At 49.5% G+C, this 136,628-nt stretch overlaps 5 protein-coding genes and 63 non-coding genes across 68 annotated transcripts; all 68 read left to right on the forward strand.

Moving 5' to 3' along the window:
* The first annotated feature begins 13,978 nt into the window (after positions 1-13,978).
* On the forward strand, positions 13,979-14,050 carry Trnad-guc. Its single transcript has one exon. It is a non-coding gene; the product is annotated as a tRNA-Asp (tRNA).
* Positions 14,051-14,144: 94 nt separating this feature from the next.
* Positions 14,145-14,216, forward strand: Trnad-guc. Its single transcript has one exon. It is a non-coding gene; the product is annotated as a tRNA-Asp (tRNA).
* A 95-nt stretch (positions 14,217-14,311) lies between these two features.
* On the forward strand, positions 14,312-14,383 carry Trnad-guc. Its single transcript has one exon. It is a non-coding gene; the product is annotated as a tRNA-Asp (tRNA).
* Positions 14,384-14,474: 91 nt separating this feature from the next.
* On the forward strand, positions 14,475-14,546 carry Trnad-guc. Its single transcript has one exon. It is a non-coding gene; the product is annotated as a tRNA-Asp (tRNA).
* Positions 14,547-14,636: 90 nt separating this feature from the next.
* Trnad-guc lies at positions 14,637-14,708 on the forward strand. The gene has a single exon. It is a non-coding gene; the product is annotated as a tRNA-Asp (tRNA).
* A 212-nt stretch (positions 14,709-14,920) lies between these two features.
* On the forward strand, positions 14,921-22,472 carry LOC121834298 (the record flags this gene model as incomplete). Its single annotated transcript, XM_042288076.1, has 2 exons — positions 14,921-16,053; positions 21,767-22,472. Coding segments are annotated over 2 exons (1,839 nt in total), but the record flags the coding sequence as incomplete, so codon positions are not given.
* Positions 19,628-19,699, forward strand: Trnad-guc. Its single transcript has one exon. It is a non-coding gene; the product is annotated as a tRNA-Asp (tRNA).
* A 3,600-nt stretch (positions 22,473-26,072) lies between the features above and the next one.
* Positions 26,073-26,144, forward strand: Trnad-guc. The gene has a single exon. It is a non-coding gene; the product is annotated as a tRNA-Asp (tRNA).
* Positions 26,145-31,266: 5,122 nt separating this feature from the next.
* Positions 31,267-31,338, forward strand: Trnad-guc. The gene has a single exon. It is a non-coding gene; the product is annotated as a tRNA-Asp (tRNA).
* A 5,271-nt stretch (positions 31,339-36,609) lies between these two features.
* Positions 36,610-36,681, forward strand: Trnad-guc. Its single transcript has one exon. It is a non-coding gene; the product is annotated as a tRNA-Asp (tRNA).
* Positions 36,682-37,065: 384 nt separating this feature from the next.
* LOC120847956 lies at positions 37,066-38,558 on the forward strand. The gene has a single exon (XM_040219906.3). It carries the CDS (start codon positions 37,066-37,068, stop codon positions 38,023-38,025), a length of 960 nt encoding a protein of 319 aa, XP_040075840.3. The 3' UTR covers positions 38,026-38,558.
* Positions 38,559-41,583: 3,025 nt separating this feature from the next.
* On the forward strand, positions 41,584-41,655 carry Trnad-guc. The gene has a single exon. It is a non-coding gene; the product is annotated as a tRNA-Asp (tRNA).
* Positions 41,656-46,799: 5,144 nt separating this feature from the next.
* Positions 46,800-46,871, forward strand: Trnad-guc. The gene has a single exon. It is a non-coding gene; the product is annotated as a tRNA-Asp (tRNA).
* Positions 46,872-46,964: 93 nt separating this feature from the next.
* Positions 46,965-47,036, forward strand: Trnad-guc. The gene has a single exon. It is a non-coding gene; the product is annotated as a tRNA-Asp (tRNA).
* A 5,056-nt stretch (positions 47,037-52,092) lies between these two features.
* Trnad-guc lies at positions 52,093-52,164 on the forward strand. Its single transcript has one exon. It is a non-coding gene; the product is annotated as a tRNA-Asp (tRNA).
* Positions 52,165-52,257: 93 nt separating this feature from the next.
* Trnad-guc lies at positions 52,258-52,329 on the forward strand. Its single transcript has one exon. It is a non-coding gene; the product is annotated as a tRNA-Asp (tRNA).
* A 4,994-nt stretch (positions 52,330-57,323) lies between these two features.
* Positions 57,324-57,395, forward strand: Trnad-guc. Its single transcript has one exon. It is a non-coding gene; the product is annotated as a tRNA-Asp (tRNA).
* A 94-nt stretch (positions 57,396-57,489) lies between these two features.
* On the forward strand, positions 57,490-57,561 carry Trnad-guc. The gene has a single exon. It is a non-coding gene; the product is annotated as a tRNA-Asp (tRNA).
* Positions 57,562-62,549: 4,988 nt separating this feature from the next.
* Positions 62,550-62,621, forward strand: Trnad-guc. Its single transcript has one exon. It is a non-coding gene; the product is annotated as a tRNA-Asp (tRNA).
* Positions 62,622-62,715: 94 nt separating this feature from the next.
* Trnad-guc lies at positions 62,716-62,787 on the forward strand. The gene has a single exon. It is a non-coding gene; the product is annotated as a tRNA-Asp (tRNA).
* Positions 62,788-62,881: 94 nt separating this feature from the next.
* On the forward strand, positions 62,882-62,953 carry Trnad-guc. Its single transcript has one exon. It is a non-coding gene; the product is annotated as a tRNA-Asp (tRNA).
* Positions 62,954-63,047: 94 nt separating this feature from the next.
* On the forward strand, positions 63,048-63,119 carry Trnad-guc. Its single transcript has one exon. It is a non-coding gene; the product is annotated as a tRNA-Asp (tRNA).
* A 93-nt stretch (positions 63,120-63,212) lies between these two features.
* Positions 63,213-63,284, forward strand: Trnad-guc. The gene has a single exon. It is a non-coding gene; the product is annotated as a tRNA-Asp (tRNA).
* Positions 63,285-63,378: 94 nt separating this feature from the next.
* Trnad-guc lies at positions 63,379-63,450 on the forward strand. The gene has a single exon. It is a non-coding gene; the product is annotated as a tRNA-Asp (tRNA).
* A 93-nt stretch (positions 63,451-63,543) lies between these two features.
* Trnad-guc lies at positions 63,544-63,615 on the forward strand. The gene has a single exon. It is a non-coding gene; the product is annotated as a tRNA-Asp (tRNA).
* A 154-nt stretch (positions 63,616-63,769) lies between these two features.
* LOC115308768 lies at positions 63,770-65,133 on the forward strand. Its single transcript, XM_042288084.1, has one exon. It carries the CDS (start codon positions 63,770-63,772, stop codon positions 64,943-64,945), a length of 1,176 nt encoding a protein of 391 aa, XP_042144018.1. The 3' UTR covers positions 64,946-65,133.
* A 3,569-nt stretch (positions 65,134-68,702) lies between these two features.
* Positions 68,703-68,774, forward strand: Trnad-guc. Its single transcript has one exon. It is a non-coding gene; the product is annotated as a tRNA-Asp (tRNA).
* Positions 68,775-73,672: 4,898 nt separating this feature from the next.
* On the forward strand, positions 73,673-73,744 carry Trnad-guc. The gene has a single exon. It is a non-coding gene; the product is annotated as a tRNA-Asp (tRNA).
* Positions 73,745-73,837: 93 nt separating this feature from the next.
* On the forward strand, positions 73,838-73,909 carry Trnad-guc. Its single transcript has one exon. It is a non-coding gene; the product is annotated as a tRNA-Asp (tRNA).
* Positions 73,910-78,799: 4,890 nt separating this feature from the next.
* Positions 78,800-78,871, forward strand: Trnad-guc. Its single transcript has one exon. It is a non-coding gene; the product is annotated as a tRNA-Asp (tRNA).
* A 5,137-nt stretch (positions 78,872-84,008) lies between these two features.
* Trnad-guc lies at positions 84,009-84,080 on the forward strand. Its single transcript has one exon. It is a non-coding gene; the product is annotated as a tRNA-Asp (tRNA).
* Positions 84,081-84,178: 98 nt separating this feature from the next.
* Trnad-guc lies at positions 84,179-84,250 on the forward strand. The gene has a single exon. It is a non-coding gene; the product is annotated as a tRNA-Asp (tRNA).
* Positions 84,251-84,345: 95 nt separating this feature from the next.
* Positions 84,346-84,417, forward strand: Trnad-guc. Its single transcript has one exon. It is a non-coding gene; the product is annotated as a tRNA-Asp (tRNA).
* Positions 84,418-84,428: 11 nt separating this feature from the next.
* LOC121834306 lies at positions 84,429-86,297 on the forward strand. Its single transcript, XM_042288083.1, has one exon. It carries the CDS (start codon positions 84,567-84,569, stop codon positions 85,749-85,751), a length of 1,185 nt encoding a protein of 394 aa, XP_042144017.1. The 5' UTR covers positions 84,429-84,566; the 3' UTR covers positions 85,752-86,297.
* Positions 86,298-89,406: 3,109 nt separating this feature from the next.
* Trnad-guc lies at positions 89,407-89,478 on the forward strand. Its single transcript has one exon. It is a non-coding gene; the product is annotated as a tRNA-Asp (tRNA).
* A 153-nt stretch (positions 89,479-89,631) lies between these two features.
* LOC121834299 lies at positions 89,632-112,214 on the forward strand. Its single transcript, XM_042288077.1, has 3 exons — positions 89,632-90,505; positions 111,260-111,952; positions 112,168-112,214. Exons 1-3 carry the CDS (start codon positions 89,632-89,634, stop codon positions 112,212-112,214), a joined length of 1,614 nt encoding a protein of 537 aa, XP_042144011.1.
* Trnad-guc lies at positions 94,544-94,615 on the forward strand. Its single transcript has one exon. It is a non-coding gene; the product is annotated as a tRNA-Asp (tRNA).
* Positions 94,711-94,782, forward strand: Trnad-guc. Its single transcript has one exon. It is a non-coding gene; the product is annotated as a tRNA-Asp (tRNA).
* On the forward strand, positions 94,876-94,947 carry Trnad-guc. The gene has a single exon. It is a non-coding gene; the product is annotated as a tRNA-Asp (tRNA).
* On the forward strand, positions 95,102-95,173 carry Trnad-guc. Its single transcript has one exon. It is a non-coding gene; the product is annotated as a tRNA-Asp (tRNA).
* Positions 95,267-95,338, forward strand: Trnad-guc. Its single transcript has one exon. It is a non-coding gene; the product is annotated as a tRNA-Asp (tRNA).
* Trnad-guc lies at positions 95,431-95,502 on the forward strand. Its single transcript has one exon. It is a non-coding gene; the product is annotated as a tRNA-Asp (tRNA).
* Trnad-guc lies at positions 95,596-95,667 on the forward strand. Its single transcript has one exon. It is a non-coding gene; the product is annotated as a tRNA-Asp (tRNA).
* Trnad-guc lies at positions 95,925-95,996 on the forward strand. Its single transcript has one exon. It is a non-coding gene; the product is annotated as a tRNA-Asp (tRNA).
* Positions 96,090-96,161, forward strand: Trnad-guc. Its single transcript has one exon. It is a non-coding gene; the product is annotated as a tRNA-Asp (tRNA).
* On the forward strand, positions 96,254-96,325 carry Trnad-guc. The gene has a single exon. It is a non-coding gene; the product is annotated as a tRNA-Asp (tRNA).
* Positions 96,420-96,491, forward strand: Trnad-guc. Its single transcript has one exon. It is a non-coding gene; the product is annotated as a tRNA-Asp (tRNA).
* Trnad-guc lies at positions 96,913-96,984 on the forward strand. Its single transcript has one exon. It is a non-coding gene; the product is annotated as a tRNA-Asp (tRNA).
* On the forward strand, positions 97,078-97,149 carry Trnad-guc. The gene has a single exon. It is a non-coding gene; the product is annotated as a tRNA-Asp (tRNA).
* On the forward strand, positions 97,242-97,313 carry Trnad-guc. The gene has a single exon. It is a non-coding gene; the product is annotated as a tRNA-Asp (tRNA).
* On the forward strand, positions 97,408-97,479 carry Trnad-guc. The gene has a single exon. It is a non-coding gene; the product is annotated as a tRNA-Asp (tRNA).
* Trnad-guc lies at positions 97,737-97,808 on the forward strand. The gene has a single exon. It is a non-coding gene; the product is annotated as a tRNA-Asp (tRNA).
* Positions 97,902-97,973, forward strand: Trnad-guc. The gene has a single exon. It is a non-coding gene; the product is annotated as a tRNA-Asp (tRNA).
* Trnad-guc lies at positions 98,066-98,137 on the forward strand. The gene has a single exon. It is a non-coding gene; the product is annotated as a tRNA-Asp (tRNA).
* Trnad-guc lies at positions 98,558-98,629 on the forward strand. Its single transcript has one exon. It is a non-coding gene; the product is annotated as a tRNA-Asp (tRNA).
* On the forward strand, positions 98,721-98,792 carry Trnad-guc. The gene has a single exon. It is a non-coding gene; the product is annotated as a tRNA-Asp (tRNA).
* Positions 98,885-98,956, forward strand: Trnad-guc. Its single transcript has one exon. It is a non-coding gene; the product is annotated as a tRNA-Asp (tRNA).
* Trnad-guc lies at positions 99,378-99,449 on the forward strand. The gene has a single exon. It is a non-coding gene; the product is annotated as a tRNA-Asp (tRNA).
* Positions 99,543-99,614, forward strand: Trnad-guc. Its single transcript has one exon. It is a non-coding gene; the product is annotated as a tRNA-Asp (tRNA).
* On the forward strand, positions 99,707-99,778 carry Trnad-guc. The gene has a single exon. It is a non-coding gene; the product is annotated as a tRNA-Asp (tRNA).
* Trnad-guc lies at positions 99,873-99,944 on the forward strand. Its single transcript has one exon. It is a non-coding gene; the product is annotated as a tRNA-Asp (tRNA).
* Positions 100,201-100,272, forward strand: Trnad-guc. Its single transcript has one exon. It is a non-coding gene; the product is annotated as a tRNA-Asp (tRNA).
* Trnad-guc lies at positions 100,369-100,440 on the forward strand. The gene has a single exon. It is a non-coding gene; the product is annotated as a tRNA-Asp (tRNA).
* Positions 100,534-100,605, forward strand: Trnad-guc. The gene has a single exon. It is a non-coding gene; the product is annotated as a tRNA-Asp (tRNA).
* Positions 105,502-105,573, forward strand: Trnad-guc. The gene has a single exon. It is a non-coding gene; the product is annotated as a tRNA-Asp (tRNA).
* Trnad-guc lies at positions 105,667-105,738 on the forward strand. Its single transcript has one exon. It is a non-coding gene; the product is annotated as a tRNA-Asp (tRNA).
* On the forward strand, positions 110,691-110,762 carry Trnad-guc. The gene has a single exon. It is a non-coding gene; the product is annotated as a tRNA-Asp (tRNA).
* On the forward strand, positions 110,856-110,927 carry Trnad-guc. The gene has a single exon. It is a non-coding gene; the product is annotated as a tRNA-Asp (tRNA).
* Positions 112,215-136,628: the final 24,414 nt, after the last annotated feature.

Here is a 136,628-nt window from a genome sequence, read left to right on the forward strand (position 1 = left end):
GGCCAAGAGGCAACAGAGCACGACCGATAATGACGGCACCGTGCTTCCAGAGGACACTCCCCCCAGACAAAAGCGACAGACGACCGGACACGACGAGGCCAGCTATCCGATGGAGGTAACACCGACAGAAAAGCTCAACCCCCCCGAGGACCGTCCAGAAGGCGTCGAAGATGCAAGCGCGGATGAGGACAACCAAGGGATGCCCGACCACCGCCTCAAGTGGAAGGCCCCCAGCCAGCGGAGGCACCGGTTCGACCCAAAGCCCCGTATTCCAGAGCCTCGCCGGTTAAAGGACTCACAATAGGTGTCCCTTACGGATCTCCGCGGACCACGTTCACTTTTGGTAACCCTGTCGCGAGTGTGGTAAGCCTAAAACAACGATTCCGCGACTTAATATTCTCACATTAAATTGCGTGAGCTTGATGGTTCGAAAGAGAAAACAGTGGCTGTTAAATACGCTCTTGAGCAAACGAATAGACGTAGCACTGCTCCAGGAAACGAAGCTCACTTCCAGGCACGTTGAAGAAGCGTCAAAATTTTTTGAAAACATCTATGTTTTTCGTCATTCTTGTGCCATTTCAAGCAGTGCCGGCACGGCAGTCCTTGTCCGAAAACACAAAGGCATAGCAGTTTTTCCAGATTGGGAGACTGACCAAAGCGGCAGGGTGTGTGCTATAGATATGCTATACCAAAACGACATATTTCGAGTGGTCGCGGTTCACGCGCCGAATCAGCCCGCGGAAAGGAAGGTCTTCTTTATAAATCTCCGCCAGTACGTCAGCACTTCGGCAGCAACCATTTTAGGGGGCGATTTTAACTGTGTGCTAAATGCTAAGGACTCTTCTAGAGGCATCCAGCAAGACTCCAGTATTGCTGAGCTTAGAAAGCTGTTAAGAGATTTTGACTTCCAGGACGTAGCGGAGTTCGTGGATACCCCTAACTTGGCATATACACATTGGCAGGGAGAATGTCATGCACGACTTGACCGGATTTATATGTCAAGTTGTTTGGCACCGGCCACGACCGGGTATTACGTTAGCCCGGTAGCCTTTTCTGACCACGCGTTGGTAGCGACCCAGATAGGCGAACAAATAAAAGGTCAGAAACGCCCGACATCGTGGCAAAACTGGAAATTAAACGACAAGGCGCTGAAGGACGAGGATTTGCAAAAGATAGTGAAAGGCCTTATCGCGAACATGATGAAGAATAAGGAAGTAAACGCGGCTAACTGGGAGTTGCTAAAGGAAGAAATTAAAATGTCCGTTATATCGTTTTGCCAAGCGAAAGCGTTAGAGCGGCGCGCCGAAAAGCGAAGGCTGTGCAAGTTGCTGCACATGCTAGTGAGCGAGGAAAGTAAAGCTCCTGGTCTTTTCGCGGCAGACATTAAAGAGTGTAAAGCACGTCTGCTTGAGATCCTGGACACAGAGTACCGCGGAGCAATGGTGAGGTCTCGTCTACGCACGCTAGGCAGGGCGGAAGACCCAACGAAACTTTTTAAAACGCGTGAGCGGGAACGGGCGAGTCGGAATCAAATCAATGAACTGATGTCCGGGGAGAGTACTATATCTGAAGCCGCAGAAATTGAGAGGGAATTAGTTTCATTTTATAGCCGACTGTTCAATCAATCAAGCAGTTACGATCAGGCTCTAGTGGACAAGGCTTTAGAGTTAATGCCCAACGTGCCGGAAGATGTAGTCGATCTGATTAACGAAGATATTACCGAAGCAGAGGTCTGTAGAGCGATAAAAGAATTGGCGCCTAGGAAGTCACCTGGGGTAGACGGCCTCGGTGCGACTTTTTATAAGAAATTCTCTGCCGAGTTGGCTCCTATATTGGCTAAGGTTTACGCTGACGTCCATACCAGAAACCTGCTCCCTCCGTCAATGAGGCAAGCGTTAACCGTATTAATACCAAAAAAGAAAAGTGATAAATCCGTTCGTGGGTGCGACGACTTCAGACCGATAAGCCTGCTTACAACTGACTATAAAATCCTCGCGAAAATATTAGCTAAGCGACTAGAAATTGCTTACAAAACAGTGGTGGGAGGCCATCAAACATATGGTTTCAAGAATAGATCTATAACGACAAATCTGCATGTTATGCGAATTATCGCTGAAACCGCCGAGGCAATGGAACGCCCCACTGCTGTGTTGCAAATTGACCTAAAAAAAGCATTTGACAAAGTTTCGCATTCGTTTCTATTCTCGATACTGGAACACTGTAAAACTGGCAAGTATCTTTTGAAGTTCGTAAAGATATGCTACAGAGACATAAGTACGCGTCTTTTAATCAACGGTTGCAAGTCACGGCGCATTCCTGTGCGCTCATCGGTAAGACAGGGCTGCCCACTATCACCTATTCTTTTTGCTATTTATCTCGAACCCTTGTGCAGGACGATTATAATGGATGATAACATCCGAGGAGTGAAGGTGGGCATCGCGTCAGCAAAACTTCTTGCTTACGCAGACGATGTTTCTGTGGTATGCTCTTCCCAGAAAGAAATGGTGATCGCTTTGAAGCATGTGAACGAGTTTTGTGTTGTTTCCGGGGCTGAAATGAACCCCAAAAAATCGGCGGGATCTTGGTTGGGACCGTGGCCTTCCAAGCCAGAAACATTTCTAAACATTGCGTGGTCCGGGGCCATTGAAAACTATTTAGGAGTTGGGCTGAGCAGCCAGGCGCTAAGCACGGGTGCGGGAGGAATACATTTAAACACGCTAAGAGGAAAAGCGATAGAATGGCATGGAAGGCAAGTTCCTCTCCTAAGCAGAAGTTTCATTTGCAACGCTGTGTTCTTTTCGACTGTATGGTACTCTGCACAGGCCGTGCCTTGTACTAACAGTGACGTGCAAAAAATGCATCGATTTTGTGCAACCTATGTGTGGGACTCGTGTTTTGAAAGAATGCGAAGAAACAATTTGTTTATCAGTAAGAAAAAGGGAGGACTAGGCCTAGTAAACGTAGACATAAAGCTTAAAGTTCAACGGTTTTTGATCTTCCGTGACCGCGAAAAGCACCCTGTAATGGCGGAGGCATTGCGGGTTTTGGGTGGACAATACCTTACTCCCTGGCTCGAGGAAGCTGAAGGCGTGCCCAAGAAAGTCACTACACTACGGTATTACCGGGAAATAAGAGGCGCGGTTAGGTTCTTCGAGCAGCGGTTTTCGTGGGAGTACCTAAACAGAGTTAAAAGAAAACGGTTGTACTGGGACACCCTCGACCTCGTGATGCCACCACCAATATATCGTCAAATGTTTCCGCAGTGTGAAACCTCAGATGTGTTCAAGCGTTTAATGGCGTACCCTGTCCGCCCTGGGACAAAAGACTTTTTCGTTCGTTTTCATACCGAGGTACTCCCAGTAAAGACATGGGAGCAGCAAAAGGGTTTTTTTCTCCCTTGGGGTGTTAACTGTGCCCTCTGTCCTGTCGCAGAGACTCTGGAGCACACTTTTTTGTACTGCACCAATGCAGAATTGTTTTGGGCTGAGCTTCGGGCAGTGCTGAGGGTAGACTTGTACCCTACATGGTTCGACATGAAATTTCTAAATGCAGGCGAGCATGGACAGAGCCAGTGTGTCGAGATTCTGACTCTCATTGGTTTGCGTGCCATTTGGAACTCCCGAACGGACCACACCTTGGTTCGGGAGCGGGGCAGGCCTGCGTGGCGCCACTTTCTGGAGGAGTTTCACTACGTATGCTCAATAATAAAAGAAACATGCTTTGAAGAGCATGAGCGCTGGGAGGTGCTGGAGTCTTGCCTAAAGTAAATTGGCTTTGATGTTGCCGGTTCTCCTGATGGAAGGCTGCCCAAGGGCCTGTCCCAATGAAAAGGAGCGCATATGGAACTTGCATCGTCATGTCTAAAGAACCCCATGTTTGTGAAAAGTCTTGACTGGTTTTATCATGTAAATAGCCCCATTTTATAAATAAAAACGCCAAGCTGGCAAAAAAAAAAAAAAAAGTATAGTGGTCAGTATCCCCGCCTGTCACGCGGGAGACCGGGGTTCGATTCCCCGACGGGGAGCATAATTTTTTTTTTTTTTACCCCCACTTTTTTTTTTTTCCTTTATTGAAAAGTCCAGGTTGCGGTAGAGTTCCCGTCCCGCTATTCCCGTCTCTCCTCGTTAGTATGATTCTGCTTCTGGCACTCGCCGAGAACGGTCGCAGGATGGCTGGCTCCAGCGGAGCTGCGACAACGGCCCTTGATGGCCGTGGAACTACTGTTTTTCATGCCTCAACGTCAACCGCTGAAGAATACAAGGTTGTTTTGCCTTCGATGCCCACCGGGCCAACTTTTTTGAACTCCGTGATTCTTCACTGCGACCTGAAGGGACGGCCCTACCGCATCGAGGATTTTCGCCAGGAGCTGAAACGGACCGGCGCCTTGCCAGACATCGTCTCGCTCGGCGCCTTCCAGATGAACCATGTGTGGTTAGCAACGCTTCGCACGCCGGAAGCCAAGGAACGCCTCCTCAACGTCAAGGAAATCAAGGTGAAGGGCCTCCGCTGCCTCGTCATTGACCCCTGTACCACCGAGATTCGCCTTCGCATCCACTGGGTGCCGTTCCACGTACCCGACGATGCGGTTCGAAAGCTTTTCGAGCCGTACGGCAAGGTCAAGGAAGTTGGACGTGAGAAGTGGCGCGTCAGCGGTTTTGAGGGCATCGAATCTACCACTCGGTTCGTTCGCATGACCCTGAAGAGCGATGCCACACCCGACGGGATGCCCCACCAGCTCCGTCTTCAAGGTGCGAACACCCTCATCGTCATCCCCGGAAGAGCGCCGGTCTGCCTGCGATGCAAGCGCCCCGGGCACATCAGGCGCGACTGCCGCGTGCCGAAGTGCACGGAGTGCTTCCGCTTCGGCCACGAGAAGGAGGACTGCGTGCGGACGTACGCCGGCGTCACCGGCGCAGTTGAGGCGGACGAGCCATCCCCGTTCATCATGGAGGCGGAGGACGCCGAACTGGCGGCGTGTGGCCTCAACAGCGACGCCCCCCAGACCTCCGAACAACATCAGGAGCAACGCGCCGGGGCCGACGGTAACGACGGCAACGAGCCGGCAACTAGCACCCCGACGGAGGAAGGTGCTGCGCCTTCTCCTGCGGCGACGTCGCCCGAGGCCGTCGTGGCTGCGCCTCCCGCTGTCCTCCCACCCAGCAAGGATGCCGAAGACACCGTCGACATGGACGAGACTGCGGACTCCTCCAAGCGTGGTCGCGACGGGGAGGGCGCCGCCATGACACCGGTCCCGAACCAGGGGTGGAAAACGAGCAAGCGCGGCAGGTACAAGCGTCTACCTGGCAGCCCCGCGGACGGCGGGCCACGCCGCGACAGCCAGTAAGGCGGCAACGCCTGGTTCATGAACTTTCGTGCGGGTTTTCAAGGCAAGTGTCCCGTCATAGCCTTTTTTATGATTTGCACGCTTGAACCGGCCATCACGGTCGCATCGTTAAATGTTCGCGGTTTCAACATGCGGAAGAAACAATATCAAGTACAACGTTTGTTGGAAAGCCAGAAACCCGATTTCTTGGCGATGCAGGAAACCAAGATGGCCGAGGAAGAGCAGGTGACGAATGCACTTAAGCCCTTTTTATCTTCGTACGAAGTTTGTGTTACGCACGCTGTAGGTTTATCGGGTGGTTGCTTTTTGTTCTTAAAAAAATCGTTGGCCTTGTTCGAGTTATCAGTAACTACCGACATGGAAGGTCGTTTTATTTTGTGTGACTTTTTGTTTGCGGCAGTTCATTGGCGGCTTATCTGTGTATATGCCCCCAATACGGTGAAAGACCGAGTTTCCTTTTTTTCTGGCTTGCGCCGTTTTGTAGATTGTAAGAGGACAGTTGTGTTGTGCGGGGATTTTAACTGCGTCGTTCAGGCGATAGACAGGCTGCCGTCTGGGCAGCGCCCCGATAGAAGCGCGACGATATTAAAAGAGTTGCTCGAAGATTTCGATCTGGTAGACGCTGGGAGTGTTAGAAACGAAACGCGGGAGATGCGTTTCACACACTTTCAGGCGTCCTCCCACGCTCGCTTAGACAGGATTTACGTTTCGGCCTCCGTGGCAGCGTTGTTAACAAAGTATCGCGTCACACCAGTGTTTTTCTCCGACCATTGCTTGGTTGCGACAACGATCGGGAATAAGGCGCGGCCGAAGGCGAAGTTTGAGTGGAAGCTTTGGAAGCTGAACACGAAGCTGCTTGACGACGGACATTTTGTTAAGGGCGCCGGTGACATTTTTAAGTCGGGTTTTGAAAACGCTGAAGAGGACATTTTTGAGGCATGGGAGACCGCAAAGCAGGAAGTGAAGATGCTTGCGATAGAGAGGTCGTCTCTTTTGGCCCACGAAGCGCGTCAAGCTGAACGGAGTTTAAACGCCGATCTGCTGGCGCTCTCTAGAGCGGAGTGTGCAAACCCCGGCGTCTGTTTAAAGGATTTGGACAACGTTAAGGAGCGCCTAGAACAGCTGCATCGAGAACGTTACCGCGGCGCCGTGGTTCGAGCCCGGGCGGAGAAATACCTCATGGGCGAGCAGCCAACGAAACGAGCCTTAGCAGACGAAAAGCGGTACGCCGTGCGAAACGAGATAGCGGAAATTGAAGTTGACGGCGTTACGCGCACATGTCCACGCAGTATTCAGCAGGCGTTTGTGGCTCACTACAAGCAGCTTTTTGAGAGCCCAGTTCAAGGGAAAGGGGCCCCCGCGTGGGTCAAGCTGCTTGAGGCGCTGCCGCAGTTAGCTGAAGAGGAGGCGGAAAGCCTGTCTCAGCCGATCACTCTTCAAGAGGTCGAACGGGCGATAGACGACCTGCCAAACTCGAAAACGCCGGGACCCGATGGAGTAAGTGCCGAGTTTTTCAAGAAATTCAAGGGCGTACTCGCCAGTTTATTGTTACAAGTTTTTGGTAAAGCGTATGAGCGGAAAATGTTACCGCCTTCTTATACGCGAACACATACTGTTTTTATACCAAAAAGTGACGACGTCGCTAAACTACGGCGAATCACTGGTTACCGCCCGATCACCCTGTGTAACGTAGATTACAAAGTTTTTGCAAAGATTTTAGCGCGACGTTTTCAAAGTGTTGCTTGCAAACTTATCGGGGAACACCAAACGTGTGGGATCCAGGGCCGGAGCATCACGACGAACGTGCATGTCGCGCGCAGTGTCTTGGAAGCGTGTGATGCGGGCATGGGCCAAGTAGCCATGCTCCAAATAGACTTGGACAAGGCCTTCGATCGTGTCAGGCACGACGTCCTTTTTGATGTTTTAAATCGTGTGAACGTCGGAGACGTTATTTTGGAAGGTGCCAAAATGGCCTATAAAGATTGCACCACACGTCTCGTCATAAACAAAGAGGTGACCGAGCCGATTTTCGTGCGAACGTCCGTGAGGCAGGGATGTCCCATGTCGCCGCTTTTATTTAATTTGTATTTGGAGCTCTTTTGTTTAAGCGTCTTGAACAGTAAGGATTGTCGGGGTTTTCGGCTGGAAAATGCCGAGGTAAAAGTTATAAGTTACGCAGATGACGTCGCAGTGTTTTCCAGCGATAAGAAAAGTGTCAGTGCCGCGGTGTCTTTGGCAAAGGCTTTCTGTGACGCGACCGGCGCTGCCATAAACTGGGACAAGTGCCGCGGGTTTTGGCACGGCGCATGGGCCACAACGCCTTCGGAGTACGAAGGCGTTAGCTGGGACCGCGTGCCCTGCGCATACCTGGGCGTACCTCTAAATTGCTACCGCAGCAGCAAAACATTTTGGTCGGGGGTCGCCGCCGATCTGGACAGCCGTGCTTCTCGTTGGAGGCACCGTGATCTGTCCATCTTTGCGAGGGCGGCAGTTTGCAATATTTTTCTGATTTCAAAGATGTGGTATGTTTTGCAAGCCATACATTGTGCACGTGTTAACGTTCAGAAGTTTCACCGTGTTTTTGCTTTGTTCATCTGGGGGTCTAACTGGGAACCCATGAGGAGGGACAATCTTTTTCACCGGGTACGCCACGGGGGGCTTGGGCTGTCCCATTTGTTTGTTAAACAGCTAGTATCGCGTTTCTTTTTTCTGCGAGACCAAGAGCAACCGTTCATCCGCACCTTCATCCAGACAAAACTGTCTCCTCATTTGCCATCCTTTCTTGTTTCCTCTTGCGGCGTCGAGCCAACAAGACTCGTGGGATTTCAAAAGGAGGTTGTTGAATCAGTTCGCTTTTTGTCTGCACGTTTTTCTTTGGAGTACTTGTCTCTAGTGAGCAAGAAAGCGCTCGCGCGCGATTTGGTGGTCAGTTTGTTCCCGACACCAATGTATCGAACACTTTTCTGTAATGGCGGCCACGATGTGTTAAATCGAGTGAAGCGTATGTGCGTACCACATTCAGTGAAAACGTTTTTTTTTAAGCTACACACCAATACGTTGCCGGTCAAGGTGTGGCTAAGGGAAAAGGGTATTGATGTCCCGTGGACGGTCGATTGCCTTTTATGCAAGCAACCTGAAACTATTGAGCATGTTTTCATTTTTTGCATGGATGCGGTCTTTTTCTGGGATGTGCTTCAGCGCACGCTAAAGAAAGAGCTGCGAGTCACCCCATCAGGTATTCGTTTCTTGGACGTGACGAATGACGACTGTGTGCCTTTTGACATGTTTTTTCTTTTGGGCCTTTGTAGTATTTGGCGCTCGCGCATGGCAGTAAGGCATGCCGACCCCAATGTCAAAGAAGTACGCTTCTATTTTTTCTCACTAGTAAAGCAAGTTGAGAGTGTTTTTTCTACGCGCGAGCCTAAGCCCGGGTGGCTAGGTCTTTGTAAATCTCTTTTAGAAATGAGAGCCTTTTAACGTGCCCTGCAGAAGACTTGCAGCGCTTTTTTAAATTGAACTGACATGTGCTGTTCCAGTTGCAATAAAGAAAAAAAAAAAAAAAAAAAAAACTCCTCGTTAGTATAGTGGTCAGTATCCCCGCCTGTCACGCGGGAGACCGGGGTTCGATTCCCCGACGGGGCGCATAATTTTTTTTTTTTTTACCCCCACATTTTTTTTTTCCTTTATTGAAAAGTCCAGGTTGCGGTAGAGTTCCCATCCAGCTATTCCCGTCTCTCCTCGTTAGTATAGGATTCCACTTCCGGCCGCCGAAGCGTACGGACGTGCGATGTCTAGCTCCGAAGGAGCGGTGTCAGCGGCCCACGCCGGCCGCGGTATCAGGGCTAACGATAACGGAGATTATCAAGTCATTCTGCCTGCTCTGCCTACAGGACCTGTTGTTTTAAACACCGTTTTTTTTCACGCTGACATGAAGGGGCGGCCGTACCGCGTCGACGACTTCCGCGACGCGTTGGCTCCCCTCGGTTTGCTCCCCGAGGTCGCCGCCCTCGGGGCTTACCGCATGAACCATGTCTGGGCGGCGACGTTCAAGACCACCGAGGGCAAAACGAAGATGCTCGCCACGCCGGAGCTGACCGTCAAGGGCCGCCGATGCCTCGTCGTCGACCCGTGCCACCAGGACGTTCGAGTGAAGCTCCATTGGCTCCTTTTCAACGTCACCGACGACGACGTGAGAGCGGCCCTGGCGCCGTACGGTAAGGTCCTCGAGGTGGCCAGGGAAAAGTGGCGTGTCGACGGTTGCCAGACCGTGGGCACCATGACACGCACGGCGGTGCTCAGGCTCAAGGCGGGCGTCACGCTCGACGACATCCCGCACCAGCTGCTGGTGAGCGGTGAGTTGGCCCTCATCGTCGTGCCTGGCAGGGCCCCGCTCTGCCTCCGTTGCCAGCGGACGGGGCACATCCGCAAGGAGTGCCGCGTCCCGAGGTGTAACGTCTGTCGTCGCTTCGGCCACGAGGGCTCCCAGTGCGTCCGGTCTTACGCGGCGGTTGCTGCGCCTGTTGGTGGCTTGGAAAAATCTGAGCTCCTAATGGACGAGGCCGAAGCCGAGGAGACCAGTGCGGGTTCAACTGGCAAGGAGAGTCCTGTGGCGGGCGGGCCCCCTGAACCTGCAGGCGGTGCGGCCCCGAACACCAGCGGCACAACACCATTTGCGGTCGAGGCAGGGCAAGCGGGGCAGCGGGATAGACCTGCGGTGGAGACGTCTGCACCGCACAATGAGGCAGAAGTCGCCCCCAACGTCGCCCCCAACGTCGCCAACGAGGATCCAGCCGCCGATGTCACCATGGCCGACCCGGATGCCTCTGCGGGCGGTGCGGCCGCGAAAAGGACACGGGAGGATGACGCCTCGGACCCTACGGCGGTGAAGCAAGAGGAGCCGCCCCCTAAAGCGACACCCATGTGGAGGCGTCGCGCAGTCAAGCCCAACATCCCTGCGGATGGCACAAGGGGGGCTAAGCCTCCCCCGTGAGCGTGTGCACCGGAGGTCGAACGGAGCGTCGGAGTCTGCGACAGACCATCGTAGAGACGTGTCAGACAGCCTTTTCCAGCCGAGGTAAGCTCCGTGCGGTCCGTGGCTCCTCCTCCTGAATGGCGGTGATATTAGAGGCACCTCTAAGAGCGGCAACGATTAATGTCCGCGGGCTTGCAGCCCGGCGCCGGCAATACCAGCTGAGCCGACTGTTTTCTGAGAACGAGCTGGATATCATCGCTGTTCAGGAGACAAAGGTCGAGAGCCAAGAGCGGACGGACCGCATGGTGCAACCTTTTCGAACTCTTTTTAACGTTTGTGTGGCGCACGCCGATGGAACTTCGGGCGGCTGTTGTTTGTTTATTCGCCGGTCACTAGGTGTGATTGAGACGGCTATGTTTGCGTGTGCGTTCGGCCGCTTTGTTATCTGCGATTTTTCATTTTCTAACGTCGAATGGCGTGTCATTTGTGTTTACGCACCGACTCGCGAGCGCGAGCGCAAAGTTTTTTTCGAAACTATTAACGAGTATATTAACTGTGCGAGGTATGTTATTTTGCTTGGCGATTTTAATTGTGTGTGCGCGCCTGAGGATCGCTCGAATCAGGCCCGCGTCCGCGACCACAGCGCTATTTTATTAAACGATATTGTCGCGGAGAATTTATTAGAGGACGTAGCATCTGTTTCCTCCAAACGCAGCGTACCTTTCACCCATTTTCAAGGCCAAAGCCACGCCCGGCTCGACAGAGCATACATATCCCTGGATTTAGTTCCTTTGTGCTCCGATTACCTGGTTCAGCCTGTGTCCTTCAGTGATCACGCTCTAGTTATGTTTACTCTTGGGAGGAAAGTCAAAGTGCCTCAGTGGAACTGGTCATTATGGAAGTTGAACAGTTGCCTCCTGAAGGATGAAGTTTTTAAATCAAAGGTAGATGCTCTATTCAAGGAATTGTACGAGGATAAACACAGTATGGGGGGTGAGGTGGGAATTTTTTAAAGAGGGAGTTAAAATGGCTGCTATTGAGAGGAGTACTATTCTCAGTAAACAGAGGAAGCAGAAGGAGAAGGAGCTGCGGCGCCAGTTGAACATCCTCCTGATCGAAGAAAGCGCGAAGCCAGGCGAGTTTGTCGATGAAATAAGAAGTATCAAAAATCAACTGGAGGTCATTGACTGCGAAACGTACCGTGGGGCTGTTGTGCGGGCGCGATCTGAAAGGTTGTGGTTAAGTGAAAAGCCGACGAAGCGGGCGCTCAGTGATGAAAAACGGCAGGCGCAGCGAAACGAGATTAAAGAAATACGATATAATAACACGATAACTCGCGATAAAGATATAATCGAGAAAGCATTTGTTGAGCATTTCCGGGGTCTCTTTGCGTGTAGTGCTATTGCTGACGACAGCTTTAATGATAAATTTTTGCCCTTAATGCCGAAATTACAAGATGACGTTCGCGAAAAATTAGAAGCGCAGATTACAGTTTGTGAGATTGAGACGGCCATTGATGAACTAACTTCTGGCAAAACGCCCGGCCCGGACGGCCTCGGTGCGGAATTTTATAAATTGTTTAAAAGGGAGGCAGCCGACGCCTTGTATCAGGTGATAACCGAGGCGTATTGTAAGCGTGTTTTGCCACCCTCCTTTTTGAGGACACACACTGTCCTCATCCCAAAGGTCGACGACCCCGCAAGGCTTTTGTCAGTCGACTCCTACAGGCCAATAAGTCTAACAAATGTTGACTATAAAATTTTTATGAAAATCCTCGCCAGGCGTTTACAGAATGTCATAACTAGTCTTGTGGGACCGCATCAGACATGCGGTATTAAAGGGCGCACTATTTTTACGAATATTCATGTAGCAAGAAGTATTCTGGAATGTTGCGATGATCTCGGTTGCCGTGTGGCCATGTTGCAGTTAGACCTGGAGAAGGCGTTCGACCGGGTGTCGCACAAGATTCTTTTTCGTATTTTGGAACACGCGAACGTCGGGTCCTCAATATTAGATGGTTTAAAAATGGCGTACGCGAATTGTACAACGTCTATTATTGTAAATAAGAAAGCTAGTGAAAGTGTACCTGTCCTTTCGTCTGTAAGGCAAGGCTGTCCACTGTCCCCCTTGCTATTTGCAATATACTTAGAACCTTTTTGTTTAAAACTGATTCACAATGTAAACATACGTGGCTTCAGGCTGGAGTCTTGCGAGGTAAAAGTTCTGTCCTACGCGGACGACGTTGCGGTCTTCTGCGTCGATCAGGACAGCGTGCGTGAGGCGGTCCGTGTTGCTTCTTCGTTTTGCAACAATACGGGGAGTGTTATAAACTGGGGGAAATGCGCCGGTTTCTGGCACGGAAACTGGGACTCCAAGCCGGAGGTTTTTTTAAACGTTCAGTGGGTAGCCATGCCCGCAAAGTATCTTGGTGTGCCACTCGAGCACTACCGGGACTGCACGCTACTGTGGAGTGAAGAAACGGAAAGAGTGAAGGCCAAAGTGGAGGGTTGGAAGGGTAGAGACTTGTCTATGTTTGCGCGCGCTACAGTTTGTAATTTATTTTTGATCGCTAAAATTTGGTATATGTTGCAAGTGCTGTCAATGTCGCGCCTTAACGTGCAGAGGCTGCACAGAGTATTCGCCGTTTTTATTTGGAGTTCGTGCTGGGAGCGTTCGGCTCGCACGAATTTGTTCCGGTCTGTTCGCAATGGAGGTCTGGGATTGTCGCACCTGTTTATGCGGCCAATAGTGTCTCGTTTTGTGTTTTTCCGTGACCAGCAACACTCCTTTTTGCGAGCAGTCATGCAGGTGCGACTGCGAAATGCACTACCTGAGTACGTAGTGTCAACCAGTGACGGTTACCGCGCTAGTATTCAAGGTTTTCTCCGTGAAGTGGTACTTTCTGTTCGTTTTCTAGCGGTACGCTTTTCTATGGAGTATTTGAGTTCCGTGCCTCGAAAACGACTCTACAAAGATCTAGCAGACGTTTTGCTGCCCATCCCTCTCTACAGGTCATTGTACGGGTGGGGCCCAGGGCAGGATGTGCTTAAAAGGGTAAAGAGTATGCCGGTCAAACCATCGACGAAAACTTTTTTCTTTAAACTACACTGTGGCACGCTCCCAGTCAAACCGTGGCTCAAAGCGAAAGGTATTTTTGTGCCGTGGTCTGTAAATTGTTTTCTTTGTAAGGTTCCCGAATCTATAGAGCACGTGTTCATCGACTGCTGGGACGCTGTGTTCCTGTGGGATGTTCTTCAGCGCACGTTGAAGAAAGACATGCCTCTAACTGCGTATGGGATTCGTTTCTTGCCGCTAGAGAACGAAGGTGGCATCCCGTACGACATGTTTATGCTCCTCGGCCTCCACAGCCTGTGGAGGACTAGGACGGGTGTGCATAACGCAGATGTAAATGTGCGCCCTGCGAGAGATTATTTCATTGAAAACGTTTCCTATATTCGCGAGGTATTCCGCGCGCTGCCTGAACCGCCTGAATGGTTGCGAATACTTGATGATTTGGTCTCGTTGAAGCGCTTTTAAATGTACTCGCGGCAGCTGCGCTTGGCTGACGCGTTTTAACTTTGTGTGCATATGTATGTGGTTGCGTCCCTTGTGTTGGCTTATGTCAAAGCAGGCAATAAAGAAAAAAAAAAAAAAAAAAAATCTCCTCGTTAGTATAGTGGTCAGTATCCCCGCCTGTCACGCGGGAGACCGGGGTTCGATTCCCCGACGGGGAGCATAATTTTTTTTTTTTTTTACCCCCACATTTTTTTTTTCCTTTATTGAAAAGTCCAGGTTGCGGTAGAGTTCCCGTCCCGCTATTCCCGTCTCTCCTCGTTAGTATAGTGGTCAGTATCCCCGCCTGTCACGCGGGAGACCGGGGTTCGATTCCCCGACGGGGAGCATAATTTTTTTTTTTTTTTACCCCCACATTTTTTTTTTTCCTTTATTGAAAAGTCCAGGTTGCGGTAGAGTTCCCGTCCCGCTATTCCCGTCTCTCCTCGTTAGTATAGTGGTCAGTATCCCCGCCTGTCACGCGGGAGACCGGGGTTCGATTCCCCGACGGGGAACATAATTTTTTTTTTACCCCCACATTTTTTTTTTTTCCTTTATTGAAAAGTCCAGGTTGCGGTAGAGTTCCCGTCCCGCTATTCCCGTCTCTCCTCGTTAGTATAGTGGTCAGTATCCCCGCCTGTCACGCGGGAGACCGGGGTTCGATTCCCCGACGGGGAGCATAATTTTTTTTTTACCCCCACATTTTTTTTTTTCCTTTATTGAAAAGTCCAGGTTGCGGTAGAGTTCCCGTCCCGCTATTCCCGTCTCTCCTCGTTAGTATAGTGGTCAGTATCCCCGCCTGTCACGCGGGAGACCGGGGTTCGATTCCCCGACGGGGAGCATAATTTTTTTTTTTTTACCCCCACATTTTTTTTTTCCTTTATTGAAAAGTCCAGGTTGCGGTAGAGTTCCCGTCCCGCTATTCCCGTCTCTCCTCGTTAGTATACATTCTGCTTCTGGCACTCGCCGAGAACGGTCGCAGGATGGCTGGCTCCAACGGAGCTGCGACAACGGCCCCAGTTGGCCGCGGTACTTTTGCTGCGTCATCGTCTGCCGAGGACTACAAGGTGGTGTTGCCTCCCATCCCAATGGGTGCAACAATTTTAAATTCAGTACTTTTGCACTGCGATCTGAGAGGCCGCCCCTATCGTATCGAAGATTTCCGGCAAGAACTGAAGCGGTGCGCCGTCCTGTCCGAGATTGTGGCGCTCGGTGCTTTCCAGATGAACCACGTCTGGTTAGCCACGCTGCGAACGCCGGAAGCCAAGAAGCGGCTCATCGACTGCAAAGAGTTGAAGGTGAAGGACCTGAGGTGTGTCGTCATCGACCCCAGCAGCACGGAAGTCCGTCTACGCCTCCATTGGGTCCCGTATCATGTGACGGACGACGCGGTGAGCAAGCTTTTGGAGCCCTACGGCAAGGTTATAGAAGTCGCACGTGAGAAGTGGCGCGTCGAGGGATTCGAGGGCATCGAGTCGACTACCCGGGTGGCACGCATGACGCTGAAGAGCGGCGTCACGCCCGACGGAATGCCTCATCAGCTGCGGCTTCAGGGGGCGAACGTCCTTATCGTAATCCCGGGGGGGGCGCCGGTCTGCCTGCGCTGTAAGCGTGCCGGGCACATCAGGCGCGACTGCCGCGTGCCTAAGTGCTCGGTGTGCTCACGTTTCGGCCACGAGAAGGAGGAGTGCGTAAAGACCTACGCCCGAGTAACTGGTGGAGCGGCGGCGGAAGACCTTTCGCCCCTGACCATGGATATCGACGAGGCTGAGCGTTCCGCTCAGGGACAACAAGACGAAGCTCCACCGTCTGGTGAGCCCTGCAGTCATTCTGTTGGAGCGGACGGCTCGACTGAAGTCTCGCCGGTAAAGGACAAGAAGAAGAAGGAGGTGGCTGGTGGCTTTCCTGAACCAGGCAGCGCGGCACCCCCTCCCACGGCGACGCCAATGGAGAAGACTGTAGCCCCGCGCGAGGCCTCCCCCCCGACTTTCGAGAAGGCGCCTTCCGAAGGTCACGACACTATGGACGAAACCACCGAGTCCATCAAGCGTGGTCTCGACGAGAACCCTCCACCGACGCCGGGCATGACACCCAGGCCCAACCCTTGGATGGAGAGGACAAAGAAGGGGCGTTTCCAGCCCACGCCCACCTTAACCCCAGATGACCGGAGGCGACTCAACAGCAAGTAAGGCGGCTAACGCCTGGTTACAAAGACTGACGTCCGAAAGCCAAGGCAAGTGCTACAGCAAAACACATGATTTGTACGTTCCAACCAGCAATAACGGTCGCATCGCTAAATGTTCGAGGTTTGAGCGCCAGGAAAAAACAATACCAATTGCAGCGTTTGCTGCTTCAAGAGAAACCCGATTTCTTAGCGGTGCAAGAGACTAAAATGGCTGAGGAGGAACAGGTTGCTAGTGCGCTTAGGCCTTTTCTGCAGTCGTACGAAGTTTGTGTCACCCACGCGGTTGGTTTTTCTGCCGGATGTTTTCTTTTTCTTAAAAAGTCCCTGCCCTTGTCGGAGTTAGCTGTAACCACCGACACGGAAGGGCGGTTCATCATGTGCGATTTTTCTTTGGCGTCTTTTCAGTGGCGAATTGTTTGTGTGTATGCGCCTAGTACGGTTAAAGACCGTGTTTCCTTTTTTATTGGCTTACGCCGTTTTCTAGATTGTGATAAAACGATTGTGTTGTTGGGCGATTTTAACTGCGTTGTAAGGGCAGCAGACAGAACGCCCCTGAGGCGGAGCTGCGACAAGAGTGCGCACGTTTTAAGCGAACTGGTTGAAGACTTTGACTTGGTTGACGCCGGAACGGTGACGAACGAAACGAGCGAGATTCGTTTCACCCATTTCCAAGCGTCGTCTCATGCGCGCCTAGATAGAGTATACGTATCGGCCTCCGCGGCAGCAGTGTTAAGAAAGTATCGCGTCACACCTGTGTTTTTTTCGGATCATTGCATGATTTCGACAACGATCGGCGAAAAAGCGCCGCCGAAGGCCAAGTTTAACTGGAAGCTGTGGAAGCTTAACACAAAACTGCTTGATGATGAAAGTTTTCTTGCAGCGGTAAATAACGTCTTCAAAACGTTTTTTAAAACCGCAAGGGGCGATATATTCGAGACGTGGGAGCTCATCAAACAGGAAGTGAAGATGCTCGCTATCGAAAGGTCGTCGATTTTAGCGTACGAGGCGCGTTGCGACGAACGTGGTTTAATCGAAGATTTGCAAGCTCTGTCAAGAGCTGAGTGTGAGCGACCCGGCACAGCTCTTAAAGATTTGGAAACGGTTAAGCAACGCCTGGCGCATTTTCATCAAGAGCGTTACCGCGGAGCCATTGTTCGGGCTCGATCAGAGAAGTACTTGATGGGAGAACAGCCTACTAAACGGTCTTTGGCGGATGAGAAAAGGTTCGCGCTTCGCAACGAAATTGGCGAAATCGAGTACAACGGAGTGATTAACACGAGCCCAAGTAGTATTGAGCAGGCTTTTGTCGCACACTATAGGCAAGTTTTTGAAACCCAAGTGAAAGGAAGGCAGGACCCTATGTGTGGAAAACTTCTAGAGTCCCTGCCGCAACTAACGGAAGAGGAGAAGGAAAACCTCACAGAGCCGATCACTCTTCAAGAGGTCGAGAGAGCAATAGACGATTTGCCGAGATCGAAAACGCCAGGACCGGACGGGCTATGCGCCGAATTTTATAAGAAATACAAGAGCGTAATCGCTCCGCTTTTTTTAGAAGTGATTTGTAAGGCATACGATAGGAAAGTGCTGCCGCCGTCTTTTTCACGTACATACACTGTGTTAATTCCCAAAAGCGATGACGTTGCGAAACTACGTCAAGTCACTGGTTTCCGCCCGATAACTCTGTGTAATGTAGATTACAAGATTTTTGCTAAAATCCTAGCGAGGAGGTTCCAGAGTGTTGCCTGCCAGCTCATTGGAGATCATCAGACCTGTGGAATACAGGGTCGATCTATTTTGACGAATGTGCACGTTGCCCGAACTGTTTTGGAGGCATGTGACGATGGCATGGGCCAAGTTGCCATGCTTCAACTGGACCTAGATAAGGCTTTCGATCGTGTTAAGCACGATGTCCTTTTTGATGTTTTAAAGCACGTGAATGTGGGCGAGCGTATTTTGGACGGGGTTAAAATGGCGTACCAAGAGTGTACCACTAGGCTCATTGTGAACAGGGAATTGACTGAACCGATACGTGTGCGAACATCCGTAAGACAAGGATGTCCCTTGTCGCCGTTATTGTTTAACCTCTATTTGGAACTTTTTTTGTTTAAGTGTTCAGAACAGTAATCAATGTCACGGATTCCGGATGGAAAATGAGGAGATAAAAGTCATGAGCTATGCAGATGATGTCGCGGTTTTTTGTAGCGATAAGCCAAGTATTAGCGCGGCTGTGAAGTTGGCAAGAGACTTCTGTAAGGCTACAGGGGCAGCCATAAATTTGAGCAAGTGCCGTGGGTTTTGGCACGGAGAGTGGGCCACAACCCCTTCGGTGTTTGAAGGGGTGTGTTGGGACCGTGTGCCGTGCACTTACCTCGGTGTGCCACTAAAATGTTACAGGCAAAGCAAATCCTATAGTGGTCGGGAGTCGCCGCCGACCTGGACAGACGCGCTTCCCGTTGGAAGCAGCGTGAGCTGTCCATATTTGCCAGAGCGACAGTATGTAATATTTTTCTCATTGCAAAATTATGGTACGTGATGCAGGCCATTCATTGTGCTCGCTTGAATGTGCAGAAATTTCACCGCGTTTTTGCCACGTTTATTTGGAATTCAAAGTGGGAGCCGATGAGGAGAGACAATCTTTTCCATCGGATTCGTCACGGTGGTCTCGGTCTCGCGCATTTGTTTTGCAAACAGATTGTGTCCCGATTCTTTTTTCTACGAGACCAAGAGCATCCTTTCATACGTACATTTATACAAACCAAATTGTCTCCTCATTTGCCATCTTTTCTCGTTTCGTCCCATGGCGGCGAACTTAAGAGATTAGTGGGATATCAAAAGGAGGTGGTAGACGCAGTGTTATTTTTGTCTGCCCGTTTTTCTTTTGAGTATTTGTCTGCTGTTAGCAAGAAAACACTTACACGCGACTTATTGATAAGTTTGTTTACAAACCCGTTGTATAGAACTGTAGTCTGTAGCGGGGGCCAAGATGTGCTCAAGCGAGTGAAGAATATGTGCGTTCCCCCTTCCGTTAAAACGTTCTTTTTTAAACTGCATTCCAATACACTGCCCGTTAAGGTGTGGCTTCAAGGAAAGGGTATTGATGTTCCGTGGTCGGTAGACTGTATTTTATGTAAGAAACCTGAGACTATCGAGCACGTTTTCATTTTTTGCTGGGATGCGGTATTTTTTTGGGACGTGCTCCAGCGCACGTTGAAGAAACAACTGTGCATTAGCCAATCAGTTATACGTTTCTTGAATGTGAGTAACGATGATGGCATACCTTTTGATATGATTATGTTGTTGGGTTTGTGCAGTATTTGGAGGTCGCGCATGGCGGTCCGTCATGCCGACCCTAGTGTGAAAGAAGTGCATCATTATTTTTTCAGCCTTGTTAAGCAAGTGGAAAGTGTTTTTTCAAACCGTAAAACGAAACCCGAGTGGCTAGAAATTTGTAAACCGCTCCTCGAAATGCGAGGATTTTAATGTACCCTGCAATAAGTCTTGCAGAGTATTTTTTTTTAAAGTGACATTGCCGTTTTTGCATTCCTCCTGCAATAAAGAAATAAAAAAAAAAAAATCCTCGTTAGTATAGTGGTCAGTATCCCCGCCTGTCACGCGGGAGACCGGGGTTCGATTCCCCGACGGGGAGCATAATTTTTTTTTTTTTTACCCCCACATTTTTTTTTTACTTTATTGAAAAGTCCAGGTTGCGGTAGAGTTCCCATCCAGCTATTGCCGTCTCTCCTCGTTAGTATCAATGTCACGGATTCCGGATGGAAAATGAGGAGATAAAAGTCATGAGCTATGCAGATGATGTCGCGGTTTTTTGTAGCGATAAGCCAAGTATTAGCGCGGCTGTGAAGTTGGCAAGAGACTTCTGTAAGGCTACAGGGGCAGCCATAAATTTGAGCAAGTGCCGTGGGTTTTGGCACGGAGAGTGGGCCACAACCCCTTCGGTGTTTGAAGGGGTGTGTTGGGACCGTGTGCCGTGCACTTACCTCGGTGTGCCACTAAAATGTTACAGGCAAAGCAAATCCTATTGGTCGGGAGTCGCCGCCGACCTGGACAGACGCGCTTCCCGTTGGAAGCAGCGTGAGCTGTCCATATTTGCCAGAGCGACAGTATGTAATATTTTTCTCATTGCAAAATTATGGTACGTGATGCAGGCCATTCATTGTGCTCGCTTGAATGTGCAGAAATTTCACCGTGTTTTTGCCACGTTTATTTGGAATTCAAAGTGGGAGCCGATGAGGAGAGACAATCTTTTCCATCGGATTCGTCACGGTGGTCTCGGTCTCTCGCATTTGTTTTGCAAACAGATTGTGTCCCGATTCTTTTTTCTACGAGACCAAGAGCATCCTTTCATACGTACATTTATACAAACCAAATTGTCTCCTCATTTGCCATCTTTTCTCGTTTCGTCTCATGGCGGCGAACTTAAGAGATTAGTGGGATATCAAAAGGAGGTGGTAGACGCAGTGTTATTTTTGTCTGCTCGTTTTTCTTTTGAGTATTTGTCTGCTGTTAGCAAGAAAACACTTACACGCGATTTATTGATAAGTTTGTTTCCAACCCCGTTGTATAGAACTGTAGTCTGTAGCGGGGGCCAAGATGTGCTCAAGCGAGTGAAGAATATGTGCGTTCCCCCTTCCGTTAAAACGTTCTTTTTTAAACTGCATTCCAATACACTGCCCGTTAAGGTGTGGCTTGAAGGAAAGGGTATTGATGTTCCGTGGTCGGTAGACTGTATTTTATGTAAGAAACCTGAGACCATCGAGCACGTTTTCATTTTTTGCTGGGATGCGGTTTTTTTTTTGGGATGTGCTGCAGCGCACGTTGAAGAAACAACTGTGCATTAGCCCATCAGTTATACGTTTCTTGAATGTGAGTAACGATGATGGCATACCTTTTGATATGATTATGTTGTTGGGTTTGTGCAGTATTTGGAGGTCGCGCATGGCGGTCCGTCATGCCGACCCCAGTGTGAAAGAAGTGCATCATTATTTTTTCAGCCTTGTTAAGCAAGTGGAAAGTGTTTTTTCAAACCGTAAAACAAAACCCGAGTGGCTAGACATTTGTAAACCGCTCCTCGAAATGCGAGGATTTTAATGTACCCTGCAATAAGTCTTGCAGAGCATTTTTTTTTAAAGTGACATGACCGTTTTTGCATTCCTCCTGCAATAAAGAAATAAAATAAGATTCCACTTCCGGACGCGATAGCGAGCGGACGTGATATGAATCGCTCTCCGTCATCGGGGGCGGCCGAGCCCGGCCGCGGTGATAATGGTGTTACCCTTTTGCCGAAGGACTATAGGCTTCAACTGCCTCCGCTGCCGACCGGGGAGACGGCGAAACTCAGCGTTGTACTTCACGCTGACCTTGAAGGACGCCCCTACCGGATTGAGGACTTTAGGCAGCCGTTACACCAGGTAGGCATTCTTTCGGACGTGGCAGGCCTGGGAGCCTACCAGATGAGTCACGTCTGGCTGCTCAAGTTGCGCACGCCGGAGGCGAAGGCGAAACTGCTGGAGGCCGGAAGTCTGCAGGTAAAGGGCAAGCTGTGCCACGTCGTCGACCCCAGCCGAAGGGAGCTGCGTATAAAGCTCCACTGGGTGACCTTTGACGTCCCGGTGGACTCGGTGCGACGGGCCTTCGAGCCGTACGGGTCTGTCAAGGATATCACTCGAGAGACCTGGAAGGTTGAAGGCTTCGTGGACGTCGAGTCTACAACGCTGGCCGTGCGGATGACGTTGAACGAAGGCATACCGTTGGAGAGCCTCCCACACCAGCTTCGGATTGGCGGAGGCACGGTCCTGGTCGTCGTCCCCGGACGCGCACCGATATGCCTGCGCTGCCGGCGCACTGGCCATATACGTCGAGACTGCAGAGCACCTCGGTGCTCGCAGTGCCGGGCCTTCGGGCATGAAACCAGGGACTGCGTCAAGACGTACGCCCGTGTCACCGGCAGCAACACCGACACGGTAGCATCCGAGCTTGTGATGGACGAGGACGAGGCTGAGATGGCAGCCGCACCGTCGACTTCACTGGCCCAGCAACCAAGCAACGAGGCGGCAGCGGCCAGCTCAATACCAGGACCTGTGGCACCGGAGCTTCCGCACGGGGCACCGAGAGAAAAGGTGGACACCGAGGCGAGCCAAGACGTTGTGCCCGATCAAGCCACAGAGACTTCTAGCACCTCGGCGGGACCCGCGCAACGAGAAGACGCCGTAGTTTCTAAGGACGACGATCAGAACAACGATATGGACGTAGTGACGGGGAGCGCGAAACGGCCGCTGGAGGACCCACCTTCAGGCCGGGGGGAGGCTCAGCTGAGGCGCCTAGAACGCGAGTGGTGTGGCAAGGTAGGACGTTTCAAGACCCAGTCTGTGCCTTTAACGCGTAACAAGGAACAGAAGCAGTAAGTCTTTTCGGCACGCCACTGACTGACCTTGTAAGTTCTATGCTCTCCACCGGGCTTCCACCTAAAGCTTATGCTTGAAAGACCCCTATGTGTGGGCACTATAAATGTGCGGGCCCTATGTTCTAGACGCAGGCAATGTCAGCTGAGCCGCCTGTTTGCCGATAAAAACCTCGACATTGTCGCAGTACAAGAATCAAAGATAGAAAGTGAAGACCGGACGGAAAGCATGGTGCGGATTTTCGGGTCTCAGTACAATGTGTGCGTTAGCCACGCAGTTGGGATGTCCGGAGGATGTTTGGTGTTCCTTAAAAAGTGTATTGGAAAGGTTGAACAAGTTATCAGTTGTGAGTCGGGGAGGATGGTACTTTGTGATTTTTCTTATTGTAGTTTCACCTTTCGCGTTGTGTGTATTTATGCTCCTAACCGGGTTGAGGAAAGACGGGTTTTTTTTTGAAAATATTACGAAGTATATTCAAACAGATCGCCTAGTCATTTTGTTGGGGGATTTTAACTGCGTTTGCGCCCCAGAGGATAGATCGAATGGAGCACGATATCGAGACGTCAGTTCTGAATACTTGTGCGATATGATACAGCGGTGTGAACTGGAAGACGTTGCTCACTTTTCATCAAGTGCAAGGAGCCTACAGTTTACACACTTCCAAGGAGCGAGCCACACGCGTTTAGACAGGGCCTACGTTTCCCCCGAACTTATCGCGATAAGCAAAAATTACGCAGTGGATCACGTATCTTTTAGCGATCACTGCCTCGTTTCTTTTATGTTGTCCTCTTCCCCGGACGCTAACAAGAAATTCAGTTGGGAATTGTGGAAATTTAATACTAAGTTATTAGAGGACGATATCTTCGTAGGGAATGTTCGGGAAAATCTCTGCTCTTTGACTCGCGCAGAGGATGGTATCGGCGCAAAATGGGAATGTTTTAAACAAGAGATAAAAATGAGTGCCATCGAAAGATCTAGTTTTTTAAAACACGAGGAAACGGAATACATAAGACAGCTAAGCTGCCTGCTACAAGAGTTAACGCGCCAAGAATGTCGTTCACCAGGTCTTTTTTCAGAAGACATAATCAAGTTGAAAAAACAACTCGAGGCTCTTGATACCGAACGCTATAAGGGAGCCATGGTGCGATCGCGTTTGAAACGGTTATCGCTTGGCGAGATACCAACAAAACGAGCTTTGGGAATAGAAAAGAAGTACGCGCGAGGAAATGAAATAAGCGAAATCTTGTATCAAGGAGTTCTGTCTAGTGATAGAACAACCGTGGAACGCGCGTTTGTCGAATATTATCAGGAGCTTTTCAGTTATCGCACGCCGAAGTTGACGGAGTTTGAAAGGCTTTATCTGCCGTTAATGACGAGGCTAGAAGAAGACCTTAAAGAAAGACTAGAACAGCCAATAGTTTTGGGCGAAGTTGAAAAAGCGATAGACCATTTGCAGCCCGGAAAATCGCCTGGACCGGATGGTCTGGGAGCGGAATTTTATAAATCCTTCAAAGACCAAATTGCACCTTTATTGCTTCGTGTGTTTAGTGAAGCGTACCGTCTTAAAGCTTTGCATCCGTCCTTTCTATGTACCCATACGATTTTAATTCCCAAGTGTGAAGATCACGTGAAACTCCGCCAAGTAGGGTCCTATCGTCCTATAACACTGACCAACGTTGATTACAAAATTTTAATGAAGGTGCTGGCGGAACGGCTACAAAGCGTTATAAGTATTATAGTCGGTCCGCATCAAACATGTGGTATCAAGGGGAGAAGTATCGTCACGAATGTACATGTTGCGCGTTCCATCTTAGAATGTTGTGATGCGATGGACCGAAGGGTCGCAGTGGTACAGATAGACCTCGAAAAAGCTTTTGATCGGGTGTCCCACGATATTATTTTTTCTATTTTGAAGCATGTGAATTTAGGATCAGTTTTGTGTGATGGCGTGCGCATGGCATACCGTAACTGTGCCACCAGTTTAGTTATCAACAAGAGTGTTAGCGAACGGATTCGCCTTTTTTCATCCGTGCGGCAAGGTTGCCCACTTTCGCCGCTGCTTTTTTGTATCTTCTTGGAGCCTTTTTGTTTAAGTGTTATACGCGATAGTTATGTGAAAGGATTTTGTTTGCAAGCTAGCGAAGTTCGTCTGCTGTCATACGCGGATGACGTAGCTATTTTTTGTACCGACAAGGAAAGTGTGAAAAGAGCCATTGATCTAACTAGGGTGTTTTGTGAACACACGTGTAGTTCAGTGAACTGGCACAAGTGTACCGGTTTTTGGCACGGCGACTGGCCGTCAACGCCAATGGTGTTTGAACGCATTGTCTGGTCTGCCACGCCCGTGCGTTATCTTGGCGTGCCTTTGGAACACTACCGAAACAATGACGAGTACTGGCGCGAAGAAACAGAAGCCATGCGCTCAAAGGCGACCAAGTGGGGGGGAAACTGTTTGTCTATGTTTGCGCGGGCCACAGTATGCAATGTTTTTTTTATGGCTAAGCTGTGGTACGTGCTACAGGTGCTGCACTGTTCACGGAATAACATTCAACGTATGCACCGAGTGTTTGCGGTTTTTATATGGAATTCGGTTTGGGAGCGAACTAGTCGAACGAACATTTTCCGCCGAGTCAAAACGGGGGGCCTTGGTCTTTCTCATTTATTCATCAGGCAGCTCGTGAACAGGTTTATTTTCCTTCGGGACCAAAGGGACCCATTTTTACGCACCGTGATTCAAGTGAGGTTACGAGACGTGATGCCTGAGTTTATTGTGGCGTCAAGTGGCTACAGCGGCCTGATTCGAGGGTATTTAAAGGAAGTCATCGACGCATATAGGTTTTTAAGAGCGCGGTTTTCGCAAGAATATTTGTCAGGAGTGCCCCGTAAACGGTTGTCGAGAGATCTGACCGACTCGCTGTTTCCCGTCCCCTTGTACCGATCCTTGTACAGTGCCGCACCAGGACAAGACGTTTTAAAAAGAGTCAAGAGAATGATTGTCCCCGCATGTGCAAAAACGTTTTTCTTTAAACTGCACAGTGAAACGCTCCCTGTCAAAACCTGGTTAGTGTCCAAGGGCATACCAGTAGCATGGTCTGAAAACTGCTTGCTGTGTAAAAAACCCGAGACCTTAGAACATGTATTCCTAGATTGCTGGGATGCGGTGTTTTTTTGGGACATCCTTCAAAGAACTTTAAAAAAAGATCTCCCGTTAACGCCGTATGGCATACGATATTTGTTTGTGGAAGGTGGAGACACTGTTCCCTATGACATGTTTATGCTCATTGCACTGCATAGCCTGTGGCAATGTCGTATGGCGGTACGGCACGCGGACGTTAATGTGCGTCCTGTTCATAGGTATTTCGTTGAAAGCATGTGTTACCTGAAAGAAATTTATAAGGTGGAGCAGCCACTTCCTGACTGGCTGCCACTGGTTGAAAAGCTTGCGACCCTCAAAGATCTCTGACGATTTGTACTCTGTGTTACTTTCCTTATCAGCCAAATTGGCTCATGTTTTAACCTTTTATTGAAGAAGTAAACCTGTAAAACAAAAACAGGCAATAAGGAAAAAAAAAAAAGAAAAGAAATAAAATAAAAAAAAAAAAATCCTCGTTAGTATAGTGGTCAGTATCCCCGCCTGTCACGCGGGAGACCGGGGTTCGATTCCCCGACGGGGAGCATAATTTTTTTTTTTTTTTACCCCCACATTTTTTTTTTCCTTTATTGAAAAGTCCAGGTTGCGGTAGAGTTCCCATCCAGCTATTCCCGTATCTCCTCGTTAGTATAGGATTCCACTTCCGGCAGCCGAAGCGATCGGACGCGGAATGTCTAGCTCCGACGGAGCGGTTTCGGCGGTCCAGCCGGGCCGCGGTATCAGGGACTTTGATGATAAGGAATACGCTGTCATCCTGCCTTCGCTGCCCACCGGATCACTCGTGGTAAATACGGTTTTTTTACATGCTGATATCAAGGGACGTCCGTATCGCGCCGAAGATTTTCGCGACGCGCTGGCTCGCTTAGGACTACTCCCCGACGTTGTCGCCCTCGGGGCGTATCAAATGAATCACGTCTGGGCCGTCACCTTCAAGACTACCGAGGGGTCCAAGAAGCTACTGGCGGAGTCGGAGCTTGTCGTCAAGGGGCGGCGGTGCATCGTCGTCGACCCGGGCAACCGGGACGTACGCCTCAAGCTCCACTGGCTGCTTTTTAACGTCGGCGACGACGACGTGAGGGCAGCCTTGGCGCCTTATGGCAAGGTCCTGGACGTCTCCAGGGAGCGGTGGCACATCGACGGCTGCCACAGCGTCAGCACCATGACGCGGACGGCGGTGCTGCGCCTGAAGGGGGGCGTGACTCTCGACGACATCCCGCACCAGCTGCGCGTCGCCGGTGAGCTCGCCCTCGTCGTCGTGCCGGGCAGGGCGCCGCTCTGCCTGCGGTGTCAGCGGACGGGGCACATCCGCAAGGAGTGCCGCGTCCCCAAGTGCAACGTCTGCCGACGGTTCGGCCACGACGGCACGCAGTGCGTAAGGACCTACGCGGCGGCCCTGGGCCCTGTGGGAGGCGAGGAGAAATCCGAGCTTCTCATGGACGAGGCCGACGCCGAGGAGGCCGTCGCGGGTGCGGTCAGCGGGGCGGCACCATCGCAGAGAGCGGCGGCGACGCCCGAGAGCGGCACGGCCACGTCCGCGGTCAACGTGGCACCTGGTGCTGGGTCGACGAGCCAGGCCGAGTCTCCGGACGTTCAGTCCGTTGAGGCGTCGAGGCCTGGAGCCAAGGCAGCCGGCGCATGCGACGACGCCTCCTCCGAACACCCAGGCGACGTGCCCATGGAGACGGCCGTGACACCGGAGCCCGCCGCAAGGCGGACTCGGGACGACAACGGCGCTGACCCAGAGGCAGCGATCAAAGAGGAGCCGCCTGCCAAGACGGCACCTACGAGGTTGAGACGGCCCGGCGCCGTCCCGAACGTTGCTGCAGGTGTAGTCAGGGGTGCCAAGCCACCCCCATGACGGCGTAGAGAAGGCGACGGTTTCGGTGGTGGCGCGTAAGTCGTGGAAGGTGTGTGACGAGTCAGAGGAGAGGGCCGCCCGACTCGAGGTAAGCGCCATACGGTCCGTCCCTTTTATTTTTAATGGCTGTTAGACTAGAGTCTGCCCTACGAGTCGCCACGCTTAACGTGCGTGGCCTTTCAGCGAGACGCCGGCAATACCAGTTAAGCCGTCTGTTTGCCGAGCATGAGCTTGACATAATCGCCGTGCAGGAGACGAAAGTCGAAAGCCATGAACAGACGGACCGTATGGTGCGACCCTTTCAGTCTCTTTTCAATATATGCGTTTCGCACGCGGTTGGTTTTTCCGGAGGTTGTTGTCTATTTATTCGCCGGTCAGTAGGTGTTGTAGAAACGGCCGTACATTCGTGTTCCTCTGGCCGTTTTGTGTATTGTGATTTTTCCTTTTCTAACGTCGAGTGGCGGGTTATTTGTATTTATGCGCCAAACCAAGAAGGTGAGCGTAAAGTTTTTTTTGAAAGTATCGAAACGTATCTCAACTGTAATAGGGTCGTTATTTTTCTTGGCGATTTTAATTGTGTTTGCTCTCCAGAGGATAGAGCGAATCAAGTGCGTTTTCGAGATTCCAGTGCTTTTTCTTTGAGTGATATTATTGCAAGAAATACATTAGAGGACGTCACTGTTTGTGCATCTAAGGGAGGGGTTCAGTACACCCATTTTCAAGGTAATAGCCATGCGAGGCTTGACAGAGCGTATATTTCACTTGATCTTGTACCCCTTTGCGACCACTACGAGGTGAAACACGTGTCTTTTAGCGACCATGCTTTGGTATTTTTTACTCTTGGGAACAAGAAGAAATCACCGCGTTGGGAGTGGGCGCTGTGGAAGATGAACGGATGTCTCGTTAATGACGAACCTTTTATTTCCCGAGTTAAAGAAGTGTTTAAAAATTTGAGTGTGAATGACCAAGCAAATTGGGGGGAAAGGTGGGAATTGTTTAAAGAGGACGTCAAAATGATCGCTATTGAGAGATGTAGCGTCATAACACATCACAAAAAGATTAAAGAGAATGATCTTCGACGCAAGTTAGACATGCTCATAGCCGAAGAAGGCAAGAAACCCGGCGAGTTCGCGAAAGAAATAAGAGATGTTAAAAGTCAATTGGAAATTATCGATGCTGAAAAGTACAGAGGGGCTATTGTGCGGGCGCGTAGTGAAAAGTATTTGATGGGAGAAAGCCCGACGAAGCGCTCGCTTAGCGACGAAAAAAGATATGCCAAACGCAACGAAATCAAAGAGATAAGTTACGGCGCCACTCTAACCCGCGATAAGAATATGATTGGAAAAGCGTTTGTAGAACATTATCGCAATCTGCTAGGGAACAGTACCCCTTTAGACACTGATTATAAAACTTGTTTTTTGTCATTGATGCCGCAACTGGATCAGCAGGTTTGCGAAAGCTTGGAAGTGCCAATCAGTATTGGAGAAAATGAAAAAGCTATAGACGAATTAAGTCCCGGCAAGACACCCGGGCCGGATGGCCTTGGGGCAGGTTTTTATAAAACTTTTAAAAGTGAGGCAGCAGTTGCACTGCATAAAGTTTTGGCCGAGGCCTACGAAGTTCACGTGTTGCCGCCCTCGTTTTCAAGGGCGCACACTGTTCTCATTCCAAAGTCTGAAGATCCAGTAAAGCTTCTGTCTGTATCAGCATATAGACCAATTAGTTTAACCAATGTGGATTACAAAGTTTTTATGAAAGTTCTGGCTAGACGGTTGCAATCCGTGATTCAGTGTCTCGTGGGACCACACCAGACGTGCGGTATTAAAGGGCGCACCATCGCTACCAATATTCACGTGGCCAGATCTGTGCTAGAGTGCTGCGATGCTTTTTCTGGACGAGTGGCGATGCTGCAGCTCGACCTAGAAAAAGCGTTCGATCGCGTTTCGCATGAGGTACTTTTTAGTGTTCTAGAGCATGCGAACGTAGGCTCTGTCATTCGCGAGGGCGTAAAGATGGCGTATACAAATTGCACGACTAGTTTGATTGTAAATAAGGGAGTCACCGAAGGTATCAAAGTTGGGACGTCTGTAAGGCAAGGTTGCCCGCTTTCGCCACTACTGTTCGCGCTTTACTTAGAGCCCTTTTGTTTAAAGCTTATTCATAATAGTAATATTCGTGGTTATAAATTGCAGTCGAGTGAAGTAAAGGTTCTCTCCTACGCGGATGATGTCGCTGTTATTTGTGTCGATCGAGACAGCGTACGTGAAGTGATAAATGTGGTTTCTTCCTTTTGTGCGCAAACTGGTAGCGTGGTGAACTTTGATAAATGCATTGGTTTTTGGCACGGTGACTGGTCAAGTAAGCCAGAAGTGTTCATGAATGTTAGGTGGAAGACTTTACCCACGAAGTATCTCGGAGTACCTCTAGAACATTACCAGGACACCACAAGTTATTGGAATGAAGAAACCGAAAATGTTAGATTAAAGGCGGAAGGGTGGAGGGGTAGGGATTTATCTATGTTTGCGCGTTCGACCGTGTGTAATCTGTTTTTAATATCAAAAGTCTGGTATATATTACAAGTGTTGTGTATGTCACGTATGAATGTGCAAAAGCTGCATAGGGTGTTTGCCGTTTTTATTTGGTCTTCGACATGGGAGCGTTCTGCTCGAACGAATTTATTTAGGTCGGTGCGAAGTGGTGGTTTGGGGTTGTCGCATTTGTTCATACGTCAGATTGTTTCACGCTTCATGTTTTTACGCGATCAGAGGGATGCCTTTTTGCGCACAGTTGTTCAACTTCGTCTGCAAAACGCTTTGTCCGAGTTTATTGTTTCGTCATCCACTGGGAGGGGTGCTGCAGTGCAAGGATATTTGAGAGAAGTGTTACTTTCTTTTCGAATCTTGAAGGTCCGTTTTTCTTTAGATTATCTTAGTACCGTGTCACGGAAAAAATTGTATCGAGATTTGGTTGATGTTCTGCTGCCTGTGCCGCTTTATCGTTCCCTATACTGCGAAGGCCCTGGCCTAGATGTTCTAAAAAGAGTGAAGAAGATGCCGGTAAAGCCTAATGCTAAATCCTTTTTTTTTAAACTTCATTGTGGCGTTTTACCCGTAAAGCCATGGTTAGAAGAAAAGGGCATTTTCGTGCCATGGTCTACGTGTTGTCTTTTATGCAAGCAGCCAGAAACTGTAGAACATGTGTTTATTTCCTGCTGGGACGCTGTATTTTTGTGGGATATACTCCAGCGCACACTCAAAAAGGATTTCCCGATCACCGCCAGGGGTATCCGGTTTTTATCAATAGAGAATGTAAATGGCGTACCTTATGATATGATCCTACTACTGGGCCTTCACAGTTTATGGAAAACAAGAGTAGGCGTAAATCACGCTGATAAAACAGTCCGCTTGGCGCGTGAATATTTTATTGAAAGTGTTGCCGGCATGCGTGAAGTGTTCCGGGCACAGCCCGAACAGCCGGATTGGTTGCCCATTCTTGATGGTTTGGTTTCTCTAAAAGAATTTTAATGACACCACGGCAGCCAAGTTACGGCTGACGTGTTTTTAAACCCTCCTTTGTATATATGCTATTGTACAAAGATAAAAACAGGCAATAAAGAAAAAAAAATCCTCGTTAGTATAGTGTTCAGTATCCCCGCCTGTCACGCGGGAGACCGGGGTTCGATTCCCCGACGGGGAGCATAATTTTTTTTTTTTTTACCCCCACATTTTTTTTTCCTTTATTGAAAAGTCCAGGTTGCGGTAGAGTTTCCGTCCCGCTATTCCCGTCTCTCCTCGTTAGTATAGTGGTCAGTATCCCCGCCTGTCACGCGGGAGACCGGGGTTCGATTCCCCGACGGGGAGCATCATTTTTTTTTTACCCCACATTTTTTTTTACTATATTGAAAAGTCCATGCTGCGGTAGAGTTCCCATCCCGCTATTCCCGTCTCTCCTCGTTAGTATAGTGGTCAGTATCCGATTCGACTTCCGGCTGCCGAGCGCGACGGACGTCTTATCATGAGCTCCGTCGGAGCGGCGATAACGGCTAGCACTAGCCGGGAATCAACTGTTCAGCCAGGAAACAACGCCCACCAGGAATACAGGATGCTTCTGCCCACGCTGCCAACAGGTCGGTCTTCTTTTAATGCTGTCATTTTGCACTGCGACCCGTCGGGGAGACCCTATAAAATCGACGACTTCGCCGGCGCACTGAAGTCAGCCATCAACCTCAAGGACATTGCCGGGTTTGGTGCTTACCAATATAATCACGTCTGGATACTCACTCTACACAACATGTTGGCGAAGGAAAAAATGGTGAAAGTGCGGCAACTCGTCATCAAGGGAAAAACGTGCGTCGTCATCGACCCCAACACCAGGGAGAAGACCTTCAAGGTACACTGGCTGCCTACGAACGTTCCGGATGAAGCAGTCGTGCAAGCGTTCACCAGTTACGGCAAAGTGAAGAAAGTCGCGAGGGACAAATGGCGCCGACCTGGTTTTGAAGAAATAGAGACAACGACCAGAACCGTAACGATCGAACTGAAGGAAGGCAACACGGTGGATTCCATCCCCCACCAAGTCACCGTCATGGGAGGCCCTGCGTTGGTGTCAATTCCAGGTCGGCCACCATTGTGTCTCCGATGCCGGAAGGTTGGACATTTGCGGAAACAATGCCGGACGCCATGGTGCAAAGTGTGCCGCACGTTCGGGCACGAGGAGGACGACTGCGTCCAGAGCTACGCGTCCAGAACGAGAATGGCAGTTCAAGAGGACGAGTTCGAGCACTACATGGATCAGGGCGACATGGACGAGACGGGCATCTCTGGCGGCCCCGAGAACTCGGGGACTCCGGGAGGTCAGGAGGCTTCAATCAACGCATCCTCTGTGGCCACGCACCCACCTTCCCAACAGCAACCGGAGCAGCAGCTGGAGCGACAGGCTCCACTCCAGGACGACCACGCCACACCTCACTCTGAACAAGCCGTCCTGCAAACGCAGCCGGAGCCCCAGGCTCCGGTACCGGTCGACGACAAGATGGAGCTCGGAGAGGCCTCGAGCAGCGAAACGACCATCAAGCGCAAGGTGAAGGAAACCGTGCGAAACAACGCAGCCGACCAACGCTACACCATCGTGAGTGGCAAGCGATGGAAAAAAACGGACACTGTTCCATCTTCCCTTAAGCCGGTCGAAGTCGGAGCGTCGTCTCTTGACAACGCATCTGCCCTGAACACCCCGTGATCCCAAACCAGGACTTCCCAGAAATACGTCAACCGGTAGGAAAAATTGTCCGATTTGTTTGCTAGCTCACACTCTAAAAGGCTTATTGTGCACCCCGGGCAGGCGGGATGGGCTATCCCACAACTTAATCATGACAGTCGTTGGTACGATTAATGTAGTAAGTCTCGTCGCTTCCATGCGGAAGCAATGGCTTTTAGATTTGTTGCTAGAAAAGCGGATCGATTTAGCCTGTGTCCAAGAAACTAAAATCGAAACAAGGGAGCAAGAAGAAAGCACGCGTGAATTTTTCAAGAGACATTATCAGGTTTTTGTTTCGCACTCGAGCGGAAAGAGCGGCGGATGCGCGGTGTTCGTTCGCAGGAAGCATTTCTTGAGAGTATGCCCTGATATAGGACATGACGATTGCGGCAGAATCAGCTATGTCGACTGCATTTTAGCGAACACTTTGATAAGGGTGATATGCTTGTACGCGCCAAACAACATGAGCGAGCGGAAAAGTTTTTTTGAGCTGATTAACTCGGTAGTTGATACGCCAGCGAAGGTCATTCTAGCTGGGGATTTCAATTGTGATGAAAGCTCCGAAGATCGCTTTCCTAGGCGGGCACAGGCAGATAATAGTGTGAAAGTTCTGCGTTCGGTTTTAAAGGAAAACAATCTAATAGATGTAATTGAACTTGCGCGTCCTAACAACACGCAACGCTACACCCAATGGCAGGGTGATTCCAGCGCGCGCTTGGACCGAATTTATATATCGGACGAATTCGAATTCAAAGACGCCCGCTACGATGTTTCACCTGTTCCTTTCTCAGACCACGGCTTAGTAACTTTTGAGTGGAGGGCTGGCACAAGCCATCTTTCAACTCCGCATACTAGCGGTCACTGGAAGCTAAACGAGAGCCTCCTGGAAGATGACGAGTTTTCAACCATCATAAAGGAAAAACTGCGGTTAGCAGCCGAAAACTCGGTTTTTGATGCTGTAAGCTGGGAGATTTTGAAAGCGGAAGTGAAAAGTGAAGCCATGTCATATGGGGAAAGAAAGGCCAGGGAAAAAAATTTAAAGAAAAAAGAACTGTTGCATAATTTAAAAACTCTCATTGCGGCAGACGACTCATCGCCTGGAAATTTTAGAGAAGACATAAAAGCCATAAAATGCGAGCTCTTGACTCTGATGAAAGAAAGGTACATGGGAGCTGTGGTGAGGAGCCGGGAAAAACTGGTCGAGCGAGATGAACAACCTTCAAAGCTTTTTCAGTTCTTTGAGAAGCAAAGAATCAAGTGCAACACTATCCGGCAGATAAGAGACGAAAACGGACAGAGCTTTTCCACACAGGAGGAAATTGAAGACTTGTTTTACGAGGAATATGTTCGAACGTTTCAAAAGAAAGACGCCTGCGATGGCCGTCTTGCGGAAAGCATGCTACAGCAGCTTCAAAAGGAAGTAAGCGAAGAAGTACGCGAACGTACTAACACTGAAATTGTAGAAAGCGAAATTCGGTGGGCAATCCGAAAAATGCCGTCAAACAAGTCACCCGGGCCCGATGGCATAGGTTCGGCCTTTTATAAGAAGTTTCTAGACCAGTTGGCACCTCTCCTACAGAAAGTGTTCAAAGACATATTCAAAAGAAAGCTCTTACCACCCACCATGCGCCAGTCCCTTTTGGTGCTCATTCCCAAGCCGCATTCCGGCAATGACATACCTTCAGTAAGCAATTTTAGGCCAATAAGTCTCTTGTGTACAGACTATAAAGTTTTGACGAGAATCTTAGCTCGAAGGCTGGAGAGAGGTATCGCGGAAGTGGTCGGAGATCACCAGACCTATGCGATCAAGTCGCGGTCAATCGCGCACAACCTCCACGCCATGCGAACAGTATGCGAAGCGGCAGAAGCGTTCAACACGCCCCTTGCGGTCCTTCAAATTGACCTGAGTCGTGCTTTCGACCGGGTGGACCATGAATTCTTGTTCAGAATCCTAAAACGCATCAACGTAGGCGACGTTCTTTCCGATTGGGTGCGCCTGTGCTACAACGACATATCCACCAAGATATTAGTAAATGGAAAAAAAACGGGAAAGATAAGTGTACAATCGTCTGTCAGGCAGGGGTGCCCGCTGTCCCCACTGCTATTTGCGCTGTACTTGGAGCCACTGTGCAAGGCTATCAAAACGGATGAAGGAATTCGAGGGCTTCAACTGCCAACTAAACAACTAAAAATCCTGGCATTCGCAGACGATGTTTCTATTATTTTTTCCGAAGAGAAGGAGCTTTTGAGGGCTTTGGACATAATTCGAGAGTTCTGTGCCGTATCGGGAGCTCGTCTTAACCTAGCCAAATCTACAGGTACGTGGCTGGGTAACTGGGTCTGCAAGCCTTCAAGTGTGTTAGGGATGAAGTGGTCGTCCTCCCTGGAAAAGTACCTTGGCGTGCCTCTCACGTTGACACCTCCTAGCCATGTAACGTGGTCGGTCAAACTCCAGAAGATGAGAGCGTCGCTGCTGCCATGGCGCACGAGACAAATCCATCTTATCCAGAGAAGCTTTGTGTGTAACACTGTTCCCTTTCCAAGTTTGATGTACGCGGCCCAGGCTATTCCAATCGACGCCAGCACGGTGTCCAAGGCCCATCGGCTCTTCGCAACATTTGTTTGGCAGTCGCCAATGGAGAAAACGAGGCGCACAAATCTCTTTCTTAGCCTTCAGGCTGGGGGATTCGCCTTGGTGCACGTGGCCCTCAAAGTTAAAATAAGTCGGTTCCTTTTGTTTAGAGACTCGAGTGATGCGATCACGCGGTGGTCATTCCAGAGCCTCGGGAGTGCGTACCTTAGTCAGTGGGTGGTTGGCACATCGGAGCAACCGAAAGCAGCTAAGTGCCTACGGTTCTACAAAGAAATTGCGGAAGCAATCAAATTCTTTGAATCAAGGTACTCGTGGGAGTATCTCCAGCAAGTTAAAAAGAAAAAACTCTATTGGGACACAGTCAGCAGCATGTTTCCAGCTCCTTTGTACAGAAATGGACTCGAATCATCAGCTGGAAAAGATGTCCTCAGGCGATTGCGCAGCCTCCCTGTTTCTCCCAAAACCAAAAACGTTTTCATTCGTTTTCACACAGAAACCCTGCCAGTGAAAACTTGGTTAGAAAACAAGGGCTTCTACCTTCCAATCGGAACAAACTGCAGTTTCTGTGGTGAGCGGGAAACGCTCCTTCATGTGTTTATGGATTGTAAGGGCGCCTTCTGTTTCTGGGCGGATTTTCGCTATATTTTTGAATGTAATTATGAGCCAAGCTGGGAATCGCTCAAGTTTTTGTACTTTGGTGAGGAACGGGGAGTCGAATTTGAGTCGTTGGTTGCGATAGCCCTTCACGCGCTTTGGTTGTGCCGGACATTACATGTGGAGGCAGCGCCTGTGCGGAAAACCGCGTGGCAGTTGTTTCGGGAGAGAGCAGAGTGGACACTGAGCGCAGTTAGCACAGTACCAGACGATGTCAACCACGCCTGGCTCCAGATAAAACAACAAATTAAAAAAAGCGTCGTTGCCCGCAACGCACAACCGCCCTGGAAAGAAAGATTATAGAAAGAGGGTGGGACCAAGTGTTCTGTTGTTTGTTTGTTTGTCTTTTTCTCTTTGTCGGCTCGAAATTTTTCGTGTATTATTTTAGTAGTGTGCATGCCTAGTAGTGTATGCAATCACTGACCTGGCCATGTGGCCGGTATGTACCAAATGTATACTTCTATAATAAAAAAAAAAAAAAAAAAGTATCCCCGCCTGTCACGCGGGAGACGGGGTTCGATTCCACGACGGGGAGCATAATTTTTTTTTTTTTTTTTACCCCCACATTTTTTTTTTCCTTTATTGAAAAGTCCAGGTTGCGGTAGAGTTCCCGTCCCGCTATTCCCGTCTCTCCTCGTTAGTATAGTGGTCAGTATCCCCGCCTGTCACGCGGGAGACCGGGGTTCGATTCCCCGACGGGGAGCATAATTTTTTTTTTTTTTACCCCCACATTTTTTTTTTCCTTTATTGAAAAGTCCAGGTTGCGGTAGAGTTCCCGTCCCGCTATTCCCGTATCTCCTCGTTAGTATACATTCTGCTTCTGGCACTCGCCGAGAACGGTCGCAGGATGGCTGGCTCCAACGGAGCTGCGACAACGGCCCCAGTTGGCCGCGGTACTTTTGCTGCGTCATCGTCTACCGACGACTACAAGGTGGTGTTGCCTCCCATCCCAATGGGTGCAACGATTTTAAATTCAGTACTTTTGCACTGCGATTTGAGAGGCCGCCCCTATCGTTTTGAAGATTTCCGTCAAGAACTGAAGCGGTGCGCCGTCCTGTCCGAGATTGTGGCGCTCGGTGCTTTCCAGATGAACCACGTCTGGTTAGCCACGCTGCGAACGCCGGAAGCCAAGAAGCGGCTCATCGACTCCAAGGAGTTGAAGGTGAAGGACCTGAGGTGTGTGGTCATCGACCCCAGCAGCACGGAAGTCCGTCTACGTCTCCATTGGGTCCCGTATCATGTGACGGACGACGCGGTGAGCAAGTCTTTGGAACCCTACGGCAAGGTTATAGAAGTCGCACGTGAGAAGTGGCGCGTCGAGGGATTCGAGGGCATCGAGTCGACTACCCGGGTGGCACGCATGACGCTGAAGAGCGGCGTCACGCCCGACGGAATGCCTCATCAGCTGCGGCTTCAGGGGGCGAACGTCCTTATCGTAATCCCAGGGAGGGCGCCGGTCTGCCTGCGCTGTAAGCGTGCCGGGCACATCAGGCGCGACTGCCGCGTGCCTAAGTGTTCGGTGTGCTCACGTTTTGGCCACGAGAAGGAAGAGTGCGTAAAGACCTACGCCCGAGTAACTGGTGGAGCGGCGGCGGAAGACCTTTCGCCCCTAACCATGGATGTCGCCGAGGCTGAGCGTTCCGCTCAGGGACAACAAGACGAAGCTTCACCGTCTGGTGAGCCCTGCAGCCATCCTGTTGGAGCGGACGGCTCGACTGAAGTCTCGCCTGTAAAGGACAAGAAGGAGGTGGCTGGAGGCTTTCCTGAACCAGGCAGCGCGGCACCCCCTCCCACGGCGACGCCAAGGGAGAAGACCGTAGCCCCGCGCGAGGCCTCCCCCCCGACTTTCGAGAAGGCGCCTTCCGAAGGTCACGACACTATGGACGAAACCACCGAGTCCATCAAGCGTGGTCTCGACGAGAACCCTCCGTCGACGCCGGGCATGACACCCAGGCCCAACCCTTGGATGGAGAGGACAAAGAAGGGGCGTTTCCAGCCCACGCCCACCTTAACCCCAGATGACCGGAGGCGACTCAACAGCAAGTAAGGCGGCTGACGCCTGGTTACAAAGACTGACGTCCGAATGCCAAGGCAAGTGCTACAGCAAGACACATGATTTGTACGTTCCAACCAGCAATAACGGTCGCATCGCTAAATGTTCGAGGTTTGAGCGCCAGGAAAAAACAATACCAATTACAGCGTTTGCTGCTTAAAGAGAAACCCGATTTCTTAGCGGTGCAAGAGACTAAAATGGCTGAGGAGGAACAGGTTGCTAGTGCGCTTAGGCCTTTTCTGCAGTCGTACGAAGTTTGTGTCACCCACGCGGTTGGTTTTTCTGCCGGATGTTTTCTTTTTCTTAAAAAGTCCCTGCCCTTGTCGGAGTTAGCTGTAACCACCGACACGGAAGGGCGGTTCATCATGTGTGATTTTTCCTTGGCGTCTTTGCAGTGGCGAATTGTTTGTGTGTATGCGCCTAGTACGGTTAAAGACCGTGTTTCCTTTTTTATTGGCTTACGCCGTTTTCTAGATTGTGATAAAACGATTGTGTTGTTGGGCGATTTTAACTGCGTTGTAAGGGCAGCAGACAGCGCCCCTGAGGCGGAGCAGCGACAAGAGTGCGCAAGTTTTAAGCGAACTGGTTGAAGACTTTGACTTGGTTGACGCCGGAACGGTGACGAATGAAACGAGCGAGATTCGTTTCACCCATTTCCAAGCGTCGTCTCATGCGCGCCTAGATAGAGTATACGTATCGGCCTCCGCGGCAGCAATGCTAAGAAAGTATCGCGTCACACCAGTGTTTTTTTCGGATCATTGCATGATTTCGACAACGATCGGCGAAAAAGCGCCGCCGAAGGCCAAGTTTAACTGGAAGCTGTGGAAGCTTAACACAAAACTGCTTGATGATGAAAGTTTTCTTGCAGCGGTAGATAACGTCTTCAAAACGTTTTTTAAAACCGCAAGGGACGATGTATTCGAGACATGGGAGCTCATCAAACAGGAAGTAAAGATGCTCGCTATCGAAAGGTCGTCGATTTTAGCGTACGAGGCACGTTGCGACGAACGTGGCTTAATCGAAGATTTGCAAGCTCTGTCAAGAGCTGAGTGTGAGCGACCCGGCACAGCTCTTAAAGATTTGGAAACGGTTAAGCAACGCCTGGCGCATTTTCATCAAGAGCGTTACCGCGGAGCCATTGTTCGGGCTCGATCAGAGAAGTACTTGATGGGAGAACAGCCTACTAAACGGTCTTTGGCGGATGAGAAAAGGTTCGCGCTTCGCAACGAAATTGGCGAAATCGAGTACAACGGAGTGATTAACACGAGCCCCGGTAGTATTGAGCAGGCGTTTGTCGCACACTATAGGCAAGTTTTTGAAACCCAAGTTAAAGGAAGGCAGGACCCTAGTGGAAAACTTCTAGAGTCCCTGCCGCAACTAACGGAAGAGGAGAAGGAAAACCTCACAGAGCCGATCACTCTTCAAGAGGTCGAGAGAGCAATAGACGATTTGCCGAGCTCGAAAACCCCAGGACCGGACGGGCTATGCGCCGAATTTTATAAGAAATACAAAAGCGTAATCGCTCCACTTTTTTTAGAAGTGATTTGTAAAGCATACGAAAGGAAAGTACTGCCGCCGTCTTTTTCATGTACATACACTGTGTTAATTCCCAAAAGTGATGACGTTGCGAAACTACGTCAAGTCACTGGTTTCCGCCCGATAACTCTGTGTAATGTAGATTACAAGATTTTTGCTAAAATCCTAGCGAGGAGGTTCCAGAGTGTTGCCTGCCAGCTCATTGGAGATCATCAGACCTGTGGAATACAGGGTCGATCTATTTTGACGAATGTGCACGTTGCCCGAACTGTTTTGGAGGCATGTGACGATGGCATGGGCCAAGTTGCCATGCTTCAACTGGACCTAGATAAGGCTTTCGATCGTGTTAAGCACGATGTCCTTTTTGATGTTTTAAAGCACGTGAATGTGGGCGAGCGTATTTTGGACGGGGTTAAAATGGCGTACCAAGAGTGTACCACTAGGCTCATTGTGAACAGGGAATTGACTGAACCGATACGTGTGCGAACATCCGTAAGACAAGGATGTCCCTTGTCGCCGTTATTGTTTAACCTCTATTTGGAACTTTTTTGTTTAAGTGTTCAGAACAGTAATCAATGTCACGGATTCCGGATGGAAAATGAGGAGATAAAAGTCATGAGCTATGCAGATGATGTCGCGGTTTTTTGTAGCGATAAGCCAAGTATTAGCGCGGCTGTGAAGTTGGCAAGAGACTTCTGTAAGGCTACAGGGGCAGCCATAAATTTGAGCAAGTGCCGTGGGTTTTGGCACGGAGAGTGGGCCACAACCCCTTCGGTGTTTGAAGGGGTGTGTTGGGACCGTGTGCCGTGCACTTACCTCGGTGTGCCACTAAAATGTTACAGGCAAAGCAAACCCTATTGGTCGGGAGTCGCCGCCGACCTGGACAGGCGCGCTTCCCGTTGGAAGCAGCGTGAGCTGTCCATATTTGCCAGAGCGACAGTATGTAATATTTTTCTCATTGCAAAATTATGGTACGTGATGCAGGCCATTCATTGTGCTCGCTTGAATGTGCAGAAATTTCACCGTGTTTTTGCCACGTTTATTTGGAATTCGAAGTGGGAACCGATGAGGAGAGACAATCTTTTTCATCGGATTCGTCACGGTGGTCTCGGTCTCTCGCATTTGTTTTGCAAACAGATTGTGTCCCGATTCTTTTTTCTGCGAGACCAAGAGCATCCTTTCATACGTACGTTTATACAAACCCAATTGTCTCCTCATTTGCCATCTTTTCTTGTTTCGTCCCATGGCGGCGAACTTAAGAGATTAGTGGGATATCAAAAGGAGGTGGTAGACGCAGTGTTATTTTTGTCTCCCCGTTTTTCGTTTGAGTATTTGTCCGCTGTTAGCAAGAAAACGCTTACACGCGATTTATTGATAAGTTTGTTTCCAGACCCGTTGTATAGAACTGTAGTCTGTAGCGGGGGCCAAGATGTGCTCAAGCGAGTGAAGAATATGTGCGTTCCCCCTTCCGTTAAGACGTTCTTTTTTAAACTGCATTCCAATACACTGCCCGTTAAGGTGTGGCTTGAAGGAAAGGGTATTGATGTTCCGTGGGCGGTAGACTGTATTTTATGTAAGAAACCTGAGACCATCGAGCACGTTTTCATTTTTTGCTGGGATGCGGTTTTTTTTTGGGATGTGCTGCAGCGCACGTTGAAGAAACAACTGTGCATTAGCCCATCAGTTATACGTTTCTTGAATGTGAGTAACGATGATGGCATACCTTTTGATATGATTATGTTGTTGGGTTTGTGCAGTATTTGGAGGTCGCGCATGGCGGTCCGTCATGCCGACCCTAGTGTGAAAGAAGTGCATCATTATTTTTTCAGCCTTGTTAAGCAAGTGGAAAGTGTTTTTTCAAACCGTGAAACGAAACCCGAGTGGCTAGAAATTTGTAAACCGCTCCTCGAAATGCGAGGATTTTAATGTACCCTGCAATAAGTCTTGCAGAGTATTTTTTTTTTAAAGTGACATTGCCGTTTTTGCATTCCTCCTGCAATAAAGAAATAAAAAAACTCCTCGTTAGTATAGTGGTCAGTATCCCCGCCTGTCACGCGGGAGACCGGGGTTCGATTCCCCGACGGGGAGCATAATATTTTTTTTTTTTACCCCCACATTTTTTTTTTCCTTTATTGAAAAGTCCAGGTTGCGGTAGAGTTCCCGTCCCGCTATTCCCGTCTCTCCTCGTTAGTATAGTGGTCAGTATCCCCGCCTGTCACGCGGGACACCGGGGTTCGATTCCCCGACGGGGAGCATAATTTTTTTTTTTTTACCCCCACATTTTTTTTTTTCTTTATTGAAAAGTCCAGGTTGCGGTAGAGTTCCCGTCCCGCTATTCCCGTCTCTCCTCGTTAGTATAGAGATTCCACTTCCGGCAGCCGAAGCGATCGGACGCGGAATGTCTAGCTCCGACGGAGCGGTTTCGGCGGCCCAGCCGGGCCGCGGTATCAGGGACGTTGATGATAAGGAATACGCTGTCATCCTGCCTTCGCTGCCCACCGGATCACTCGTGGTAAATACGGTTTTTTTACATGCTGATATCAAGGGACGTCCGTATCGCGCCGAAGATTTTCGCGACGCGCTGGCTCGCTTAGGACTACTCCCCGAGGTTGTCGCCCTCGGGGCGTATCAAATGAATCACGTCTGGGCCGTCACCTTCAAGACTACCGAGGGGTCCAAGAAGCTACTGGCGGAGTCGGAGCTCGTCGTCAAGGGGCGGCGGTGCATCGTCGTCGACCCGGGCAACCGGGACGTACGCCTCAAGCTCCACTGGCTGCTTTTTAACGTCGGCGACGACGACGTGAGGGCAGCCTTGGCGCCTTATGGCAAGGTCCTCGACGTCTCCAGGGAGCGGTGGCACATCGACGGCTGCCACAGCGTCAGCACCATGACGCGGACGGCGGTGCTGCGCCTGAAGGGGGGCGTGACTCCCGACGACATCCCGCATCAGCTGCGCGTCGCCGGTGAACTCGCCCTCGTTGTCGTGCCGGGCAGGGCGCCGCTCTGCCTGCGGTGTCAGCGGACGGGGCACATCCGCAAGGAGTGCCGCGTCCCCAAGTGCAACGTCTGCCGACGGTTCGGCCACGACGGCACGCAGTGCGTAAGGACCTACGCGGCGGCCGTGGGCCCTGTGGGAGGCGAGGAGAAATCCGAGCTTCTCATGGACGAGGCCGACGCCGAGGAGGCCGTCGCGGGTCCGGTCAGCGGGGCGGCACCATCGCAGAGAGCGGCGTCGGCGACGCCCGAGAGGGGCACGGCCACGTCCGCGGTCAACGTGGCACCTGGTGCTGGGTCGACGAGCCAGGCCGAGTCTCCGGACGTTCAGTCCGTTGAGGCGTCGAGGCCTGGAGTCAAGGCAGCCGGCGCATGCGACGACGCCTCCTCTGAACAACCAGGCGACGTGCCCATGGAGACGGCCGTGACACCGGAGCCCGCCGCAAAGCGGACTCGGGACAACAGCGGCGCTGACCCAGAGGCAGCGATCAAGGAGGAGCCGCCTGCCAAGTCGGCACCTACGAGGTTGAGACGGCCCGGCGCCGTCCCGAACGTTGCTGCAGGTGTAGTCAGGGGTGCCAAGCCACCCCCATGACGGCGTAGAAAAGGCGACGGTTTCGGTGGTGGCGCGTAAGTCGTGGAAGGTGTGTGACGAGTCAGAGGAGAGGGCCGCCCGACTCGAGGTAAGCGCCATACGGTCCGTCCCTTTTATTTTTAATGGCTGTTAGACTAGAGTCTGCCCTACGAGTCGCCACGCTTAACGTGCGTGGCCTTTCAGCGAGACGCCGGCAATACCAGTTAAGCCGTCTGTTTGCCGAGCATGAGCTTGACATAATCGCCGTGCAGGAGACGAAAGTCGAAAGCCATGAACAGACGGACCGTATGGTGCGACCCTTTCAACCTCTTTTCAATATATGCGTTTCGCACGCGATTGGTTTTTCCGGAGGTTGTTGTTTATTTATTCGTCGGTCAATAGGTGTTGTTGAAACGGCCGTACATTCGTGTTCCTCTGGCCGTCTTGTGTATTGCGATTTTTCCTTTTCTAACGTTGAGTGGCGGGTTATTTGTATTTATGCGCCAAACCGAGAAAGTGAGCGTAAAGATTTTTTCGAAAGTATCGAATCATATCTCAACTGTAATAGGGTCGTTATTTTTCTTGGCGATTTTAATTGTGTTTGCTCTCCAGAGGATAGAGCGAATCAAGTACGTTTTCGAGATTCCAGTGCCTTTTCTTTGAGTGACATTATTGCAAGAAATACATTAGAGGACGTCACTGTTTGTGCTTCTAAAGGAGGGGTTCAGTACACCCACTTTCAGGGTAATAGCCATGCGAGGCTAGACAGAGCGTATATTTCACTTGAACTTGTTCCCCTTTGCGACCACTACGAGGTGAAACACGTGTCTTTTAGTGACCATGCTTTGGTATTTTTTACTCTTGGGAACAAGAAGAAATCACCGCGTTGGGAGTGGGCGCTGTGGAAGATGAACGGATGTCTAGTTAATGATGAAGCTTTTATTTCTGGAGTTAAAGAATTGTTTCAAAATTTAATTGCGAATGACCAAGCAAAGTGGGGGGGAAAGGTGGGAATTGTTTAAAGAGGACGTCAAAATGATCGCTATCGAGAGATGTAGCATCATAACTCATCAAAAAAAAATTGAAGAGTGTGATCTTCGGCGCAAGTTAGACATGTTCATAGCCGAAGAAGGCAAGAAACCCGGCGAGTTCGCGAAAGAAATAAGAGATGTTAAAAGTCAATTGGAAATGATCGATGCTGAAAAGTACAGAGGGGCTATTGTGCGGGCGCGTAGTGAAAAGTATTTGATGGGAGAAAACCCGACGAAGCGCTCGCTTAGCGACGAAAAAAGATATGCAAAACGCAACGAAATCAAAGAGATAAGTTACGGCGCCACTCTAACCCGCGATAAGAATGTGATTGAAAAAGCGTTTGTAGAACATTATCGCAATCTGCTAGGGAACAGTCCCCCTTTAGATACTGGTTATAAAACGTGTTTTTTGTCATCGATGCCGCAACTGGATCAGCAGGCTTGCGAAAGCTTGGAAGTGCCAATCAGTATTGGAGAAATTGAAAAAGCTATTGACGAATTAAGTCCCGGCAAGACGCCCGGGCCTGATGGCCTTGGCGCAGTTTTCTATGAAACTTTTAAAACTGAGGTAGCAGCTGCACTGCATAAGGTTTTGGCCGAGGCCTACGAGTTTCACTTGTTGCCGCCCTCGTTTTTAAGGGCGCACACTGTGCTAATTCCCAAGTCTGAAGATCCAGTAAAGCTTCTGTCTGTATCAGCGTATAGACCAATTAGTTTAACCAATGTGGATTACAAAGTTTTTATGAAAGTTCTGGCTAGACGGTTGCAATCCGTGATTCAGTGTCTCGTGGGACCACACCAGACGTGCGGTATTAAAGGGCGCACCATCGCTACAAATATTCACGTGGTCAGATCTGTGCTAGAGTGCTGTGATGCTTTTTCTGGACGAGTGGCGGTGCTGCAGCTCGACCTAGAAAAAGCGTTCGATCGCGTTTCGCATGAGGTACTTTTTAGTGTTCTAGAGCATGCGAACGTAGGCTCTGTCATTCGCGAGGGCGTAAAGATGGCGTATACAAATTGCACGACTAGTTTGATTGTAAATAAGGGAGTCACCGAAGGTATCAAAGTTAGGACTTCTGTAAGGCAAGGTTGCCCGCTTTCGCCACTACTGTTCGCGCTTTACTTAGAGCCCTTTTGTTTAAAGCTTATTCATAATAGTAATATTCGTGGTTATAAATTGCAGTCGAGTGAAGTAAAGGTTCTCTCCTACGCGGATGATGTCGCTGTTATTTGTGTTGATCGAGACAGCGTACGTGAAGTGATAAATGTGGTTTCTTCCTTTTGTGTGCAAACTGGTAGCGTGGTGAACTTTGATAAATGCGTTGGTTTTTGGCACGGTGACTGGTCAAGTAAGCCAGAAGTGTTCATGAACATTAGGTGGAAGACTTTACCCACGAAGTATCTCGGAGTACCTTTAGAACATTACCAGGACACCACAAGTTATTGGAACGAAGAAACCGAAAATGTTAGATTAAAGGCGGAAGGGTGGAGGGGTAGGGATTTATCTATGTTTGCGCGTTCGACCGTGTGTAATTTGTTTTTAATATCAAAAGTCTGGTATATATTGCAAGTGTTGTGTATGTCACGTATGAATGTGCAAAAGCTGCATAGGGTGTTGGCCGTTTTTATTTGGTCTTCGACATGGGAGCGTTCTGCTCGAACGAATTTATTTAGGTCGGTGCGAAGTGGTGGTTTGGGGTTGTCCCATTTGTTCATACGTCAGATTGTTTCACGCTTCATGTTTTTACGCGATCAGAGGGATGCCTTTTTGCGCACAGTTGTTCAACTTCGTCTGCCAAACGCTTTGTCAGAGTTCATTGTATCGTCATCCACTGGGACAGGTGCTGCAGTGCAAGGATATTTGAGAGAAGTGTTACTTTCTTTTCGAATCTTGAAGGTCCGTTTTTCTTTAGATTATCTTAGTACCGTTTCACGGAAAAAATTGTATCGAGATTTGGTTGAAGTTCTGCTGCCTGTGCCGCTTTATCGTTCCCTATACTGCGAAGGCCCTGGCCTAGATGTTCTAAAGAGAGTGAAGAAGATGCCGGTAAAGCCTAATGCTAAATCCTTTTTTTTTAAACTTCATTGTGGCGTTTTACCCGTAAAGCCATGGTTAGAAGAAAAGGGCATTTTCGTGCCATGGTCTACGTGTTGTATTTTATGCAAGCAGCCAGAAACTGTAGAACACGTGTTTATTTCCTGCTGGGACGCTGTATTTCTGTGGGATATACTCCAGCGCACACTCAAAAAGGATTTCCCGATCACCGCCAGGGGTATACGGTTTTTATCAATAGAGAATGTAAATGGCGTACCTTATGATATGATCCTACTACTGGGCCTTCACAGTTTATGGAAAACAAGAGTAGGCGTAAATCACGCTGATAAAACAGTCCGCTTGGCGCGTGAATATTTTATTGAAAGTGTTGCCGGCATTCGTGAAGTGTTCCGGGCACAGCCCGAACAGCCGGATTGGTTGCCCATTCTTGATGGTTTGGTGTGTCTAAAAGAATTTTAATGACACCACGGCAGCCAAGTTACGGCTGACGTGTTTTTAAACCCTCCTTTGTATATATCCTATTGTACAAATGTAAACACAGGCAATAAAGAAAAAAAAAAAAAAAAAAAAAAAAAACTCCTCGTTAGTATAGTGGTCAGTATCCCCGCCTGTCACGCGGGAGACCGGGGTTCGATTCCCCGACGGGGAGCATAATTTTTTTTTTTTTACCCCCACATTTTTTTTTTTCCTTTATTGAAAAGTCCAGGTTGCGGTAGAGTTCCCGTCCCGCTATTCCCGTCTCTCCTCGTTAGTATAGTGGTCAGTATCCCCGCCTGTCACGCGGGAGACCGGGGTTCGATTCCCCGACGGGGAGCATAATTTTTTTTTTTTTTACCCCCACATTTTTTTTTTCCTTTATTGAAAAGTCCAGGTTGCGGTAGAGTTCCCGTCCCGCTATTCCCGTCTCTCCTCGTTAGTATAGTGGTCACTTCCGGACGCGATAGCGAACGGACGCGTCATCATGTGCTCCGTCGGAGCGGTATCAGCGGCCAACGGCCGCGGTAACAGGAACACGGAATTTGATTCCCAGGAGTATCAAGTTATTTTGCCACAACTTCCTACAGGTACGACAGTTTTGAATACCGTTTTTTTACACGCTGACGTGAGAGGAAGGCCCTACCGCCTGGAACATTTCCGCGACGCCCTGGATGGTGTGGGGCTGTTTTCCGAGGTAATTGCCCTGGGAGCCTACCAATACAACCATGTGTGGGCGGTCACCTTCAGGAATGTCGAAGGGAAAAAGAAGCTGCTCGCTGCAGGTGAGCTCCGCGTCAAGGAGGGCCGGTGCATCGTGGTCGACCCGAGCAACCAGGATACACGATTGAAGCTCCACTGGCTGCTTCACTTCGTTCCTGACGACGAGGTGCATTTGGCCCTGGCGCCCTATGGAAAGGTCACAGAAGTCACCAGGGACCGGTGGCGCGCTCAAGGTTGCGCCGGCGTGTCGTCGACGACGCGGTCGGTGTCTCTGAGGCTCAAGGCAGGAGTCACGGTGGACGCCCTCCCTCACCAATTGCGAGTCGCCGGGGACCTGGCTCTTGTGGTAGTTCCGGGCAGGGCGCCGCTTTGTCTACGGTGCCGTGGTAAAGGCCACATACGGCGTGAGTGTCGTGTGCCGCGCTGTGCACTCTGCCGACGATTTGGCCACGAGGAAAGCCAGTGCGTCAGGACTTACGCGACCGTTACGGGGCCCGTGGAGAATGAGGACGCGTCCGAGCACCTGATGGACGCGACCGAGTCCGAAGACGCTGCCGACGGAGCTGGGGGACCACTACTCCCAGAGGCACTGCCCCCGCACAGTGCCGAGGACAGGAATGGCATCCGGAGCGTCGTCGAGAACCGTCCTCCACCTCAAGCGCGGGCTGCGGGTGACGTGTCTGCAGCGGAAGACGTATCCATGACCCGCAGCTCGGTGCCTGTGGCGACGCCCAACAAGGAGCCGGAGGACTGGAGCGGCGACGAGGCAAGATCCAGCGGCGCAGTCGCCAAGCGGGCTCGCGAGGAAGGCGTCTTCAAAGGACTGAACACCAACGCGGTTCTCCCCGAGGAGCCACCTCCAAAAGCGGCGTCGGTGCGACGAGTGAGCTTCAAGCCCAAACCGAACATTCCGACAGAGCGACGTCCAACGGCGACATCACCACCTTAGGTGTGATGGCCCGGGCTCCGAGCGGCAACTCGTTTCGAGCTCGAGACGGACGGCACTGGAGAGGACGAGAGCCCCGAGTTTGTTCGTTGAGGACCTGGCAGACGCGGTCGGTGGGTTCTTTGGGATATCCTGACTACCGGCGAGTCACCCGGTTCATTAGTACTTCGTCTTTGCAGCAAAGCCAAGTTAGGCACCATGCGGCCCGTTTGATCTAATTCATGGCAGTAAGGCTTGAAACAGCTCTTCGTGTAGCCACGCTGAACGTGAGAGGTCTGTCAGCAAGGCGCCGACAGTATCAACTCAGTCGCCTCCTCCTGGAAGACGACTTGGACGTAGTTGCTGTTCAAGAAACAAAGGTGGAAAGCCAAGAGCAAACGGACCGCATGGTGCAACCTTTCAAATCACGATACAATGTATGTGTATGCCACGCGGTTGGGACATCTGGGGGTTGCGCTCTTTTTCTCCGTAATTCTTTAGGCATATTAGTAGAAACCGTCGTTGTTTGCGATACGGGACGTTTAATTGTTTGTGACTTTTCGTTTTCTGGCTACCGGTGGCGGGTAGTCTGCGTGTACGCGCCAAATCGGGAGTGTGAACGAAGATTTTTTTTTGAGCGTGTTGCTTTTTACCTACATACTGAAAGAATTGTTACATTGTTGGGGGATTTTAATTGTGTATGCGCCGCTGAAGATAGAGTGCGTAATTTGCCTGTGCGGGATCAGAGCGCTCTTTTGTTGAATTCTCTAGTGCAAGAGTGCGGCCTGGAAGACGTCGGCCTTTTTTTGTCTAGTTCTTTTGTTCCCCAATTCACGCATTTTCAACGAGATAGTCACGCGCGATTAGATAGAGCGTATGTTTCAGAGGGCCTGGTTCTTCTGTGTGAGAACTACGAGGTCAAGCACGTATCTTTTAGTGACCACAGTTTAGTTGCTTTCACAATTGGGAGAAAAGAAACAAAATCGCGGTTTAGCTGGGAACTGTGGAAACTCAATGACAAGATGCTGAAAGATGAAACTTTCGTTGACGGAGTAAAGAAGAGTCTTAGAAACCTGCTTGCTGTCGAGTCGAGAGGTTTTGTCGAACTATGGGAGAATTTTAAAGATGAAGTTAAAATCAACGCGATTGAAAGATCATGTATTTTACGCCGTCTGGAAAAAGAAAAGGAAAAGGAACTACAGTGCAAGCTAGATTTTCTTGTAAGCGTAGAAAGTGCGCGACCCGGTGCGTTTATTAAAGAAATAAAAGAAGTAAAGAGTAAATTAGAGCTTATCGACATCGAAAGATACAGAGGGGCTGCGATAAGGGCCCGCGCTGAACGAATCTTTTTAGGAGAAACGCCGACTAAGCGCTCGCTTGGCGACGAAAAGAGGTATGCGACGCAAAACGAAATAAACGAGATACAGTACTGGACCACGGTTACTCGGGACCGAAAGATAATCGAGCGTGCTTTCGTAGATTACTATCGGGACCTGGTGGGACGTCGGAGACAAAGAGACAGAGGATTTGATAACGTTTTTTTAAACCTCATGCCAAAGTTAGACGACGACGTTAAAGATCGCCTGGAAGCACCGATCAGTGTGAGGGAAATAGAAAGGGCAATTGACGAGCTAGGTTCGGGAAAATCGCCTGGTCCTGATGGCTTAGGTGCAGCTTTCTACAAGGCTTTCAAAGTCGATGTGGCCGAAGCCCTGCACCGCGTGATAATGGAAGCATACGAAAGAAAAGTATTGCCCCCATCTTTTCGCCAAACGCATATAGTACTAATTCCAAAGAGTGATGACCCCGCGAAACTGCTATCCGTTAAGTCGTATCGACCAATTAGCCTTACAAATGTGGACTATAAAATCTTTATGAAAGTCTTAGCGAGAAGACTGCAAGGCGTAATAACCTCCATCGTTGGGACTCATCAAACATGTGGCATTAAGGGGAGAACGATTGTCACCAACATACACATTGCAAGAAGCATCTTAGAATGTTGCGATGTATTTGAAAAACGCGTGGCTATGATGCAGCTTGACTTAGACAAAGCTTTTGATAGGGTAGCACACGATGTTCTTTTTTGCATTTTAGATCAGGTAAACGTTGGCTGTGTACTCTTAGAAGGAGTTAAAATGTCTTACGCTGAGTGTTTCGCGAGCATTATTGTAAATAAGCGCGTTAGTGAAAGTTTTCAAGTTCTCTCCTCTGTCAGGCAAGGGTGTCCTTTATCACCCTTGTTGTTCGCTCTTTATCTGGAACCCTTTTGTTTAAAGCTGTTATTCAACGAGAAAATCCGCGGCTTTAGGCTGCTGAACAGCGAAGTAAAGGTCCTTTCGTACGCAGATGATATCGCTGTGTTCTGCGACGATAAGGAAAGCATAAATGAAGTGGTTAAGGACGCCCTTGAATTTTGTAAATTTTCTGGGAGTCTCATCAATTGGGACAAATGTGTGGGCTTCTGGCATGGTAGTTGGGATACCACACCGGCTGGATTCGAAAGAATGCACTGGACTTGTTCGCCGGTTAAGTACCTCGGAGTGCCTCTTCAGCATTACAAAGATACGACTGAGTATTGGAGAGAAGAAGTTGAGCAGGTTCGCGCTAAAACGCTTAAGTGGGGAGGCTTGAATCTCTCAATTTTTGCTCGTTCTACTGTGTGTAACATTTTCCTTGTGGCTAAAGTGTGGTATGTTCTCCAGGCACTGTGGATGTCTAGGGCCAATATTCAAAAGTTGCATAGAGTATTCGCGGTTTTTGTGTGGGGCTCGGGATGGGAGCGAACCAGTCGCACAAACTTATTTCGCTCTGTGAAAAGTGGGGGGCTTGGTTTGGTTCATTTGTTTCTTAGGCAGATTGTGTCTCGATTTCTTTTTCTACGGGACCAGAGAGATGAATTTTTGCGGACTATGTTACAAGTTAGATTGTGTGATACGTTGCCTGAATTTGTTGTCTCAGCGAGCAGCATAAGGTGCCGGAGTGCGCGGGGTTATTTGCTCGAAGTTATTAGATCTTTTCAGTTTCTGAAGGTACGCTTCTCGCTTCAGTATCTAAGCGAGGTCACAAAGAAGCGCTTGTATAAAGATCTTGTCGATAGTGTTTTGCCTGTGCCCTTGTACCGTTCCATGTACTGTGAGGGCCACGGCCAAGATGTGCTCAAAAGGGTAAAAAAGATGTCAGTACGTCCAGCGGTGTAATCCTTCTTTTTTCAACTTCATAGTGGGACGCTACCCGTTAAGCCCTGGCTTCAAGACAGAGGTATATTTGTGCCCTGGTCGGTTGATTGTCTTTTGTGCAGGAAGCCCGAAACTGTAGACCATATTTTCCTCGATTGCTGGGACGCAGTGTTTCACTGGGATATCATGCAGCGTACTTTGAAAAAGAGCCTCCCAGTGTCGGCGTATGGTATCCGGTTTCTTTGTGTCGAACGGGACGGGGGTGTGCCCTATGACACGATAATGGTCTTGGCCCTGCATAGTATTTGGAAATCGAGGATGGCAGTTCGCCATGCTGACGTGGACGCTCGTCCAGTTCGCGACTACTTTATTGAGAGTATTGTTCACCTACGGGAAGTGTACAGAGCGCAGAGCGAGCAGCCTGACTGGCTGTCAGCTCTGGACGGATTGGTCGCACTGAAGGAATTTTAACCTAATCGCGCCGGGACAGCGCGTGCCGGACGCTTTTAATCGTTAATCCCCGTCCACTATTGTATGTTTTACTGCCAAGCCGGTAATAAAGAAAAAAAAAATCCTCGTTAGTATAGTGGTCAGTATCCCCGCCTGTCACGCGGGAGACCGGGGTTCGATTCCCCGACGGGGAGCATAATTTTTTTTTTTTTACCCCCACATTTTTTTTTTTCCTTTATTGAAAAGTCCAGGTTGCGGTAGAGTTCCCGTCCCGCTATTCCCGTCTCTCCTCGTTAGTATAGTGGTCAGTATCCCCGCCTGTCACGCGGGAGACCGGGGTTCGATTCCCCGACGGGGAGCATAAATTTTTTTTTTTTTTTTTTTTTTTTTTTTTTTTTTTTTTTTACCCCCACATTTTTTTTTTCCTTTATTGAAAAGTCCAGGTTGCGGTAGAGTTCCCGTCCCGCTATTCCCGTCTCTCCTCGTTAGTATAGGATTCCACTTCCGGCCGCCGAAGCGAAAGGACGTGCGATCATGAGCTCCGTCGGAGCGGTTTCAGCGGCCTCATTGGGCCGCGGTAACAGGACCGAGGAAGGAACGCAGGAATACTCCGTTGTTTTGCCACCACTGCCAACTGGGTCAGTTGTTTTAAATACTGTTTTTCTTCACGCCGACATCAAGGGGCGGCCTTACCGCGTCGAAGAGTTCCGCGACGCCCTGGTTCGTCTCGCCTTACTGCCCGAGGTTATCGCCCTTGGGGCGTATCAAATGAACCATGTGTGGGCGGTGACCTTCAAAAGCGAGGAGGGCAAAAAGAAGTTGCTGGCCGCGTCCGAGCTCGTCGTAAAGGGCCGTCGGTGCATCGTCATCGATCCAAGCAACCAGGACGTGCGGATCAAACTGCATTGGCTGCTCTACAACGTCGCTGACGACGACGTGCGGGCAGCTCTGGCTCCGTACGGAAAAGTCGTCGAAGTTGCCAAGGAGAAGTGGCGCGTCGATGGATGCGGAAGCGTCGGCACAATGACGCGCACGGCGGTCCTCCGTCTCAAGGGAGGCGTGACTGTGGACGACATCCCACACCAGCTGCGGGTCGGCGGCGAGTTGGCCCTCGTCGTGGTGCCAGGTAGGGCCCCTCTCTGCCTGCGATGCCAACGGACGGGACACATCCGCAAGGAGTGTCGCGTCCCCAGGTGCAACGTCTGCCGGCGGTTCGGCCACGAGGGCGCCCAGTGCGTGCGGACGTACGCGGCGGCCACGGCCCCTGTGGGGAGCGACGAGAAATCGGAGCTTCTCATGGACGAGGCTGACGCCGAGGAGGCCGCTGCGGGCTCTGTAGGCACGTCCCCGGGTGCCACGCCTGCGCCCGTGGGCGACGCGGCGACGAGCGTGGACGGCACGGCACAGGGTGCGGACGCGACGCTGAAAGCGGCGCTGCGGGACTGTTCGGCCGGCGAAGTGACCGCGCCGAGCACCAGGCATGCCAAGGCCCACGACGACGGGAACGCAGAGGCCGTCGGAGATGTGCCCATGGACGACGCCGTGGCCTCTGCAAGTGGCCTGACCACAAAGCGAACCAGGGAAGACGGCGGCATAGACCCCGCCGCGGCAAGCCAGGAGGAGCCGCCCATCAAGACGGCGCCCATCAGGAGAATGCGCATCACCCCGAAACCGAACATTCCCGTGGACGAGAGGAGGGCGGCCAAGCCACCCCCTTGAGTGTGTGAGACAGAGCCCGATTGGGACCTCGGAGTCTGCGCGACGGGCAGTCAGTCGCCACCACTGCGTCGCGACAGAGCGAAGGCTGTACGGTCCGAGGTAAGCGCCATACGGTCTGTCTTTTCTTTGAATGGCCATCAGCCTAGAGGCAGCCCTACGTTTTGCCACGATTAACGTACGCGGGCTAGCGGCGAGGCGGCGGCAATACCAACTTAGCAGGTTGTTTGCGGACAACGAGCTAGATATTATCGCCGTCCAGGAAACCAAAGTGGAAAGCCAAGAACAGACAGACCGTATGGTGCAGCCTTTTCGAGCTCTCTTTAATGTCTGTGTTTCTCATGCTGTCGGGACGTCGGGAGGGTGCTGTTTGTTTATTCGCAGATCAGTTGGCGCTGTCGAGACGGCTGTAGGCGCGAGCGCTTTTGGCCGCTTCGTTTTTTGTGATTTTTCTTATTCAAATGTTGAATGGCGCGTGATTTGTGCATACGCCCCAAATCGCGAACGCGAACGCAAAGAATTTTTTGAAAGTCTCAGTCCGTATCTCGAATGTAATAGAGCTATTGTTTTTCTGGGTGATTTTAATTGTGTTTGCACTCTAGAAGATCGTTCCGGCCAAGTACGCCTACACGACCAAAGTGCTTTTTATTTAAACGATATCGTTGGGAAGAACGCTTTAGAAGACGTTGGATACTGCGCGTCTAACGGCAACGTACAGTTCACACATTTTCAAGGTTATAGTCACGCGCAACTGGATAGGGCGTATATTTCACTAGACCTTATTCACTTATGCAGCCAATACGCGGTTCAGCATGTTTCTTTTAGTGATCACGCGATGGTTATGTTCACCTTGGGTAACAGAGGTAAAGCAAAAAAATGGAATTGGTCGCTGTGGAAGTTAAACAGTAGTCTGGTGAAGGACGAAGTGTTTAGAGCTGCCGTCAAAGAGTCTTTTAGGACGTTACACGAAAGTGAACAAGCAAGGTGGGGAGTAAGGTGGGAACTTTTGAAAGAAGAGGTAAAAATGAACGCGATAGAAAGAAGTACTATATTAAACCATCAGAAAACGAGGAAAGAGAACGAGCTGAGGCGCCAATTGAACGTCATTCTAATCGAAGAAAGCTTAAAACCCGGCGAGTTTCAACAGGAAATAAGGAACATAAAGAATCAATTGGAAGTGATCGATGCTGAAAGATACAGGGGGGCCGTTGTGAGGGCGCGATCCGAAAAGCTTTGGTTGAGCGAAATGCCTAATAAGCGTGCGCTGGGCGATGAAAAAAGATACGCGCAGCGAAATGAGATAAAAGAAATTTGCTGCCATAACACAGTCACACGTGATAAGAAAACAATCGAGCGAGCATTTGTCGAGCATTATCGCAATCTTCTCGGGCAGAGCACACAACAAGGGGAGGGTTTTGATTCGGAATTTTTATCTTTGATGCCCCAACTCGACGAACACATCCGTGATAGTTTAGAGGCACCGATTAGTGTTCAGGAAATTCAGATAGCCATCGACGACCTCAGCACTGGAAAAACACCCGGACCAGATGGTCTTGGCGCCGAATTTTATAAGGAGTTTAAAACTGAGGCCGCGTATGTTCTCCAAAAAGTGCTAATCGAGGCGTACGAAAACAATAGATTGCCACCGTCATTTTTAAGAACACATACGGTACTTATTCCGAAGTCAGACGATCCAGTTAAGCTTTTGTCTGTTGCTTCTTACAGACCGATAAGTTTAGCAAATGTAGATTATAAAATCTACATGAAAGTTTTAACCACACGATTACAGAGTGTTATCCAATGTCTTGTAGGGTCGCATCAGACTTGCGGCATAAAGGGTCGAACTATTGGCACTAATGTACATGTTGCAAGAAGCATTTTGGAATGTTGTGACGCTCTCGACGGCCGAGTTGCAATGTTGCAGCTCGACCTAGAGAAAGCTTTTGACCGTGTGTCACATCAGGTGCTTTTTAGTATTTTGGAACATGTAAACGTCGGCTCTGTAATAATTAAGGGTGTAAAAATGTCGTACCATGGTTGCTCTACATGTTTAGTTGTGAACAAAAGTGTAAGCGAAAAAATCGATGTTCGGTCCTCTGTGCGACAAGGTTGCCCTTTGTCGCCCCTACTCTTTGCCATTTACTTAGAACCTTTTTGCTTAAGACTCATTAGTAATCATAATATTCGGGGTTTTAAACTGCACTCTAGCGAGGTGAAAGTCCTTTCATACGCGGATGATATTGCCGTTTTTTGTGTTGACCAAGACAGTTTGCGCGAAGTAGTCAACACTGCTTCTTCTTATTGTGCGAAATCAGGTAGCTTAATTAACTGGGGGAAATGCACAGGGTTCTGGCACGGGAACTGGGACACAACACCTAAGGTTTTTGTAAATGTTCAGTGGACAACCTTGCCTGCGAGGTATCTCGGCGTGCCGCTAGAGCATTACCGAGATACTGAACCATATTGGAACGACGAAAAAGAGAGGGTGAGAACAAAAACGGAGAATTGGAAGGGCCGGGATTTGTCCATGTTTGCGCGTGCCACAGTTTGTAACCTTTTTCTGACGGCAAAAATATGGTATGTGTTGCAGTTTTTGTCCATGTCGCGCATCAACGTGCAGAGGCTGCACAGAGTGTTCGCAGTCTTCATCTGGGGTTCAACCTGGGAGCGCTCAGCTCGTACGAACTTGTTTCGATCAGTTCGATGTGGTGGGCTAGGCTTGTCTCACTTGTTTATTCGGCAAATTGTATCGAGGTTTATGTTTCTGCGCGATCAAGAAGATATTTTCTTACGCACTGTTATTGAAACGCGATTAAGAAACTTGTTGCCCGAGTTCGTAGTGTCGTCAAGTAACGTCATGTGTTTGAGTGTCCGGGGTTATTTGCGTGAAGTGGTGCTGTCATTCCAGATGTTAAAAGTGCGTTTTTCTTTAGAGTATTTGGGTTCGGTTTCACGGAAAAAACTGTATAAGGACTTAGTGAATGTTTTATTGCCAATCCCCCTGTACAGGTCTTTATACCCCAATAGCTCAGGTTTAGACGTTTTGAAAAGAGTTAAAAGAATGCCGGTAAAACCCACCGTTAAATCGTTTTTCTTTAGATTACACTGCGGCGTCCTGCCAGTTAAGACATGGCTGGAGGAAAAGGGCGTATTTGTACCGTGGTCTACCAATTGTCTCTTATGTAAAAAGCCTGAGACCATAGAACATGTATTCATTGAATGTTGGGATGCCATCTTCCACTGGGACATCCTCCAGCGCACTCTTAAGAAAGAGCTACCCATAACAGCGCAGGGAATTCGCTTCCTGCCCGTTGACAACGACGGCGGGGTTCCCTACGACATGTTTATGGCACTCAGCCTTCACAGTATATGGAAGACGAGGATGGGGGTACGCCATGCGGACGTGAACGTTCGCACGGTCAGAGAAAACTTTGTTGAAAGTGTGGCCTACATTCGCGAGGTGTATCGGGCGCTACCTGAACCCCCAGACTGGTGGCACGTCCTGAATGATTTGGTTCTCCTCAAGAGACTTTAATGTAACCACGTCGACAAAGAAGTGATTGACGTGTTTTAGCATTTTATCTGTACCAAATGCAAAAACAGGCAATAAAAAAAAAAAAAAAAAAAAAAAAAAAACTCCTCGTTAGTATAGTGGTCAGTATCCCCGCCTGTCACGCGGGAGACCGGGGTTCGATTCCCCGACGGGGAGCATAATTTTTTTTTTTTTTACCCCCACATTTTTTTTTTTCCTTTATTGAAAAGTCCAGGTTGCGGTAGAGTTCCCGTCCCGCTATTCCCGTCTCTCCTCGTTAGTATAGTGGTCAGTATCCCCGCCTGTCACGCGGGAGACCGGGGTTCGATTCCCCGACGGGGAGCATAATTTTTTTTTTTTTTACCCCCACATTTTTTTTTTTTCCTTTATTGAAAAGTCCAGGTTGCGGTAGAGTTCCCATCCAGCTATTCCCGTCTCTCCTCGTTAGTATAGGATTCCATTTCCGGCCGCCGAAGCGTACGGACGTGCGATGTCTAGCTCCGAAGGAGCGGTGTCAGCGGCCCACGCCGGCCGCGGTATCAGGGCTAACGATAACGGAGATTATCAAGTCATTCTGCCTGCTCTGCCTACAGGACCTGTTGTTTTAAACACCGTTTTTTTTCACGCTGACATGAAGGGGCGGCCGTACCGCGTCGACGACTTCCGCGACGCGTTGGCTCCCCTCGGTTTGCTCCCCGAGGTCGCCGCCCTCGGGGCTTACCGCATGAACCATGTCTGGGCGGCGACGTTCAAGACCACCGAGGGCAAAACGAAGATGCTCGCCACGCCGGAGCTGACCGTCAAGGGCCGCCGATGCCTCGTCGTCGACCCGTGCCACCAGGACGTTCGAGTGAAGCTCCATTGGCTCCTTTTCAACGTCACCGACGACGACGTGAGAGCGGCCCTGGCGCCGTACGGTAAGGTCCTCGAGGTGGCCAGGGAAAAGTGGCGTGTCGACGGTTGCCAGACCGTGGGCACCATGACACGCACGGCGGTGCTCAGGCTCAAGGCGGGCGTCACGCTCGACGACATCCCGCACCAGCTGCTGGTGAGCGGTGAGTTGGCCCTCATCGTCGTGCCTGGCAGGGCCCCGCTCTGCCTCCGTTGCCAGCGGACGGGGCACATCCGCAAGGAGTGCCGCGTCCCGAGGTGTAACGTCTGTCGTCGCTTCGGCCACGAGGGCTCCCAGTGCGTCCGGTCTTACGCGGCGGTTGCTGCGCCTGTTGGTGGCTTGGAAAAATCTGAGCTCCTAATGGACGAGGCCGAAGCCGAGGAGACCAGTGCGGGTTCAACTGGCAAGGAGAGTCCTGTGGCGGGCGGGCCCCCTGAACCTGCAGGCGGTGCGGCCCCGAACACCAGCGGCACAACACCATTTGCGGTCGAGGCAGGGCAAGCGGGGCAGCGGGATAGACCTGCGGTGGAGACGTCTGCACCGCACAATGAGGCAGAAGTCGCCCCCAACGTCGCCCCCAACGTCGCCAACGAGGATCCAGCCGCCGATGTCACCATGGCCGACCCGGATGCCTCTGCGGGCGGTGCGGCCGCGAAAAGGACACGGGAGGATGACGCCTCGGACCCTACGGCGGTGAAGCAAGAGGAGCCGCCCCCTAAAGCGACACCCATGTGGAGGCGTCGCGCAGTCAAGCCCAACATCCCTGCGGATGGCACAAGGGGGGCTAAGCCTCCCCCGTGAGCGTGTGCACCGGAGGTCGAACGGAGCGTCGGAGTCTGCGACAGACCATCGTAGAGACGTGTCAGACAGCCTTTTCCAGCCGAGGTAAGCTCCGTGCGGTCCGTGGCTCCTCCTCCTGAATGGCGGTGATATTAGCCTCTAAGAGCGGCAACGATTAATGTCCGCGGGCTTGCAGCCCGGCGCCGGCAATACCAGCTGAGCCGACTGTTTTCTGAGAACGAGCTGGATATCATCGCTGTTCAGGAGACAAAGGTCGAGAGCCAAGAGCGGACGGACCGCATGGTGCAACCTTTTCGAACTCTTTTTAACGTTTGTGTGGCGCACGCCGATGGAACTTCGGGCGGCTGTTGTTTGTTTATTCGCCGGTCACTAGGTGTGATTGAGACGGCTATGTTTGCGTGTGCGTTCGGCCGCTTTGTTATCTGCGATTTTTCATTTTCTAACGTCGAATGGCGTGTCATTTGTGTTTACGCACCGACTCGCGAGCGCGAGCGCAAAGTTTTTTTCGAAACTATTAACGAGTATATTAACTGTGCGAGGTATGTTATTTTGCTTGGCGATTTTAATTGTATGTGCGCGCCTGAGGATCGCTCGAATCAGGCCCGCGTCCGCGACCACAGCGCTATTTTATTAAACGATATTGTCGCGGAGAATTTATTAGAGGACGTAGCATCTGTTTCCTCCAAACGCAGCGTACCTTTCACCCATTTTCAAGGCCAAAGCCACGCCCGGCTCGACAGAGCATACATATCCCTGGATTTAGTTCCTTTGTGCTCCGATTACCTGGTTCAGCCTGTGTCCTTCAGTGATCACGCTCTAGTTATGTTTACTCTTGGGAGGAAAGTCAAAGTGCCTCAGTGGAACTGGTCATTATGGAAGTTGAACAGTTGCCTCCTGAAGGATGAAGTTTTTAAATCAAAGGTAGATGCTCTATTCAAGGAATTGTACGAGGATAAACAGACAGTATGGGGGGTGAGGTGGGAATTTTTTAAAGAGGGAGTTAAAATGGCTGCTATTGAGAGGAGTACTATTCTCAGTAAACAGAGGAAGCAGAAGGAGAAGGAGCTGCGGCGCCAGTTGAACATCCTCCTGATCGAAGAAAGCGCGAAGCCAGGCGAGTTTGTCGATGAAATAAGAAGTATCAAAAATCAACTGGAGGTCATTGACTGCGAAACGTACCGTGGGGCTGTTGTGCGGGCGCGATCTGAAAGGTTGTGGTTAAGTGAAAAGCCGACGAAGCGGGCGCTCAGTGATGAAAAACGGCAGGCGCAGCGAAACGAGATTAAAGAAATACGATATAATAACACGATAACTCGCGATAAAGATATAATCGAGAAAGCATTTGTTGAGCATTTCCGGGGTCTCTTTGCGTGTAGTGCTATTGCTGACGACAGCTTTAATGATAAATTTTTGCCCTTAATGCCGAAATTGCAAGATGACGTTCGCGAAAAATTAGAAGCGCAGATTACAGTTTGTGAGATTGAGACGGCCATTGATGAACTAACTTCTGGCAAAACGCCCGGCCCGGACGGCCTCGGTGCGGAATTTTATAAATTGTTTAAAAGGGAGGCAGCCGACGCCTTGTATCAGGTGATAACCGAGGCGTATTGTAAGCGTGTTTTGCCACCCTCCTTTTTGAGGACACACACTGTCCTCATCCCAAAGGTCGACGACCCCGCAAGGCTTTTGTCAGTCGACTCCTACAGGCCAATAAGTCTAACAAATGTTGACTATAAAATTTTTATGAAAATCCTCGCCAGGCGTTTACAGCATGTCATAACTAGTCTTGTGGGACCGCATCAGACATGCGGTATTAAAGGGCGCACTATTTTTACGAATATTCATGTAGCAAGAAGTATTCTGGAATGTTGCGATGATCTCGGTTGCCGTGTGGCCATGTTGCAGTTAGACCTGGAGAAGGCGTTCGACCGGGTGTCGCACAAGATTCTTTTTCGTATTTTGGAACACGCGAACGTCGGGTCCTCAATATTAGATGGTTTAAAAATGGCGTACGCGAATTGTACAACGTCTATTATTGTAAATAAGAAAGCTAGTGAAAGTGTACCTGTCCTTTCGTCTGTAAGGCAAGGCTGTCCACTGTCCCCCTTGCTATTTGCAATATACTTAGAACCTTTTTGTTTAAAACTGATTCACAATGTAAACATACGTGGCTTCAGGCTGGAGTCTTGCGAGGTAAAAGTTCTGTCCTACGCGGACGACGTTGCGGTCTTCTGCGTCGATCAGGACAGCGTGCGTGAGGCGGTCCGTGTTGCTTCTTCGTTTTGCAACAATACGGGGAGTGTTATAAACTGGGGGAAATGCGCCGGTTTCTGGCACGGAAACTGGGACTCCAAGCCGGAGGTTTTTTTAAACGTTCAGTGGGTAGCCATGCCCGCAAAGTATCTTGGTGTGCCACTCGAGCACTACCGGGACTGCACGCTACTGTGGAGTGAAGAAACGGAAAGAGTGAAGGCCAAAGTGGAGGGTTGGAAGGGTAGAGACTTGTCTATGTTTGCGCGCGCTACAGTTTGTAATTTATTTTTGATCGCTAAAATTTGGTATATGTTGCAAGTGCTGTCAATGTCGCGCCTTAACGTGCAGAGGCTGCACAGAGTATTCGCCGTTTTTATTTGGAGTTCGTGCTGGGAGCGTTCGGCTCGCACGAATTTGTTCCGGTCTGTTCGCAATGGAGGTCTGGGATTGTCGCACCTGTTTATGCGGCAAATAGTGTCTCGTTTTGTGTTTTTCCGTGACCAGCAAGACTCCTTTTTGCGAGCAGTCATGCAGGTGCGACTGCGAAATGCACTACCTGAGTACGTAGTGTCAACCAGTGACGGTTACCGCGCTAGTATTCAAGGTTTTCTCCGTGAAGTGGTACTTTCTGTTCGTTTTCTAGCGGTACGCTTTTCTATGGAGTATTTGAGTTCCGTGCCTCGAAAACGACTCTACAAAGATCTAGCAGACGTTTTGCTGCCCATCCCTCTCTACAGGTCATTGTACGGGTGGGGCCCAGGGCAGGATGTGCTTAAAAGGGTAAAGAGTATGCCGGTCAAACCATCGACGAAAACTTTTTTCTTTAAACTACACTGTGGCACGCTCCCAGTCAAACCGTGGCTCAAAGCGAAAGGTATTTTTGTGCCGTGGTCTGTAAATTGTTTTCTTTGTAAGGTTCCCGAATCTATAGAGTACGTGTTCATCGACTGCTGGGACGCTGTGTTCCTGTGGGATGTTCTTCAGCGCACGTTGAAGAAAGACATGCCTCTAACTGCGTATGGGATTCGTTTCTTGCCGCTAGAGAACGAAGGTGGCATCCCGTACGACATGTTTATGCTCCTCGGCCTCCACAGCCTGTGGAGGACTAGGACGGGTGTGCATAACGCTGATGTAAATGTGCGCCCTGCGAGAGATTATTTCATTGAAAACGTTTCCTATATTCGCGAGGTATTCCGCGCGCTGCCTGAACCGCCTGAATGGTTGCGAATACTTGATGATTTGGTCTCGTTGAAGCGCTTTTAAATGTACTCGCGGCAGCTGCGCTTGGCTGGCGCGTTTTAACTTTGTGTGCATATGTATGTGGTTGCGTCCCTTGTGTTGGCTTATGTCAAAGCAGGCAATAAAGAAAAAAAAAAAAAAAAAACTCCTCGTTAGTATAGTGGTCAGTATCCCCGCCTGTCACGCGGGAGACCGGGGTTCGATTCCCCGACGGGGAGCATAATTTTTTTTTTTTTTTACCCCCACATTTTTTTTTTCCTTTATTGAAAAGTCCAGGTTGCGGTAGAGTTCCCGTCCCGCTATTCCCGTCTCTCCTCGTTAGTATAGTGGTCAGTATCCCCGCCTGTCACGCGGGAGACCGGGGTTCGATTCCCCGACGGGGAGCATAATTTTTTTTTTTTTTTACCCCCACATTTTTTTTTTCCTTTATTGAAAAGTCCAGGTTGCGGTAGAGTTCCCGTCCCGCTATTCCCGTCTCTCCTCGTTAGTATAGTGGTCAGTATCCCCGCCTGTCACGCGGGAGACCGGGGTTCGATTCCCCGACGGGGAGCATAATTTTTTTTTTTTTTTACCCCCACATTTTTTTTTTCCTTTATTGAAAAGTCCTGGTTGCGGTAGAGTTCCCGTCCCGCTCTTCCCGTCTCTCCTCGTTAGTATAGTGGTCAGTATCCCCGCCTGTCACGCGGGAGACCGGGGTTCGATTCCCCGACGGGGAGCATAATTTTTTTTTTTTTTACCCCCACATTTTTTTTTTCCTTTATTGAAAAGTCCAGGTTGCGGTAGAGTTCCCGTCCCGCTCTTCCCGTCTCTCCTCGTTAGTATAGTGGTCAGTATCCCCGCCTGTCACGCGGGAGACCGGGGTTCGATTCCCCGACGGGGAGCATAATTTTTTTTTTTTTTTACCCCCACATTTTTTTTTTCCTTTATTGAAAAGTCCTGGTTGCGGTAGAGTTCCCGTCCCGCTCTTCCCGTCTCTCCTCGTTAGTATAGTGGTCAGTATCCCCGCCTGTCACGCGGGAGACCGGGGTTCGATTCCCCGACGGGGAGCATAATTTTTTTTTTTTTTACCCCCACATTTTTTTTTTCCTTTATTGAAAAGTCCAGGTTGCGGTAGAGTTCCCGTCCCGCTATTCCCGTCTCTCCTCGTTAGTATAGTGGTCAGTATCCCCGCCTGTCACGCGGGAGACCGGGGTTCGATTCCCCGACGGGGAGCATAATTTTTTTTTTTTTTACCCCCACATTTTTTTTTTTCCTTTATTGAAAAGTCCAGGTTGCGGTAGAGTTCCCGTCCCGCTATTCCCGTCTCTCCTCGTTAGTATAGTGGGGATTCCACTTCCGGCCGCCGCAGCGTACGGACGTGTCAATCATGAGCTCCCCCGGAGCGGTTTCAGCGGCCGCTGGCCGCGGTAACAGGAACTCGGACGCTGTTGCCCAGGAATACCAAGTCATTCTGCCGCCACTTCCAACAGGTACTACAGTTTTGAATACAGTTTTTTTGCATGCCGACGTGAGTGCAAGGCCCTACCGTCTGGAGCATTTTCGCGAGGCCCTTGTCAGCGCGACACTGTTCGCCGAGGTGGTCGCCATGGGGGCGTACCAATACAATCACGTGTGGGCGGTTACCCTCAAGAGTGCCGAAGGAAAAAAGAAGCTGCTCGCCGCCGGCGAGCTGTTCGTCAAGGGGCGCCGGTGTATCGTGGTCGACCCGAGCAACCAGGACACACGCCTGAAGTTACACTGGCTGGTGCACCACGTTCCCGACGATGAAGTGCGAGTGGCCCTGGCACCCTATGGCAAGGTTACGGAAGTCGTCAGAGACCAGTGGCGGGCCGCGGGCGTGTGCTCAACAACGCGCTCGGTGTCACTCAGGCTCAAGGCTGGAGTCACGGTGGACGCCCTCCCACATCAACTGCGTGTCGCCGGCGACCTGGTCCTGGTGGTCGTCCCAGGCAGGGCACCGCTCTGCCTTCGGTGCCGGGGGAAGGGGCACATACGGCGGGAGTGTCGTGTACCGCGTTGTGTGCTCTGTCGACGCTTCGGTCATGACGAGAGCCAGTGCGTTAGGACCTACGCGTCCGTCACGGGGCCCTTAGGAAACGAAGACGAGGCTGAACATCTTATGGACGTGGCCGAGTCCGAAGCAGCTGCCTGCGACGAAGCTGGTGGACCACTTCCAGGGGCAACGCCCCCTGACCGCACCGCTGGGGATAAGAAAGATTTTGAGGGTGAAGGAGAGCAGCGCCTGCAACCTGCAGAGCCAGTAATAGGCGACACCCCTTCGGCGGAGGGCACCAAGACCGCAAGTTCGGTCCCTGCGACGACGTCCTGCAAAAAGCCGGAAGCCATGAGTGTCGAGGTGGCAGGCACCAGCGGCGCTGTCGCCAAGCGAGCTCGTGAAGAAGGCGTCGACGAGAGACCCAACTCCGGTGAGGCCCTCCCCGATGAGCCGCCCCCCAAAACGGCTCCAGTACGCCGGGCAACCGTCAAGCCGAAGCCCAACATTCCGCCGGAAAGACGTGCGTCGGTGATATCGCCCCCATAGCAGCGAGGGCCCGCGCTTGGCTAGGCACCGCTTATCGGACTGGAGACCGACGTGACTCTGACAGGACGGCGGCTTCGCGTCTTCACGGCGAGGCATGTAATGAGGTGTTCGGCGATCCCATGGGTGGGTGCACCGAGCGACGCAGCAAGACTGTGAGTCTGTCGCCGTTCTCAGCGACCCGAGGTAAGCACCATGCGACCCGTCTGCTCTAACTCTTAAATGGCAGTGAACCTTACGATACCTCTCCGCGTCGCGACGTTGAACGTGCGGGGCCTGGGAGCAAGGCGACGACAGTACCAGCTCAGCCGCCTTTTTCTAGAACACGATCTAGACATAGTCGCCGTCCAAGAAACGAAGGTTGAAAGTGTGGAGCAAACGGACCGCATGGTGCAGCCTTTCAGAGCTCGATACAATGTCTGCGTGTGTCACTCTGTTGGAACGTCAGGTGGTTGTGCTCTGTTTCTGCGCAATTCGTTGGGTATTGTTGAAGAGACAGTAACAGTATGCGAAACAGGCCGTTTAGTTGTTTGTGACTTCTCCTTTTCTGGCTCACAGTGGCGGGCAATATGTGTTTACGCGCCAAATCGTGAATATGAACGAAAAGTGTTCTTTGAACGTGTTGAATATTACATAAAATGCGAAAGACTTGTCATTTTGTTGGGTGACTTTAACTGTGTGTGCGCAGCAGAAGACAGAGTGCGCAGGCAGCCTGTTCGGGATCAGAGTGCTCTATTTTTGAACCTGGTAGTGCAAGAGAATAATTTAGAGGATATTGGCTGTGTGTTGTCCCATAGTAATTCTCCCCAGTTTACGCACTTTCAACGTGACAGCCACGCTCGCTTGGATAGGGCGTACGTCTCTGCGTGTCTTGTTCCACTGTGTGAAAACTATGAAGTTAAGAACGTATCTTTTAGTGACCATAGTTTAGTCCTCTTTACAATTGGGCGAAAAGAAGTAAAATCACGGTTTAACTGGGATCTTTGGAAATTTAATGATAAGCTTCTGAATGATAAAACTTTTACGAATGATATCAAAGAACGCATTGGACAAATGCTGGCGTCTGGGACGCGAAACTTTGCTGAACTTTGGGAGCAGTTCAAGAATGACGTTAAAATAAGAGCGATCGAAAGATCATGTATTTTACGCCGGCAAGAAAAAGAGAAAGAAAAAGAGTTGCAGTGTCAGCTAGATTTCGTATTAAGCATGGAGAGCGCGCAACCCGGAAAGTTTACAAAAGAAATTAAACAAGTTAAAAGCAAACTGGAACTTATTGATGTAGAAAGATACAAAGGAGCTGCGATAAGAGCCCGCGCCGAGCGTCTGTGGTTGGGTGAAACACCGACCAAGCGCTCGCTTAGCGATGAAAAGAGATACGCATCACAAAATAACATAATAGAAATACAGTACGGCGCCTCCATGACTCGCGAAAAAGAACTAATTGAGAGCGCATTCGTGGAACATTATCAAGATCTTCTGGGGCATAGTAAGCGTGTAGAAGAAGGATTTGATCGCGAGTTTCTACCACTCATGCCCAAGTTAGATGCCGAAGTTAAAGCGAGTCTCGAGGTACCAATTAGTCTGCAAGAAATTGAACGGGCAATCGATGAACTAACTCCTGGAAAGTCGCCGGGGCCCGACGGCTTAGGCGCTGCTTTTTACAAAGCATTCAAAAGCGATGTAGCTGTGGCTTTACACCGCGTGGTAATGGAAGCGTATGACAAAAAAGAGCTGCCACCGTCTTTCCGTAAAACTCATATCGTTTTAATACCTAAGTTTGACGATCCAGCGAAGCTTTTATCGGTGAAGTCCTACCGCCCCATAAGTCTGACCAACGTAGATTATAAAGTGTTCATGAAGGTTTTAGCAAGAAGGTTACAAGGCGTCATATCATCAATTGTTGGGCCTCATCAAACATGTGGAATTAAGGGACGAACGATTTTCACCAATATCCATGTCGCGAGAAGTATTTTAGAGTGTTGCGATGCATTTCAAGGGCGAGTAGCCATGCTGCAACTCGACTTGGAAAAGGCTTTCGATCGCGTTGTGCATGATGTTCTTTTCCGCATTTTAGAGCACGTCAATGTTGGCTCGGTAATTCTAGAGGGGGTTAAGATGTCGTACACGGACTGTTTTTCGAGCATTATTATTAATAGGGAAGTTAGTAAAAGTTTTCAAGTTCAGTCGTCGGTTAGACAGGGGTGCCCGTTATCACCCCTGTTGTTTGCTGTTTACCTCGAACCGTTTTGTTTAAAGCTTTTGTATAATGAACGGATAAGGGGCTTTCGGTTGATGTCGAGTGAAGTTAAGGTTCTTGCCTACGCGGATGATATAGCTGTTTTCTGTGAGGATACAGAAAGTGTTAGAGAAGTCGTAAGGGTGGCTAATTTATTTTGTAAGTTGTCAGGTAGTGTCGTCAATTGGGGCAAGTGCGTGGGATTTTGGCACGGCAGCTGGGAAAGTGCACCTCGTGTTTTCGAAAATATTCAATGGACCCGTTCACCGGCAAAGTACCTCGGGGTGCCACTCGAGCATTACCGTGACACCACGGAGTATTGGAAAGAGGAAATCGAAGAGGTCCGAGCGAAAACACTCAAGTGGGGGGGTCGTGATTTGTCAATGTTTTCTCGCTCGACAGTTTGTAACCTTTTTATTGTGGCTAAAGTCTGGTATGTGCTTCAAGCCCTCTGGATGACGAGGGCCAGCGTTCAGAAATTGCATAGAGTCTTTGCAGTTTTCGTTTGGGGATCTGGGTGGGAACGCACTAGTCGTACCAACCTGTTTCGCTCTGTGCAAAGTGGGGGGTTGGGATTAGCCCATTTGTTTCTTCGGCAGGTTGTGGCCCGTTTTATTTTCTTGCGTGATCAGAGGGATTTATTTTTGAGGACTGTATTGCAAGTTCGCCTCTGTCATGCGTTACCCGATTTTGTTGTCTCGTCTAGTAAGGTTGATTGTCCTGGGGTGCGTGGTTTTCTGCATGAAGTTGTCCGAGCCTTCCAGTTCCTGAAGGTGCGTTTTTCATTGGAGTACCTGAGTGTTGTATCGCGAAAGCGTTTGTACAGAGACTTGGTAGATGTGGTGTTGCCTGAGCCTCTTTACCGATCTTCTTATTGCGCTGGCCCTGGCAAAGATGTTCTCAAAAGAGTGAAAAAAATGCCTGTTAGGCCATCTGTAAAAACGTTCTTTTTTCAACTGCATAGTGGCACACTCCCTGTTAAACCCTGGCTGGAGGAAAAAGGAATATTTGTTCCCTGGTCAGTTAACTGTTTGTTATGTCGAAAACCAGAAACTATAAACCACATCTTCTTGGACTGCTGGGATGCAGTATTCCATTGGGACATTTTACAACGAACTCTGAAAAAGGATCTGCCAATAACAGAGTATGGCATTCGTTTCCTCCCCACTAGCAGTGAAGGGGGCGTGCCCTATGACATGTTCATGGTATTGAGCCTGCACAGTATGTGGCGAACAAGAATGGCCGTGCGACACGCGGACGCAGATGCGCGTCCCGTGAGGGACTATTTTATTGAAAGTGTTGCGTACATCAGGGAAGTGTACAAAGCCCAAGAGGAGCAGCCTGAATGGCTGCCTGTGATGGATACTCTGGTCGCCCTGAAGGCATTTTAAACCATTTGCGCCGGCCTAAGAAGGACGGGCGTTTTTTAACATTCGTGTTCTGTGTGTTGCATGTATTTGTTTGGTATGCTAAGCAGGCAATAAAAAAAAAAAAAAAAAAAAAAAAAAAAAAAAAAAAAAAAAATCCTCGTTAGTATAGTGGTCAGTATCCCCGCCTGTCACGCGGGAGACCGGGGTTCGATTCCCCGACGGGGAGCATAATTTTTTTTTTTTTTTACCCCCACATTTTTTTTTTCCTTTATTGAAAAGTCCAGGTTGCGGTAGAGTTCCCGTCCCGCTATTCCCGTCTCTCCTCGTTAGTATAGATTCTGCTTCTGGCACTCGCCGAGAACGGTTGCAGGATGGCTGGCTCCAGCGGAGCTGCGACAACGGCCCTTGATGGCCGTGGAACTACTGTTTTTCATGCCTCAACGTCAACCGCTGAAGAATACAAGGTTGTTTTGCCTTCGATGCCCACCGGGCCAACTTTTTTGAACTCCGTGATTCTTCACTGCGACCTGAAGGGACGGCCCTACCGCATCGAGGATTTTCGCCAGGAGCTGAAACGGACCGGCGCCTTGCCAGACATCGTCTCGCTCGGCGCCTTCCAGATGAACCATGTGTGGTTAGCAACGCTTCGCACGCCGGAAGCCAAGGAACGCCTCCTCAACGTCAAGGAAATCAAGGTGAAGGGCCTCCGCTGCCTCGTCATTGACCCCTGTACCACCGAGATTCGCCTTCGCATCCACTGGGTGCCGTTCCACGTACCCGACGATGCGGTTCGAAAACTTTTCGAGCCGTACGGCAAGGTCAAGGAAGTTGGACGTGAGAAGTGGCGCGTCAGCGGTTTTGAGGGCATCGAATCTACCACTCGGTTCGTTCGCATGACCCTGAAGAGCGATGCCACACCCGACGGGATGCCCCACCAGCTCCGTCTTCAAGGTGCGAACACCCTCATCGTCATCCCCGGAAGAGCGCCGGTCTGCCTGCGATGCAAGCGCCCCGGGCACATCAGGCGCGACTGCCGCGTGCCGAAGTGCACGGAGTGCTTCCGCTTCGGCCACGAGAAGGAGGACTGCGTGCGGACGTACGCCGGCGTCACCGGCGCAGCTGAGACGGACGAGCCATCCCCGTTCATCATGGAGGCGGAGGACGCCGAACTGGCGGCGTGTGGCCTCAACAGCGACGCCCCCCAGACCTCCGAACAACATCAGGAGCAACGCGCCGGGGCCGACGGTAACGACGGCAACGAGCCGGCAACTAGCACCCCGACGGAGGAAGGTGCTGCGCCTTCTCCTGCGGCGACGTCGCCCGAGGCCGTCGTGGCTGCGCCTCCCGCTGTCCTCCCACCCAGCAAGGATGCCGAAGACACCGACGACATGGACGAGACTGCGGACTCCTCCAAGCGTGGTCGCGACGGGGAGGGCGCCGCCATGACACCGGTCCCGAACCAGGGGTGGAAAACGAGCAAGCGCGGCAGGTACAAGCGTCTACCTGGCAGCCCCGCGGACGGCGGGCCACGCCGCGACAGCCAGTAAGGCGGCAACGCCTGGTTCATGAACTTTCGTGCGGGTTTTCAAGGCAAGTGTCCCGTCATAGCCTTTTTTATGATTTGCACGCTTGAACCGGCCATCACGGTCGCATCGTTAAATGTTCGCGGTTTCAACATGCGGAAGAAACAATATCAAGTACAACGTTTGTTGGAAAGCCAGAAACCCGATTTCTTGGCGATGCAGGAAACCAAGATGGCCGAGGAAGAGCAGGTGACGAATGCACTTAAGCCCTTTTTATCTTCGTACGAAGTTTGTGTTACGCACGCTGTCGGTTTATCGGGTGGTTGCTTTTTGTTCTTAAAAAAATCGTTGTCCTTGTTCGAGTTATCAGTAACTACCGACATGGAAGGTCGTTTTATTTTGTGTGACTTTTTGTTTGCGGCAGTTCATTGGCGGCTTATCTGTGTATATGCCCCCAATACGGTGAAAGACCGAGTTTCCTTTTTTTCTGGCTTGCGCCGTTTTGTAGATTGTAAGAGGACAGTTGTGTTGTGCGGGGATTTTAACTGCGTCGTTCAGGCGATAGACAGGCTGCCGTCTGGGCAGCGCCCCGACAGAAGCGCGACGATATTAAAAGAGTTGCTCGAAGATTTCGATCTGGTAGACGCTGGGAGTGTTAGAAACGAAACGCGGGAGATGCGTTTCACACACTTTCAGGCGTCCTCCCACGCTCGCTTAGACAGGATTTACGTTTCGGCCTCCGTGGCAGCGTTGTTAACAAAGTATCGCGTCACACCAGTGTTTTTCTCCGACCATTGCTTGGTTGCGACAACGATCGGGAATAAGGCGCGGCCGAAGGCGAAGTTTGAGTGGAAGCTTTGGAAGCTGAACACGAAGCTGCTTGACGACGGACATTTTGTTAAGGGCGCCGGTGACATTATTAAGTCGGGTTTTGAAAACGCTGAAGAGGACATTTTTGAGGCATGGGAGACCGCAAAGCAGGAAGTGAAGATGCTTGCGATAGAGAGGTCGTCTCTTTTGGCCCACGAAGCGCGTCAAGCTGAACGGAGTTTAAACGCCGATCTGCTGGCGCTCTCTAGAGCGGAGTGTGCAAACCCCGGCGTCTGTTTAAAGGATTTGGACAACGTTAAGGAGCGCCTAGAACAGCTGCATCGAGAACGTTACCGCGGCGCCGTGGTTCGAGCCCGGGCGGAGAAATACCTCATGGGCGAGCAGCCAACGAAACGAGCCTTAGCAGACGAAAAGCGGTACGCCGTGCGAAACGAGATAGCGGAAATTGAAGTTGACGGCGTTACGCGCACATGTCCACGCAGTATTCAGCAGGCGTTTGTGGCTCACTACAAGCAGCTTTTTGAGAGCCCAGTTCAAGGGAAAGGGGCCCCCGCGTGGGTCAAGCTGCTTGAGGCGCTGCCGCAGTTAGCTGAAGAGGAGGCGGAAAGCCTGTCTCAGCCGATCACTCTACAAGAGGTCGAACGGGCGATAGACGACCTGCCAAACTCGAAAACGCCGGGACCCGATGGAATAAGTGCCGAGTTTTTCAAGAAATTCAAGGGCGTACTCGCCAGTTTATTGTTACAAGTTTTTGGTAAAGCGTATGAGCGGAAAATGTTACCGCCTTCTTATACGCGAACACATACTGTTTTTATACCAAAAAGTGACGACGTCGCTAAACTACGGCGAATCACTGGTTACCGCCCGATCACCCTGTGTAACGTAGATTACAAAGTTTTTGCAAAGATTTTAGCGCGACGTTTTCAAAGTGTTGCTTGCAAACTTATCGGGGAACACCAAACGTGTGGGATCCAGGGCCGGAGCATCACGACGAACGTGCATGTCGCGCGCAGTGTCTTGGAAGCGAGTGATGCGGGCATGGGCCAAGTAGCCATGCTCCAAATAGACTTGGACAAGGCCTTCGATCGTGTCAGGCACGACGTCCTTTTTGATGTTTTAAATCGTGTGAACGTCGGAGACGTTATTTTGGAAGGTGCCAAAATGGCCTATAAAGATTGCACCACACGTCTCGTCATAAACAAAGAGGTGACCGAGCCGATTTTCGTGCGAACGTCCGTGAGGCAGGGATGTCCCATGTCGCCGCTTTTATTTAATTTGTATTTGGAGCTCTTTTGTTTAAGCGTCTTGAACAGTAAGGATTGTCGGGGTTTTCGGCTGGAAAATGCCGAGGTAAAAGTTATAAGTTACGCAGATGACGTCGCAGTGTTTTCCAGCGATAAGAAAAGTGTCAGTGCCGCGGTGTCTTTGGCAAAGGCTTTCTGTGACGCGACCGGCGCTGCCATAAACTGGGACAAGTGCCGCGGGTTTTGGCACGGCGCATGGGCCACAACGCCTTCGGAGTACGAAGGCGTTAGCTGGGACCGCGTGCCCTGCGCATACCTGGGCGTACCTCTAAATTGCTACCGCAGCAGCAAAACATTTTGGTCGGGGGTCGCCGCCGATCTGGACAGCCGTGCTTCTCGTTGGAAGCACCGTGATCTGTCCATCTTTGCGAGGGCGGCAGTTTGCAATATTTTTCTGATTTCAAAGATGTGGTATGTTTTGCAAGCCATACATTGTGCACGTGTTAACGTTCAGAAGTTTCACCGTGTTTTTGCTTTGTTCATCTGGGGGTCTAACTGGGAACCCATGAGGAGGGACAATCTTTTTCACCGGGTACGCCACGGGGGGCTTGGGCTGTCCCATTTGTTTGTTAAACAGCTAGTATCGCGTTTCTTTTTTCTGCGAGACCAGGAGCAACCGTTCATCCGCACCTTCATCCAGACAAAACTGTCTCCTCATTTGCCATCCTTTCTGGTTTCCTCTTGCGGCGTCGAGCCAACAAGACTCGTGGGATTTCAAAAGGAGGTTGTTGAATCAGTTCGCTTTTTGTCTGCACGTTTTTCTTTGGAGTACTTGTCTCTAGTGAGCAAGAAAGCGCTCGCGCGCGATTTGGTGGTCAGTTTGTTCCCGACACCAATGTATCGAACACTTTTCTGTAATGGCGGCCACGATGTGTTAAATCGAGTGAAGCGTATGTGCGTACCACATTCAGTGAAAACGTTTTTTTTTAAGCTACATACCAATACGTTGCCGGTCAAGGTGTGGCTAAGGGAAAAGGGTATTGATGTCCCGTGGACGGTCGATTGCCTTTTATGCAAGCAACCTGAAACTATTGAGCATGTTTTCATTTTTTGCATGGATGCGGTCTTTTTCTGGGATGTGCTTCAGCGCACGCTAAAGAAAGAGCTGCGAGTCACCCCATCAGGTATTCGTTTCTTGGACGTGACGAATGACGACTGTGTGCCTTTTGACATGTTTTTTCTTTTGGGCCTTTGTAGTATTTGGCGCTCGCGCATGGCAGTAAGGCATGCCGACCCCAATGTCAAAGAAGTACGCTTCTATTTTTTCTCACTAGTAAAGCAAGTTGAGAGTGTTTTTTCTACGCGCGAGCCTAAGCCCGGGTGGCTAGGTCTTTGTAAAGCTCTTTTAGAAATGAGAGCCTTTTAACGTGCCCTGCAGAAGACTTGCAGCGCTTTTTTAAATTGAACTGACATGTGCTGTTCCAGTTGCAATAAAGAAAAAAAAAAAAAAAAAAAAAAAAAAAAACTCCTCGTTAGTATAGTGGTCAGTATCCCCGCCTGTCACGCGGGAGACCGGGGTTCGATTCCCCGACGGGGAGCATAATTTTTTTTTTTTTTACCCCCACATTTTTTTTTTCCTTTATTGAAAAGTCCAGGTTGCGGTAGAGTTCCCGTCCCGCTATTCCCGTCTCTCCTCGTTAGTATAGTGGTCAGTATCCCCGCCTGTCACGCGGGAGACCGGGGTTCGATTCCCCGACGGGGAGCATAATTTTTTTTTTTTTTACCCCCACATTTTTTTTTTCCTTTATTGAAAAGTCCAGGTTGCGGTAGAGTTCCCGTCCCGCTATTCCCGTCTCTCCTCGTTAGTATGATTCTGCTTCTGGCACTCGCCGAGAACGGTCGCAGGATGGCTGGCTCCAGCGGAGCTGCGACAACGGCCCTTGATGGCCGTGGAACTACTGTTTTTCATGCCTCAACGTCAACCGCTGAAGAATACAAGGTTGTTTTGCCTTCGATGCCCACCGGGCCAACTTTTTTGAACTCCGTGATTCTTCACTGCGACCTGAAGGGACGGCCCTACCGCATCGAGGATTTTCGCCAGGAGCTGAAACGGACCGGCGCCTTGCCAGACATCGTCTCGCTCGGCGCCTTCCAGATGAACCATGTGTGGTTAGCAACGCTTCGCACGCCGGAAGCCAAGGAACGCCTCCTCAACGTCAAGGAAATCAAGGTGAAGGGCCTCCGCTGCCTCGTCATTGACCCCTGTACCACCGAGATTCGCCTTCGCATCCACTGGGTGCCGTTCCACGTACCCGACGATGCGGTTCGAAAGCTTTTCGAGCCGTACGGCAAGGTCAAGGAAGTTGGACGTGAGAAGTGGCGCGTCAGCGGTTTTGAGGGCATCGAATCTACCACTCGGTTCGTTCGCATGACCCTGAAGAGCGATGCCACACCCGACGGGATGCCCCACCAGCTCCGTCTTCAAGGTGCGAACACCCTCATCGTCATCCCCGGAAGAGCGCCGGTCTGCCTGCGATGCAAGCGCCCCGGGCACATCAGGCGCGACTGCCGCGTGCCGAAGTGCACGGAGTGCTTCCGCTTCGGCCACGAGAAGGAGGACTGCGTGCGGACGTACGCCGGCGTCACCGGCGCAGTTGAGGCGGACGAGCCATCCCCGTTCATCATGGAGGCGGAGGACGCCGAACTGGCGGCGTGTGGCCTCAACAGCGACGCCCCCCAGACCTCCGAACAACATCAGGAGCAACGCGCCGGGGCCGACGGTAACGACGGCAACGAGCCGGCAACTAGCACCCCGACGGAGGAAGGTGCTGCGCCTTCTCCTGCGGCGACGTCGCCCGAGGCCGTCGTGGCTGCGCCTCCCGCTGTCCTCCCACCCAGCAAGGATGCCGAAGACACCGTCGACATGGACGAGACTGCGGACTCCTCCAAGCGTGGTCGCGACGGGGAGGGCGCCGCCATGACACCGGTCCCGAACCAGGGGTGGAAAACGAGCAAGCGCGGCAGGTACAAGCGTCTACCTGGCAGCCCCGCGGACAGCGGGCCACGCCGCGACAGCCAGTAAGGCGGCAACGCCTGGTTCATGAACTTTCGTGCGGGTTTTCAAGGCAAGTGTCCCGTCATAGCCTTTTTTATGATTTGCACGCTTGAACCGGCCATCACGGTCGCATCGTTAAATGTTCGCGGTTTCAACATGCGGAAGAAACAATATCAAGTACAACGTTTGTTGGAAAGCCAGAAACCCGATTTCTTGGCGATGCAGGAAACCAAGATGGCCGAGGAAGAGCAGGTGACGAATGCACTTAAGCCCTTTTTATCTTCGTACGAAGTTTGTGTTACGCACGCTGTAGGTTTATCGGGTGGTTGCTTTTTGTTCTTAAAAAAATCGTTGGCCTTGTTCGAGTTATCAGTAACTACCGACATGGAAGGTCGTTTTATTTTGTGTGACTTTTTGTTTGCGGCAGTTCATTGGCGGCTTATCTGTGTATATGCCCCCAATACGGTGAAAGACCGAGTTTCCTTTTTTTCTGGCTTGCGCCGTTTTGTAGATTGTAAGAGGACAGTTGTGTTGTGCGGGGATTTTAACTGCGTCGTTCAGGCGATAGACAGGCTGCCGTCTGGGCAGCGCCCCGATAGAAGCGCGACGATATTAAAAGAGTTGCTCGAAGATTTCGATCTGGTAGACGCTGGGAGTGTTAGAAACGAAACGCGGGAGATGCGTTTCACACACTTTCAGGCGTCCTCCCACGCTCGCTTAGACAGGATTTACGTTTCGGCCTCCGTGGCAGCGTTGTTAACAAAGTATCGCGTCACACCAGTGTTTTTCTCCGACCATTGCTTGGTTGCGACAACGATCGGGAATAAGGCGCGGCCGAAGGCCAAGTTTGAGTGGAAGCTTTGGAAGCTGAACACGAAGCTGCTTGACGACGGACATTTTGTTAAGGGCGCCGGTGACATTTTTAAGTCGGGTTTTGAAAACGCTGAAGAGGACATTTTTGAGGCATGGGAGACCGCAAAGCAGGAAGTGAAGATGCTTGCGATAGAGAGGTCGTCTCTTTTGGCCCACGAAGCGCGTCAAGCTGAACGGAGTTTAAACGCCGATCTGCTGGCGCTCTCTAGAGCGGAGTGTGCAAACCCCGGCGTCTGTTTAAAGGATTTGGACAACGTTAAGGAGCGCCTAGAACAGCTGCATCGAGAACGTTACCGCGGCGCCGTGGTTCGAGCCCGGGCGGAGAAATACCTCATGGGCGAGCAGCCAACGAAACGAGCCTTAGCAGACGAAAAGCGGTACGCCGTGCGAAACGAGATAGCGGAAATTGAAGTTGACGGCGTTACGCGCACATGTCCACGCAGTATTCAGCAGGCGTTTGTGGCTCACTACAAGCAGCTTTTTGAGAGCCCAGTTCAAGGGAAAGGGGCCCCCGCGTGGGTCAAGCTGCTTGAGGCGCTGCCGCAGTTAGCTGAAGAGGAGGCGGAAAGCCTGTCTCAGCCGATCACTCTTCAAGAGGTCGAACGGGCGATAGACGACCTGCCAAACTCGAAAACGCCGGGACCCGATGGAGTAAGTGCCGAGTTTTTCAAGAAATTCAAGGGCGTACTCGCCAGTTTATTGTTACAAGTTTTTGGTAAAGCGTATGAGCGGAAAATGTTACCGCCTTCTTATACGCGAACACATACTGTTTTTATACCAAAAAGTGACGACGTCGCTAAACTACGGCGAATCACTGGTTACCGCCCGATCACCCTGTGTAACGTAGATTACAAAGTTTTTGCAAAGATTTTAGCGCGACGTTTTCAAAGTGTTGCTTGCAAACTTATCGGGGAACACCAAACGTGTGGGATCCAGGGCCGGAGCATCACGACGAACGTGCATGTCGCGCGCAGTGTCTTGGAAGCGTGTGATGCGGGCATGGGCCAAGTAGCCATGCTCCAAATAGACTTGGACAAGGCCTTCGATCGTGTCAGGCACGACGTCCTTTTTGATGTTTTAAATCGTGTGAACGTCGGAGACGTTATTTTGGAAGGTGCCAAAATGGCCTATAAAGATTGCACCACACGTCTCGTCATAAACAAAGAGGTGACCGAGCCGATTTTCGTGCGAACGTCCGTGAGGCAGGGATGTCCCATGTCGCCGCTTTTATTTAATTTGTATTTGGAGCTCTTTTGTTTAAGCGTCTTGAACAGTAAGGATTGTCGGGGTTTTCGGCTGGAAAATGCCGAGGTAAAAGTTATAAGTTACGCAGATGACGTCGCAGTGTTTTCCAGCGATAAGAAAAGTGTCAGTGCCGCGGTGTCTTTGGCAAAGGCTTTCTGTGACGCGACCGGCGCTGCCATAAACTGGGACAAGTGCCGCGGGTTTTGGCACGGCGCATGGGCCACAACGCCTTCGGAGTACGAAGGCGTTAGCTGGGACCGCGTGCCCTGCGCATACCTGGGCGTACCTCTAAATTGCTACCGCAGCAGCAAAACATTTTGGTCGGGGGTCGCCGCCGATCTGGACAGCCGTGCTTCTCGTTGGAGGCACCGTGATCTGTCCATCTTTGCGAGGGCGGCAGTTTGCAATATTTTTCTGATTTCAAAGATGTGGTATGTTTTGCAAGCCATACATTGTGCACGTGTTAACGTTCAGAAGTTTCACCGTGTTTTTGCTTTGTTCATCTGGGGGTCTAACTGGGAACCCATGAGGAGGGACAATCTTTTTCACCGGGTACGCCACGGGGGGCTTGGGCTGTCCCATTTGTTTGTTAAACAGCTAGTATCGCGTTTCTTTTTTCTGCGAGACCAGGAGCAACCGTTCATCCGCACCTTCATCCAGACAAAACTGTCTCCTCATTTGCCATCCTTTCTTGTTTCCTCTTGCGGCGGCGAGCCAACAAGACTCGTGGGATTTCAAAAGGAGGTTGTTGAATCAGTTCGCTTTTTGTCTGCACGTTTTTCTTTGGAGTACTTGTCTCTAGTGAGCAAGAAAGCGCTCGCGCGCGATTTGGTGGTCAGTTTGTTCCCGACACCAATGTATCGAACACTTTTCTGTAATGGCGGCCACGATGTGTTAAATCGAGTGAAGCGTATGTGCGTACCACATTCAGTGAAAACTTTTTTTTTTAAGCTACACACCAATACGTTGCCGGTCAAGGTGTGGCTAAGGGAAAAGGGTATTGATGTCCCGTGGACGGTCGATTGCCTTTTATGCAAGCAACCTGAAACTATTGAGCATGTTTTCATTTTTTGCATGGATGCGGTCTTTTTCTGGGATGTGCTTCAGCGCACGCTAAAGAAAGAGCTGCGAGTCACCCCATCAGGTATTCGTTTCTTGGACGTGACGAATGACGACTGTGTGCCTTTTGACATGTTTTTTCTTTTGGGCCTTTGTAGTATTTGGCGCTCGCGCATGGCAGTAAGGCATGCCGACCCCAATGTCAAAGAAGTACGCTTCTATTTTTTCTCACTAGTAAAGCAAGTTGAGAGTGTTTTTTCTACGCGCGAGCCTAAGCCCGGGTGGCTAGGTCTTTGTAAATCTCTCTTAGAAATGAGAGCCTTTTAACGTGCCCTGCAGAAGACTTGCAGCGCTTTTTTAAATTGAACTGACATGTGCTGTTCCAGTTGCAATAAAGAAAAAAAAAAAAAAAAAAAAAAACTCCTCGTTAGTATAGTGGTCAGTATCCCCGCCTGTCACGCGGGAGACCGGGGTTCGATTCCCCGACGGGGAGCATAATTTTTTTTTTTTTTACCCCCACATTTTTTTTTTTCCTTTATTGAAAAGTCCTGGTTGCGGTAGAGTTCCCGTCCCGCTATTCCCGTCTCTCCTCGTTAGTATAGTGGTCAGTATCCCCGCCTGTCACGCGGGAGACCGGGGTTCGATTCCCCGACCAGGAGCATATTTTTTTTTCTTACACCAAGTTTTTTGTTTTACTTTATTGAAAAGTCCATGCTGCGCTAGAGTTCCCGTCCCGCTATTCCCGTCTCTCCTCGTTAGTATAGAGATTCGACTTCCGGCTGCCGAACGCGTCGGACGTTCTTATCATGAGCTCCGTCGGAGCGGTTTCAGCGGCCCAGTCGGGCCGCGGTAACAGGAATGCTGACGCTGCATCACAGGAGTATGAAATCATTTTGCCGTCGCTGCCATCAGGACCATCTGTTCTACACACGGCATTTTTGCATGCCGACACGAAAGCTCGGCCCTATCGTCTTGAGCATTTTCGGGACGCCCTTGCACGTGTTGCACTTCTCCCAGAGGTGCTCGCTTTGGGGGCGTATCAGTACAATCACGTTTGGGCTGTCACCTTCAAGAGCGCCGAGGGGAAAAAGAAGCTGCAAGCCGTCGCAGACTTCAAAGTCAAGGACGGCCGCTGCGTCGTGGTGGACCCGAGTAACCAGGACACCCGGCTCAAGCTCCACTGGCTGCTGCATCACGTCCCTGACGAAGAGGTACGGGCGGCCCTGGCGCCTTTTGGAAAAGTGACAGGAATCACAAGAGACAAGTGGCGCGTCCCAGGATGCCCGGACATGGGGTCGACAACGCGGTCGGTGTCCCTCAAGTTGGGGCCTGGTGTCACGGTGGACGACCTCCCCCATCAACTGCGTATCGCCGGCGACCTAGTGTTAGTAGTGGTGCCTGGCAGAGCCCCGCTCTGCCTACGGTGCAAGGGCAAGGGCCACATTCGGAGGGAGTGCCGAGTACCGCGCTGTGCGCTCTGCCGTCGCTTTGGCCACGACGAGAGCCAGTGCGTCCGAACCTACGCAAGCGTCGCAGGACCCGTGGGGAGCGACGATAACTTGGAGCACCTCATGGACGTGGCCGATGCCGAGGAGGCCGCCTCGGGTACTTCCGACAGGGCAGCCCCAAAAGCGGACGTTACACCAGCACCTGAAGGTGACGGGACGAAAGGCACGGTTGACGCGGCACCTGGTACGGACGCTACGAGGCAAGCTGGGCGGTCAGAGGTTCCTACGGCAGAGAACGTTACACCGAGCGGCGCAGAAATCAGCGTCGTTAAGGACTCTGCCGTTGACGGATCCATGGTTGACGTGGAGGCCTCGGCAAGTGGCCTTACCACCAAAAGGACTCACGAGGACGCCAGCACGGGCCCCAGCGTGTCAAACCACGAGGAGCCACCTCTGAAGGCGGCCCCCTTCAGGAGGCCACGGCTCAACGTCAAGCCGAAGGTCCCTGGCGACGATGCAAGAGTGGTCAAGCCACCCCCGTGAGTTTCCGACCGTGGCTAGCTTGAGGCCTCGGGGTATGCGTGGTGGACAGTCGGACGCTAGTTTCTCGTCGAAACGCAATACACGGCTCCGAACCCGAGGTAAGCACCATGCGGTCTCTCTCCTCCTGGAATGGCACTAAGATTAGAAGCGCCCTTACGCATTGCCACCATAAACGTCCGCGGGATGGCAGCGAGGCGCCGACAATACCAGCTTAGCCGACTGTTCGCGGACAACGAGCTTGATATTGTCGCCGTCCAAGAAACGAAAGTAGAAAGCCAGGAACAGACTGACCGCATGGTGCAACCTTTTCGATCTCGTTTTAATGTATGCGTTGCACATTCAGTTGGTTTGTCAGGGGGTTGCTGTTTATTTATTCGGCAATCGATTGGCATCACAGAGATTGCTGTGGTTTCGTGCACTTCCGGTCGTTTTGTGTACTGTGATTTTTCTTTTTCGAATATCGAGTGGCGTGTAATTTGCGTTTATGCGCCAAATCGCGACAGTGAGCGAAAAGTTTTTTTTTGAAGGTATAAGGGCGTACCTTGAAAGTGAAAGAATGATTATTCTTTTAGGGGATTTTAATTGTGTGTGCGCGCCAGAGGAACGTGTGAATCAAGTCCCTATTCGCGACCACAGTGCCATTTATTTAAGTGATATTATTGCAGAACATGAATTGGAAGACGTCGCGCGCCTTGCCTCCACAGGCAAGGTTCAGTTTACTCATTTTCAGGGTTTCAGTCATGCCCGACTCGATAGGGCTTACATTTCGCTTGATCTCGAACCGTTTTGTGACCAATATACTGTTCAGCCCGTCTCGTTCAGTGACCACGCGTTAGTAATGTTCAGCCTTGGAAAGAAAGCCAGAAGGCAAAAGTGGAACTGGTCGCTGTGGAAATTAAACGGGAGTCTTGTTCTGGACGAGGTTTTTAAAAGTACAGTTAACAGTTTATTTGAGAAGTTAAAAGAGAATGATCAAATGAAGGGGGGGGTCAAGTGGGAACTGTTTAAAGAGGAGGTAAAAATAAACGCCATAGAAAGAAGTAGTTTACTCAACTACCAGAGACAGAGGAAGGAGAAAGAGCTCAGGCGTGAATTGGACATTCTTTTAAGCGAAGAAAGCGTTCTGCCCGGCGAGTTCGCGCAGGAAATAAGAAACATCAAGAACCAGTTGGAAATTATTGACGCAGAACGTTACAGAGGGGCCGTCGTGCGTGCGCGAGCCGAAAGACTTTGGTGCAGCGAAAAGCCGACAAAACGCGCGCTAAGTGACGAACAGAGGTACGCGCGGCAGAATGAGATAAACGAAATCAGCTACGGCCACTCGGTAACGCGTGATAAGATAACAATTCGACGGGCGTTTGTCGAACACTATCGCGAGTTACTTGGGCACTGCGCGCCATTACAGGACGGTTTTGACAGCGAGTTTTTGCTGCTAATGCCCAAGCTAGAAGAGCATCTTCGTATCAGCTTGGAAGCGCCGATTAGTGTCCGCGAAATAGAGCGGGCCATTGACGAGTTAAGCGCAGGAAAGACACCCGGTCCTGACGGCCTAGGCTCCGAGTTTTACAAAATGTTTAAATGGGAATCAGCAAATGCCCTTTACCATGTGCTAACCGAGGCCTATGATTTAAATATTTTGCCGCCATCATTCTTAAGAACACACACTGTCCTTATACCCAAGAGCGATGACCCCGTAAAACTTTTGTCCGTGGCATCCTACAGACCTATAAGTCTAGCGAATGTGGACTACAAAATCTACATGAAGGTCCTGGCTCAAAGATTACAGTCCGTAATTAAATGTTTAGTGGGGCCACATCAGACGTGTGGTATAAAAGGGCGTACCATTTGTACGAATATACATGTCGCAAGAAGCATTTTAGAATGCTGCGACGCTTTCTCCAGTCGAGTTGCAATGTTGCAGCTCGACCTGGAGAAAGCGTTCGACCGCGTATCGCATCAAGTTCTTTTCAATATTCTGGAGTATGTTAATGTAGGTAGTGTTATTCTAGACGGTCTCAAAATGGCTTACAAAAACTGTACTTCGCGCTTAATTGTTAATAAGGATGTTAGTGAGACTGTCGATGTCCGCTGTTCTGTGAGGCAAGGTTGCCCACTGTCGCCCTTGCTTTTTGCTATTTATTTAGAACCCTTTTGTTTGCGACTTCTTCAAGACGAAAGAATTAATGGTTTTAGAATCCAGTCAAGCGAGGTGAAGGTTCTGGCGTACGCGGACGACGTTGCCGTTTTTTGTACTGATCGAGATAGCGTGCGCGAGGTGGTCACTGTTGCATCTTCTTTTTGCAAAAAAACGGGGAGTGTGATTAACTGGGGAAAATGTGCTGGTTTTTGGCATGGTAACTGGGACGCGACGCCTAGTGTTTTTTTGAACATCCAGTGGACGGCCATGCCTGTCAAGTACCTTGGGGTGCCGCTCGAACATTATCGAGACAGCTCGCGGTATTGGAACGAGGAGACGGAGAAGGTCCGGACAAAAGCGGAAAGTTGGAAGGGTCGTGAACTCTCGATGTTTGCACGGACTACTGTATGCAATATTTTTTTGATAGCGAAAGTGTGGTATGTGTTGCAAGCGCTGGCTATGTCGCGTATCAACGTGCAAAAGATACACAGAGTATTTGCAGTTTTTATTTGGGGATCAGTTTGGGAGCGCTCTTCCCGCACGAATTTGTTCCGTTCAGTGCGATGCGGTGGGTTAGGACTGTCTCACCTGTTCATCCGACAAATTGTGTCTCGGTTTATTTTTCTCCGTGATCAAAATGATGGTTTTTTACGCACAGTTATCCAAGTAAGAATGCGAAATATTCTACCAGAGTTTGTGGTGTCATCGAGTACCGAAGCGAGTGGCAGTGTCCGTGGTTACCTGCGAGAAGTTCTTTTATCTTTTAAGATGTTGAAGGTGCGTTTTTCTTTAGAATACCTGAGTAATGTAACGCGAAAGAGGTTGTATAAAGATTTAGTTGACGTCTTATTGCCCGTACCCCTTTACAGATCTCTATATTCGCAGGGAACGGGTCAGGATGTACTAAAAAGAGTTAAAAGAATGCCGATAAGACCAGCGGTTAAATCCTTTTTCTTTGGGCTACACAGCGGCACACTCCCCGTGAAGTCGTGGCTTGAGAGTAAGGGGATATTTGTTCCATGGACCACCAACTGCCTGCTCTGTAAAAGACCGGAGACCATAGAGCATGTCTTCATCGAATGCTGGGACGCAATTTTTTATTGGGATATTCTCCAGCGCACATTAAAAAAGGACTTTCCTGTAACGCCGTTTGGTATTCGGTTTTTGCCCATCGAAAGTGAAGGTGGGGTTCCGTACGACATGATTATGGTACTCGGTCTTCACAGTATTTGGAAAACGAGAATGGCTGTGCGCCACGCAGACGTCGATGTACGGTCAGTGCGAGAAAACTTTATTGAGAGCGTGGCATACATTCGAACAGTTCTTGCGGCACAGCCTGAACCCCCTGACTGGTTGCCGCTTCTAAAAAAGCTGGTGTGCCTTAAACGATTTTAAATGTAACCGCGCTAGTCTAGCGGAGGTTGTCGGTTTCTCTTTTAACACTCTCATGTGTGTACTTGGTGCAATTGTCAAAACAGGCAATAAAGAAAAAAAAAAAAAAATCCTCGTTAGTATAGTGGTCAGTATCCCCGCCTGTCACGCGGGAGACCGGGGTTCGATTCCCCGACGGGGAGCATAATTTTTTTTTTTTTTTACCCCCACATTTTTTTTTTTTTTCCTTTATTGAAAAGTCCAGGTTGCGGTAGAGTTCCCGTCCCGCTATTCCCGTCTCTCCTCGTTAGTATAGTGGTCAGTATCCCCGCCTGTCACGCGGGAGACCGGGGTTCGATTCCCCGACGGGGAGCATAATTTTTTTTTTTTTTACCCCCACATTTTTTTTTTTTCCTTTATTGAAAAGTCCAGGTTGCGGTAGAGTTCCCGTCCCGCTATTCCCGTCTCTCCTCGTTAGTATAGTGGTCAGTATCCCCGCCTGTCACGCGGGAGACCGGGGTTCGATTCCCCGACGGGGAGCATAATTTTTTTTTTTTTTTTACCCCCACATTTTTTTTTTCCTTTATTGAAAAGTCCAGGTTGCGGTAGAGTTCCCGTCCCGCTATTCCCGTCTCTCCTCGTTAGTATAGTGGATTCCACTTCCGGCAGCCGAAGCGATCGGACGCGGAATGTCTAGCTCCGACGGAGCGGTTTCGGCGGCCCAGGCGGGCCGCGGTATCAGGGACGTTGATAAGGAATACGCTGTCATCCTGCCTTCGCTGCCCACCGGATCACTCGTGGTAAATACGGTTTTTTTACACGCTGATATTAAGGGACGTCCGTATCGCGCCGAAGATTTTCGCGACGCGCTGGCTCGCTTAGGACTACTCCCCGAGGTTGTCGCCCTCGGGGCGTATCAAATGAATCACGTCTGGGCCGTCACCTTCAAGACTACCGAGGGGTCCAAGAAGCTACTGGCGGAGTCGGAGCTCGTCGTCAAGGGTCGGCGGTGCATCGTCGTCGACCCGGGCAACCGGGACGTACGCCTCAAGCTCCACTGGCTGCTTTTTAACGTCGGCGACGACGACGTGAGGGCAGCCTTGGCGCCTTATGGCAAGGTCCTTGACGTCTCCAGGGAGCGGTGGCACATCGACGGCTGCCACAGCGTCAGCACCATGACGCGGACGGCGGTGCTGCGCCTGAAGGGGGGCGTGACTCCCGACGACATCCCGCACCAGCTGCGCGTCGCCGGTGAGCTCGCCCTCGTTGTCGTGCCGGGCAGGGCGCCGCTCTGCCTGCGGTGTCAGCGGACGGGGCACATCCGCAAGGAGTGCCGCGTCCCCAAGTGCAACGTCTGCCGACGGTTCGGCCACGACGACACGCAGTGCGTAAGGACCTACGCGGCGGCCGTGGGTCCTGTGGGAGGCGAGGAGAAATCCGAGCTTCTCATGGACGAGGCCGACGCCGAGGAGGCCGTCGCGGGTCCGGACACCGGGGCGGCGCCATCGCAGAGAGCAGCGGCGGCGCCCGAGGGCGACACGGCCACGTCCGCGGTCAACGAGGCACTTGGTGCTGAGACGGCGAGCCAGGCCAAGTCTCCGGACGTTCCGTCCGTTGAGGCGCCGAGGCCAGGAGTCAGAGCAGCCGACACGTGCGACGACGCCCTCCCTGAACAACCAGGCGACGCGCCCATGGAGACGGCCGTGACACCGGAGCTCGCCACAAAGAGGACTCGGGACGTCGACGGTGCTGACCCAGCAGCAGCGACCAAGGAAGAGCCGCCTGCCAAGACGGTGCCCCTGTGGAGGCGACGTGCGCCTGTTCGGCCGAACATTTCGGAGGAGGACAGGAGGGCAGCCAAGCCTCCGCCGTGAATGTGTGCGCCGCAGTTCGCCGAGAGCCACGGAGTCAGCGACTTCAAAGGACAGACACCTGCACCGCGCCGACGCGGCAGGTTGTTCCGAGGTAAGCACCATGCGGTCTGTCTTTTCTCCCTTTCCTGAATGGCGGTGATATTAGACGCCCCTTTTCGTGTCGCCACGATTAACGTCCGCGGGCTCGCTGCGAGGCGTCGGCAGTACCAACTGAGCCGACTGTTTGCCGAGAACGAGTTGGATATCATTGCCGTTCAGGAAACAAAGGTTGAGAGTCAAGAGCAGACAGACCGTATGGTGCAGCCTTTTCGAACTCTTTTTAATGTCTGCGTTTCGCACGCTATGGGAACGTCGGGGGGTTGTTGTTTGTTTCTTCGGAAGTCTCTAGGGTTTGTTGAGACCGCCGTGATTTCTTGCGCGTATGGCCGTTTTGTAATATGTGATTTTTCTTTTTCAAATATGCAATGGCGCGTTATTTGTGTTTATGCGCCCAATCGTGAGTGCGAGCGCAGGGTCTTTTTTGAAGGTCTGAGCGAGTACCTTAATTGTGAGCGATTTGTGATTTTTCTTGGAGATTTTAATTGTGTTTGTGCGCCCCAAGATCGGGTGAATTTGACACGTGTTCGCGACCAGAGTGCCTTTTATTTAACTGACATTGTCACGAACAATTCGTTGGAGGACGTGGCTTCTGTATCCTCTAGTAACGGTGTTCGTTTTACCCATTTTCAGGGCTCGAGCCATGCGCGTCTCGATAGGGCCTATGTGTCACTCGATCTTGTCCCGCTATGTGCCCATTATATTGTTCAACCCGTCTCTTTTAGCGATCATTCGTTAGTAATGTTCACGATTGGTAAAAAAGTTAAGCAGCCAAATTGGAACTGGTCGCTCTGGAAAATGAATAGCTGTCTTGTGAAGGATGAAGTTTTTACCGTTCAAGTAAAAGAATTATTTAGGAAGTTGCATGAAAATGAGGCGACCATGTGGGGTGAGCGATGGGAACTTTTTAAAGGGGAAGTGAAACTTGAGGCCATAGAAAGAAGCAGTATTCTTAATTTTCAGCGAAGGCAGAAAGAAAAAACGCTGCGTAGTCAGTTAAGCACCTTTTTACTAGAAGAAAGTGCGAAGCCGGGCGAGTTTGGGCAAGAGATAAGACAAGTGAAGAATCAACTCGAAGTTATCGACTGCGAAAGATACAGGGGGGCTATTGTGCGTTCGCGGTCTGAAAAGCTGTGGCAGGGCGAAAGACCGACGAAGCGCGCGATGAGCGACGAGAAGCGGTATGCACAGCGCAAGGAGATAACTGAGTTGTGTGTCGGTAACTCGATAATCCGCGATAAGAAAGCGATTGAGGGGGCCTTTGTTGAATTTTATCGGTTTCTGCTTAGAAAAAGCGTTCCAGAAGAGGACGGGTTTGAAAAAGAATTCTTGTCGCTCATGCCCAGGCTTGAAGAGCACGTTCGAGAACGGCTGGAAGAGCCGATTAGTGTTCGCGAGCTTACAGTTGCGATCGAGGAATTAAGTGCTAGCAAAACGTCCGGGCCGGATGGCCTTAGTGCGGAGTTTTATAAAGCATTTAAGAGGGAGGCCGCAGAAGCTTTGCATGAGGTGTTGACCGAGGCCTATCAAAGGAACGTGTTACCGCCATCTTTTTCAAAATCACATATCGTTCTTATCCCTAAATCCGATGACCCTATGAAACTTTTATCCGTGTCCTCTTACAGACCGATAAGTCTTACTAATGTAGACTATAAAATTTATATGAAAGTCTTAGCTTGTCGTTTGCAAAATATCATTACATATCTGGTCGGCCCACATCAGACGTGCGGTATAAAAGGTCGGAGCATTTGTACAAATATTCACGTGGCTCGAAGCATACTAGAATGTTGTGATGCCTTCGCTGGCCGAGTTGCCATGCTACAGCTAGACTTAGAGAAGGCGTTTGACAGGGTTGCACATGATATTCTTTTTCGTATTTTGGAACATGTTAATGTTGGTTCTGTTCTTTTGTGTGGTATAAATATGGCTTACGCCGACTGTACCACGTCAATTATTGTTAATAGAAGCGTTAGTGAAAGTATCCACGTCCAGTCTTCTGTTAGGCAAGGTTGTCCTCTGTCCCCTTTGCTATTCGCGATTTACTTAGAACCCTTTTGTTTAAGAATAATTCATAATGAGAATATACGAGGTTTTAGATTACAATCTTCCGAAGTAAAGGTCCTTTCCTACGCGGATGACGTTGCTGTTTTTTGTAGTGATCATGACAGTCTGCATAAAGTGGGTAGTATAGCATCTTCCTTTTGTAAGAAAACAGCGAGTAGAATCAACTGGGGAAAATGCGCGGGTTTCTGGCATGGTAACTGGGCCACCACGCCTAAAGTTTTTCTGAACGTACAGTGGACAACCTTGCCCGTGAAGTATCTCGGTGTGCCACTACAGCACTACCGAGACACTAAGCAACTGTGGAATGAGGAGACTGATAGGGTAAGGGCGAAAACAGAGGGTTGGAAAGGTCGCGAGTTTTCAATGTTTGCGCGCGCAACAGTCTGCAATTTATTTTTAATCGCGAAAATATGGTATATTTTGCAAGTTTTGTCTATGTCACGCGTCAATGTGCAGAGGCTGCACAGGGTCTTCGCTGTTTTTATTTGGAATTCAGGTTGGGAGCGTTGTTCCCGTACCAACTTATTTCGATCAGTTCGTAGTGGAGGCCTTGGACTGTCTCACCTGTTTATACGTCAAATAGTTTCCAGGTTTTTGTTTTTACGCGATCAGAGAGATGTATTCTTGAGAACTTTTATTAATGTGCATTTGCAAAGCTTCCTGCCTGAATTTGTAGTATCTTCTAGCGACCAAATAAGCGCGAGCGTTCAGGGGTTCACGCGGGAAGTTGTGATGGCATTTCGGATGCTTAAAGTTCGGTTCTCCTTCGAATACCTGAGTTCAGTCAGTCGCAAAAGGCTGTATAGAGATTTAGTCGATGTTCTTTTACCCATACCTCTTTACCGATCTTTGTACTGTGAGGGCGCAGGGCAGGATGTTTTAAACAGGGTGAAAAGAATGCCGGTAAAACCTTCTCTTAAGTCGTTTTTCTTTCAATTGCATTGCGGCGTGCTACCTGTCAAACCGTGGCTTGAACAGAAAGGAATTTTTGTGCCATGGTCAATTAATTGTTTCCTTTGTAAAAGGCCCGAAACTATAGAACATGTATTTTTAGAATGTTGGGATGCGGTGTTCCTATGGGACATCCTGCAGCGAACGCTCAAGAAAGATTTCCCCCTCACAGCGCATGGCATACGGTTTCTATCTGTAGATAATGAAGGCGGTGTTCCTTACGATATGTTTATGCTCCTTGGCCTCCACAGTCTTTGGAGGACGAGGACGGGTGTTAACCACGCGGACGCACAGGTTCGGCCCGCACGAGAGTACCTCATTGAAAGTGCCGCTTACATGCGTGAAGTATACCATTCACTGTCTGATCCACCGGACTGGACGTTAATGTTGGACAGGTTGGTCTGTCTAGAAAAATTTTAATGTTGCCGCGAGGTCCGATTACGGGCCAGCGCGCTCTTAACATTTGTCAATGTGTGTTTGTGCCTTTGTGCTTTTAGTTGTTCTTGTCAAAACAGGCAATAAAGAAAAAAAAAAAAAAAAAAACTCCTCGTTAGTATAGTGGTCAGTATCCCCGCCTGTCACGCGGGAGACCGGGGTTCGATTCCCCGACGGGGAGCATAATTTTTTTTTTTTTTACCCCCACATTTTTTTTTTTTTTCCTTTATTGAAAAGTCCAGGTTGCGGTAGAGTTCCCGTCCCGCTATTCCCGTCTCTCCTCGTTAGTATAGTGATTCCACTTCCGGCCGCCGAAGCGAAAGGACGTGTGAGCATGAGCTCCGTCGGAGCGGGTGCAGCGGCCGCTGGCCGCGGTAACAGGAACATGGCTTCTGCCGAACAGGACTACCAAGTTATCCTGCCAACGCTTCCAACAGGTACAACAATTTTGAATACTGCTTTTTTGCACGCCGATGTGACCATGAGGCCATACCGTCTGGAACATTTTCGTGACGCCCTGGTTGGCCTGGCGCTGCTCCCCGAGGTGCTCGCCTTGGGGGCGTACCAGTACAACCACGTTTGGGCCGTCACCTTCAAGAGTGTCGAGGGCAAGAAAAAACTGCTCGCCGCCGGGGATTTCACAGTCAAGGAAGGACGGTGCGTCGTTGTCGACCCAAGCAACCAGGACACGCGGCTGAAGCTCCACTGGCTGCTGCACCACGTCCCGGACGACGAAGTACGAGTGGCCTTGGCGCCCTACGGAAAGGTGACGGAAGTCGCCAGAGACGTGTGGCGGGCCCAGGGGTGCGCCGGCATGTTGTCCACGACGCGCTCTGTGTCCATCAGGCTTAAGGCCGGACTCACCGTTGACTCCCTCCCTCATCAGCTGCGCGTCGCTGGGGACCTGGCGCTCGTGGTTGTACCGGGCAGGGCGCCGCTGTGCCTTCGGTGCCGAGGGAAAGGCCACATTCGTCGAGAGTGTCGTGTGCCGCGTTGTGCTCTCTGTCGGCGCTTCGGCCACGAAGACAGCCAGTGCATAAGGACGTACGCTAGCGTCACGGGGCCCGTGGGGAATGAGGACACGTCCGAGCTACTCATGGATGTGGTCGAGTCCCAAGAAGCAGCCGGAGGCGAAGGTGGCGAGCCTCCTACAGAGGCGACGCCCACCGGGCTTTCTGCCGGGGACAGAGCCGACAGCGGGAACGACGGTGAGCGACGCCGTCATCCTGAGGCGCTGCCTGTGGACGGTACCCCTGCTTCGAAAGGTGTCACAGAGACCGCAGTTTCGGCTGTGGCGGCGACGCCCAGCGAGGAGTCGGAAGCCATGAGTGTCGGGGAGGCAGGCTCCAGCGGCGCAGTCCCCAAGCGGGCTCGCGAAGACGTCGACGAAGGTCTAATCGTAAGTGCGGTCCTTCCCGAGGAACCGCCCCGAAAAGCGACTCCTGTGCGTCGGGCAAGCCTCAAGCCTAAGCCCAACATCCCTCCGGAGAGGCGACCACCGGCGACACCACCCCCGTAGGTGCGATAACCCGTTTTTTGTTGGGCACCTCTTCTCGGACTGGAAACCGACAAGACTTTGAGGGGACGATGTCCTCGTGCCGCCGCTTTGTGGCCCGAACTTTCGGCGAACTCTCTTGTCGGACCCACCGGGCGGCACACCGGGACTGTGAGTCTGTCGTCGTTTTTCAGCGACTTGAGCTGTGCACCATGCGGCCCGTTTGATCTAGTTTTTGATGGCAGTAAGCCTTGAGACAGCGCTTCGCGTCGCTACGCTGAACGTGCGAGGCCTGGGAGCAAGGCGGCGGCAGTACCAGCTGAGCCGCCTTTTCCTGGAAAACGACCTTGACGTAGTCGCTGTCCAAGAGACAAAGGTGGAAAGTGAAGAGCAAACGGACCGCATGGTGCAACCTTTCAGATCGCGATACAATGTATGTGTGTGCCACTCCGTTGGTACATCAGGGGGTTGTGCTCTTTTTTTGCGCAATTCTTTGGGAATTGTGGAAGAAACAGTGATTGTTTGTGAATCAGGCCGCTTGATTGTTTGTGATTTTTCTTTTTCGGGGTTGCAGTGGCGAGCTATCTGCGTTTATGCGCCAAACCGGGAGAGTGATAGAAGAATGTTTTTTGAACGCGTTGAATCTTATCTGAAATGTGAAAGGTTTGTTATTTTTTTGGGTGATTTTAACTGCGTCTGCGCAATAGAAGACAGGGCGCGACAGCTGCCGCTTCGGGACCAGAGTGCTTTATTTTTGAACTCGTTAGTGCAGGAGTGCAATTTAGAGGACGTCGGGTTTGTTTTGTCGAAGGCAGATTTTCCCCAGTTTACACACTTCCAACGCGAGAGTCACGCGAGGCTAGACAGAGCGTATATCTCCGCAGCCCTGGTTCCCCTGTGCGAGAATTACGAAGTGAAACACGTTTCTTTCAGTGATCATAGTCTGGTAATATTTTCAATCGGATCGAAAGAAACAAAATCGCAGTTCAACTGGGAATTGTGGAAATTTAATGATAAGCTACTAAGAGATGAGATTTTTATGGACGGGGTAAAACAAAGCATTGGGAAATTGCTGGAGGCTGAGTCGGGAAACTCTGTTATACTGTGGGAGCGCTTTAAAGATGAAGTCAAAATCAGCGCGATTGAAAGATCGTGTATCTTACGCCGCCAGGAAAAGCAAAAAGAAAAAGAGCTACAGTGTCAGTTAGATTTCCTTTTAAGCGTTGAATGTGCACAACCCGGAAAGTTTACGAGAGAAATAAAAGAAGTTAAAAGTAAACTGGAGCTTATCGATGTCGAAAAATATAGAGGAGCCGTGATAAGAGCCCGCGCCGAACGTCTGTGGTTGGGTGAAACGCCGACGAAGCGTTCACTTGGGAATGAAAAAAGATATGCGACGCAAAATGAAATAAAAGAAATAGAGCATGGGGCCGTGGTGACTCGCGATAAAAAGACCATCGAACGCGCCTTCGTGGAATATTATCAAAATCTTTTGGGTCGCCGCAGACACGTGGAAGAAGGATTTGCCAGCGTCCTTTTGCCACTCATGCCAAAATTAGATGACGAAATTAAAGCCGACCTTGAGGCACCGATTAGCGTGAGAGAAATAGAGAAGGCTATCGACGAACTGAATCCAGGGAAATCGCCCGGTCCCGACGGCTTAGGTGCCGCCTTCTACAAGGCTTTCAAAGCCGATGTGGCGGAGGTCCTGCACCGCACGATAGCGGAGGCGTACGATAGAAAAGCAGTGCCTCCATCCTTCCAGAAAACGCATATAGTATTAATCCCCAAAAGTGATGATCCCGCGAAACTGTTGTCTGTTAAGTCCTACCGTCCCATTAGCCTAACAAACGTTGACTATAAAATCGTCCTGAAGGTCTTAGCGCGAAGGCTGCAAGGTGTAATAAAATCTATCGTCGGGCCCCACCAAACATGTGGCATCAAGGGGCGAACGATTACAACTAACATACACGTAGCAAGAAGCATCTTGGAATGTTGTGATGCTTTCGAAGGTCGCGTAGCCATGTTGCAGCTTGATTTCGAAAAGGCGTTCGATAGAGTAGCACACGACGTCCTTTTTTGTATTTTAGAGCACGTGAACGTTGGGTTTTTATTGTTGGAATGGGTTAAAATGTCCTACGCGGAGTGTTTTGCGAGTGTGATTGTTAATAAGAAAGTTACTGAAAGTTTTCAAGTACTCTCCTCGGTACGGCAAGGATGCCCATTATCGCCATTGTTGTTTGCTCTCTATTTAGAGCCTTTTTGTTTAAAACTTCTTTTCAATGAAAGAATACGCGGTTTTAGGCTGTTGTCGAGTGAAATCAAGGTACTTTCGTACGCAGACGACGTTGCTGTCTTCTGCGACGACAAAGAAAGTGTTTGCGAGGTGGTCAAAGAAGCGCTTAATTTTTGTAAATTTTCGGGCAGTGTTATCAATTGGGATAAATGCGTGGGCTACTGGCATGGTAGCTGGGAAAGTACACCAGCTGTTTTTGAAAGAGTTACTTGGTCTTGTTTGCCGGGCAGGTACCTCGGAGTGCCGCTTGAGCACTACCGCGATTCTACTGAGTACTGGAGGGAAGAAGTCGAGAGGGCTCGGGATAATACGGCAAAGTGGGGGGGTCTAAATCTTTCCATGTTTGCCCGCTCCACAGTTTGTAATTTGTTTATCGTTGCTAAAGTCTGGTACGTGCTCCAGGCTTTGTGTATGTCTAGAGTAAGCGTTCAAAAGTTTCACCGAGTGTTCGCGATTTTTGTGTGGGGGTCGGTGTGGGAGCGCACCGGTCGTACAAATTTGTTCCGCTCTGTGAAAAGTGGCGGGCTAGGACTGGCTCATCTGTTTCTGCGACAAGTGGTGTCAAGATTTATGTTCCTGCGGGATCAGGGGGATCCTTTTCTGCGGACTGTATTACAAGTTAGGCTCCGTAATGCATTGTCTGAGTTTGTTGTGACCTCGAGTGATGTCAGATGTACGCGGGTTCGAGGTTTTCTGCGCGAAGTGATTTTGGCTTTCCATTTTCTCAAGGTTCGATTTTCGTTGGAGTACTTAAGCGAAGTTACACGAAAGCGCCTGTACAAAGACTTAGTCGAGGTGGTCTTCCCCGTGCCTTTGTACAGGTCTTTTTTCTGTGAGGGCCCGGGCCAGGATGTCCTCAAAAGAGTTAAACGGATGCCAGTAAGGCCAACCGTGAAGTCTTTCTTTTTTCAGCTACACACCGGCACGCTTCCCGTTAAGCCCTGGCTTGAAGAAAAAGGCATTTTTGTTCCTTGGTCGATTAACTGCCTCTTGTGCCGGGAACCCGAGACTATCGATCATATTTTCTTGGATTGCTGGGATGCGGTATTCCACTGGGACATTATGCAACGTACTTTAAAAAAGAGTCTCCCAGTGTCATCCTATGGCATCCGTTTTCTTCCCGTAGAAAATGAAGGGGGCGTTCCCTACGACATGTTTATGGCCTTGGCCCTGCACAGCATGTGGAAATCGAGGATGGCTGTGCGACATGCTGATGTCGATGCTCGCCCCGTGCGGGATTACTTTATCGAGCATATTGTTCACCTAAGAGAATTGTACAGAGCACAGAGCGAACAGCCTGACTGGATTCCAGTGTTAGACAGTCTTGTCGCCCTGAGAGTCTTTTAAACCATGTGCCCCGGCTAGGCCGAGCCGGATGCTTTTAACCTTCCAATTTTTGTGCGATTGTTTAACTACGTTTATGTTCCAAACCGGCAATAAAGAAAAAAAAAAAAATCCTCGTTAGTATAGTGGTCAGTATCCCCGCCTGTCACGCGGGAGACCGGGGTTCGATTCCCCGACGGGGAGCATAATTTTTTTTTTTTTACCCCCACATTTTTTTTTTTTTCCTTTATTGAAAAGTCCAGGTTGCGGTAGAGTTCCCGTCCCGCTATTCCCGTCTCTCCTCGTTAGTATAGTGGTCAGTATCCCCGCCTGTCACGCGGGAGACCGGGGTTCGATTCCCCGACGGGGAGCATAATTTTTTTTTTTTTACCCCCACATTTTTTTTTTCCCTTTATTGAAAAGTCCAGGTTGCGGTAGAGTTCCCATCCAGTTATTCCCGTCTCTCCTCGTTAGTATAGTGGTCAGTATCCCCGCCTGTCACGCGGGAGACCGGGGTTCGATTCCCCGACGGGGAGCATAATTTTTTTTTTTTTTCACGTCACGCGGGAGACCGGGGTTCGATTCCCCGACGGGGAGCATAATTTTTTTTTTTTTACCCCCACATTTTTTTTTTTTCTTTATTGAAAAGTCCAGGTTGCGGTAGAGTTCCCGTCCCGCTATTCCCGTCTCTCCTCGTTAGTATAGTGGTCAGTATCCCCGCCTGTCACGCGGGAGACCGGGGTTCGATTCCCCGACGGGGAGCATAATTTTTTTTTTTTTACCCCCACATTTTTTTTTTCCCTTTATTGAAAAGTCCAGGTTGCGGTAGAGTTCCCATCCAGTTATTCCCGTCTCTCCTCGTTAGTATAGTGGTCAGTATCCCCGCCTGTCACGCGGGAGACCGGGGTTCGATTCCCCGACGGGGAGCATAATTTTTTTTTTTTTACCCCCACATTTTTTTTTTCCTTTATTGAAAAGTCCAGGTTGCGGTAGAGTTCCCGTCCCGCTATTCCCGTCTCTCCTCGTTAGTATAGTGGTCAGTATCCCCGCCTGTCACGCGGGAGACCGGGGTTCGATTCCCCGACGGGGAGCATAATTTTTTTTTTTTACCCCCACATTTTTTTTTTTCCCTTTATTGAAAAGTCCAGGTTGCGGTAGAGTTCCCGTCCCGCTATTCCCGTCTCTCCTCGTTAGTATAGTGGTCAGTATCCCCGCCTGTCACGCGGGAGACCGGGGTTCGATTCCCCGACGGGGAGCATAATTTTTTTTTTTTTACCCCCACATTTTTTTTTCCCTTTATTGAAAAGTCCAGGTTGCGGTAGAGTTCCCATCCAGTTATTCCCGTCTCTCCTCGTTAGTATAGTGGTCAGTATCCCCGCCTGTCACGCGGGAGACCGGGGTTCGATTTCCCGACGGGGAGCATAATTTTTTTTTTTTTACCCCCACATTTTTTTTTTTTCTTTATTGAAAAGTCCAGGTTGCGGTAGAGTTCCCGTCCCGCTATTCCCGTCTCTCCTCGTTAGTATAGTGGTCAGTATCCCCGCCTGTCACGCGGGAGACCGGGGTTCGATTCCCCGACGGGGAGCATAATTTTTTTTTTTTACCCCCACATTTTTTTTTTTCCCTTTATTGAAAAGTCCAGGTTGCGGTAGAGTTCCCGTCCCGCTATTCCCGTCTCTCCTCGTTAGTATAGTGGTCAGTATCCCCGCCTGTCACGCGGGAGACCGGGGTTCGATTCCCCGACGGGGAGCATAATTTTTTTTTTTTTACCCCCACATTTTTTTTTCCCTTTATTGAAAAGTCCAGGTTGCGGTAGAGTTCCCATCCAGTTATTCCCGTCTCTCCTCGTTAGTATAGTGGTCAGTATCCCCGCCTGTCACGCGGGAGACCGGGGTTCGATTCCCCGACGGGGAGCATAATTTTTTTTTTTTTACCCCCACATTTTTTTTTTTTTCTTTATTGAAAAGTCCAGGTTGCGGTAGAGTTCCCGTCCCGCTATTCCCGTCTCTCCTCGTTAGTATAGTGGTCAGTATCCCCGCCTGTCACGCGGGAGACCGGGGTTCGATTCCCCGACGGGGAGCATAATTTTTTTTTTTTTACCCCCACATTTTTTTTTCCCTTTATTGAAAAGTCCAGGTTGCGGTAGAGTTCCCATCCAGTTATTCCCGTCTCTCCTCGTTAGTATAGTGGTCAGTATCCCCGCCTGTCACGCGGGAGACCGGGGTTCGATTTCCCGACGGGGAGCATAATTTTTTTTTTTTTACCCCCACATTTTTTTTTCCCTTTATTGAAAAGTCCAGGTTGCGGTAGAGTTCCCATCCAGTTATTCCCGTCTCTCCTCGTTAGTATAGTGGTCAGTATCCCCGCCTGTCACGCGGGAGACCGGGGTTCGATTTCCCGACGGGGAGCATAATTTTTTTTTTTTTACCCCCACATTTTTTTTTTTTCTTTATTGAAAAGTCCAGGTTGCGGTAGAGTTCCCGTCCCGCTATTCCCGTCTCTCCTCGTTAGTATAGTGGTCAGTATCCCCGCCTGTCACGCGGGAGACCGGGGTTCGATTCCCCGACGGGGAGCATAATTTTTTTTTTTTACCCCCACATTTTTTTTTTTCCCTTTATTGAAAAGTCCAGGTTGCGGTAGAGTTCCCGTCCCGCTATTCCCGTCTCTCCTCGTTAGTATAGTGGTCAGTATCCCCGCCTGTCACGCGGGAGACCGGGGTTCGATTCCCCGACGGGGAGCATAATTTTTTTTTTTTTACCCCCACATTTTTTTTTCCCTTTATTGAAAAGTCCAGGTTGCGGTAGAGTTCCCATCCAGTTATTCCCGTCTCTCCTCGTTAGTATAGTGGTCAGTATCCCCGCCTGTCACGCGGGAGACCGGGGTTCGATTCCCCGACGGGGAGCATAATTTTTTTTTTTTTACCCCCACATTTTTTTTTTTTTCTTTATTGAAAAGTCCAGGTTGCGGTAGAGTTCCCGTCCCGCTATTCCCGTCTCTCCTCGTTAGTATAGTGGTCAGTATCCCCGCCTGTCACGCGGGAGACCGGGGTTCGATTCCCCGACGGGGAGCATAATTTTTTTTTTTTTACCCCCACATTTTTTTTTCCCTTTATTGAAAAGTCCAGGTTGCGGTAGAGTTCCCATCCAGTTATTCCCGTCTCTCCTCGTTAGTATAGTGGTCAGTATCCCCGCCTGTCACGCGGGAGACCGGGGTTCGATTTCCCGACGGGGAGCATAATTTTTTTTTTTTTACCCCCACATTTTTTTTTTCCCTTTATTGAAAAGTCCAGGTTGCGGTAGAGTTCCCGTCCCGCTATTCCCGTCTCTCCTCGTTAGTATAGTGGTCAGTATCCCCGCCTGTCACGCGGGAGACCGGGGTTCGATTCCCCGACGGGGAGCATAATTTTTTTTTTTTTACCCCCACATTTTTTTTTTCCCTTTATTGAAAAGTCCAGGTTGCGGTAGAGTTCCCATCCAGTTATTCCCGTCTCTCCTCGTTAGTATAGTGGTCAGTATCCCCGCCTGTCACGCGGGAGACCGGGGTTCGATTCCCCGACGGGGAGCATAATTTTTTTTTTTTTACCCCCACATTTTTTTTTTCCTTTATTGAAAAGTCCAGGTTGCGGTAGAGTTCCCGTCCCGCTATTCCCGTCTCTCCTCGTTAGTATAGTGGTCAGTATCCCCGCCTGTCACGCGGGAGACCGGGGTTCGATTCCCCGACGGGGAGCATAATTTTTTTTTTTTTACCCCCACATTTTTTTTTCCCTTTATTGAAAAGTCCAGGTTGCGGTAGAGTTCCCATCCAGTTATTCCCGTCTCTCCTCGTTAGTATAGTGGTCAGTATCCCCGCCTGTCACGCGGGAGACCGGGGTTCGATTTCCCGACGGGGAGCATAATTTTTTTTTTTTTACCCCCACATTTTTTTTTTCCTTTATTGAAAAGTCCAGGTTGCGGTAGAGTTCCCGTCCCGCTATTCCCGTCTCTCCTCGTTAGTATAGTGGTCAGTATCCCCGCCTGTCACGCGGGAGACCGGGGTTCGATTTCCCGACGGGGAGCATAATTTTTTTTTTTTTACCCCCACATTTTTTTTTTCCTTTATTGAAAAGTCCAGGTTGCGGTAGAGTTCCCGTCCCGCTATTCCCGTCTCTCCTCGTTAGTATAGTGGTCAGTATCCCCGCCTGTCACGCGGGAGACCGGGGTTCGATTCCCCGACGGGGAGCATAATTTTTTTTTTTTACCCCCACATTTTTTTTTTCCTTTATTGAAAAGTCCAGGTTGCGGTAGAGTTCCCATCCAGTTATTCCCGTCTCTCCTCGTTAGTATAGTGGTCAGTATCCCCGCCTGTCACGCGGGAGACCGGGGTTCGATTCCCCGACGGGGAGCATAATTTTTTTTTTTTTACCCCCACATTTTTTTTTTCCTTTATTGAAAAGTCCAGGTTGCGGTAGAGTTCCCGTCCCGCTCTTCCCGTCTCTCCTCGTTAGTATAGTGGTCAGTATCCCCGCCTGTCACGCGGGAGACCGGGGTTCGATTCCCCGACGGGGAGCATAATTTTTTTTTTTTTACCCCCACATTTTTTTTTCCCTTTATTGAAAAGTCCAGGTTGCGGTAGAGTTCCCATCCAGTTATTCCCGTCTCTCCTCGTTAGTATAGTGGTCAGTATCCCCGCCTGTCACGCGGGAGACCGGGGTTCGATTTCCCGACGGGGAGCATAATTTTTTTTTTTTTACCCCCACATTTTTTTTTTCCCTTTATTGAAAAGTCCAGGTTGCGGTAGAGTTCCCGTCCCGCTATTCCCGTCTCTCCTCGTTAGTATAGTGGTCAGTATCCCCGCCTGTCACGCGGGAGACCGGGGTTCGATTTCCCGACGGGGAGCATAATTTTTTTTTTTTTACCCCCACATTTTTTTTTTCCTTTATTGAAAAGTCCAGGTTGCGGTAGAGTTCCCATCCAGTTATTCCCGTCTCTCCTCGTTAGTATAGTGGTCAGTATCCCCGCCTGTCACGCGGGAGACCGGGGTTCGATTCCCCGACGGGGAGCATAATTTTTTTTTTTTTACCCCCACATTTTTTTTTTCCCTTTATTGAAAAGTCCAGGTTGCGGTAGAGTTCCCATCCAGTTATTCCCGTCTCTCCTCGTTAGTATAGTGGTCAGTATCCCCGCCTGTCACGCGGGAGACCGGGGTTCGATTCCCCGACGGGGAGCATAATTTTTTTTTTTTTACCCCCACATTTTTTTTTTCCTTTATTGAAAAGTCCAGGTTGCGGTAGAGTTCCCGTCCCGCTATTCCCGTCTCTCCTCGTTAGTATAGTGGTCAGTATCCCCGCCTGTCACGCGGGAGACCGGGGTTCGATTCCCCGACGGGGAGCATAATTTTTTTTTTTTACCCCCACATTTTTTTTTTTTCCCTTTATTGAAAAGTCCAGGTTGCGGTAGAGTTCCCGTCCCGCTATTCCCGTCTCTCCTCGTTAGTATAGTGGTCAGTATCCCCGCCTGTCACGCGGGAGACCGGGGTTCGATTCCCCGACGGGGAGCATAATTTTTTTTTTTTTACCCCCACATTTTTTTTTTCCTTTATTGAAAAGTCCAGGTTGCGGTAGAGTTCCCGTCCCGCTCTTCCCGTCTCTCCTCGTTAGTATAGTGGTCAGTATCCCCGCCTGTCACGCGGGAGACCGGGGTTCGATTTCCCGACGGGGAGCATAATTTTTTTTTTTTACCCCCACATTTTTTTTTTCCCTTTATTGAAAAGTCCAGGTTGCGGTAGAGTTCCCGTCCCGCTATTCCCGTCTCTCCTCGTTAGTATAGTGGTCAGTATCCCCGCCTGTCACGCGGGAGACCGGGGTTCGATTCCCCGACGGGGAGCATAATTTTTTTTTTTTTACCCCCACATTTTTTTTTTTTTTCCTTTATTGAAAAGTCCAGGTTGCGGTAGAGTTCCCGTCCCGCTATTCCCGTCTCTCCTCGTTAGTATAGTGGTCAGTATCCCCGCCTGTCACGCGGGAGACCGGGGTTCGATTCCCCGACGGGGAGCATAATTTTTTTTTTTTTACCCCCACATTTTTTTTTTCCCTTTATTGAAAAGTCCAGGTTGCGGTAGAGTTCCCATCCAGTTATTCCCGTCTCTCCTCGTTAGTATAGTGGTCAGTATCCCCGCCTGTCACGCGGGAGACCGGGGTTCGATTCCCCGACGGGGAGCATAATTTTTTTTTTTTTACCCCCACATTTTTTTTTTCCTTTATTGAAAAGTCCAGGTTGCGGTAGAGTTCCCATCCAGCTATTCCCGTCTCTCCTCGTTAGTAGATTCCACTTCCGGCAGCCGAACCGTGCGGACGCGGAATGTTGAGCTCCGCAGGAGCGGTATCAGCGGCCCACGCGGGCCGCGGTGACAGGATGACTGTGTCGAACGATTATCAAGTAATTTTGCCGACTCTGCCGACAGGTTCTGCCGTTCTGAATACAGTTTTTCTTCATGGCGACGTAAAAGCCAGGCCCTACCGCATGGAACACTTCCGAGACGCCCTGGCTCGTTTGGCACTGCTCCCCGAGGTGACGGCCCTGGGGGCGTACCAAATGAACCACGTGTGGGCCGTCACCTTTAAGAGCGCCGAGGGGAAGAAGAGGATGCTGAACGCCGCTGACTTCACCGTCAAGGAAAGCCGATGCGTCGTCGTCGACCCTACCAATCAGGACACACGGCTGAAACTTCACTGGGTGCTGCACAACGTCAAGGATGACGAAGTGCGGGCAGCCCTGGCCCCGTACGGAAAAGTGACGGAGGTTACCCGGGACAAGTGGCGTGTGCCTGGCTGTGCTGATATGGAGTCGACGACGCGCTCGGTCTCCCTCAGGCTCAAGGTAGGCGTCACGGTGGAGGACCTCCCCCACCAGCTACGCGTCGCGGGGGACCTGGCGCTCGTCGTGGTTCCTGGCCGGGCGCCTCTCTGCCTTCGGTGCCGGAGCACGGGTCATATTCGACGAGAGTGCCGGGTGCCGCGCTGTACGCTCTGTAGACGCTTCGGCCACGACGAGAGCCAGTGTGTCCGGTCCTACGCGAGCGTAGCAGGGCCCGTGGGAAGCGACCCGACGGCTGATCACATCATGGACGAGGTCGATGCTGAGGCAGCCGCAGAGGGGGGAGGTAACGAGCTGCTTGCCGAGGCAACGCCCCCTCCTTCCGAAGCCTCTGCGAAAGGCGCCGGGCCACAACGCTGCAGCGAGCCGTCGTCGCCAAATGCTCCGGCAAATGAACCCGTTGACGAAGGCGCTAACCGAGACACGGCCTCAACTCCCGTGGCGGCAACCAGCAAAGGGCCCGAGACCATGGACGTCGGGGAAGCAAGCGCCAGCGGTGCTGTCGCCAAGAGGGTACGTGAACCGAACGACGACGGGGGAAGTGCTTCCAGCGCGGTCATCTCGGACGAGCCGCCTTTAAAGACGGCCTCGGTACGTCGATCGAGCTTCAAGCCGAAGCCCAACATCCCGCCGGACCGGAGACCGCCAGCAACACCGTCTTCGTAGTCGCGAGGGCTCGGCAAACCGAAGGTACGCACCGTGCGATGAGTGTGCCCTAGCTCCTAGATGGCAGTACGACTTAAAACAGCCCTTCGCGTGGCCACGCTAAACGTTAGAGGCCTGGCAGCGAGGAGGCGGCAATATCAGCTAAGCCGCCTGTGCCTAGAGAACGATCTAGACATCCTCGCTGTCCAAGAAACGAAGGTTGAAAGCGAAGAGCAAACGGGTCGCATGGTGCAACCTTTCAGGTCGCGTTACAATGTATGCGTGTGCCACTCCGTTGGCACTTCGGGAGGCTGTGCTTTATTTCTTAGGAATTCTTTGGGTATAGTAGAAGAAACTGTAATTGTCTGCGAAACTGGTCGGTTAATTGTTTGTGATTTTACTTTTTCCGGGTTCCAATGGCGGATAGTATGCGTGTACGCTCCTAACCAAGAAAATGACCGCCGCATGTATTTTGAGCGCGTTGCCCGTTACGTTAACTGTGAAAGGTTCGTAATTTTAATGGGTGATTTTAATTGTGTTTGTGCCCCACAGGACAGGGTGCAAAACTCGCCGGTTCGCGATCAGAGTGCGCTTTTTTTGAACACGGTTGTACAAGAGTTCAATCTGGAAGACGCCGCGAATGTTTTATCTAACGTTAATTTCCCTCAGTTCACGCACTTTCAAGGTGAAAGCCACGCGAGGCTGGACAGAGTATACTTATCGGCGGGTCTCGTTCCGTTGATTGAAAATTACGAAGTTAAAAACATTTCTTTTAGCGACCACTGCATGGTCATGGTCACATTGGGTGCGAAAGTCACGAAGTCGCGCTTTAACTGGGACCTGTGGAAATTTAATGTCAAGCTCCTGCAAGACGAAACGTTTGTAAGGGGTGTTAATGAAAGTTTAAAAAAAATGCTTACAGCTGAAGCTAGCAGCTTTCATGCTACGTGGGAGGAATTTAAAGAGAAAATTAAAATTAGCGCGATTGAGCGAGCAACTTTTCTGCGACATCGCGAAACACAAAATGAAAGGGAACTCCAGTGCCAATTAGATTTCCTGCTAAGCGCCGAAAGCACGCAACCAGGAAAGATGACTAAGGAAATCAGACAAGTCAAAAGCCAACTTGAGCTTATCGACGCAGAACGTTACCGTGGCGCGGTCATAAGAGCTCGCACCGAAAGATTGTGGGCGGGCGAAATACCAACCAGGCGCTCCCTTGCTGATGAAAAAAGATACGCCCGACAAAATGAGATAAAGGAAATAGAGTACAAAAATACAGTGACCGATGACAAGAAAATAATAGAACGTGCCTTTGTTGAGCATTATCGTGATCTCCTGGGGAAGAGAAGACATATCAAGGAAGGGTTCCAAAGCGTGTTTCTTCCGCTGATGCCCACGTTGGATGACGAAGTGAAAACTAGTCTCGAGGCACCGATTTCCACCCGTGAGATAGAAAGAGCTATCGATGAGCTAAGCCCAGGAAAGTCCCCTGGGCCTGATGGCCTAGGCGCGGCCTTCTACAAGGCGTTTAAAGTTGAGGTGGCCGAGGCTCTGCACCGTGTAGTCACGGAAGCTTACGCGGTAAAGCAAATGCCCCCGTCTTTTCGACGGTCGCATATTGTCCTGATACCCAAAACTGATGAACCTTCAAAACTATTATCGGTAGGGGCTTATCGACCGATTAGCCTGACTAACGTTGATTATAAAATTGTTATGAAAGTTTTGGCCAGGAGACTGCAAGCTGTAATAACAATAATTGTAGGCCCCCATCAAACATGTGGCATCAAGGGAAGAACGATAGCCACCAACATTCACGTGGCCAGAAGTATTCTAGAATGTTGCGACGCACTTGAAGGCCGCGTTGCTATGCTACAGCTGGACTTAGAAAAGGCTTTTGACCGTGTCTCGCATGAGGTTCTTTTTTGCATCTTAGAACATGCCAATGTTGGTTCAGTGCTTTTAGAAGGTGTTAAAATGGCTTACGCGGAGTGTTCTACTAGTGTCATTGTTAACAAAAATGTAACCGAAAGTTTTAAAGTCCGGTCCTCGGTCAGGCAAGGGTGTCCGTTGTCACCCTTGTTGTTCGCAATGTACCTAGAACCGTTTTGTTTAAAGCTTATTCAGAACGAGAAAATACGCGGCTTTCGCTTGACCTCATGTGAGGTCAAGGTTCTCTCTTACGCGGATGACATCGCCGTTTTTTGTGATGACACCGATAGTATACGTGAGGTTGTCAAAGAAGCTGCTTGTTTTTGTAAGCTGTCGGGAAGCACCATTAACTGGAGCAAGTGCCTAGGATTTTGGCACGGTAGCTGGGAAAGCAAGCCAGCAGTCTTTGAGAATGTTCAGTGGGTTCGTGCACCTGTTAAGTATCTCGGGGTGCCACTCGAGCATTACCAAGACACAAGACAGTATTGGAGAGACGAAGCGGAACAGGCTCGAACGAAGACACTTAAGTGGAGGGGACACGGTTTTTCGATGTTTGCTCGCGCAACGGTCTGTAACTTGTTTATTGTGGCTAAAATATGGTATGTGCTGCAGGTGTTGTGCATGTCGAGAGCCGGTGTTCAGAAAATCCATAGAGTGTTTGCGGTCTTTGTTTGGGGTTCGGTGTGGGAACGCACCAGTCGTACAAACCTGTTTCGTTCAGTTAAAAGTGGCGGTCTCGGCCTGGTTCATTTGTTCTTACGGCAGGTGGTATCTAGATTTATTTTTTTGCGTGACCTGAGAAATCCATTTCTACGCAATGTTGTGCAAGTAAGGTTGAGTAGTGCATTGCCTGAATTTGTTGTGTCTTCTGACAATGTGAAATGCGGGAGGATCCAAGGTTTTCTGCGTGAAGTAGTTTTGGCTTTTAGATTTCTGAAGGTGCGCTTTTCATTAGAATATTTGAGTTTGGTGCCGCGAAAGCGTTTGTACAAAGACCTGGTGGACACGGTTTTGCCTGTTCCTCTGTACCGTTCATTGTACTGTGCGGACATTGGTAGCGATGTGCTGAAAAGGGTCAAAAGAATGCCGATTCGACCGTCCGCAAAGAGTTTTTTTTTCCAGCTACATAGCGGCACGCTGCCCGTTAAAACCTGGCTTCAGGAAAGGGGTCTTTTTGTTCCCTGGACGACCAATTGCCTGTTATGCCGTAAACCTGAGACCGTAGAACATATATTCCTCGACTGCTGGGATGCCATATTCCATTGGGACATCCTTCAGCGCACTTTAAAAAAGGATCTTCCTGTTTCACCCCGCGGCATTCGTTTCCTTCCGGTCGACAAGAGCGGCAGCGTGCCCTATGATATGTTCATGGTTTTGAGCCTCCATAGTATTTGGCGAACGCGGATGGCTGTGCGTCACGCGGACGTGGATGCGCGTCCAGTCCGAGAGTACTTCGTGGAGAGTGTTGTGCATATAAGGGCGATGTACAAAGCGCAGAGGGAGCAGCCTGAATGGCTCCCCGTTTTGGACGAGCTGGTTGCTTTAAAACCTTTTTAATCCACCCGCGCCAGCCAAGGAGTGGCCGGCGATTTTAGCAATGCTCTGAGTGTATGTGTTGGTGTTTCATGCTCTGTTTAAACCAGGCAATAAAGAAAAAAAAAAAAATCCTCGTTAGTATAGTGGTCAGTATCCCCGCCTGTCACGCGGGAGACCGGGGTTCGATTCCCCGACGGGGAGCATAATTTTTTTTTTTTTTACCCCCACATTTTTTTTTTCCTTTATTGAAAAGTCCAGGTTGCGGTAGAGTTCCCGTCCCGCTATTCCCGTCTCTCCTCGTTAGTATAGTGGTCAGTATCCCCGCCTGTCACGCGGGAGACCGGGGTTCGATTCCCCGACGGGGAGCATAATTTTTTTTTTTTTACCCCCACATTTTTTTTTTTTCCTTTATTGAAAAGTCCAGGTTGCGGTAGAGTTCCCGTCCCGCTATTCCCGTCTCTCCTCGTTAGTATAGGATAGTCTGTGGCCGACCACCGAAGTGTTCGGACGCACGATGACGAGCTCCCAAGGAGCGGTATCAGCGGCCGTATCTGGCCGTGGCTTATCTGATGTTGAAGGCTCCGCTGACTATAAGATTATTTTGCCACCCCTGCCCAACGGATACATCGCTAAAAATTCTGTTTTTTTACATTGCGACGTCCGCAACCGGCCGTATCGCATTCAAGATTTTCGAGAGGAACTTCTGCGTTTGAAGGTGCTTCCCGAGTTGGCGTCGGCGGGTGCCCACCAGATGAACCACGTGTGGATGCTTCGCATGCACACGTTGGCAGCGAAGCAGTGCCTACTCGACGCCAAGGAGCTGCGAGTGAAAGGTGGGCGGTGCCTGGTCCTTGACCCCGCCAACACCGAGGTCAAGTTGCGGCTTCACTGGGTCCCTTACGACGTGTCCAGTTGCCAGGTACGTCGAGAACTCGAGCGCTACGGGAAGGTCTCGGACGTCAGCCGGGAACACTTCCGCGAGAGAGGCTTCGAGGGCGTCGAGACCAACACGAGGGTCGTCCAGATGACCCTGAGAGACGGCGTCACGGTGGATGACATCCCTCATGAGATTCGTCTCGAGGGGTGCAAAGTCCTCGTGCTAGTTCCCGGACGAGCTCCTCTGTGCCTCCGCTGTCGACGCAAGGGGCACATCAGGAGAGACTGCCACGTCCCTCGGTGCACGGAGTGCCACCGGTTTGGCCACGAGAGTGCAGACTGCGTCCGCACTTACGCTACCATAGCGCAAAAACGGGTGGACGACGATACGAGCGACCTGCAAATGGACGAGGCGGAGGCGGAAGACGCGGCCGGAGGAATCACACCCCCCACCGCAGATCCCAAGGACACGAGCCCGGACGTCTGCCCGGCCACTCGGGTCGAGGCATCCACCCGAGTGCAACGCCTACCACTAGCGTCGACCGCTGAGTCTGGGAGAAATGCGGCTAGCACCACCCAGCCCTCCTCCCAGACGACGCAGAGTCCGGTAACGTCCGGGGCCAACGCCGGGGACGACCAGCAGCCCCAGGAAGACGACAGCAGAACGGAAGCCATGGATGCCGAAGCCATCCTGGCTGGCAAGCGGCAGCTGGACGATGCTCTCGCCGAGACCGCTCCCGAAGACGAAGGCGGGGGCGAACTGCCCTGGCACCACATGGGACCCAAGAAGCACCGAAGAGCACCGCCCAAGCCCCGCATCCCCGCGGATGGTCGCCAGCGCAAGGACTCGTTGTGAGTGAATGACACTCAGGCCCTTTCGTATGTGCTTAGTTATAAAACTGGTTTAAACGGGTGAACCTTTCCTTTTGGCGAAGGATCGTTTAAAAGCCCTTTTCTTAAATGACACCTGAACGTTACCAACCCTTTCGTTGCGCCACATTGAATGTGCGAGGGTTTAACTCTAGAAAAAAACAATACCAGGTGCAAAGGCTTTTAAACGAGGAAAATATCGATATCCTTGCCGTCCAAGAAACAAAAATGCACGAGGACGATCAAATTGCACTCGCATTAAGACCATTTTTAAGTGCGTACGAAGTGTGTGTCAGCCATGCTGTCGGTACATCCGCGGGATGTTTTTTGTTTCTTTCGAAGCGTATTGCGCTTACTGACCTTAAGGTCACTACAGATAGTGGGGGTCGCCTGATTTTTTGTGACTTTTTGCTGGGGGGTTTGCAGTGGCGTGTATTGTGTATTTACGCCCCAAACAGAAACTGTGAGAGAGAGCTTTTTTTTCGTCAGATAACAGAATATATTAATTGCGAAAAATATATGATTTTTTTAGGAGATTTTAATTGTGTATGTAATGTCCGAGATAGGGCATCAGCGAAATCGCCTAGCGATAGTAGTAGTACCTTGTTAAGAGATATTTTGGATGAGTATTTGTTGACCGACGTCGCGGATATGCACGTCGAACGTGAGGAACTTCGTTTCACCCACTTTCAGCAGTCATCGCATGCGCGATTAGATCGCATATATGTGTCCGCGGAATTAGGCCCTATTACAGTGGCATACTCTGTCAAACCTGTGTTTTTCAGCGATCACTGTCTCGTAGGCGTAACGGTTGGAAAAAAAAGTAAATCGTCACGAAAATTTAGCTGGAGTCTCTGGAAATTTAATGTCAACCTCCTCAAGGATAAAAGCTTTACTGATGGAGTGATTAATATTTTAGATAAACTAGGCGAAAATAAATACTTAAGTTTCACTGAGAAGTGGGAATTATTTAAAGAGGAGGTTAAATTGTTAGCTATAGAAAAGTCGTCCATCGCCAACTACGTATCAAAGAAAGAAGAAAATGGTTTGCAGCAGTACTTGCTCGCGCTTCTCAAAGACGATAGCGAGTGCCCTGGTAGATACGCTGAAGAGATAAAGGTAGTTAAGCGTGAATTGCAACGTTTTCAAAATAATCGGTATCGCGGTGCGGTTGTGCGGGCGAGGGCGGAGAAGTTTTTGCTCGGCGAACAGCCCACAAAGCGAGCACTGGCGGATGAAAGATGCTTTGCGCTGGCAAAAGAGATAACCGTTTTGGACCATGAAGGCGTCATCTGCAAGGACAAAGACGGCATTCAAAGAGCATTTGTTGCACATTACACGAACCTCTTTGGAGACAAAGGTGAGCCGAAAGAAACAGCCGCCTTGAAAGGTCTTCTCCAGATAGCACCTGAGCTATCCACAGAAACAAAGGACTGGATGGAACAACCCATCACAAAGTCGGAGATTGACCGAGCCATTGAGAGCCTCGCTGCTCATAAAACGCCAGGTCCAGACGGCCTCTGCGCTGAATTCTATCAGCATTTCAGAGACCAGTTGTCGGTCTTCCTTTTCGAAGTAATCCGTGAGGCTTATCGACGTCAAGCGCTTCCGCCCTCGTTCCTACAATCGCACACGATACTGATCCCCAAGTCTAAAGACGAAGCCCAGAGACGTAAGGTATCGAGCTACCGTCCTATTGCGTTGAGCAACGTAGACTATAAGATCTTTGCGAAGGTGTTGGCGAGACGACTTCAGCACGTTATATGCCAGTTAGTTGGGGACCATCAGACCTGTGGAATTAAAGGGAGGGCAATTCAAACGAACATTCATGTCGCGAGGACTATTCTCGAAAACTCTCGAGCAGAGGGAAGCCAGGTAGCGATGATTCAAATTGACCTGGAAAAGGCGTTTGACAGAGTATGCCACCGGGTGCTGTGGGAGGTTCTAAATAAAGCCAATGTAGGTAACATTGTTTTTGAAGGAGTCAAGATGGCGTACTCAGGTTGTACGACGCGTCTTGTCATTAACAATTCCTTGTCAGAAATGATTAATCTCCTATCTTCTGTGCGACAGGGGTGTCCCATGTCTTCTTTATTATTTTGTCTCTACCTTGAGCCGCTCTGTCTAAGTGTTATCAGAAGCGAGCACGTTGAGGGGTACACAATGGGGAACGTGGAAGTGAAAGTACTGGCATATGCTGATGATGTTGCTTTTTTCTGCCAGGACAAGACTAGCATTTCAAAAGTTTTAGATTTGTGCAAAAGTTTCTGTGATGCTACAGGTGCTAGTATTAACAAAAATAAATGTCTCGGGATATGGTACGGGCAGGGGGGCGATGCGCCGGTTTTTTTTGAGGGGATTCATTGGACATGTTCCCCGGGTAGATACCTGGGAGCTCCTCTGGATCACATGGAAAAGAGTTCGCCCTACTGGGAAGGTGTGATAGAGGATTTGAAGGAACGCACGAGGAAATGGAGGGGTCGTAACATGTCTATTTTCACCAGGGCTTCTGCTTGTAATATTTTTTTAACCGCGAAGCTTTGGTACGTTTTGCAAGTGCTATACTGTGCGCGCTGCAATATTCAAAAAATGCATAGAGTTTTTGCGCTGTTCATTTGGCAATGTGCTGGAGAACCGATGCGACGAGATAACCTTTTTCTTCGTCCGCTCAAAGGCGGTCTTGGGCTGTCTCATTTGTTTCTTAGGCAGTTAGTATCGCGTTTTATTTTTATGAGAGACCAGAGACACCCATTATTACAAGTCATGTTTCAAACGAAACTTACCAGTCATTTGCCAGAATTTTTTGTATCGTCCGTTATCGGTTCCCCAGCAAAGATGGTTGGGTTTGTTAAGGAAGTAGTTGCCGCCTTTCGTTTTTTGAGTGTACGGTACTCTTTGGAATACTTGGCCACCGTTAAAAGGCGGACCCTGTACCGACACTTACTAGAAAGTGTTTTTCCTGTACCTGTTTATCGTTCACTATATGAAAACGGACCTGGAAATGATGTGTTATGTCGAGTTAAGAAGATGAGAATACCTCCATCCGCAAAATCTTTTTTCTTTCGCCTGCATTCTGAAACGCTGCCGGTAAAAACCTGGCTTTGGGAAAGAGGTTTGCCTGTTCCTGGGGGCGTTAACTGCCCACTATGTAAAGTCCCGGAAACAGTAGAGCACTCCTTTTTGTACTGCTGGGACGCTGTTTTTCTATGGGATGTTCTCAAGAGGACTTTGAAGAAAGAATTAGTCATAACATCCTATAATATACGTTTTCTGGCTGTTGAACGTGAAGATAATGTTCCCTATGATCTTTTTATGCTGCTAGCAATATTCAGTCTCTGGAAATCTCGCATGTCGGTCAGACATGCCGAGCACCCGCCAAAAGGGGCAAGAGCATTTTTGGTTGAACTGGTAACCCAGGTGAAGAGTGTCTATGAATACAGTGAGAGTTTGCCGGAATGGGCAAACCTATTTGATGATGTGATGAGAATGAAAGAATTTTAATTGTACGGCTGCCTACAAGTGCTGGGTAGTCGTTTTTATTGTTTTAAATCGCTGAATAAAGAAAAAAAAAATCCTCGTTAGTATAGTGGTCAGTATCCCCGCCTGTCACGCGGGAGACCGGGGTTCGATTCCCCGACGGGGAGCATAATTTTTTTTTTTTTTACCCCCACATTTTTTTTTTCCTTTATTGAAAAGTCCAGGTTGCGGTAGAGTTCCCGTCCCGCTATTCCCGTCTCTCCTCGTTAGTATAGTGGTCAGTATCCCCGCCTGTCACGCGGGAGACCGGGGTTCGATTCCCCGACGGGGAGCATAATTTTTTTTTTTTTTTACCCCCACATTTTTTTTTTTTTCCTTTATTGAAAAGTCCAGGTTGCGGTAGAGTTCCCGTCCCGCTATTCCCGTCTCTCCTCGTTAGTATAGATTCCACTTCCGGCCGCCGAAGCGAAAGGACGTGTGAGCATGAGCTCCGTCGGAGCGGGTTCAGCGGCCGCTGGCCGCGGTAACAGGAACATGGCTTCTGCCGAACAGGACTACCAAGTTATCCTGCCAACGCTTCCAACAGGTACAACCATTTTGAATACTGCTTTTTTGCACGCCGATGTGACCATGAGGCCATACCGTATGGAACATTTTCGTGACGCCCTGGTTGGCCTGGCGCTGCTCCCCGAGGTGGTCGCCTTGGGGGCGTACCAGTACAACCACGTTTGGGCCGTCACCTTCAAGAGTGTCGAGGGCAAGAAAAAACTGCTCGCCGCCGGGGATTTCACAGTCAAGGAAGGACGGTGCGTCGTTGTCGACCCAAGCAACCAGGACACGCGGCTGAAGCTCCACTGGCTGCTGCACCACGTCCCGGACGACGAAGTGCGAGTGGCCTTGGCGCCCTACGGAAAGGTGACGGAAGTCGCCAGAGACGTGTGGCGGGCCCAGGGGTGCGCCGGCATGTTGTCCACGACGCGCTCGGTGTCCATCAGGCTCAAGGCCGGACTCACCGTGGACTCCCTCCCTCATCAGCTGCGCGTCGCTGGGGACCTGGCGCTCGTGGTTGTACCGGGCAGGGCGCCGCTCTGCCTTCGGTGCCGAGGGAAAGGCCACATTCGTCGAGAGTGTCGTGTGCCGCGTTGTGCTCTCTGTCGGCGCTTCGGCCACGAAGACAGCCAGTGCATAAGGACGTACGCTAGCGTCACGGGGCCCGTGGGGAATGAAGACACGTCCGAGCTACTCATGGATGTGGTCGAGTCCCAAGAAGCAGCCGGAGGCGAAGGTGGCGAGCCTCCTACAGAGGCGACGCCCACCGGGCTTTCCGCCGGGGACAGAGCCGACAGCGGGAACGACGGTGAGCGACGCCGTCATCCTGAGGCGCTGCCTGTGGACGGTACCCCTGCTTCGAAAGGTGTCACAGAGACCGCAGTTTCGGCTGTGGCGGCGACGCCCAGCGAGGAGTCGGAAGCCATGAGTGTCGGGGAGGCAGGCTCCAGCGGCGCAGTCGCCAAGCGGGCTCGCGAAGACGTCGACGAAGGTCTAATCGTAAGTGCGGTCCTTCCCGAGGAGCCGCCCCGAAAAGCGACTCCTGTGCGTCGGGCAAGCCCCAAGCCTAAGCCCAACATCCCTCCGGAGAGGCGACCACCGGCGACACCACCCCCGTAGGTGCGATAACCCGTTTTTTGTTGGGCACCTCTTCTCGGACTGGAAACCGACAATACTTTGAGGGGACGATGTCCTCGTGCCGCCGCTTTGTGGCCCGAACTTTCGGCGAACTCTCTCGTCGGACCCACCGGGCGGCACACCGGGACTGTGAGTCTGTCGTCGTTTTTCAGCGACTTGAGCTGTGCACCATGCGGCCCGTTTGATCTAGTTTTTGATGGCAGTAAGCCTTGAGACAGCGCTTCGCGTCGCTACGCTGAACGTGCGAGGCCTGGGAGCAAGGCGGCGGCAGTACCAGCTGAGCCGCCTTTTCCTGGAAAACGACCTTGACGTAGTCGCTGTCCAAGAGACAAAGGTGGAAGGCGCAGAGCAAACGGACCGCATGGTGCAACCTTTCAGATCGCGATACAATGTATGTGTGTGCCACTCCGTTGGTACATCAGGGGGCTGTGCTCTTTTTTTGCGTAATTCTTTGGGAATTGTGGAAGAAACAGTGATTGTTTGTGAATCAGGCCGCTTGATTGTTTGTGATTTTTCTTTTTCGGGGTTGCAGTGGCGAGCTATCTGCGTTTATGCGCCAAACCGGGAGAGTGATAGGAGAATGTTTTTTGAACGCGTTGAATCTTATCTGAACTGTGAAAGATTTGTTATTTTTTTTGGTGATTTTAACTGCGTCTGCGCAATAGAAGACAGGGCGCGACAGCTGCCGCTTCGGGACCAGAGTGCTTTATTTTTGAACTCGTTAGTGCAGGAGTGCAATTTAGAGGACGTCGGGTTTGTTTTGTCGAAGGCAGATTTTCCCCAGTTTACACACTTCCAACGCGAGAGTCACGCGAGGCTAGACAGAGCGTATATCTCCGCAGCCCTGGTTCCCCTGTGCGAGAATTACGAAGTGAAACACGTTTCTTTCAGTGATCATAGTCTGGTAATATTTTCAATCGGATCGAAAGAAACAAAATCGCAGTTAAACTGGGAATTGTGGAAATTTAATGATAAGCTACTAAGAGATGAGATTTTTATGGACGGGGTAAAACAAAGCATTGGGAAATTGCTGGAGGCTGAGTCGGGAAACTCTGTTGTACTGTGGGAGCGCTTCAAAGATGAAGTCAAAATCAGCGCGACTGAAAGATCGTGTATCTTACGCCGCCAGGAAAAGCAAAAAGAAAAAGAGCTACAGTGTCGATTAGATTTCCTTTTAAGCGTTGAATGTGCAAATCCCGGAAATTTTACGAGGGAAATAAAAGAAGTTAAAAGTAAACTGGAGCCATCCTCGATTTCCACATGCTGTGCAGGGCCAAGGCCATAAACATGTCGTAGGGAACGCCCCCTTCATTTTCTACGGGAAGAAAACGGATGCCATAGGATGACACTGGGAGACTCTTTTTTAAAGTACGCTGCATAATGTCCCAGTGGAATATCGCATCCCAGCAATCCAAGAAAATATGATCGATAGTCTCGGGTTTCCGGCACAAGAGGCAGTTAATCGACCAAGGAACAAAAATGCCTTTTTTTTCAAGCCATGGCTTAACGGGAAGCGTGCCGGTGTGCAGCTGAAAAAAGAAAGACTTCACGGCTGGCCTTACTGGCATCCGTTTAACTCTTTTAAGGACATCCTGGCCCGGGCCCTCACAGAAAAGAGACCGATACAAAGGCACAGGGAAGACCACCTCGACTAAGTCTTTGTACAGGCGCTTTCGTGTAACTTCGCTTAAGTACTCCAACGAAAATCGAACCTTGAGAAAATGGAAAGCCAAAATCACTTCGCGCAGGAAACCTCGAACCCGCGTACATCTGACATCACTCGAGGACACAACAAACTCAGACAATGCATTACGGAGCCTAACTTGTAATACAGTCCGCAGAAAAGGATCCCCCTGATCCCGCAAAAACATAAATCTAGACACCACTTGCCGCAGAAATAGATGAGCCAGGCCTAGCCCGCCACTTTTCACAGAGCGGAACAAATTTGTACGACCGGTGCGCTCCTACACCGACCCCCACACAAAATTCGCGAACACTCGGTGAAACTTTTGAACGCTTACTCTAGACATACACAAAGCCTGGAGCACGTACCAGACTTTAGCAACGATAAACAAATTACAAACTGTGGAGCGGGCAAACATTGAAAGATTTAGACCCCCCCACTTTGCCGTTTTATCCCGAGCCCTCTCGACTTCTTCCCTCCAGTACTCAGTAGAATCGCGGTAGTGCTCAAGCGGCACTCCGAGGTACCTGCCCGGCAAACAAGACCAAGTAACTCTTTCAAAAACAGCTGGTGTACTTTCCCAGCTACCAAGCCAGTAGCCCACGCATTTATCCCAATTGATAACACTGCCCGAAAATTTACAAAAATTAAGTGCTTCTTTGACTACCTCGCAAACACTTTCTTTGTCTTCGCAGAAGACGGCAATGTCGTCTGCGTACGGAAGTATCTTGACTTCGCTCGACAACAACCTAAAACCGCGTATTCTTTCATTAAAAAGGAGTTTTAAACAAAAAGGCTCTAAATAGAGAGCAAACAACAATGGCGATAATGGGCACCCTTGCCGTACCGAGGAGAGGACTTGAAAACTTTCTGTAACTTTCTTATTAACAATCACACTCGCATAACACTCCGCGTAGGACATTTTAACCCATTCCAACAATAAAGACCCAACGTTCACGTGCTCTAAAATACAAAAAAGGACGTCATGTGCTACTCTATCGAACGCCTTTTCCAAATCAAGCTGCAACATAGCTACGCGACCTTCGAAAGCATCACAACATTCCAAGATACTTCTTGCTACGTGTATGTTAGTTGCAATCGTTCGCCCCTTGATGCCACATGTTTGATGGGGTCCGACGATAGATTTTATTACACCTTGCAGCCTTCGCGCTAAGACCTTCATGACGATTTTATAGTCTACGTTTGTTAGGCTAATGGGACGGTAGGACTTAACAGACAACAGTTTCGCGGGATCATCACTTTTGGGGATTAATACTATATGCGTTTTCCGGAAGGATGGAGGCACTGCTTTACTATCGTACGCCTCCGTTGTCGTGCGGTGCAGGACCTCAGCCACATCAGCTTTGAAAGCCTTGTAGAAGGCGGCACCTAAGCCATCGGGACCGGGCGATTTCCCTGGAGTCAGTTCATCAATAGCCTTCTCTATTTCTCTCACGCTAATCGGTGCCTCAAGGCCGGCTTTAATTTCATCATCTAATTTTGGCATGAGGGGCAAAAGGACGCTGGCAAATCCTTCTTCCACGTGTCTGCGGCGACCCAAAAGATCTTGATAATATTCCACGAAAGCGCGTTCGATGGTCTTTTTGTCGCGAGTCACCACGGTCCCATGCTCTATTTCTTTTATTTCATTTTGCGTCGCATATCTTTTCTCGTCCCCAAGTGAACGCTTCGTCGGCGTTTCACCCAACCACAGACGTTCGGCGCGGGCTCTTATCACGGCTCCTCTATATTTTTCGATATCGATAAGCTCCAGTTTACTTTTAACTTCTTTTATTTCCCTCGTAAAATTTCCGGGTTGTGCACATTCAACGCTTAAAAGGAAATCTAATCGACACTGTAGCTCTTTTTCTTTTTGCTTTTCCTGGCGGCGTAAGATACACGATCTTTCAATCGCGCTGATTTTGACTTCATCTGAAATTTCCTATTTGCCATGAGATTTGCAAATTCGTTCTTCCCGTCGTAGTAAATTCGTCCGAATCGCTATTCGATTTACTAATCGATTATTTGGATGAAAAGATATATTTCAAAATTCGTACGTGGCTCACCAAATGGCAATAAAATTGGTATAGGATTTCAAACCTATATAGTGTCACCCTAATTTACAAACTTGTTTCACTTGAAATTAGAGTTCACGCGCAAGCGAGCTGGTGGAAGCCTACACTAAAAAGGCCAGAAACAAGAGAAACAAAAAATAAATAAATAAGAGCGGGATAAGCGCAACACAGTCTCAAATCACAGTTGAAAATGGTTACTTGGTAAGTGTAAATGTCCAGACATTGTATTAGTAAAATGTATATATACATATATATAAAAGTCAAAAATGCGTACTGTCGGAGTTATTAATTCGAAGTTTATTCCGACGTTTCGAGCGGGGACCGTTCTTCATTAGGTGATGAAGAGTGGTCCCCGCTCGAAACGTCGTAGTAAACTTCGAATTAGTAACTCTGACAGTACGCATTTTTGTCTTTGTATATATATATATATATATATATATATATAAAACTGAGAAGAAAAAAACCCTTAGTGAAAAACAGCAACAACGGACGATTTAATCTTCGACGTTTCGGCCGGAGTCCGGCCTTCGTCAGGCTTCCTGACGAAGGCCGGACTCCGGCCGAAACGTCGAAGATTAAATCGTCCGTTGTTGCTGTTTTTCACTAAGGGTTTTTTTCTTCTCAGTTTTATACCCACGCCTTCGGCCTCCCGCCACCATGCCCGTTATATATATATATATATATATATATATATATATATATAGAGAGAGAGAGAGAGAGAGAGAGAGAGAGAGATAGGTAGATAGATATTTTTCACTATTTGCTGACGGCCGAAACTAACTATGCAACACAATTTTCGCTAAAGACTACCGTTATTTACAAAATATGACGAGCGTAGTTATTATATCTGCAATAATTTGATAGCAGAAACATAATTCGATCAAGCTACTTGATGAGTTGGCGTTCAATGAAGCGGTGCTCGATGAAATGTCCACTATTCGATGAAACGCCAATCAGTAAAACAGAGCTTCATCGGACGAAGATGCCTAGCTGTTGTGATCCGCAATATTTCGCGCAAAAACGAAAGACACCAGAATAAACAACAAGTAAAACCACAGAGCTGCCCCGCCTCATATCACCCTCAGTTGGAGCTCGACTGACACAATGCGCCGATCAAGCATCACCAACAGCTCAACACCTAAACGCCACGGCGTTCACTATCTTTGTTTGGGTGATTCCACCCACTAATATAACAACTCATACAATGCGCCGTGATAAAGTGCTTTTTGTCTTTGTGTATGTGTTTTCGTGACATTTAACCTCTGTTTGCGCTCTGACTAAGAATGAAACCATGTATACTAAAACATCGATAGTGGTCTCTATTTTTAGCAACGCTCGCACACGTCTTGTCTCGCAGTGGCATTCTCATCTCCCATACACGGACAATTGGACAAAATAGGTTGGTCGGCCTTCACTCATTAGCTGCGGAACGTTTTGACCGTGACGTATGTATAATTCAAAGAAGCACCGACAGGCGGGTGCCCCTTTGAAAACAAATCATGCTCGCGTAGAGATATTTAGCGGCTATAGTATAGTCTGTGGGTATTTATTTCTAGGCCAACTCGTCGGCGTCAGTCGGTACAGGCGCTGGAGGCGTGATGAAAATGCTGGCAGATGTCGGCTTGACGAGCCCCACACTCTCCCCTTACAGCAGATGGCAAATAAACCAACAACAATATTTGTCGACGGGCAATTGATTGAAGAGGCCAATCGGTAGTAGGATGACTCGACAAAGGGTAATTCATCAAAAATTCCAACTCGTTGACAATTGTCTGTGAGCCCATTCAGTTTCCACATTGCACTCATCTTCTGTATTAGAACACATACACATGTTAGACATTTTAATATAAGCAAGTTTCGGGCACCGGATATTTTTTTGAAAAGCTGTTTCACCGAATTTCGCATCTCCCGGTTCGTCGAATTTTGATATGAAATCATAATATAATTATTATACTTGTCACTTCTTCAATTAGAAATGGTTACAAATAATTATAAAATAAAAGTAGGCTTTCGCAAAAATTATGTCGATTATAGGCTATGCCAACGTAGCCGAACAGTAAAAAAAAATGTTATGAGGGTGTTTTTGTTAGGGTTCAGGAAAGACAAAGGCGATTCTTCAAATGAGCACTGGTCACACAGGCCGACTGGTAACATAATTAAAATAAAAGCACCGACTTCACAGGACAGGAAAAAACAATTTCACTAGACGTTTCGCCTCCCTTGCGGGAGGCATCTTCAGTAGTTACACAACAATGCCTGTGTAAGCTTCGTGGAGAGGGCCGCGTTTTTTGTTACACACGGATGTGTGTGTCCCTGCGAACAAACCACGATTCTAGGAGTTTTCGGGACCCCCATCTGTCCTCCCTCGCCAAGGTCGTCGCGGCCGGGAAGTCAAAATAATGCCCTATTGTCCACACATAGTACACCAGTTCAGACTTCAGTCGGGTCGCGTGGGATGCGCACGTGACGTCACGCTGGTGTTTACAAAGCAAGTGAAAAGTTCAACCTCAAGTCAACGCTATTTATCAAATATGTCCGTACTTCGTGGACGCTTATGGCCTGAATGTCCAACGAGACTGAATGTCCAACGAGCCTGAATGTCCAATCGGTCACGTGACAGGCGAGACGGAATGTACAACGAGACGAAAGATCCAATCGAGACGGAATGTCCATCGAGTCTGAATGTCCAACGAGACGAAAGGTCCAACCGAGACGGAATGTCCAACGTGCCTGAATATCCAACGAGACGAAAGATCCAACCGAGACGGAATGTCCATCGAGTCTGAATGTCCAACGAGTCTGAATATCCAACGGATATAGAATGAACCTTGCAAAGAATTTAGAAGATATTTCTTTGTTTAATTGTAGGATTACTGATAGTTACGGCGGTGAAAAATGCGTTCGATGAAATGGGGAACCGGACATTTCGGTGCGGAGATATCGGTACGCGATCATTTCGGTATGTGGTCGCTTCGGCACCGGGCTTTTCAGTACCGGGATTTTTGATGCACGCCTATTTTGGTATGCCGCTGAGCTTGTCCCACTGACGTTGCCTCTGTAAAGTCCCCAAAATGAAATTAAAATTATGCTCGTATATTTTGTAGACCTTATAAAATCCCCAAAACAATTCATTTATTGTTCGTTTTATATATCTAAATATAAAGATGATAGCTATAATTTAAAAAGACGTTTAAAAGGTCACACATGCTACAAGATCAAAGACCTAACTCCTTGACCATTGACAACCTGTCACGCGTTTGATTTTAGAAGGTCGTACCTCTGGAGCGGAAACAAATGTGGAACCCACGAGCCGTCCTCAGCGAATCCCGGAGAAAAGCTCACCGGAGAAAAGCTCACCGGAGAAAAGCTCACCGGAGAAAAGCTCACCGGAGATAAGCTCACCGGAGAAAAGCTCACCGCAAAACCGGCAGATGCGGAGAAAAGCTCACCGACCATATTGAGCGCATGTGGAGAAGAGCTCACCAATTTTTTTCCTCTTTTCATATGGAGGCTGTTGGATAATGCGTAACATATGTCAATTTATTATCATTAAAATTCGTCAGCTTTGTAAAACGAAAATGTCCTTTTTTGTAATATTTGTTAAGCTTATTGGGTATATTGCTCCCAAATCAATAATTGCTGGTGGGTGTTTTCTGTTGCTTACTTTCTAAGCAACGAAAGCCTAACGGAAAACTTTATGAACTTGAAGAACAGGAAAAATTTCGAAAACTTAATAATGTCCGCCTAAAACCTAAAAATACGGGATACGGTCCATTCGTCACATGCACACTCGTCACAGGACGATTGGTCACAGGACGATTCGTCACACAGGAATATTCGTCATAGGATGACTCGTCACGCAACCAACCGGTCCCACAATAGTTCGTACCCCCAAAAATGTATTGCTGAATTTGGTTCGGGCGGACAAAGTGGCTTACCTCATATCTTAGTTGGTGTTTAGCTTCTGAAGGGCGAAGATTTTGTAACAAACTTGACGGTGACAGCGCAGCGAAAACCAATCTCACACCACTCAGGAAGACAAGCACACGCGCTGAGTGTCAGCTGTGAGATCGGTTTTCCCTGCGCTGTCACCGTCAAGTATGGTTCACCAACTCGCCCAAGCATCCATCCTATCAAGTTGTGACAAACGTTTTAGCTTCTGGTTCGGTCCCGAACATTGAATGTTGTTTCGGCCTCAGAAAGTGGGTCACCTCTTAACTTAGCATGTCTTTCGCTTCTCAAGGTCAAAGAATTTGTAACAGACGTTTTAGCTTCTGGGTCCGTCCCGAACGGTGAAAGCGGAGGCAATATAAGAGCGACTATTTTTGAACTCGGACTATATTCAAAAGGATGGAGGTGATCGCAGCAGAGAGAGGTAGAGCCATGCAGCTGCAGCTGCCGAGGGGTACTCGTACACATGCAGCAGAAAGAATTCCGATACTTATTGATTTTGTCGAATAGGGGTATGCAAGGTATTGCGGCCGGAAGCGGCAACCCTGGCCAGAGCCGCCAGCCTTCTTCCGGCAAAGCAACAACGGTCGTCGACGCGCGGCGCCATCATGCCGACTAGGGTCGGACGTCTGTAACCTGTACCCTAGCAATTTATTCAAGTTTCTCATCTCCTATAAAGAACCCGAGTTACAAAGCCTTGTGTTTCCTGACGCGCTAACACAATGCAAAAGTAACAACTGATTTGGCTGCCAGTCGAGTTATTGCTCGTTCAAGCCAGCAACTGAGATCAACCTGCTGAAGCCTCGTAATATAATGAATGTAAAAGCGGAGGAGTATTGAAAGATTGGTTTTCCTAACCATTGGTTTATGTGACAGTTGGAAGTCGTGAAACTCCTCATCAGCGAACGTGGGTAGTTGTTGAAATTTGTGATTTACTATCGTCCCCTGCCCGGTCGATGTGACCAGTTGCCCGCATGACGAGTCATCCTCTGACGAATGTTCCTATGTGACGAATCGTCCTGTGACCAATCGTCCTGTGACGAGTGCGCATGTGACGAATTGCCCTCATCCCAAACTGTAAATGCCGAAAATCCGAAAGTGCATGCGCAACAACGTGGTGCCTGAAATTCTCTTTGGAGCTTTTGTTAACTTTTTCAAACAGGATAAAACGGTCAGTAGGATGATCGAGGCATCTTTCTTTCACGAACATGCATGTTTTCTAGATGTTCGTACTGGTGTTTCCACACGTTGCCTTTGTGCGATAGTGCCCCTCTACGGTGAGCCACCCATGTCCTTCAGAGCTGCATACTGTCATCGTTGTTACTCGTCACTGTATAAGAATTAATCTTTTGTGAGGTAGCGAATAGGGCGAGTTGATTAAGGTTATGCATGACAAAAACCGCTCAAACGAAGACGACGGAGTGAAGAGAACAAACACGACAGGACGAAGCTGTTGTCGCAACTAAAGTTTTGTTAGTGAAATTAACAGAAAGAAAACAGCGTAGCCAACATTAATTACATCAACAAACACCTACTTATCTATTAGGCAGTACACAACATTTGGAGCTGAAACGGTTCACACACCGCTTTTCGTGTTAGCTCGCAAAGAACAAACTTTATCTGACAGAGCTACAGACGGCGCACTGTCAGCTGTGAATAAATTGTTGTCTTTTTTACCGGTGTACGATGTTCTGATTTTATACTTGCGGCTTCATTAATATAGAAAATGGGTGATTACTAATCTCCAAGGAATTAGTAAATATGCCCAGTGAACTTCAAGAATATTTAAAAAAAGAGGACATATTTTTAATGAAGTGAAGAATGCGAATTGTGTTAAATTGCCACGTCTGACGCAGAATCCGCTAAGTTAAAAAAAAAAAAAAAAAAAAAAACGGTGAGCTTCTCTTCGCATCCGTTTAAAGGCCGGTGAGCTTTTCTCCGCATCTGCCGGTTTCGCGGTGAGCTTTTCTCCGGTGAGCTTATCTCCGGTGAGCTTTTCTCCGGTGAGCTTTTCTCCGGTGAGCTTTTCTCCGCCGCCCGTCCTCAGCCACCGTTTTTTCCGTATTGTACGAGTCGCTGTATTTTTCTTATTCGTCTTCTTAGTCCCGCAAATATGATGTCCCTCGCACGGGAGAAAAGCGCCTGATTGAATTTTTAGTATTATAATTATTATTAGGCGATGTCGGTGTAGTATGTGTAATTACTCTAAATTGTAGTTCTTGTTTTCTTCTTTTTTACAGAATGAACGTGAAAGTTTTAGACATTTCTGATTGGACTCCTCGGTCCCCAGAAACTAAAATTCGATCCTCATATCAAAATCAGTGATAGAATACAACGTTCCTTCTATTAAGCCTTTGTGCAGCTAATCTCCTCAATTGGTGAGCTTTTGTGCGGTGATTGTGCATTAACGCTTATCGCGACGATTAGTTTCGCATGCTTCGGCCACCAAAGCGATTGCTGTCGCAGTGAACCATCTATTAAGCAACAAGTAGGTAATACTCATAATTATTACAGTACTTTTTTAGGGTTGGCTTCCGTCGTTTCCGCCTTTCCTGGTCCCGTGGCATGCAGCAATCGCACCGATACGCGCCCAGGTAGCATATTAAGGCTGCGATCGAATTTCAACTGCTTCTAACTCTGTCACAGAGCCGCTGTGACAGTGCGACCGTTATTTATTCATATGCGTACATTACAAGTGCACATATGACCACGGCATCAGGAGGTCAGCCCCTCGCTCGGTCTTCCCAAATTCCATAATGCCATAGTTGCGAGTGAACACACTCACGAAGAACCCGACTTTTATCATTTTGAATAACCCGGGTACGATTCACTATCTGACCCTTGCCAATTCTGAGAGCTGCATTTGTCATCCTCTCTTTCTTGAAAAGAAGGTCTCACTGTTGACCCCCACTGTCACCGGCAATCTACACACCCAACCCTAGGCAACTGTTTTCGACAGTTCGACAAACGGGAACTTTCGCCCCATTCTTCATTCTGCGAATCGGGACGAATCGTCGTTCTTCCAGTTGTCCAGACACCAATGGAATTTCGACGAAGTGACCGGATTCGTGGTGCAATACGCTTACCCTACAAGAATAGAAAGCCACTTGGAACGATCTATTGTTATATTCACACATGATGCAGGCTATTAGTACGTCCGGGTGTGAACATTCTGCTGCACGCCGAGATGGATGCGTTCGCTTCCTTTATCAGCAGTCAAGCTCCCACCCACCAAGACGTCATGAACTACCTCGACAGTATGGCGAGCTTTGGAGTGCTTCCAGAAGCCAGTTAAATTACATGGGCTTCTGAAAACCACTCTGCAAGTCACATGAAAAAAAGAATGAAAAAAAGTTGTGTACTGTGTGATACTAGTATTATCGCTCTACTCACTGACATACAAACCTATAGGTGACATTCACTTGACGTCACTCGCTAGGTGCGCTGTCATCGGCCACCACGGTCGCCATCTTCGAGGTCTCCTTTTATCCCACGTAGGTGTCAGGTGCCGTCTGGCCGGACCTTTCAGCGCGGATTAGCAGCATTTTACAACTTTAAAGGATCTTTTTGTGGCCGAAACTAGGGGTTATTTTTAGACTTTGGTGGTTCTGAAGCGCCGTAGGAATATGTTTTGTGTGTGTTTTAGTTCTTTTTTGTCGCTATCGGACTTTTCCACCGCGGCCGCGTTGCTCCATCGGCTCCATGCAGCGCTCCGTGTCGCGCGCCGTGCCCACGGCGGTGGCTCTTCTGCAAGAACTGTGATTTTCTACTTTGGGGTTTTACATACATGCGTATGTTAACTACCGACTACTGAAGAGTACAGTGAGTAGTTGTCTGTTCCATAGATAAACGAACATAAATAAAAATTTCTCAAATTCACACAATTGTTCCGCATTTACTCAGGAATTGTCCGGTCACACCAGCCACCACCCCCATGCATTTACCGGCGCGTTAGATGTAGGCTTTATTTAAAAAAAAGATATCTATATTTTTTTTATTAGTGGGAAATTACGCTTGTGAAAACTTTTGATGCCTCGCACCCACAGCTCCCAAAGCCCCTTTTAAAAAAAAAAAAATATTGACTCTGCGCATAGCCAGTGGCGCTGGCGGGCTTCCATGTGTTTGCAATGCGGATCTCCGTATGTAGCTCCTCCGGGCGGCCACTCCGGCGCCACCGTCGCTTGCGCTCCCCAGCGCCGCCCGTGGTCGACCTAAGAACGATTGGTATGTTCTCATCTGAAAATGGCGGCTCGCACGTGCGATCCGACGGTGCTCTTTTGCGGCTTCAGAAGGATTGACGACATCGCAGAATATTTCAAAGAAAAGTCACTGAAGTTAGGGGAGCAACTTTATGCGGGCCGTCACGTGTTTGGCGTGAAAGAAGAAGTCCTTCATTCCACAGCTCCCAGCGAAGTTGTAGGGAAATGCCTCGCGCAGATGAAGTCTACTGTTTACAACGTCCGGCTTCAGGTGAGCGTGCCACCCGGTTCGGCTTCGCGTACCCGCCCTCCACTCCTCATTTGTTGTTGTTCTGATTTCTCGGTTCAACCGTGCATAACACACTTTTTTTTTTTTTTTTTTGCTACGGCAGCTTTCAGCGCACCCGAGACTCATCGTGGGTGCGAGCTGCACCTGCAAGGCTGGCGTGCGTGGGTGGTGCAAACATGGAGCAGTGTGTCTCTGTCGTCACATTGCATATCTTTGTCACGTCACATTGCATATCGTACAAGGCGCATCTCGCCTTGTACGACGAAGGGAAGATCGTGGGGATGTAAGCGGGGTGCTGAGCGATGGAGTTTTTTTTTGTTTCCTTCGAAGTGGCAGCTGCAAATCCTGGCCTGCCCATTCGCGGGTTCCCAGGAGTCTCCGTCTCCGCTGTACACAAAAATGCAGTATCTAACTGTGCCAGCGAGAAACAATTCTGTATCATGGAGAGCAAACAAAAACCGAGAAGCGACAAAAAAAAAGAAAAAAAAGGTTTCCTTACGTTGCGCGTTGCACCGCTGCAACCCATTTCCGTCGACGCTCTGCCTCGTACGGCTTTGCTGGAAAGCGGTAAAACTCTACCACTGGGAGCTTCCCAGCTGTGTTTCCGTAGCTGTTGTGGCAGTCGTAAACACAGCAATAAACAGAAGTGCGCTTTTTCGACTGCGTTGTTGCGGACGACATAACGAAAGCAGCCGAGTTCGCCTGCACTTTACGCCTGGCAAGCCTAACGCGAAAGCAGTCGGGAAGGGCGGTAACCGCGGTAACATACCAATAGTTTTTATTTCGACAGACAGATGGCGTCACGGGTTTTTTCAAAACACCAGCGCCCGGAGCGTATAGATCGAAACGGGCAGGGATGAGGACCGAACTAGAAATTCCTGGGTTCTGAAGCGCGGCTTTTGTAGACGTCCCCGAATTGCGATCTACTAGAACACCCGGACATTGCATCCCTATTATATATTTCAAATTGGCTGACCTATGTCATCGGAATATTCCAAACATTTGAACTGTTAATATCAAAGGAGCGTTTGGCGTCGTACAATCGACACCTTTAACCGATTGGTACATAGCTGCGCATCGGCACTCAGCTAACAACCATCAAGCCTTCCTATAGATGAAATAATAATATTTATGTCTGCTCTGTTTCTTTGTCGGTCCGTCAACGTCGGCTTTTGTGGCACGACATTTTAGTATGATGTAACTACGGCAATGCCTGCAGGATCGCGGACTAAATATACACACAAGTCTGTACATTTAAGAGGGCAAATTATTCTAGAACGTGGCAGGCGAGACGAAATGTCCAACGTGCTTGAATGTCCAACGAGACGAAAGATCCAACCGAGACAAAATGTCCAACGTGCCTGAATGTCCAACGAGACGAAAGATCCAACCGAGACGGAATGTCCAACGAGCCTGAATGTCCAACGAGACGGAAGATCCAACCGAGACGGAATGTCCAACGAGCCTGAATGTCCAACGTGCCTGAATATCCATTATTGGATCTTTCGTCTCGTTGGACATTCAGGCTCGTTGGACATTCCGTCTCGTAATCCTTCGTGGAGAGGGCCGCGGTTTTTCTTACACACGGATGTGTCTCTGAGAACAAACACCATTTTAGGAGATTTTCGGGACCCCCATCTTTGTCATAGGGTGACTCGTCTATCGGACTGTTCGTCGCAGCGAGAGTACAGGGAAGGATAATAATTCATACCCTATATCGTGCAGAAGAGAACAATATTAAAAAAAAAGAAAACGAAGCGAAAATTTCGATTTCCCTTCTTGTGGACAGGGCATTATAGGTGAACGTGGCTTCCTTGTTTGATTCGCCAAAGTAGCAACAAAGCGGCATTTTACGATCGAGCGAGCACCGTCGGAAACACTGCCCAAAATAATTTTATAGGGAGTTTCACGGCTTTCCACTGCGACATAAGCACGTGGATAGAAAAACAAATATTGACAACAATAAATGTCGAATATTTTTGGCACGCTCACACCTGGTTTTTCTTTATAATTTGATGACTCATATGTTGATTTTGTTTGCGGAACCGTACTTCTGACCGGCAATTTTATTGCGTACGCGAAGCTTTTGCGTGCGATCCACTAAAGTTAATTATTTTGGGGTGTCCAAGTTGAAGCGGTGCGTGTTATTTTTCGATCTCTGTCCGAATGATACAAAGTTTCACGTTTTCACCCTGTGAGTGAAGTGAGTTGGTCAGTGCTAGCATCGAAGGCTAACTTCGAACTCTAATTTGGAAATAATGTCTCTGTTGCCGCATCGCGGACAAAGATATATATGCTCTTATCACTGTAGCAAAATAATGTGGCAGGATTTGTGCTCTTGTTATGATCGTGTACCATTGTAGTCGACGTCATCCCAGCACGGCGTATCGTTTTTGTATTCGGTTCAGCCCTGCAAACCACACTTAGGAAAAAAATGAAAGTTTGCACCTTGTTTGTTAAATTTTTTTGTTATACTGCAGAAACACATTGCGCCCCGTGTTTTTGAAGGCACGGTAGACGGTGGTGACGGTGAGGTGACCGACCCCCATGTCAGCCGGCGTCTCGCTCGACCTCCTCGGAGGACAGGTCGTTTTTACTGGTGACTGGTGCATACGTGGAGCAACTCCGCGCGCATTGCGTTCTTCATCTCAGAGAACGCAATACATGACTCAGCTCTATCTCGTCATCGCTCCAAAATGACAAGTGGAATTCGCAACTGTAGTCGGTGACAGGTCAAGAACGAAGTGGGAGCTCCTCCCACCCTGTTCCACTTCAGCGGAGCGAACGGGGGAGAGGAGGTCGCCCCCTCTCCAGCGTTCGCAAATGGCAAATTTTAGTTTATTAGGCCACTAACTGTCAATTTACGCTCGTTCCTTTACGTCCGCCGCAGCCGATAATGTTATCCCCGGGAATACCAAAAGTATAATTTCTTTCAGCAAAAAAAAACAAAACAAAACATAATAATAAAACGCCCGGTATATCACAGCTTTGACAACGCTTCACGTGTGTGAGGTTCGATGACCGACAGAGAACCACCGCTGGCCGTGCTCCCGAAGCGGGGAAGTGCAATTTATGGAGACCGATCATATTATCAGAAAGGTGCAGACTAGAGAGCCTTCATGTGCGCGAAGCGCACATGGAGGCACTCTAATGCAGACAATCCAGGAAAAGTATTCTTGCAACTATGAGGTTCCAGTTGTACTTACACATGCATTATCGTCAAATTTGACGGAGTTCCTTCCAACACTAAAGAGTTGTCAAGAGTGAAGATTATAAAGGAGAATATCAGCAGGAATCTATTGTCTGTTTACTGAAAACAAAACAAGCATCAGAAAAACGCATTTGCGCGGCCGGGGAGGCCAGAAGCACGGACTGCGCGCACCCAGCGTGGAACCAGCGAATGAGAGGGCACTCCTAGCAATCTGTTTTCAGAGCCACAGTATGCTGGCTGCCGGCCAAATGTCCACTTTAATTCTATTATGGCTTTAGAAACGTAAATACACGCTCGAGAATTTTCAACAATATCACGCGAGCGCCGACCGGCCTGTAGATCAGCGCATCGTCACGGCGCGAAGTAGCGATATCAATGACAGTACGCGCGTGCGCAGAAGAAACGCGCCGAAGTCGGCGTCGGCTGCTAAGCTGTTTCCCCAATCACGACCCACCCCTGGCGCGACGCCCACCGCTTGCTCCACCCCATAAGCAGGGGACCTAGTAATCAAAGCGACACACACGGTACGCAAACACGAACAGCAGCCAGTAGGAAGGACAGACACAAACTTCACTCTAGGCAAACAGAGCAGGGGTAGTTACAAGGATGAGAGGCGTGCGCAGACGTTGGTAAGCAGTGCACAATAAATATGCGAAAACTCGCAGCAACCGAAGAACCACGCAGCAAACACGTACGTGCACACGCACCAGAAGCACGTGCGTCACGCTGCGTATCTACGCGGAACTGGCGATTTTGGCATTTCGGTAATTTGAAACTTCGATATCGACTGCGTGAACAATTTATTCAGCAAACTGAACCGGTGGAGCCTCGCATAAAAAAAAAAAATCGTTTGACAATATGAAAGCGACTGAAATTCTTCCTAAAAGCTATATTAGCAGAAAGTACCGTGTTATAAAGGACCTCACGAGTTTCGACCAAGTTTTCCAGCACGTTATTTTGCAAGAAACGGAAGAAGCCAAGTGTACAACCAGTTTCCGAAGCTGGCAACCACAGCTGGAATCAGCGCCATCCTCGGCAGTTTCCTGAACCTCGCGTAGTCACATTTCAGCCACCGCCACATAGAGGGCGCAACCAGACATCCAATTTGTGTTTTCTGTATGTTTTATGATTTGTTTTAATAAATAGGCTCGATTAGTGAAAATGTGGGCTAATAATCAGGACCTGGAACAGTAATCTCCATTTAATACTAAAAATATCGGCCTAAATGTCTGCCAAAAAGGGTCAAAATACTCGGTTTTGACTATCAACAAATTCGTGATTTCGCCTATATTCAAACTTTTTTTATGGAAACTCAAAGGTGAAATTTAGAAAAAGGGCCTCTAATGACAAAGCAGAATATGTTTTTCTTTGCAGGTCTACAATTTTATTCAAATGTGCCAATCCCTAAGCGCTGTACCACTGTACTACCAAATGAAGTTTGCCAAAAAAAACTGTTTTTGTCACTTTTCACGTGAGCATTCCGAAAAAAGTTTAGGCCATATTACAATGAAATTTAGCGTAGCTCTTTCTACCATAGTTGCAAACACATGCAAAAGGTTTCAAATAAAATGACGGAGTAGGCGGCCAAAAATCCGCGACTGAATGTGCTTCCGCGAGGTACATTTTTTAAAGTAAATATCTGTCAAAATAAAATGAAAAACGAAAAAAGGGCCTCAAATGACAACGAACGCACTCTTCTTCTATAACATTCTAAAATTTGAAATAAATTGCTCCAATTGTGCACCCTGTACCACTGTACTACGAAACCATGTTTTGCCGAAAAGGCCAATGTTCGCGGGTGCCTACTGAATTAGCGTTTTGCACTAGGAAAACAAATCCTACATCAGAGGAAAGATAATGCTGTACAGGACAAGATGATATATAACACATAATTTTAGAAAGCTTGAACACGCCACAATCGCATTTCGAAAACGTGCGGAAAGCGTCATATGTCATGGCCGCCGTGGGACCGCAGCCAATTATTCTAGCACGTGACAGGCGAGACGGAATGTCCAACGAGCCTGAATGTCCATCGAGACGAAAGATCCAACCGAGACGGAATGTCCAACGAGCCTGTATGTCCAACGTGCTTGAATATCCATTATTGGATCTTCCGTCTCGTTGGACATTCCGTCTCGTAATCGTTCATTTATAGTGAACTCCCGATATAGGGAACGTGGATTGATTGTAGTTAAACGATGCGTCCAGGTGAGCCGCAGGACGTGATATTCAGCGATGTCACTATTGGCGAGGCGCTCTGACCCGTATGTCACCCCCACACCTCGATGTTTACCCAACACAAGGCCTTTCTTTGAACCAGACAAGAGTTGCTGAATACTCTTTATATATATTCCTTTATCGTGTCTTTTTTTTTTTTTTTTTTTTTTTTTCCCTGTGGGTGTTTTTGGGAGTGTGGATTACAGAGAATGTTCATGTACGCTGTGCTGTGACCACCTCTCATGGTGTCTATTGTATCTATTTCTGTTCTCTTCTTTTGTTCAATTCGCCTTCTTGCTCTTTTTTTCCGTCTTTGTGTCGTGTTGAACGCCTTCCTGTCTGGTAGTTGTCCTTTATTTGTCTTTTTTTTTAACTATTGGTGGACGCTTTTCTGCGCAGATAGGTTTTTGTTGTTTTCCTTTTTTCGTTGAGGGGGCCCGCTGTGGCACAGCTCTCCTCTTCGTGGACATTAGGCGACCCTACCCTGAGGCCAGGGGCGGGCAGGCGGCCCCGACTCCCCGGGAAGGATGTCAGGAACCCACTGAGGTCCGGGTGACGCTCGTCGCCCTTCCTCCGCTATGTCCTTTTTTCTTACTTTTCTTTCGGGGGAGGTCCCGGTTCCTCCTCCCTAACGTGATCCCTATGTATTGACACGTCACTTTTGGTGGCGGGGCCCGCGTCTTTTGTCCTTCGTGAACGTTTGTTCGTATGGACATTTGTCGTATTTGCTTGATTGCATTAAAGACATCTCTCTCTCTCTTTTTTTTTTCTTTTCTTGTACCACATCTTGAGGAAGTTAATTGTCCCAACCATCTTCGCCTTGTCCTGTTCTGTTCCTAATAATTTTTTTATGGGTTTGTCTAATTCTACGATGTTCTCAAATATTTTTAATTCGTTTTTGCTTCGTACTATCGTTGTTTTGCTATCGTTTGTTAGATCTGATGGGTTTTCGGCTATGAAAGTATCGCCAAGCTTTTTGGTGACAGGAGTTTTCAATGTAGTGTTGAAACCCTTCTGCCTCCCCCCACACTCAAGTCACTGTTGTCTGATTTTGTGGGAATTTTCCGTGACTTGTTATCAGTTGGGTTTGATCGTAATGGACTTCTTCCAAAACCGACGCGCCCCATTGCGGCGAAATAGCACGCAGTGCACTCTGGGAACTAGTTGGCCACTCAGTTTTGGTTTCGACTGAGCAGATTCATCTCATGCTATCACGCCGCGACCGAACGCGCTGCTTGCGTTTTCGATTATCTGACTTTTTTACGTATGTAGAATACACTCATTCTCGAGCGATACAAAACGAATGCACTTTCCTTGGTTCCCGAAACACCGGATATTATGAGTGCGTATGTAAACGTAGTAAGACGTGGCTTAGTCACCTCATCTTTGAGTTCAATTTCAATAATCCCGTCTAGTACCAGTGAACTACAAGTGAAATTCGGTCACCTGGAGCATTACACGTATTTTGTTTGCCAAACGTCCGCTTCTTGTTACTTCATTGGGTGAAAAGCAAGCCGCATCCTCACAGGAGTATCAAAGTTGAGCCCAGCGTTGACGCATGAACTTTTAAGGAAACGTAATAAATTCGACCTCACTACTGTACCAAAGCTACTAGGATGTCTTCCTCGTGTCATCATATATCTCTCACTCAGATTTTATGCTGATAGAAAATTAAGTTGTTGCAAACGCTGAGATCGGCTAGCTACGACGAAAGGCCATAACAAGCGTCCCCTATTCCTCGCTAAGCCTTTTTGGACGAGCTTTTACTGACGCCCAAGATCTGTGCCTCAACGGTGTGTCTGAAATCATCTCGGCATTCTCAGGCAGGAAGAAAGCAAACACATAGCAAATATTATGGCCATTAGCAACCGTCAAATGCACATTGAATAATTTCCTTCGTTTGGCGCACCGCATAGCTATAGGGTTCATGCCCGTCCGGCGTACTTCTGGCGAATGGTGCGACATTTTTCTCACAAGTGCTCGACTTTTGCTTTCTTAAAACGGTTTGTATGTGCGAATGGTGCCTATACGATTGCAGGATAACTTTACGCGCATACGCGTTGTCGAATATGAGTAAAATGCAAGTGGGTGGGGACTTCACTTCGTGCAGTGCTGCGGGTCAGTACAGATAAGAGATAAGAAGTGTGTTATAATTGAGCTTTTCAATGGCGCCTCCGAGTTTTACCTCGCGTACACATGCGTATTAAGAAAACAGTAATTGCAAAAAGTAATATTTCGTCTATGGACGCACGAAACAAACAAACTTCCTGATCAACAACACTAATGTAAAGGCGCGAACTCGATGTATGCATACTTATTAATTGCTACAGCTTGTTGATTCGTTATTAAGCAAGATCCCCGAGCTTCGCGGAGTCAACATTCCCAGCACTGGCTCGTCCACGTACCTCGAAAGGCTAACAGAAATGCTCAAGTACAAAAATACAACAAGCCTGTGTTAAGACAAGCCATACGTCTCGGGCTTGTGCTAAAGCTTCGAGGTCTGGCCATTTGGGTTAGTTTAGAGATCACAAACGACGCTCTCGGGACCAGAAAACACGAGATAACGGCCGTTAATAGTCCACGCTCTGTGTGTAATCCCTTGTCGACGTGTCGATCGAAACCGAAACCATGTCCCTCTCCTCCCTGGCCAACTAGTTCCCAGAGTGCAACACGCGCGGTGTTGCATGCAGGGCTTTATGGAAGTAGTCTATTGGTTGGGAAGTATTCTGGGATGTTGTAGATTGACTTCATCCAGCTGTGTACGTTTTTGTCTGTTTCGCTTTGTGTCCACTCTTCAGTTCCAGATGTCTCTTATACTTTTTACTATTTTGTTCTTAATGGTTTTTTTTGTTTGTTAGATCCATTAGTGCACCTGCCTTACGCGCGTCGTTCGCTAATTTATCCGCTATATCATCCCCGTCTATGTTAGAGTGTCATTTTATATGGTGCAAGTAAAGTTAATGTTTTTGGTGGGTTTTTTTTATTTTTTATTTTTTTTATTTATTTGGTATACTATAGCGTGTATGGGTTTTCAATTGCTTTTAATGAAGATAGACTGTCTAATGGTGAATTCCACCCGTAAATCCGGAGCGCTTTCCGAAATCCGCGAGGGAGGCGAAATTCCGCTCCGTGGGACCCGCTCCGAATCGACGAGGGGAAGATAAACTTGCATTTTTGGAGCGACCTCCCCCACACCCCTTCCCACCGCCGGTCAAAATGGCCGCTGCTCGAACTTGACAAGCCCACCAACGCCTCAGCCGACTGATCTTTCCGACGACCAGTGACGACTGCCAATGCTTAGCTGCAGAAATAACACGCGACACAGGCCGGGCGAAATTATACGGACCACGACGCCCATGTGACAAATCACGAATACGTCCGCGTTCGGCACCGTCACATACCTTTCGGCCGCCTCGAAGCGGCGGGGCACGGACAGCGATTGCCTGCGGTGGAGTTCAGATTTCTGGTACGACTTTAATAAACACAGAGGTAACAAACCATCACTTGCGCGGTCGTTAATTGCCTAATCACTTCTTGCTTTATTTCATGGGAAAACGCAGGCGGAATGCCGTGTAAAAAGGTAAACAATAATTGGCTGCAGAATGAACAGGCCTAACCTTGCGTCTGCCTCCGGCTTTTCTGTCATTCTTCCTCTCACGATCACAGATGTCAGCACTTGCGATTTACCACGCTCCTCAGTCCCGGCTTTGTATCCCTGATCTACGCGAGGTAGAAGCGTTCGAGCCGTCACAATCCCGCGTAAGCAATCGACGCACCCGCACAGATCCAACTCGGCGGCCCGACCGACCCGCTGACCTCTCCAACCTCGCCGCGCATGCGCACTGCCTATTTAGGCGGAAATCACGTGGGCCGCTCTGTCAGCTTCCGGAGAGATCTGTGAAACCCCGCAGAGCAAGTTCGGCGGAGTTTGATGCGCTCCGTGGAGCGGGCGCTGCCAGAGATCTACGAGCGGAAGATGACCAGCTTGAGCCAGATCTGCGAGCTGAATATGCGCGCTCCAAATGGGAGCGCTTTTGGAGCGCTCGAGATCTGCGAGCGGAATTCACCATAAGTATTGCAGTAAATAATCTCGTCGCCATAAAAATCGGAAGCCCGTGAAAATGAAAAAGAGAGCAGAGCCCACGCGGTCCTCTGGAACTGAGAGAGTCCCACATGCCGAGGTGAGGTAGTGACCGGCGGGGCCCGGAGGGCGGGAGAGGCCCCCGGAGAAAGAGACGTCCGACACATTGGAGAAACTGAACGGCTGAAGTTTCGCCGCGCATACGCAGCGCCACTCCCACTGGCGAGGCACGCCAATACTTGTTAGAAGGACGAGGAGCAGACGACGCGGAAGGCTGGTGCGCTTGTCGGGCTGGATTCGCGCTTCGTAAACTAATGTACCGAATGCAAAAGGTACCCAAATGTCAAAGCATCGTATTAAACAGAAAGGTATCCGCCTCCTGAAAAGTTTTGTTTGGTTCCAGGAAGGTGATTCAAGATCGCCAGAAGCATGAATCGCCAGCTGTGCGGAGGACAGGTTTAATTATTGTTTCTCTATCTTGCCGCATGAATCAGCGATGCAGCTACGCTTGCTTGTCACATTTAGGGACTTTTTGTAGGTCACACGCGAGAGCATGCAGGAGTTTTTCGTTGATTGGGGGCGGTATAGCTGGCGCTCGTGGGGACCGCAATCCGACACTGACGTTCTACTATAAGTCCCTAATGTAATAACTATGATGGTTCCCCATGGCTGTCTACAAACGAAACTCGAATATGCAGTTACCATTTTTTTTTATAAAAGACTTTAAATTTGATAACCAAGCTCACTTTGCTTACCCGCCCATTTTGTTCCTCGATGTTAACAAGAAAGCGGGTAAGCGGCAACAGACTTGGGAAAAATTAGGCAGATAATCGTAGCCCCTATTGCGTACTGACTTGAACGCATAATTGATAAGAAATTGACGGCTGTATTCTAGTTTTTTTCTATATTATTAAAATGATATAGTTAGCCCACAACAGGTGTCATTACTTCCTAAGCGCCTCACAAAATTACACACAAGAACATCCCTGAATCGACCAATTTGAGCGTGTTGGCAATGTTAGATATGTTCCTAATGCAATAGCTAGGATGGCTCCCCGTGGGTGTCGACAAAATAAACCCGATTATGCAGTTACTATTTTTTAAACAAGTTTAAATTTGAGAACCCAGGCTGGGTTCTCAAATTTAAACTTGTTTAAAAAATAGTAACTGCATAATCGGGTTTATTTTGTCGACACCCACGGGGAGCCATCCTAGCTACCCAGCTCACCTTGCTTACTTGCCAATTTTTCATTTTGATGAATTAGTGGAGACCGAGTCGGAGAAAACGAGAAACATCAACCGTGTACAGAAAGAGGTATCTCTCATACATGGTTGATATTTGTAGTTTTTTCGCCACAGTCTCGGGCAATTCATCCAAATTGCTAATATACACACCAGCTCGCCTGCGCTCTCAGTAATTTCTATCAAATTTGTTCCCCAATGCTTACAAGAGAAGGCGAGTAAGCAGCGAAAGACATGAGGGCAAATGAGGCGTATAATCATAGCCCGTACTGCGCACTGACTTGAGCGCATAGTTGAAAAAAGATTTACACTGACGGCTATACTCTAGATCTTTTTATATTATTAAAATGTAGTTCACCTACAACAGGCGAAATTACTTTCCAAAGAACTCTAAAACATCAAACCCGGACATTCCTCGGTCAACCAATAAGAGTGTGTTGGCAAAGTTAGATGTATAAATTGAAAGCACCATTAAGAGTAAGAGGACAGGGCACGTCACAAAGGCCAGGAACTAAACATTCATGACTGAAATTTAAAATTAAATAATGTTTTCTTATGGAGAGTGAATGAATATTGATGAGTCTCTCCTGGCACACAGACTCAAGATATATCAAGTTTAATTGTACCTAAACAGCAAACAAAACAAATAGTGACGCAAAATTTTTTATTAGTTGTGAACCGGAACAGTGTTCCAGATTATCATTCTGCGGTCACATAAAAATAAGTTTAAAAAAGGGGACGCCTGACAACGGAAATGCAAGTCGATTGGAGATCCCTCTCTTCACTAATAAAATTAAAAGTGGGTTATTGACGCACGTACATGAATTACGATTCTACCGCTTTGTCGGCAGCGACAGAGGCGCGCAAACACAGCAAGGTTTTTTTTTTTTTTTATTTTGTTGTTGGACCCGCTCAAACTAAAAGTGGCGGCCTTATTGACGTACCGTTTCGGTTTATTAGAACTTGACCCAGTGTTGCGATCAGGCTGTACGTGCCTTGTCATTAACTTCATTCGGATGAATTAGAACAGGCGCGGCATGCTTCCAGTAGCTGGTAACCTGAGTTCAAGGAGTGTATGCGACAGCGCAGCTGTGTGCGAAAAGACAATTTAAACAATATTGCATCCTCATCTATGTCCGAATAACCTGACTTTGAAGAGCTAGCGAAACCATGAAGAAAAAGAGTATTTATCTCGAGGCGGATGTTACAGTCGACGCTGTCCTGTACTTGCGAGACACACTTCGCAAACGACAAATATTCCTATGCCTGGATTATTTGCTCCACCCCGGAGACCTGACACATAGGCAACCTTTCTTTGCAAAGGTTGGCCTCCCTAAAAATTGATCACAGTTTTTTAACGGACAGGAAGCTTCAACGCGGTGCTCGCCATTGCAACTG

This window comes from Ixodes scapularis, unplaced genomic scaffold, assembly GCF_016920785.2.
Source record: "Ixodes scapularis isolate PalLabHiFi unplaced genomic scaffold, ASM1692078v2 ptg001080l_1__unscaffolded, whole genome shotgun sequence".
Lineage (NCBI taxonomy): Eukaryota > Metazoa > Arthropoda > Arachnida > Ixodida > Ixodidae > Ixodes > Ixodes scapularis.

Bases quoted from the DNA above. Each gene is read 5' to 3' on its own strand.
- LOC115308768 (XM_042288084.1), top strand. From the start codon at position 63,770: ATGAGCTCCCCCGGAGCGGTTTCAGCGGCCGCTGGCCGCGGTAACAGG.
- LOC121834299 (XM_042288077.1), top strand. From the start codon at position 89,632: ATGAGCTCCGTCGGAGCGGGTGCAGCGGCCGCTGGCCGCGGTAACAGG. The intron at 90,506-111,259 runs GTGAGCGACGCC...ATTTTCGTGACG, and splicing joins AGCCGACAGCGGGAACGACG to CCCTGGTTGGCCTGGCGCTG. The intron at 111,953-112,167 runs GTGAGCGACGCC...CTTCCCGAGGAG, and splicing joins AGCCGACAGCGGGAACGACG to CCGCCCCGAAAAGCGACTCC.
- LOC120847956 (XM_040219906.3), top strand. From the start codon at position 37,066: ATGAACCACGTCTGGTTAGCCACGCTGCGAACGCCGGAAGCCAAGAAG.
- LOC121834306 (XM_042288083.1), top strand. From the start codon at position 84,567: ATGTCTAGCTCCGACGGAGCGGTTTCGGCGGCCCAGGCGGGCCGCGGT.